At 39.0% G+C, this 137,415-nt stretch overlaps 2 protein-coding genes and 3 long non-coding RNA genes across 11 annotated transcripts; 3 read left to right on the top strand and 2 right to left on the bottom strand.

Annotated features, from left to right (window-relative positions):
* Nucleotides 1-25,303: 25,303 nt before the first annotated feature.
* On the bottom strand, nt 25,304-33,050 carry LOC144194111 (uncharacterized). The gene is made up of 2 exons (XR_013325834.1): nt 32,888-33,050; nt 25,304-25,937 (listed from the first exon to the last, which is right to left on the bottom strand). It is a non-coding gene; the product is annotated as an uncharacterized LOC144194111 (long non-coding RNA).
* Nucleotides 33,051-49,138: 16,088 nt separating this feature from the next.
* aktip (akt interacting protein) lies at nt 49,139-60,384 on the top strand. Of its 4 annotated transcripts, none has more exons than XM_077712935.1 (10): nt 49,139-49,348; nt 56,382-56,530; nt 56,936-57,135; nt 57,241-57,305; nt 57,417-57,517; nt 58,038-58,126; nt 58,204-58,302; nt 58,402-58,509; nt 58,590-58,650; nt 59,367-60,384. In XM_077712935.1, exons 2-10 carry the CDS (start codon nt 56,483-56,485, stop codon nt 59,472-59,474), a joined length of 879 nt encoding a protein of 292 aa, XP_077569061.1. In that variant the 5' UTR covers nt 49,139-49,348; nt 56,382-56,482; the 3' UTR covers nt 59,475-60,384. The 4 variants fall into 4 exon arrangements, with proteins under 4 accessions (XP_077569061.1, XP_077569059.1, XP_077569063.1 ...); XM_077712933.1 differs by lacking the exon at nt 49,139-49,348 and adding an exon at nt 55,511-55,641; XM_077712937.1 differs by lacking the exon at nt 49,139-49,348 and adding an exon at nt 55,511-55,641 and having other exon boundaries at nt 59,342-59,476.
* A 709-nt stretch (nt 60,385-61,093) lies between these two features.
* chd9 (chromodomain helicase DNA binding protein 9) lies at nt 61,094-119,588 on the top strand. 4 transcript variants are annotated; one of them, XM_077712446.1, is made up of 39 exons: nt 61,094-61,243; nt 66,182-67,753; nt 80,286-80,710; nt 87,542-87,644; nt 89,344-89,490; nt 90,102-90,170; nt 90,253-90,308; nt 91,318-91,435; nt 91,685-91,771; nt 92,162-92,299; nt 93,004-93,125; nt 95,876-96,119; nt 97,433-97,609; nt 97,687-97,830; nt 98,615-98,870; nt 98,960-99,170; nt 99,877-100,072; nt 100,208-100,411; nt 101,009-101,194; nt 101,278-101,388; nt 101,533-101,732; nt 102,331-102,530; nt 102,710-102,869; nt 105,886-105,975; nt 106,845-106,948; nt 107,050-107,167; nt 107,890-107,947; nt 108,858-108,906; nt 109,016-109,304; nt 109,383-109,588; nt 110,418-111,269; nt 111,995-112,164; nt 112,254-112,427; nt 113,329-113,503; nt 113,588-113,727; nt 114,466-114,693; nt 114,775-114,924; nt 115,798-115,902; nt 116,985-119,588. In XM_077712446.1, exons 2-39 carry the CDS (start codon nt 66,284-66,286, stop codon nt 117,825-117,827), a joined length of 8,775 nt encoding a protein of 2,924 aa, XP_077568572.1. In that variant the 5' UTR covers nt 61,094-61,243; nt 66,182-66,283; the 3' UTR covers nt 117,828-119,588. The 4 variants fall into 4 exon arrangements, with proteins under 4 accessions (XP_077568572.1, XP_077568571.1, XP_077568570.1 ...); XM_077712445.1 differs by having other exon boundaries at nt 113,326-113,503; XM_077712444.1 differs by having other exon boundaries at nt 112,254-112,478; nt 113,326-113,503.
* Nucleotides 76,246-77,647, bottom strand: LOC144193852 (uncharacterized). The gene is made up of 2 exons (XR_013325783.1): nt 77,086-77,647; nt 76,246-76,669 (listed from the first exon to the last, which is right to left on the bottom strand). It is a non-coding gene; the product is annotated as an uncharacterized LOC144193852 (long non-coding RNA).
* A 581-nt stretch (nt 119,589-120,169) lies between the features above and the next one.
* Nucleotides 120,170-124,878, top strand: LOC144194590 (uncharacterized). Its single transcript, XR_013325927.1, has 3 exons — nt 120,170-120,324; nt 122,270-122,348; nt 124,241-124,878. It is a non-coding gene; the product is annotated as an uncharacterized LOC144194590 (long non-coding RNA).
* Nucleotides 124,879-137,415: the final 12,537 nt, after the last annotated feature.

Raw genomic sequence — 137,415 nt, 5'->3', positions numbered from 1 at the left:
GTCAGAAATATATTTCTCTCGCATTATAATAATAAAAAATAATTTAAGCCGCAGAAAATAAATATTTTATCATTTTCGCCGTGGAAAACAATTATTGAAATTACCGCAATATATTTCTAAATCCAGATTTCAATATTTTGAGAATTTACAAAAAAGAAATCGGTTTGTAAAGTGCTAAGTTTTAAGGAAATTTATCACATTTGGCTACCTTTATAATTAAGTTCTCACGTTTTGTTTTTGCCCAAAACATAAAGTTCCACACAACCTTTCCACAATGATAAAGTGATGCCTCAGAGAGAGGCAATTTTAGTATTAAATCCTAAAAATATATGCAGTACATAGTGGGCAAATTTAGAATATCATTCCAATTTTATTTTCTTTAAAAATGCATGTGTCTGTAATCCAGTTTCTTTTACTCCAACCACATGAAGCCTTTTTTGACACATACATTATGGCTGCTCTGGAACGTTGCCTTTGAGGGTCATCCAGCTGACTTTTACATGTTTTAAATAGCCCTGAAACGTGCCCTATGCATTGTTCCCGTGGCTGCACATGTGAAATCCATGAACGCAAAAAAGGGGGGTCTGAACCACCTGCTACATATTACCCTAACACACTTTGATCAGCGTCTTCATTAGGTCTCTTTGTAATCGCTCTTCTTTTATAGCTGAAGCTGACCAAAGCGAACAGGCGGTACTGCATTGATGCAACCCAGATGTTTCTTTCACCTGTCTAGTAAAACATTCAAAACCTTCTCAAAGATGTCCTGTACTGTTAAAAATTCAAGTGGGTTTCTTTTAGTTCCTATTTTTAACTTCAACTTCTCTTTTGTAAAACCTAATGGTAACTTAGAGTACTCATAGATTAGTTTTGTCCATGTGTGTCATAGATTCTTCAGTATTTATTTAATTACAGCCTCAAAATTGGATAATCTGCACTTTTTACGGAGAATGATTGGTGTTCAAATGCATTGCTTATTTTATTGAAAGTCTTATGTACATCGAAGTGGGCTTATTTAGTCTGCAAAGTCTAAATGTGCAATGTGGTCCATGTAAAATAATTTTGATGTAAGTTTATTAAGAGTTCAATTTGTGTCGACAATTCCCCGAGGTTTGTGGATTCATTTCGGAGTCTTAGCCAAGGGAATTGCTTTGATCATAAGTGGGGCGGATTTTTATTTCCTCCCTTAAATGGCATTAGCTTGCTTTTATAAATGTGTAAATTCTGTTTGACATTTGAAGGAAACACACTAATAAGTTTTCTTAATTAAAATGTTGTTCTAATCTGTTTAGAGCATGATGGGTAATTGTTAGCATTTTCTTTGAGATAAATAGTCAATATGTTTGTCCTTATTTTGCCATATTTACAAAAAATAATAGTTAATGGTGTTCCTAAAACTAAATAACGCAGTGTTTTTCCTTTTATAAATGTGTAAATTCTGTTTGACATTTGAAGGAAACACACTAATAAGTGTTCTTAATTAAAATGTTGTTCTAATCTGTTTAGAGCATGATGGCTAATTGTTAGCATTTTCTTTGAGATAAATAGTCAATATGTTTGTCCTTATTTTTCCATATTTACAAAAAATAATAGTTAATGGTGTTCCTAAAACTAAATAATGCAGTGTTTTTTTTGTTGAATTTTAAAACAAGAAGGTTACTTTATCCACAGGGATGCAGGGAATAAAATAGCAGTATATTTCCATTTCCAATACAGCAGGGTAAGTAGCAATAAAGATCCAGATCCCTTCAAGTTAAAGCTAAAAGTCTGCAATTGAAGCAAAAAAATATTTTTCATTTCATTGACACCGTGGAATAAAGCAGGGTAATTTATAATTTTAATAACACTAAAAAGGCTAAGATAAACTAGCCACCATCTGACAGTGCACAAATAGTACCTTACATAAGTACTTGCAAGTGCACATATGGCTGTTATTTTTCACGGGCTATGAAGAAAAAATGTATTTCCCAAACTTTATGTTTCATGTCTTTGTCATAATTTGTTCGGGGTTAAACACGCAAGCTTAATCGGAATGTTCTTTTTGTTCTGCTCATATCTGAAACCTGTTAACTGCAACCCGCTTTGCTCCATCCATAAAGGATTGTTCTTAAGTACTTTCACCCAAGTGCACATGTCAAACTATCATTCACATGTTCTCGCTGTCAATCAGGAGGCCCAACGGAGACACTCCTCTGGCGATGATGTGGTCTTAGCCCGATGGGGGGGGCTCTACCAGCGATTAGGACACAGAGCGGTCCATTACCTCCTTTAACAAGGCCCGGCAGTTTGAATGGACATATGAAGCTGCGCTATGGTTCCACCTGTGGGGTTCAATGTACGGCAAAGTCATCTGTGATCATGTTCAAGCACGGTGAGAATGCACATTGTCTTTGGATGTCTTGCCAATGTGTTCAGCTCTAAGAATGGGATGTATGTTTTGAATTAGTAGGCATTTCATCATAGCTGGATCAGTCAAAGATTCTTTACTTGATTTAATGAGTTTCTGCCAAGATAGTATTTATTCTTACTAGGTTTTTTTATGAGTACAGGATTTTACTTTGTTCCAGCATTTCCCAACATAGTAATCCTAATTAGGAATTAGAATTTGTTAATGTCATTTTATTATTAGTTAATCGGAAAACTGTTGAAATAAGAAATTCTTGGAATTTTATTGTTCAAGTTTAAAACATTGGGTTTATTAAGTCAAGCTATTTGTAATCATGAACTTAGCAAAATTATTCTTGTTCTATTTGACCGTAATTTTGCAGAAATCAAGTATAATACAATTATCATACAATTACATTTTGTGGTATTTGTGTTTAACTGAACCCAAATTTATTGAAGTTTCACAATACAATGTTCAATATATGTGATTTATTTTCTATATGTACTTAAAGAAAAACAAACAAAAACAACAACAACAAAACTTTGAAGCCAATTTATTTACCCCAAAATTTATTGGTCTGGTCTAAATGAGATAAATATGTCTTTAATGGGACCCTGTACTCAAATCAGTTTCCTTGGTTTAAAAGGATCATGAAAACAAATAAACCATATAATTTTTCTGCTCCCAAGCAAGTCAACACCTTTAGCCAGATCCTCAACGACATCTAATGTTTGTTTATGAAGTACTACTCACTGACGACCCTTGTTATTTTGCAATCATGTTAACAAATGGCACCATAAGAGCATGCATCAAGTTTTGACGTTGATCCAAAGTGAATGAACACATGGGGCAAATATGTACATTTTCATGATAACCTTCGCCATGCTTTTTTTCTTCTTAGCCGTAAGGAAACTGTTATTTGTCAGAGCCATGAAGCAGATTGCTGCCCGCTGGCTTCCATTAACATCAAAGGTTGCCATATAGTACATATATATCAATACCTGTATTATATTTTCAAACTTAATGTGCAGGACCCCACTGAACAATTACGTCCTTATCCAGGAGTTTTTTTTTTTTTTTTGACCTACCATTCCTTTTACTTGGGTCCTGTCTGCAATCTTTTTCTGGTGCCTTTGAAGCACACCCACATTTGGGCCCTTTGTAGCTACATGGTACCTGTCTGTGCCTCACACCCGGTGGCCTTTTGGTTTCAGCTCATAAAACTTGGCCTTGAAATAGAGATGAAGACCAAAAATAAAAAGTAGTTTATTGGGGAAATTATCTAGCAGGTGTAGCTGTTTGATTGCCACCAGACCAGAAAACTTACGAGTATTACTTCAAACAAAGGTGCCAAGTTGATTATTAGTTTGCAGCCCACTTAAATTTAGAATGTCAGACTATGGTTTTATCACAGCGGAACAACTAAAGTAGAATGTAATTCATTTGAGGATGTTGTCTGACCACCAAAATTGTTCAAATTCTACAATTCTGACAAAGGAAGAAATTGAATCAAAGGCACATGTGTCAATGTGGCGGCCCGAGGGCCAAATCTGGCCCGCCGTTTCATGTTGTGTGACCCGGGAAAGTAAATCATGAGTGCCAACTTTCTGTTTTAGGATCAAATTAAGATGAAGAGTGTAGATGTATATTACATTTCCTTATTTTCCCCCTTTTAAATCAATAATTTTCAGTTTTTAATACATTTTTTGTGTTTTTGTGTTCAAAAATCATTTAGTAAAATCTAAAAATATATTTTAAAAAGCTCAAATAAACATTGTTTTAGATCTATAAAAAAACGGAATATTCAGGCCTTTTAATCCAGTTCTTTTAATCCATTTATATATAAAAATAATCTAAATATTATATCTAAAATGGTCCAGCCCACGTAAAATCAAGTTGACGTTAAAGCGGCTTGCGAAACAACCAAAGTCTGACACCCCTGATCTAAGGTCGATGTATATCTATATAAATAAACATTTATGAAGTGTAGAGTAATTATTGTCTATAAAGCTGTTGCAGTTTTCCCTCAGTTCATCACAAAGTGGTTACTAAAAAAGGAAAAAAAAAATTAAATAAGCGCAATCATGCATTTTCCTTCTGTGAATTCCACCTAAAAGTGTTCTGGTTGGACAGGAAGTCTCACAGTGAGCTAAAGTCCATTACCGCATAAGCTCGCTTGTCACTTTGCTTTTCTCAAGCCTCCAGAGTGCCACAACTGAGTAGCACCTGCTGTCTAGGTTATAAAACGCAGTGACTCAAAACCACCATGAAAAGCTTCTTTAGCTAAGCTGCAATATTGTTTAAAACCCTCGCAACCGCACGGCCGAGGCTCAAAGTGTACGGAAGGGCCTTTTAAAAGTATTCAAGGGGGTGTGCACAATGTTCAATGCATGTCGATGGAAGTGCAGTAAATGATCAGGAAACAGTCTTTTGGTTTGTGAACACAAAGAGAGTGCGGCCTTATTCTAAGATGTGGTACACCTCCTTTCCTGGGATGGCTTCCAGACAGCGGGCTCAGGAAGGGCCGTGATTTGAATACCATGATCCTTGAGCACTCGTCTTGAAAAACTTGAGGTTTTTGACACACAAAAGAACCTCTTGTTTAAATCTCACACACAATGTCTGGCTGCAAAACACTATAAAACCAGACGGAATCACGCTCCCTGGCTTTGAAGACCATTGATAGTTATTCAAAATGGCTCAGGGCAGCCATTGCGTTCTTCTATGAGTCGACACACATGTCCAATATACAATGCACTCCAAAAGTTCAAATACAACTTTTCCGAAGGTGCTTCAAAGTATATATTTTATTTTTATAGCTTGTGTAAACTATGGTCTATCGCCTCCTCTCGCCCAAGAATCCCAGAAAAAAAATCTAATCCAGCAAGAACGAGTGACATCAACAAGTGGCATTAATAGGAAAATGTAAAACTTCAGCAAATATTTGTTAAGGTTTTGCTTTGATGGCGGACTGTTTCACATTAGAGGGCTTTTTATTGGGGATTTTCCTTTTTTTTTTTTAATGTGAATGTTTTCCTGCTGACTCAGTTCGCGGGCCTAACCGTGTGACCGATCGCATGATTCCATTCAGGGGACACTCAAGCTGATGAATGTTAAAGTTAAGTCGTTTTTGGCATTTAACCAAGAATCCATCCAAGCTGTACACTGGAATACCCCGAAAAAAATCCAAAACTGAAGTGTGTTTATTTATCCAGCCGCTCTACAAATGAGTCGACATGAGGGAGTGTGCTGATGGTGACAAGTCTGTTGAACGCAGGCTGAAAGATATAAATGAAGTTGTCATATTCACAACATTTTTTGCGTGTGCTCTCATTGAGGCCCACTTTGCTTCTAATCATGGTGCAACCCGCTGACTGACAGGTTGGTTCAACACTACCTATCGTCCTGTCTCCTGCCTCAATCATTATGGTTGGAAATGCATATGACGGATAGAATACATGCCGTCAATTGGACTTTCGTTCTCTTACATCAGGAGTCAAAGTGGCAGCCCGTGGGCCAAATCTGGCCCACCGAATCAATTTGTGCGGCCCGGGAAAGTAAATCATGAGTGCTGACTTTCTGTTTTAGGATCAAATTAAAATGAAGAGTGTAGATGTATATTAAATGTCCTGATTTTCCCCCTTTTAAATCAATAATTGTCATTTTTAATCCATTTTTAAATTATTTTTAGTTCAAAAATAATTTTGTAAAATCTAAAACATATATAAAAAAAAGTTAAAATAAACATTGTTTTAGATCTATCAAAAAATGAATATCCAGGGCTTTTAATCCATTTCTTTTAATCCATTTATTAAAAAACACCAGAAAAGCTACTAGTGTTTTTACTGTAATACTGTATGAATCCATCAAAAAACAAATCACAAAAGCTCAAAAGATAAAGACGTAGTAGCTAAATAGCTACAGACAGTAGCTTGTTACTACATAGCTTGACATACTGTGGCAAAGTTTAGCTTACACAGCAATGGATCAATTCCCAAAAATTTTGAAGTCGCTAAAGGTCACGCCAGCAACCAAGACTCAGTTGTTAAAGCTCAAACACACCACATAGTTTTTGCTTAGCTTCACATAACTATCTTTATAGTGAGCAAGGTATCAATTCACAGTATTTCCAAAGGCTTTCTGAAGGTCATTGGAAATGTGTTGTGTCGTAATCTGGTTTATTCCATCACAGTCAACTTTTATAATTGTGATTGTATTTGAAGCACAGGATGTATCACAGAAGAATTCGGTCAGCTTGCCAACTTACTACTTTCTTTTCCACAAAGCTTCCGTTGTGCTGAAGATTTGATTAATGCTGGACCAATATCTTTCGTGGTTGTTGTGGTTCTTCACGATGACGAAAGGGTTCAAACCAAACAATTCTAATGCTGGGTGTTACATTTACTTAATAAGTTGAGGAGCAATATGACATTAAACAAAAGGTAAATATGTCAAACATATGTGTTTTTTGTTAATCCATTTTTTTTCTCATTCATCCTTATCAGAGCAATAACGTTGTGGAACCAATCCAAGCAGACTCTGGTTGACAGCAGATGTTTAGACTAGTTATTTCCGCTAAAATAGTCTATACTTTAGAAGACATTTTTCTTTGCGGTGTCTTGTCAGGTTAGAATATGTGCATTGGGAAACACACCAATAGGCCACAGTGCTGAAATCATCATTTAAGAGTTTTTCATGTAATCCTCCAAACACATCATCCATCCCAAGATTTTGCTAAAAGATGCCATTTTACCCATGAGTCAACTGTTGTCACTAACCTTTCATTTAGCAAAGGGAGGAGGTTGATCTTGTGGATGCGTCGCCACATGTGTTTGCATGTCTGTTTGCTTTGGCCACAAAGCCTCACAGCAGCTTCTGGTTACTGGACGCTTTAATGCCAATGGGGCCCTCCTCGCTCCCATTTGCTGAGAAGTAGATTTGTTCCGATATGCTGTAGGCGGCGTGCAGACTTTGCTAAGGACGTAGAACTGCAAAAATAAATATTGGGAGCTTACTACGGAATTGAGAGGTGTTTTACGAGTATCCCCTGTTTTTAGAAGTGCCCCAATCAATGAAGCTTATGAATTTGAGTATTTTTTTTTTTTTTGCTGTATGCTCTATAGAGCAGTGTTTTTCAACCTTTTTTGAGCCACGGCACATTTTTTACATTGGAAAAATTTGTGGCACACCACTAACCAAAAATTTTACAAAATGACACTCTGTATAGTATATTTACTACAGCACGGACACTGGACAATGACATCATATTTGCAGAAAACTATTAATAAATGTTAATTTAAAAAAAAAGGATATTGGATAATTTCTCACGGCACACCTGACGATCTCTCACGGCACACTAGTGTGCCACGGCACAGTGGTTGAAAATCACTGCTATAGAGGACAGAAGCTGAACCGTCTCGGTTATAGAGAAGAACGAAAAAACCTAATAACTGCAAATTTAACGTTTTCTGAAACCTTAACATGATTTCAAACTAAGAGTTGCTAATCAAGATGTATCACTTCTAGATTCATTCAATCGACACTACATCTATTAGCCAGAGATTAGCAACAGCTATTGGCATTTTTGGTTATTAAATAGAAAATGGATTCTTATTTTTAACAAATTCAGAACACAATCCACACAGGTGAATTTGGCTAAGAGATTAATTGGCGATTTAGCGTACCACACACAGTATTTTTGCTGCCGTTTGAAGCCGTTTAGTTGTTATGGCCAAGGGTTAAGGGCGATTAATAAAGGCAGAGGACCTGAACATTTTTTTTTCTAAAAACATATTTAAAGCATATGCATGCCAGACTGAGTAGGGCCTCAATTTCAACACAAAGTGTTCTTGACCGCATCCCTGAGCTGGTTGCTTGTTTGTCTTCCAAAAAAAAAAAAAAGGACAAGCATCCCAATGCGATGCATGCCTGACAGCGCGACCGCTCCCGACTCAGCTGGTCCGCAGATGTGGGTGTGTATTTATGTGTAGGGATGGTTGTGTGTTTGTGTGTCAGGAGCCCTCCAGCTGAACCAGATAAGTGACTTCTTCTCTTTAATTCCTAATAAATAAAACCCCATCACATGCTGGGTTCGTGTGTGTGAAGTGAGGCTCAATCCAAAGCATGTGGTCTCTTATTGTGCAACAACTTTTAACTTTAATTGTCGCTCTAGTGGAGAGATTGTGGTTGGAAGTGTTTTATTATTCCAAGGGTGGAATCAAAGCACAGCAAGCATAATTATTTTAAAGGCAGGGCCGTAATTGCCTCGTAATGGATGGTGGGCTGAGCTCACAGATACAGTATGACAGCCACATGCTAGTACAAAGGCAGCAGTGTGTGTTGACAAGCGTTTTTAAGCATTTCTTTAGCACAGTAATGCAATACTACAGCCACTTTGTTTTACTTTTTTATAGGGTGGAATTAAGGTCTAATCAAATGGTTACATAAAAGCACCAAAATGCATCATTGGCAAAACCGTTTAAATGTGCTTATATGTTTAGCCTTTGAAATTGTGTCAATAAATTAGAAGGAAATTGAGGTCCAGGAAGTTAGATCTAATATCTAGATTTTTTGATTTTTTAAAATTGGATTAAAAGAACAAAAAGAAAAGCCCTAAATAGTCAGTTTTTTATAGATCTAAAGCAATGTTTATTTGAGCTTTATTTTCTTAGTATTGGAAATGTCTTTTAATCTTGTTTTTTTATTTCAAAGAGAAACTAAATATTTTTTTAAAGTGGAAAACTGAATTTTTTGGTATATTTATTTTTAGATTTTATTATATGCTTTTGAACTGAAGACACAATAGAGAAAAAATGGATTGTAAACATTGCAATCAATGATTGATTTAAAAAGGGGAAAATCAGGAATTTTAATGTACATCTATAACCATTTGAATTTGATCCCAAAACAGAAAGTCGGCACTCACAATTTACTTTCTCGGGCCGCACAAACTGATATGGCGGGCCAGATTTGGTCCCCGGGCCGACACTTTGACACCTGTCCTCTAGATTAAAATCAAGGCTTTCTCTAATATCTCCCCTTTAATTGTTTTCGGATCAAGACAGTGTCCAAACTTAAAAAACAACATAATAGTGAGACTGATTTTCCACTACAACTTTCCCCCAAAAATATTTGTGGGCCAGCCACAATTGCGGTAACGCTGTAATTCAATTTAGAGTACATCATATTGGATTTGTACAGCGAATGGGTACACATTAGTACATCAAGATTCCTGGGTGTGTGTTTTGATGGAGAACTAAAAGTAGGCCATTGAGGTAGATTTTCTGCACGAAGACGTTCCAGGCTACAATTGAGAATGAAGGCCTCCAGTGAGCTTTTCTCTCAACATGGCAGTGATGAAAGCTGCAGAGAATGAGATGACACACCCTGTCTTCATAATTCGCTGCTTCATCATGAACAGAGGCATTAAATACGCACACACACCAATAGATTCTCGTATGTCACGCAGCGCAGTGCCACCGCCGAGGTACCTGGGATGTTTGACGCACATACACATCAATGCAGGCCTGGCACCTTGTCAGGTTACTTCATCCACAGCGTCACAGATCACACACACACAAAAGAGTGATTGATAATGCCAATCATCGACGCTCCCGCTCACACACATGCACACATCGCTACTATCTCCCCAATGCAAGACCTTCAAAATCAACGCATGACAGATTCATTTTGGGGGTTTCAATGGAGCGTTTTAGCAGTTTTTTTTTTCACCCAGAAAAAGAAAAAATACAAATCTTTTGTAGGAGTTCTGAAACAGTGACTGCCAAGGAGTAAAAACTCTCGGGAAATGTTGGCGAACGGCAGATGTGAGTTCTCTCTATTGTGTCTCGCTGAATTTGCACAGTGGAAATGTAGTGCAGTGACAGTGAAGATACTTCATTGTGAACATCAGAGCTTCATTTCCAAAGAGGTTTTTATCTCACTTTGCATTTGATTCCTTAAAACCTACTTAGAAAATTCCATGTAACTTCATTGTAAGTTGTACCAAATAGAACAATTTAAAAACCAGCTGCCTTATATTTGACCCAAGATCAAAAAAAAAAAACTATGGATTTGAAAATTTGTTGTAGATCACAGGTATCAAACTTAAAGACCAGGGGCCACATCCTATATCATTTGTGTGGCCCACGTAAATATGTCTACCTCGTTTTCATGTACCATATTTTCACGACTAAAAGGCGCACTTAAAAGTCTTACATTTTCTCCAAAATATACAGGGTGCCTTATAATCCAGTGTGCTTTATATATGGAAAAAACGATTAAAATGTGTCATTCATTGACGGTGCGCCTTTAAATGCGCTGCGCCTTATAGTCGTGAAAATACGGTATTTTTCTCCTTAAAATGTAATCTAAATAAAGTTTCTGCAGTACGCAGTGAAGGATCAATGACTATGGAAATCAGAAAATATTTCCCATATATGCCCCACCTTTTTAAAAAAATAAAACATCAACATTTTCATAGACATGAATGAGAGCGTGTCTATTTTTCTGCCCTGACTGGCGACCAATCCAGTCATTTGACTTTTGTAACAGCTTCATATAATGTGTTATTCTAAATCATATAACACTACATCCCTCGTATATAGACAAGCACTTAAGATATTTCTTTTTTTTATGTTGCATGCTGTATATTTTGAGTGTCTAATAGTGGGCCAAACAATGTACTGTATGTATTTGTGTAATGTTGCTTTGATCAATTAGAAACAAGCCACTGGGACGCTGTGTGACACGCGTGCTGTCGTTAATGACAAAAAACATTGGAAAGTCGACACGCTGTCAGCAGACAAAAACAACAGTTTGGCCTGCTACGCTGTCATTAAGTGCATGCAAATGTGGGACATGTCTGCCTTTAACCAGAAGCAAACATTTCTCTCTGGAGCATCGCTCACTCAAAGCGGCCTGCCCGCCCTTTTACACATTCAGCCTCGACATACCGGACCACTATCGTTAATAGTTGCTGCAGCCCCAAAATGGCTAAAATGGACATCTTATATGAACGTAGACTTATAGAATGTGGGTGTATGTATGGATCTGTGTTTCACTTCTTTTCCATCGTACAGTCTCTGCTGCCCCCCAAAGGTTGGGCATTATAGGGATTCTGCACACTTACTCATGGATTAAAATGTCAACATAAATCTATATTTAGCATGTATAGTCACAGTTTTTTATTTTTTTTTTATTTTAGGTTTTTGAATAAGAAGAAAATGGTCCATCAAACATTTTGAAAAGTATTGAATCTATGTTTGACCTTTTGAGATAATATATATACATATTTAAATATGTATATTTATGTTCAGTAACATGAATATAAATATGTTTATTAATTTGTGCTATCCCTCTTTAAATAAATCAAACTCAAAAATATAAATATATATATGTATTAGCAGTTATGCAAAACATGATTTGATTTGGTGAAATAAATGTGTTAAAGAGCTGTATTTTTTCATTTACATGTCAAGATAACTAGTTTTAGACGTTGCATACATTTCAATTGTAAAACCTGATATTGATTGAGTTATGTTTCACTGCCATTGAAATGATAGCTGTTAATCCAGGCAAATGGATTGGACTTCCATCACCGTCACTCTGGATGATCAAATTATTAGCAAATTGTGCATATCACAAACACAAAAACATTTTTTTCACAGCATTTTTAGATTTTTTTTAGCTGCACCTCTGACTCACATTCTGCTATTTCGTCACTCCTGAGCTTTGCCATCATGTCCTGGCAGGAGTCGCTTGTAAACAGTCGACCATAATGACATGTGCCCTGTCGCACAGACATGACAAACCTAATCCCTGCCTGTCTAAAGACACACCAAGAATGTCTGGAACACTCGGAGGTCTGGTTTGGTCGTGTGTGTATGTGTGTGAGTGTGCAGTGGCTAGAAGAAAAAAAGGACAGTGAGGCTCGTGGCCAGAGAACTCTGCAAAGCTTGTGTGGGGGTTGACCTTTTTGCATATTCCAAAATAGAGACATCATATTTAGCTTTGTCTAGTTAATAATGGAGTGTGTTTCCAACCTCTTAAGCCAGCAAAGAGGCTCCAAGTTAAGATGTGGACTGTCTAAATTCGCTTTTTTGGGGCCAATGCAGGTATTAAGTAAGGGGTGTTGTTCAGAAATGTTTGCTCAGCAGCCTGTTGCTTAAGTTTGTTTGGAGCCACGGTCCTCTCTTGGAAATATAGAAGCAAATTCCTTTCCCCCCGTCCCCACAATGGGAGCACGCTGCCAGCTTCCCCTGGCAACGGGGCCCCGGAACGAGGGCCAGTTCTCCCTTGCTTGTCCCACAAGAGTCTTTCATGTTCCCAAAACCGCAGCCGGAGCGAGGCGCCTCGGTTTCAACAGCAGCAGACCAGCATGTGTTTGCCTAATTCCTGAGACATGATGACAGTGGTCTCCCTGCCCGCGAAAAGACAGCTTGGCTTTTTATCCCCAAACTCTCCCCCCGCCCAAGCGCCCCCACGCTCTTCCTCCAGCACTTTAATTATTATTTTCTACTCTTGAAGACTTCCAATACTTACACACCACATGTTTTCTCATTACACAGGTTTTATGCGCGACCCCAAAACGTTTTCAGTTGCTCCTCTTCTGCCACAACTGCTTTTCCAGCACACGACTCGACATTGGCCTGGTAAATGCAACAAGGGGAAGTTTTTCATGGCTCAGCAGAAGATAGAAACACTGCTGCCCATTACTCTTAAGATAGGAGATACTTGTAGGAATTTTGGGGGGATCCAAACCTTGGGTTACATTCTATTTATCGTTTTTGCTCTTAGGCCAAAGTCACATCAAATGTTGAAATATCTAATTAAGCTGATGTGAAGTCTGATATGCCTAAGAAGAAAAAGAAAACAAGCATTTATAGACAGTTTTAGTCTGCAGGCATAAATTATTATGCCTTGCTGAGCATACTTAGAAAGTAGTTGAATGTTCACCAAAAAGTTTAAATATTCACTAGATTCATGGTTTCTACTAATTTCTTTCATTTTCGGAAAATGGCATTTTTCTTGGTCGCAAACTTTACTTTTGTAAAACGAATTGTACCACAAACTAGGGCTCGGAAATTTTCATATCATGATCGAAACTGAGGGGAAAAATAGATCATAATTAATAATCACCAATGTCATATTTATTTGAATTTGTTCATATGCAGATTTTAAACAGTCCCTCAAAATCTAAAGAAGTTGATGCAGGGTCAGGTCAGCTGTTAACCTAAAAACAAATAACCATGAAAGTTTTTTTTAATTTTCTTTAAAACATATTTTTTTTCCAGCACTCACCTGTTTAATGCTAATAATACAATGTCAATTGCAATTGTATAGAAATAACTAGTTATATTTTTTTTTAAAAAAACATGAATACCAAGTGAAAAAAATGGTGATCGTTTTTTTGGCAAAATTTCCCATCTAGCATAAACGCTGATTTCAATTCCAAAAACTCTTTACATGAGAAGTGCAGCCACAAATCTAGCTCATCCCTTGTTGAACTTTTCTCGACACTTCTTGGTTTCTCCGTTACATCCTTATTTTTTGGACCGTCTAAATGATAAATTATCAATTTTAATGAAATCAGCAACATAGAGGTCATTCTCTGGGTTAACAGCTCACCAGAGTCGTCAAACAGCAAAATGATGGCGCCTCAAACTCACGTAAAATAATTTTCTGGATGACATATTGTCGTTTAACAGTAATTCCAACTTTCCACATTGATACGAAATACTTCGGCCATGAACTCTGCTTCCTGTGACCTTGTTACAAGTGCATCTTCATCTCTCAGGCCAAAATGACTAATTTGAAGGGAAGTCAATGGTTTTATGAAATATGTACAGCAACCGCGATTTACAACATCGAGTCGTGGTTACAAACAGGAACCGAGCATTTGGCTTGATTGCCGTTGGACTTTGCTAACTCGCTACATGATGACGCTACAAGTCAAGTGGGTCTAACATTCATATGACACAGCCAAATTTTCGAAAAACCATTTGAGAAAACTGACGGTTTTAATGAATTTTGGCTGCTACCTATTAAGCTTAACATACATGAATATTAGAAACAGCTTTCAGCTTGATATTTTTTGGTTTCTCCGACAACAGGCTAAACCCAAATGAAGACAATTCCGCTTGGGTATTTTTTTCAAATTTTGAATAAAACATAAGTAGTTTCTCTTTCACAAACAGGGAATATATTCAAAAGTGAGGAAATAAATTGAAAAGGTGTTTTTTCGTTGAGCCATATTTTGTAATACCTGACTATTACCCATATACGTTGCATTATGCTACCTAATTATATTTGCTATACTATTTACAATAGGAAGAGGAATAAGGGACCACATATAAGATTTTAGCTAATCATATTTGTTCCATAACGATAAAGTCTAGTAGACTCAACCCATGCTAAAAAATTCCAAGAATTTTACAGAACTCTTGACACATGGCCGTTTTTGGTGACAATGAAATCTCTCAACTCAATTAGGGTTGGATAATCTGCCCTTGGGAAAGACAAAAATCCATGAGTCGGGGAATTCCAAAATGTAGATCTACAAATATGCACGGGCTCAATGCATCCCCATTTTCAGTTTGCCAAAGTAGCCATGCTCTGCTTGAATCTCAGGAAGTGAACACCACATGGCTGGCTCGGTAGAGCGCCTGCGGCTGTCGTTGCACGTGTTTAGTTTCACCACTCGTTTCCTACGGCTTACCAGCGTTCGTCCTCCCGCCAGACACCGCGTGACACGCGCTTATCCCGAGTGTTGCTTCGGTGCCAAGCAAAACAACCGCCGCCTCCCGGTATCTTAACGTTTTTCTGGCGTGTGTAAATGCAACCATCGTTTCAAATAGTACATCGGGACACTTTTCAGCACGCCTTGGCGTTTATTTTATTTCGGAGCGTACAGACAGCCGCAGTGCATATTTAGCTCGCCACAGTCGTGTATTCTAGCGAGCCGGCCCTATGTGGCACCGTGACCTCCTTCGTAAACAGATCTGTCTTGATGTGCCCGTTTGGGACCTAACATCAGGAAGGGTGGTGGGGATGGGGGGTAGCTGGATCTTAAATGAAAGCCGTATTGGATCCGTTCCTTCCTTTGAGGGAATAGACGGGCAGCACTTGAAACTGGCGCATTGGACGGAGGGTCCAGCTCATTCTTGTTTCAGGCTCCCGTCCGTCTGTTCGCCAGAAGGTTGACGGAATCCACTTGAAAGCGTTCCCTCTCCTAAAAAACTGTCAGGCAACACGAGCCGTGCCTACAAGTGCGGCCAAAAGCAGTGTGTACTAAAATTTTAAAAAGACGCGCTCTTTGAAGGCTCATTATTCATATGTACTTCTTTTTGTTTCAGGTACAAATAAAGCTAAATGCCTGCTAATTAACTTGGGGAAGAAAAATATGTCATGAAACTGCTGCAGGAGTTGGAAACATGGAAATACAAAGAGTCTCACAGGTATTTCACTTTATTTGATTACATTAAATATTCTTCAAAAGAAGCTGTAAATGAAGGGTTTTCTGTTGAAATTTCAGAATGAGCTTAAAATGAATTTATAAGCTTTAATGGCGCTTCTCTAAATTTTTAATGCACTTTTTTTGTTCACATTTTGCTCTCGAACAATAATTTTAAAATGTTTAACATAAATATAAACATTTAAAAAATGAGACTATTTTCTAGTTTTCCTTTTTGTTTTATAATTACATTGAAATAATTAAAGAAACTAAATATACACATTTTGTGAAAACAGAAAACTTACTATTAATATTTACTGTTTTTCTGTTGTTTTGTTCTTTTCGATTACCTCAATTGAAAATATAAAAATGGAAAAATATAACTAAATATCTTCTTCCAGAGGATTTGGACAGTTTTGTGGTCAACAATGTCTCGAAAACAATTTGTTGACCGTCACAATTGTTCATTTGCTGATCCACTAGTTGTTAATTAGTCCATTTATCATGTCTATTGTAGTTTGCAGACATAATGGCGCTCGTAAGAACCTATAGTTAACGGTGTTACCCGCAGTCAGTCAGTGAGTGAGCACATTTTTTTGGGAAACCCTTACTTTGTCCAAATGACTTCAAGGACATCATTCTTTTGGGCTTAGCATCACGATGCAGACGATTGGCATGGTGGAACAATTAAGCTATTCCATTTCCCTTTCAAACCGAGTATGCGATTGATGTGGGTGGGCCACGGTGTCCGTCACAAAAGATCCCTGTCGTGGTTTTCTGGCTGCAGGTATCAGGTGTGGTGAGCATTCTAATTACGCTAGCATGTAACAAAGGCCTTTTCGACGGGTGGTCTCGCCAGTCAAACGTTGTCTCTGTCTTTGGCCGCTCACCCGAAGCAAAAGTTCGGACAATGGCGTTCCTTGGCTAGGGTAGAAATTGGCTCTCAAAGCCGCTTGTAGTAGGCATTTCATCACATTACATCAGATCAAAAGCAATAAGCTAATTACAAGCCGGCGTGGTCGGCTGTAAATAGCAAATCAGCATAATTGATTTAATCCTCTCAAGGCTCGATTGAAAAATGTAGCAATTCCCAGGCCAAAAGGACCTTTTCTTCCCGGCAATGGTGACGATTCAATGAAAGAAAAAAAAAAAAAACAAGGCGTGAGGTTTACTCAGGCAAGCTGAACTCAATTGACGCCAATGCTAGTTTTGGGCTGTTTGAGAGATTGGGTATTGATGCAAGAACAATTTAATACAGGGTCCATTTTGCAGAAACAAATATATATCAATAGTTGAAGTGGGTGCATGAACAGATTGCAGCATTTAAGTGAATTACTATTCATTGAAGCTTGTGTTCTAGAATACGGGTTTAGGATGTAAGCCAGACATGGGCAAATTACGGCCCGCGGGCCACATCCGACCCGCTAGGGCTAGGCCTTTTAATCCGGCCCGCCGACGTTGTCCAAATAATGGATTTATTTTCCAAGATGGCGCCGTCACTCGGAAGCCAGTGTCAGTAGCTCTGTCCACTCTTATTTGTTTTTCGTGTTTTACAGCCCCTCTATCTTTTTTTAAATTACATTTTAATATTTCTTAATACATTCCTATTTGCTTTAATTTGTACTTTATACTTTTTACTTTAATGATGAGTGATGAGTATGTTAATACTTTAGTCATTTTTTTTCTGTTTATGTTTCATATGTACTGTTAACGGATGCACTTTTTTTATATGTATCCTATCTTGTGCTGACCCGGCCCATCTGTCAAATTTTTAAATTAAATGTGGCCCCCAGGCCAAAAAGTTTGCCCACCCCTGGTCTAGAGCCCGACAGAAGTAAAAATACTGTCATGGTTTCTGAATGAAGGTGATCGCATAGTCAAACTGAATGCAAAATACAAAATGAATACAAAAAGTAGTTTTAAAGTAAATTGTGTCTTGATCGCATAGGAATACTGTGGAAAGCCATTAATGCTGGTGCTCTATCGTTTTGTTGAAGTAAGCTTCGTTTACAGCAGCAGAATTCTAGCGTGACCATTGGTACCAGATTTTGAATGTGGATTGTTTTAGATAGTGATCAAGCTGATTTATTTTCAGACATCCCAGGTAGAGAATTTTTGAGAGTCATGTTCAAAAGGCTGACTGAAAATGGAACTGGACATCTTTAGATATTCTGGAAAATGTGCTTTAATATGCATCTTAAAAGCAACCAATAAAAAGAGTGCTTTTCATCAGCGTTTTACTTATTCATGTCGCTGTGAGAAAAGTATTTTAGAGCAAATCTGTGTTATCGTCGGGAAAGACAGACATGCTCACGCACATTTTATTTCTCACCTGAGGACATGCACTTTAATGACAATTTGAGGTGGCGCTGCCGGAGTGCTGATACACGCTCCGGGTTCATGACACATGCAATATCAAAGGGAAAGCAGTGTCCCGAAGGAGTGGCATCCATATGCAACTTGTGTGCTATATGATAAGGTTGGGATTCGTCATGTTCCATACTACATAGTCTGGAAGCTCAAAGGTTGAAATTGTGTTTGTTCAACTCTATTTTTATTCATTAAAACAATATTGTTAGTCTGGAAATATGTCAATTAAAATGTCATATACATATATTTAAAATGTAAGACCCAGCGATTATGTTTTTACCTTTCAGACTCTGGTATTTCGTAAATATATAGATTTTTTGCTAAGCGTATCATGGCGTTAACATTTTTATTATTTTCTGGATTTGAAAATACTGTAAGTTTGTTTATATTTTGAGGGATGTTTGATTTTTTTCTTAGATGTTTTTGTTTCGTGACATGAATTTTTTTGTATTTTGGCTTTTCATAACCTGAATATTTTAGAAACATTTGTAAGTAGAGGTACTAGTGAATTTCTAGAATCAGTTTTTCAGACTAGCTGAACTAATATTTGTATGATCAGTTTGATTGATAGTTTAGAAAAACATGGTTTGCTTTAAAACTGGGGTCACTGTAACAAAAAACGGATTCTGTATTTACTGCCTTGTAGGAACATGAAAAGGATGAAAATTCAGCAATATGTATTTTATCAGACCCTAATGCTTAGCTTTTACTCTCATCCTTGTCCAGAATCCTCCGTGGCGCACCTTGTCGGCATATGTGGGATAGTCTCTGATATTTGGAAGCTAACATACAGAAAGCGAGTCAAATTGGCCGCAGTGTCTTGTCTTTTTGGCCCACTTAGACCAAAGTGGCAGCCCTTTTTTCGACCTCTCAATTGTCAAACAGTGCTCTGATTGAAATCCAATTTTTTTTTTACGTAGATGTGGTGGCCCTATCGTGAACCAAGAATAGCCTACGTCATCAATACGCCGCTAAATTGCAGTACAACTAAGCCACCTAGAGGACAATAGCAGAGGTTATCTATGCAGCCGTGTTTTCGCACTTCTCTTGCGTAAATAACCCTAAAATTATTCTATAAAAACATATCATCTTAACATTCCTCCCACGTCATCTGCCTCTGATTAATGTGTTTTTTACAACGTGGAATTAAAATGTGGCGGAGACGTGACCTGTGTATGTCCGAGACGAGCTGTTACTCTCTTCTTTCCTTAACTCTTTCCATGTGATTGACTTGAAATGCATTTTTCGAATAGAATAGAAAAAGCCTGCAGCAACGTGGACAGTAGCATAATACCAAAACACATATAGACTGTATATTTACAATACCAAGAAGGGAAATTGAGCAGAATGTGAAGCAGCTGACAGCTGACGCCGGATTTTGCAATTTTTTTGTCATTCTTCTCAGGAAAGACAGATCGAGTTAAATTAATGTTGCTAAGTAAAACTCGCCATTCGGTTGCAACATATGGTGAATCAAGAAATTTCAAAAACAGACATTAAAACAAACTGAAACGTTGCCCTTCTGTCTTATATAAGACCCTAAAATCGGGTAACTTTTTGACAATTTCCCATTTGAAAGACATTTGGAAATCGACAAAGTGAACCTCAAAATAACTGACCTATACTTGACTTCGCTAAATACCTTAAACCAAATGTATCATTTTTGATACATGAATTTTGAGCAATGTGATTGTTGCACCCTGCGTTTTCATATTGCTTGAAACACAGGCAGAAATAATCAAACAGTAATTAGTTATTGTCCTCAATCCAACTTTTACTGTAATGAGGAACATCTCCCGTGTTTGCTAAGCTATGTGCACCGAGACATCAATAATAGAATACCGATACACACTTTAACGTATTACTCTTGCTATTTAGATCAAGGCATCAATAATCGAACACTGATAAACATCCAATCCAAAACTAATTGTACATCACACATGCAATCATTAATAATTTAAACACTTTAGCATGTCACATTGTCAAATTGTTTCCCCTGATAAAAACTAATGTATCATATAAATATGTTGTACCACTATACATACCTACATAAATGTTTTGCTTTTGACGGATGAACGCCACTTGTGCCTTGTGAAAAAGACTTCTTTCTCGACCCGTGAGGTGGCAGCTGTCTAATGCGACCATTTCTGGCGATTCAACACATGACTCCATTATGGGCGCCGAGCCCCGAGAAGAACGAGGGCGGAGGGTATTGGGGGAACACTTTCTAAATGGGATCTTTAATTTCACAGGCCTCCTGATCTACCATTTGTGTAACAGAAAAGAGGAATCAAGGCTTTTTGAAAGCACATTAAGCAGAAAGCAATTAACCCACACACACAGTAGTTAATTTTTGTATTAATACTTCCAGCAGCTGGCGCCGAACCGCTTCCTCGTTCTTTATCTCCGCTCCAGCTGTTGCGAGGACATTAAAGAGGATTTGTCTGCAATACAGTGGCTTCGTATAGAGATACCTTGCAGAGGACTGGAAGCCAGGAGGAAAGGGAAGCACACATTTACATACGGACCATCATTTTCAATAACCCGCTGGTCCGTCATTTTTTCAGCGAACATTTCAAAGGGCTTTCTTATTCTTCTGCGGTGTACATTTCAAAGACATCTATTGACATCCTCAACAGATGTGCAGCTCCAAGGAACACTTGTCAGGCTGTCAATTGGCTCCTAAAGTCAAGGCCTGGGAACATTTGATTATACACATTCAATGCCATGAGCAGCCTCCATGTAAGAAGAAAAAAAAATCCTACCAGGCAGAGTACAAATAAATAAAATCTAATTAAATGTTGGGGGCAGAATGGTGAGTGGTGAGCAGAGCTGTTCCAAAGTTCTAAGGGTTTTGTGTCTTCCCACGTTTCCAAAATATACATGTTAATTGAATATGATGTGAACCCCAGTGATAATGTTTGTCTCTACATTATTTGCCCTGTGAGTTGTGATTAGCCCAGAGACTACACCGCCTCTTTCAGAAACGTATTCACCTTTCATTTGCGACCCAAATAAGGATAAACAGTCTAGAAAATGAATGGATGATCATATTACCAAATGTTTCTGACTATAAATCGCTACAAAGAATGCACAATGACATTGAAACAAACATTCCATATATGGTTCACTAGCATTTGAGGGTAATTTTATTTGATCGAAGACGAAGAAAAATGTTATCTGTAAAATAATATGAGTCTTACAGCCTCAACAATATAATACAACTTTTTTTTATGTTGTTGTAAAATGAATTCAAACTTCAATGCAAAATTGAACAGGTCATCCTAGATTGCGATTTTCGTACAATGTTCATCAACATAATCCATTGAGATTCATCACCAGAGTGGCATTACATACTTTAGAGGTCCTGCCACGAAACCACAGTGCACCTCAATTTCCCCCCCAAAAAGATCTATCTATAAATAATAGTTAATCTACTTCCAATTCCATTATTTTTTTCTTTCTCAGGCACAATAAGCACTTCTATTAGTTTCTTTGGGTTATTGCAAACTCCATGAATAGTGTTTTCTGTTTATGTCACAGAAAACCCCAGAATCAGTTCTCTATTTTTTATTTGTAATATATATTTTTAAGTGTCCAATGGTACTCGTCATTGATCATCAAAACAAACACGCCAACGACACGTCGAACGCGGGCCACCACATCCGTCCTGTCTTAAATCAGTGTAAGCCGCGACACGTGTGCACTGCCTAAAGCATGCCTGATACATGACGTGCCACAAGCTGCGACATATTAGCTTCAGAGGTTAGCCGAAGACGAAAAGGCACGCTCAGCACTGAACATTGTCACCATGCGTACGTCACTTTCACGGAAGGGAGTGACGGGGGGATTTACGCAGCGCACTGTAATTGAATATAATTGAGCAAGTGCTTGACACTTTATATGGATTTACAATGCCACCACTCAGCCTATGATCATTCTTTCCTCATGGCTGATGACTGATTCTGGTTTCCTACGCGTGGAGCTTTTCCTAATTATAACAATTCCCTATGATCCATCTTTGAAGTCATCACTATACTCGGTGACTAACCTAACTGAGGTTAGCCACAGAAGAAAAGTCCACTGTGGCATTTTTTCTTCGTCTTTTCACAATTGGTGACATACATTATGAGCACACAATTATAGCAAGACATTTCTTAATTTATAGCTGTGCTCAGTTTGTCATTGGGCTTGGCTACCTCTTTGTTGCGTAAGTATGTATGGTGTAATTACTGGTACAGCTAGGGCAGATTTACAGTGGTGATGATGAAGACTGTGTAGGACAGGGGTGTCAAAGGCGTGGCCCACAGGCCGGAAGTGGCCCACTAGGGGGTCCGATCCGGCTGGCGGTATGGTTTTGGGTGTTGCTATTGACAAAGATAGATGTCCATTTCACTTAAACGGGCTGTGGATACTCACCTTTAAGTGCCATTAATGTCGCTTGAAGTTCATTTTTTTTCTGAGTGGGTGGGGCAAATGAACGAACTTGTGTTACTGTCTGGCCTCGTCAAGTAAGTTAACGTTTTGGTCCAAAAATAAACTGGTCCGGCCCATATAAGATCCAGTTGGCATTGGTGTGGTCCAAGAACTAAACTGAGTTTGATGCCCTTGAAGTAGGATGCGCATGGGGGCTGGTTGGTAGGTGCATATAGCCCTCCACGTTTGTTGAATGGGAGGGTGCATCCTGGGCAGCATGGTTCCACTTAAAACTAAGCAGGAGAGTTGATGCACTACTTTGAGTATACTAGCATACGTATAGCATTGTCAGCATTGAAATATTTGAACGTGAATGTCATGCATGTGTGTGATGCGTAAAAAAATACTACTCTTTCATTGCGGCCGCTTGTGTTAAACACATGCTCCAGACACAAAGATTTACTGGTGACAACTAATTCTACTTTGCTCACTGCGGCACGATAATGTAATGCATCATACATTTACTGGCTGCTCTTGGTGAACTGGCAGAATCTAATTCGATGCAGTACAAGAGCGGCAACGATTTATTTGTGAGACGTTAGCTAATGTCTCTTTATTACACATGCTGGCACTATAAAACAATGTATATTATAGTAAGTATCTCTGCCCAATATTACATTTTTCTTATTATATAAACTTGGTTTGACCTGGAAAATAGAGTGATGCCATTTAGCAAAACCAAATGTTTACTTGTTTAGTGGCACTTTTGATTTAGTTTGGACCCAAGTAGCACAAATAAAATGACGACAAGCCAGGAACAAAAAAATGAAAATCTTCCACACGGTGAATTGCTTCCTTGACGTCCATATATGCATTGATCAAGCTTCGAAATGGCACCCGTGTCCATGGTAGATACATGGCAGCTCACATCCAACAGGGTTCTCAATGAAGCAGGTGTTACTTCCTCCTCCGTCTTTTGCAACTCTTTGCAGCCGGACCGGAGGAATGGAAGGCATTAACGCTCAGATTCGAGCCTTAACTCAAGACGTCTTTTCTCAGCTGCTTTACATGAAAGCCAGACGTTATATCAAACACATAGCTGCACATTTATTAGGCTACTTCCCCTGTCAGAGTGGGGACACGAAACAGCAGATGGGCTGTCTAAGCGTTGTGGATAAAGAAGGAATATTCTACCTTTTTGGTATGGCTCCCCATATTGGTATCCAAGTCACATTTTCGCCAAGGTTGGTGAGAATATAGAACACTGCAGTCATAGGGAGACTGTGGAGTCAGGGTTAGGGTTAATCGTTCAATTGCATTCAAAAAGAGCCAATGCCTCATTGTTAATTGGTTTCAATATTAACTAAGACAAAGTAGGATGCATTCAATAAAGAAGTGCTACATGTCTACGGCCCTCTTGCAATCAATAGCAATATTTTTAAAACTAGAGATACATGCAGCACAGGGTCACCGCTTGAGAGTTCACCCAAAATACTCCTTTGATATTATGGTATCATACAAAATATGTTGGGCACACACACTCAGTTGTACATACGGCGTTCATCAGAGATGAGAATGGACTGTAACCTTAACAACTTGCAGATGTTCCACATTTTGTCTACTGTGGTTTTTACAGAGACCTATAAATTGAAGGTAAATCCTTCTTTTGTGTGATGCAGAAGAAAGGTTTAAAATTGGCCTAATTTTACTTTGAAACCTGCCACTAGTTTAACGGTGCCAGTTTAAGCCTGTACTTTTTTTTTAGCCATTACTCGCCAGGACATCTGGCACTCATTCAGGGTTGAGTGCCAACCAGCGACAAACATTGATTTTAATTTTCTTTTTTTCTTCTCGTAAAAGCATATGAGGAGAGATAAGATAGCTTTTGTAGTTAATTTTGACATTGTGCTCCTCAATATTTCCTTTCGCATTGACACTCTGAAGAGAAACTGATCCTTATTGAGTTATATGTCAGGGATTGAACAACCATGTAACACTGCCACCCTTAAATACATTGCGGTCAGAGTGGAAAGTGCTTCATTTGTGCATTAGAGCAGATTCACAGACTTTAGGACTTTAGGGTCTGCAATGCATTTCTTAAAAAATGATCAGACCCTCACAGAACTGCTATGAAAATGCACCAATGTACATTAAACACAATTGTCAATACGTAAATTGAAGGAATTTGCAGATTCTGGTTCACGTGTTCTTTACATCTCAAATCGAAACCACAAATACAATGTTACATAAAAGTCAGCTTTTCTCCGAGTTAAGTGATAAGTTGTAAATGGCTGAGAAATGTAATGCAATTCTTTCTTATGCGTCATATGTGGAGATTTTTGCATTATGATCCCCAAAACATTCCAAATTCAGTTAGCCATTGGCCCGCCATAACTAGTCTTCAGTGTTATCCTGCCAGGGTAATCATGGGGTGCATCCTCCTGTGGGTGTCGGTGTACGTCAGACGATATCACGTTCCATGAGGAAAATCCAAGATCGCAACCTGGAATTATGCAATGTGATGACTATCAGAGAAGTCACTGTTTTTGATAAGCATCTGCATCATGAAATAAAAGCAAGACCTAGAAATGGAACAGTAAAGATCATTTTACATCTGGTACTTAACACTAATTATACAGTGGATGAACCATGTTTTCAGGGAAAAGATACAACTCAAATGTCATAAAACCATTTTTGCTACTTTTATTACCCTCGAAATTGAAAGTGACGAAAGAAGGGTATTAAAAAGACAAAAGGGCAAATGTGCAAATAGATTCAATCTGGTGTGATGAAAAGCATTTCTTTTAAAAAACATAAAAAAAGGGACTTTTTTGGGCCATTCTAACTTGAAAGTTCAACTCATCTCTTCAAGCTGTTTGTGGGACTTGTCGGCATAATTCAACAAGCACAAGTCTCACGTACAATTAGGCATCACTGCAAAAATCCTGGCTCGAGTCACCACACATTTCTGAGAACGTGCCTTTTTGCATAGTTTTATAGGAAGAGGACGCAAACAGAGTGAACAAAGCGGCCGCCGAGCACACAAGGACACAGTAGAGAGTTTCCAGATCTGTCACTCTGCTCTCCAGACGTCGTATTGCAGATAAATGGCGGATTTGCGGTCAGCCTTGGGAGCACATGTGCGAGGGAAGTAAGGAGTCAAGAGGAGGGGTTCCGCATGAGGGCAGCTGTGAGGTTGTCAGCAGGGCATACGGCGCTTTGATCCGTTGCCACTCAGGTGTGGCGGGACATTGACGAACGGTGAGGTGAGATCGGTCCATGTGGCCGTGGTGAGAGCGTGAGAAAGGCCACCTGTTAGGGCAAGGAAAACTGTTGTGAATGGATGGACCGCCACTACACTCAATTTTACGTTCGTTTCAATTTGCTGTGAGGTCCAGATGTATGAACGTGTACTGAGTAGCGACAGTGAAGGCCGACAAGGCGCCGTTTTTCTTTTTATAAAGTCGGAAAATGCCCCTCACATCCTCAATCTCATGAAGTGCCAAGTTCATTGTGAAACTTTGCGATAGGACAATGAAGACCATTCTGATTCTGATCGGGAAATCATTAAAATGGAATAACTGAAATTATTGATTTAGAAACATTTATCTACCCTATAACCATTTTAGTGGAGTGGAGTTGTCCTCCAGGTTAGCCATATTAAAAGCCAGAGTAACTCTCAATTAAAGTTCGATTACGGTGAGTGTCATTGTGTTGACCTTTGAGTAGGAGCCTAACTGGATGTGCGAGTGCAAACTGGATGCGACCTGCCTCATCTTTATCCGCTCAGCAAGTTCATGTAGCAAGTGGCCTTCAGTAAATCAGTCCTGGCGAAAAGATTTATCTTAGGAGCCAAGTGAAACCAAAAGGTTCATAGGCGGTTTCTTTTCATACTTGACAATAAATCCTCCATTTCTTTTTCCTGCTGGGTCCTTAAGGTTTGCACCACAAAACGAGTATCTCGCAGATCTGGATATGAAGCATGATAGTGCCTCTGGACACGCCTCTGTTTACTTTAATTGAATACTTCCTTGGCCCAATAAACTTCATCTGCAGGGTAAAAGGGTCATTACATTACCTAATGAGTTGACGACAGAGGATTCTTTGTAAAGATTTAGCTATTTTTTTCGTTGTTGTAAAGTTATAATTGTCTTGTGGGATGATTAAGACACTCACTGAAATATTTAAAATATACTAGTGGAATTGTGTGAACTCTTAAATGAGTTGTTCCAAGTATGTGGGCAAAAACCCGAGGCTGAGGCGTTTCGGCCGCCGGCAGCTGTAAATCTGGCCGGTGTAGATAGTCGTCTACGACCGCAGTGACCTCTCTAGCCTCGTCCATCTTCCCTGGCATCCCTACAACTCAGAGTATAAGGATAGAAGTTCTCTGAAAAAGGTCACCGTCCGTGTCTGCTGCCATTAACAAGCACAGTAATGAGCCAATATCTTAGGGAAATATTCTGGGTGTCAGCGAATGTTGCGGCCTGATGGTTTTTAAATGGAATGTATCAGCGTGTTTGTGTTTCCTGTTTAGCAGCGCATTTTCATGCCTCGTTGAAGCGTGGATGCTGTGTCAGTGCATTAATGCCAATGTCCTTTGCACTAGGAATAAGATTTTGCCCTTGTTTATGTCCTGTTGGCAGCGTTTCAGATGTTGTTTTACTTTCAGAAAGAAACAAAGCAAGAGAGGGAGAGACAAAGAAACAAAGACCTAAACCGATTACGTTTCCTTAAATAGCTTTGCGGCATAATTTTGTTTGTCAGAGTCGTGGATTGTATCCAACAAAATGTTTACTTGAAAGTAAGTTACTTAATTGAATCAGCAGGTAAATTTACTGCACACCAATTTCTGTTTTTATAGACGACACATTGGTAGACTGGGGTGCTCGGACGTTTGGTCGCCGGTCTTTTGGTCCCTTTTGGTCAAATAGTGACAGAGTTTACGATTGAAGCCAGCTCTCAAAATTATATTTTTGAGAGAGAGTTTAATATGTAAGAGAGAGAGTTTAAATTCTAAGTACTGTTTAATATCTGAGTACAATTGACCGGCAACCAAAAGGGACCAAAAGACCGGCGACCAAACGTCCGGTGACGGTAGACTGGCCAGTCCGCAGATAGGTAAATACTGTTGGTATGGCACATAGTGAGACAGACCCTGTAGGACAACATAAATTATTGGTTAACGTGTATTGCTAATTGGGTTGGCTAGATTTGCCTAGCGAGCTAATGAATGGAGAGAAGACAGCCAAGTGCCTAGAGACGTATAGAGAGATGAATAACAATTCATTGCCAGACAAGCAAAATCACCCTGTTCGTCTCTGAAAGCGAGTTGGCTATGCTAAGTTTCGGCAAACTAGCTGTCACCAAAAGATTTTACTTTTAGTAGGTTACCAAGAGACATTAGATAAACATGCATATTTAAACAACAGGGGGTAGAGGAGAAAGGGAGACAAAAAATGTTCTCCCTTCGCTGACTAATTCCATCTTTTATGCTCATTCTCCTTGAACGCTTTTTGAGTTTTCCTGTTGCACATGTCGCCCGGCCAAAGAACCCTGTCAGTGTAAATTAAACAGATTGACAGCGGCAAAGAGCGCGGGAGGCCTGTTTGGAGTGTCTATGCAACTTTAAAACAAAACAGAGGAAAAAAGAATAGCCAGAGAATCTCATCACGGGTTATTACAACAAAGATCAAAGGCTTGAACTACTGGATGGCGGCCATGCACGCTGTCCGGGCGAACCTCGGCCAAAGAGCTTTGATACCACACTTCATTTGAAAGAAGTCTTTTGGAGAGAAACACAAAGGGTTCACTTACCACCTTATTCATGAGGTGCACATTCCCTAATGTTGTTTTCATGAATGATGCTGTGGTGGAACTGATATGTAACCGCAAATAAGCTTCAGAGAATTGTTATGAACAGGAATACTGTACACTGCAACTTATAATGAAGCAGGTTTTTCCATTTTATTTTGCTTGCAAATGCCGAGATACTGCATTGAATTCAACTGTTTGTATTTATTTCGCATTTGCAACCACAACAACGATTCTCCACCATCTGCCTGATTGGAGTCACTAGTCACTTTACTCCAAATAAATAAGTGTACTCTCACCCTGCTGTCAAGGAAAAAGAGGGGGAAAAGCAAACCATTTCGGTTCGTTTTGCGTGCTGCACACCACAACGTTTGTATGTTGTCCAGTAATGACAATGTCAGGCACACAAGGCTTCCTAGGCCGCAAAGTGACACATGCATGAGGAACCCTCATCAAACTCTGTGCAACCGCCGCAACTACCGCCGGCACCCCTGGGGCTTCATAGCCACGATGTGTTCAGTGACCAGGATAGCATAACCTCAAATGAATGACATAGTCCCGTGGCAGGCGCTCACAGAAAACACAGTTTTTCTACTAGGGTGTAACCACTCTGTCTTGTTTTCCCTTTTGAAATTTTTGAGTCTTTGCAGTGCCTTTAGACTGACGGTGGAAAACAAAGCCACATGTCCTCTATTTGCGTAGGGATTTATGGACCAGTGTTCCCCTTTATATTGTCAATGGAGTGTTGCTAATTGTTTCAGCACGTGGCCCATCGGGGTATGATCTACTTATAATAATACAAAGTTAGAAAAGTACTTGCTATGTCTTAAACAGATTAGCGTGGTTCTCGTTGAACTAGTCACAAAAAATGGCCTAAAATTGGGATGTTTCATGTTAAGCAGGGCATTTATTTCCACATGAATGTATTTAGTGTAGTAATGCCTGCATATTTAGATTTTTTTGGAAAAAATATTACACATGTCACGTGTAATTTACTACTTAAGTGAGAGGGTGTGTAACTGTATCATGCCCTCGTCACTTGTGTCTGTAGACACAACTTGGCCTATGTACATACTTTTGCTTGTATATCATAGCCACACGGGCCTACCAATTACTAGTATTCTGTGTTTTGTTGGTAATCAGAATATCTTAAAAGAAAGCTTAACGTTGGCTATAAATTGATATAATAGGTTACACCCTTGGCTAACCATACTTAAATCAGTTAAATCAGTTGTCATGTCTTTAAGAATTATTTTAACCAAGCATCATTCATGCCACCATTAAAAGGTGGAGAGAGCCACAACATTTGCCAAAGAGTGACTTGTATAAATAATTATGTATTAATTCCTCATGCAACCTCATAAATACACACAAATACATGTAAACCACTAAAAGGCTAACCAAATTGGAAACACCAGATCATGTTTCTGTTTGTATTCCGAGCCAAGCCGAAGAAAACTTGACATCTGGTAAGGAGGAAAAAGTGATATTTACAAGCTATAATTAATGACATTAACATGACATCAAGCACTGTATGTTGACTTGAATTGCATGGCATTGCTTTAGGCATAAAACCGCTCTATTAGTTTGAAAGGTCTCTCCAAGGAAAAACACAAATCTGCAGTTGCCCAGTGTTGAGTCTACCTATGTCAGAAATGTTCAGCGTGCCTTCAGAAGTTCTTCTCGAGCTGCCATTTCAAAGCATGTGTATGGAGAGCTCTCTGATGAAATAGGGGACGCTAGTGTAAGCGAGAATGCTTTACAAAAAGAGGCCCCCCCCAGTGTTCCCAAGAGATGTCCTCACCAGGTAACGTTGAGGACAAACTGCTCTCTTTCTCTCCTCTATTGTATATTTATAGAGATTCACGTACATTTAAAAAGTTTAAAACATTATCTGAGGCATGCTGAGGATCTTTGATCTGCTTTCCAGCGTAATGCAAACAGATAATTATGTTTGCTTTCTTATGCCTATTGATGCAGACAAAGTTTTCCTTATGAAAAGACAAGGTGCTATCAAAGACAAGCCTGTTCTTACAAGCAATCTCTGTGACTGCAATTTGTCTTTGGGATATTTATATTCACTTTTATGTTACCACCAGCTCCAAGGGATATGTGAAGAATAATATTAATTATCTTCGATGACTTCATTTAGACAAAACTGAATGTGCAAAATGGTCAAGGTATGTGCGTGTTTCAACATATCTATTTTTAACTTGTAATGAACATCTATTCTGTCTATAATTAGTGAGGCCGGTGTGACTAACAGTTATGTTATTTTCTCATTTGGTCATGAATATTCAATATAGTTTAAACTCATAGATAAGGGACATCATGTGTAATCACTTCATTATCTAGTCCAGATCTCAAAGTGGCCAAATAATTTGATTTCAGTTGGACATGCTTTTCTTTCACCGTAATTATGTATATTATTATTTTAGCCTTTCGATATGAGGACCAAGCATTGCTTCAAATCTGTGTTTTGTATTCATGGGCTGTGTTTTTCAATTATCCTTTAGCGACAGACAATGACACAATGTCTTAAACAGAAAAACCAATCAGTAATATTTATACTAGACTCGATATGATAGTCAGTGTTTGTTTTAGTTATATATAAAACATTAGCCTCAATCAAATTCAATCAATCAATGCAAACTCAGGTGCTCAAATGTTTGCAAGGTTACCAATGCTGCACATTTTCATTTTCATTTGATATTTCAATAGTTTTTTTTTTTTCACAAGACATCAGATGACATTTACTGCGACTATGACTCGACATTAGCATAGTATTGTACGTTAGCTTAACCAAAGATTATTGTGATTTAATGCTAACTGAACTGAGGTCACGCAATGAACACTAAAATGTGGCTGTTTATCAACTTCAATATTAGACATAATATACCTGGTAAGCCTTATATTACATAGAAAAGGACACTTAACAATACATTTTCCTCATGTATTGATATTTGAATCCGAGAAAATCAAACAACTACCGGAGTGTTTTTCCAAAAGGTCTGGCAGTCAATCAGTTACGCTCTTGTTTTTGGATCATTTGCCGCTTCATGCTAGTCAATCTCACGCAACAATAAACTTTGTGGCCGCGGGCGTGGCGGCTACTCGTCAGACTAATTATTAAGCAAACAGACGGGTAAAGGAAAGGGGGGTAGATTGGCGACAATTCCAATCAAAGGGTCTGTAATTGAAGTGACAACTTAATTACAGGCTGATATTATCGCACGTTCCTTGTAACACCGCCTTCGTAAGATGCCGGTCGCCTTCCCCAACCTGCTCCAGCTCCTCAGATGTGTTCATTAACAGCGGGACCCTCTGACCTGTTCAACCCTCTTGGATGTATAATTAAACAGGAATAAGTCCACTTTGTCTCATTTTCATTTACAACATTTATGAGCTGCACTTTTAGCGGGAGGGTGTCGGCCGCCACGTGGGGCCCTCGGGCGTCGCCCTCCTCGCCCCCCAGATCCCACCTCTGCGCACCTCTGTAATTAGCACTAGCATCTCCTTTAAGCAAGCGACAAGCAAAGTTTAGCGGTGGGATTCCAAAGGATCATTACCATAATATGGCGGGCGCAATTTGCCCCCTATCTTCCAGCTTTTCCGCCACATCAAAGCCTGGCAGAGCTGTGGTGTAATTGGGCCATGCCGCCTTGTCAAGATGATTCAGCCTGATGGCTGTAAAAGAAAAAAAAACCTTCTGGGCATGATAATTAATGGAGAAGAAAGTCAAGTCAACGTTGGAGAGCGGAAAGAGGATAAAGTTTGGACAGCTTGGCATGAATATTTCACACCTATGACTTCTTCAAAGTGATCAATTTGATGTATAATGGATATTAGTTTTGCCAACTGTTTTTTTCTTTGAATCCAGATGTTTTCATTTGTCAAAATGACAGGTACACCACGATTCATATTTGACGCGTACTTATGCTTTCCTTTAAGAAGAAGTAAAAACATAGCGGCGTCTGATTGATAAAATGTGATTGACAAGACGATTAGAAGAGCTTACTGTTTTCTGTTTTTTGTGTGTGTTGTACTACAGATTATCAAGACAAGCACATCACACATAATGCTGAAGGCATAAACCCGATATCAAGCCAAGTAAGAACTTTTTTACTTACTTATTTGTCTGTGTGTACCCATTTAATATTATCTAATGGATCCTCAATTGAAAGGCTCTTGTAGTCAACCCACCAAATTCATTGTTGACCAATAACATAACCATTTTCAATGGTAAATATTAAAATGTGAGCTTCATTGTTATCTAAAATGAGCAAACCATAACTCTCAATCTTTTAGAATCGTCCAAGAATCTGGTGTTTACCAATTTTGATCAAAGGCAGAATCGAGAAATTGAGCCAGTCTATCAAATACTGTAGTACCTTGTGTTTTTATTAGAAATACGGGGACTACATCTTACAAACACAGGAATATAGACTTACTTTGATCGTTGATCTCATTTTGTCACGTAGAATGCAAATTGTCTGCTGTGCTTTTATGTTGACTACCTTTGCGGAATCGTCGTGAGCTAGCCTTCAAACAGAACACCAACACAACCCAAATACATCCACTTTGTGGGTCAGTGTTGATTTGTTGCAAATTAGCAGTGTGTTTTATCCCTGCTTTTCCATATGAATAAGTAAAAACACAAACAGAGGAGGGGCATCAAAGACGGGGTATGTTGTCCGTGTCTGTCATCTGTTCAGCCTAAACAATAGCAGTGACAGCTGGTTGTACTCCCCTAAAAAGTTTTAGGGAATTTTTGGGGGCTAATCCAGCATGAAAAGGCCAGGCGCCATTCCTGTTGGCACCAAGTGAAGAACCAACCGCCTCAGCATCAAACATATAAACTTTCCTTGCACATTCATTTATTTCCGACCCCAAATTTGAATATGAAAAGGGGTCTTTCGCTCTCTGTCGAGCAGTCAAAGACCATCACTGTAATGACATTTGGCAGTCATTTGATTTATTGGGTTTTAGAGGGAGGGCAGAAGGAATCCACTAAATATTTCATAGACCATGCTAATCCTTGTAATATTGCTGGCTGAAGACGTGTACCTGAGCCCGCTAAGATGCCAGCCACACGGATCTCCCTCGCAGTCTGCAAACGCCTCAGAGTCTCCTGAATAATAAACCAGTGCCATTGAAATATTTAGACTTTGATTCCCATTAAAGGAATCTTTAAAACATGAGATTTACATTCAGGAGGCAAAGAAAAGAATAGCGATAAGGGCAATCATAACACTTCCACCCCGTCGGAATGACAGTCGTTGTTGTTGCTTTGCAGGGAGTGGATTTGGGGATAAACACAAGGTTGCAGATAACAAGATAAAATGTGGTTATGAAAGATGAGAGGTAAAACATGAAATGATAAATGGCAGCTACAGAAACAGGAATGAGGTGTCAGCAATTTTAGCAAGACTGCAACACATCTCTCATCCTGTTTCTGTGGTTTCCTTGAACTAAAAAGTCAATGAGGGTGCGGCCTTGCCGGCTTTGTTAACAGGATTTGGGCTGAGATTCAGAAATGTAAAACCAGACAAAGACTACAGTTGAAATTGGAGGTCTAAACCTAGGGCAAAGTATTGTGATCCCATTGATTTGTTGTACACTTTGAAGACATTGCCCTTAATTGAGTAAAATCACTTTAAAAAATGTGTTTCAAATCAAATTAATCAAGTCAAAGCAATCTAAAATGTAGTTAAACATGTATCAGCTCGTTGATCAAATAGTTGGGGTTATACAATTAGGCATTTTGGTTGAGGGACAGGTAGGTAACTACATAATGCAGTTATATTTAGTAGGAAGGGTTCGCACATACTGTGTTATACTAGTTGGTCCATGGAAACACTGCAAAAAGTACTATGACGTTACTTCAAGAGCACACAAATCACACTATTCATGTGCGACCTCACCAAGGCCTCTCCAATCAAGCTACCACAATGTCAGTGAAATGGCGTGATAAAAAATGGCCATCACCAGACTGCAATGACTGCACACAAATCACCAAAGCCGCCATTCACGCAATGTGGCGCTCAGATGTGGACTGCCACCACACACGCAGACACAGACTCCGACAGTGAAATAAACACATTTCTTTGCACATTCTGTAAGCACACCGCTTGAGGCTATTTGGAATATACAATACCCAGCAGGCTTCGCAGCTGCCGAAGACGAACGTTCATCGTGTTGACGAAATCAGCTACTGTGATCTCCCTACTGTGCCACCAAGATGTTGTTTAGCTACAGGAATGAGTGTCACATGACAAGTGTCATTTGCAAGTGCGCTCGCATGAGACCATGCGTTTACATGAGGTGAACAATACAATACACAAGGTGTAGCGGGCCCTTGGCTGAATGAGCAGAGCAGATGAGTTACATTTACAGAAGGAAGACTAGGAACCAGAAAAGGGACATTACCCATCCTTAGATTTGGTTTAAAACATGTTTTTTTGGGATATTTAAACACAATAATTAAGAGTTTTGTAAAAACAATTATAATAATAACGCAAAAAGGAGAGCTTTTCCTGGAAGAAAATGTTACATTCAAGACAAATGTAACTGTTGCGAGTTCACCAACAGCAAATGGCAAATATGACAATCATTTCTGTAGTATATTAACCACTACAGAAACATGTGTTTTGGTTAGAATTCTGTTCATTCAACCTTGCACTGGATGGTGGTCTATTATGTGTTCAGCTCACCTATTTTCGCAGTTTTTTTTCTTCCGACTGCTGACAAGTGCTGGCAAATAAATGAGCAATGCCGCCAAACGCCCTGCTGCTTGATTTGCCATCAGGGCTCTGGCGCCCAGGTAGCACAATTACCGCATACGGGTTCCCCTTCGCTAAATTGTGACGCGGACGGGAAGTGACACCCGTAAGGCGTACATCACTGTAATCGAATCTAAATGAAGCCTGCGCCTAACACTGCGGCGGCCCACCTGACACCTGAGACGCCAATGCGCCAGCCTGTCAACACCGTGTCAACACCACTGCGCATAGACCCCCGTCCGAATGCATAATCACACCCATCATTAGGGTGTCACTGATGATAAGGTTAATATCGTGAGTGGAGCAGATAGATGGGGAAAACGAAAGAACAAAGTTGGGATTGGGACCAAGGTGGAAATCAGTCTAAATAAAACATATGCTCCATTTTAGTTGCATCATAACAACTCATGGCACATGTATATGTAAATCATATGATTACTTGGGTGTATAATAGAATAGCAAGTCATTACTAGGTAAATCGTACCTCTCGATTTGGCGTCCAATCAGATTATTCCATTTCACCCTGTTCTTTGCATTATTCTGCTCTTCTTACCTACCCTGCAAATTTATAGAAATATTTTCCGACCCACATAAACTTTTATGCCATTAGCCCAAATTTCAATCAAAATTTCATATTACAAACGTTAAAGTTTGCTAATAATCCCATAATTCATTTTCATGTTATCTTGAAGACAAGCAGGCAGACACACGGCTCTGAATAAACTCTGAATCCCATAGGTTCACTTTTTTGTTGAAAAAAAACAACATTTTAGTAAATTGTGAATTTTTTGTCGCTAGTTCATGCTCTCAAAGCCATAATTTGTGTTTGTGCATGAATCAGTGTGTAAATGGGCGATCTTTTTTCTCCTTGTAGGAGTTTTAAATCATCGTGGATGCCACATAGGACACGCCGCATGCCACCCGGCATCATTATAAGCACTTCCCGATGCCAAAGGTGAGACATTAAATCCTCCAGTACACCGATTGAGACTGTGACTGTCATTAACCCGAGTTGACGTCGGCGAGGGGCCGCTTAGCCCAGGTTAGCGGCAATTAACATGGATACAGTCTGTACTGTATGTCAGGGTATATCCTTCACTTTTCAACTGTATGTAGTGTTGTTGCATTTGTTAATTGTTGTTCCTGTGAGGTGTATTTGTCGGGCACATTTTGGGCAAAAAGATGTAAGATTCCTTCACATAAAATGAAACAAAAATCCCCAAAAACTTGAAGACAAGGGAAGTGCATTAGTATGTGTTTTTAAGATTAATTTGCACTGATCAGTTGCACCCTTTGTAATGTCCAGTTCTATTTTCACCATTAGATATATTACGCCTGGAACCCTCATGTCCTTTTTTTGAAGACGGCACCGCCCTTCTTAACGAGTGCATGTACTTTGTGCCTGTACATAACATTTCCAGCACCCTGGAATTATTTTTAAGGGTCCAGCTGACATCTTAGGTGACAATAAAGTGGCAGCGTGTGGATACAGGAGGTGGTCCACTCTATAGGGGCGTGTGCTCCCCACAATTAGAAGCGACCGTCGCCGCCCCCCAGTCTCCCTCTTCTCAGCAGAAATATATTTATCTGAGGATAATTGGCCATTAAATCCTTACTTGACAACTGTGGAAAATGCCAGCCCCAGTAGTAATCTGGCTGCCAGAAAATGACAATGGCTGCCAGGGCTGTCGACTGCTGGGAGCCACATCAGGAAAGGATGGATCTATTCCATACGCTCATACCATTACACGCACACATACACACAAAGAAAAGCGCAGGCGGTTCAAGTCGAATCATGTCCTGCCCACATTTTTTTTCTTCAAAAATAAATAAGTAAAATAAAATAAAATAAATCTAAATCTCTAATACAGACAGGTATCACACTGTGGATAACGTAATATTACCTTAGCTCAAGCATCTAGTATTTTCTGTAAATTGTGTCAAGTCATCAGAGCATGCGCCTCAGTTTTGAAGTTGGTGACTTGAATTTTTGGTGGTCGGATGTTTAGTCGCTGGTCTTTTGGTCGCCGGTCAAATGTACTTAGATATTAAACAGTACATAGATATTAAACTCTCTCTCTTAGATATTAAACTCTCTCCCATGAATATCATTTTGAGAGCTGGCTTCAACAGTAAACTCTCTGTCACCATTTGACCGGCGACCAAAAGACCGGAGACCAAACGTCCGGTCACATAATTTTTCTATCTGTTGCATTTCCTCACATATTCCCTAAGTGTGTATTTACAATGTAGTGCGTACTGCAATTTGTCCAATTTTTTTCTTATGTTTGATTGTCTTGTGAAGAGTGAAAAACTATAATTGGTATACAGTATTCTGCTACAAATATATCTTGGCACAACTCAAATTTTGACTATTTCAGCTCTATTTCTTTCACCTAATGATAAATTTAAGATACATTGAAGACAAAGCCTCTTATAGTACAACACATCCATATGGAAGCTTTCAACCAAGAGGTCATATCGAGGGGATGAAATAAAAATCAGGCTTTCTAACTTTATCCTCATGTCTTTTCACGTCATTTGTGTTGCTTGATTCGCTCTGTTCGCTTAAAATCACAGCCATCTGACAGAACACGTTTCCCAATACACTCGTCTCCGATTCGCCACCGAGAACAGGAGAGCTTTCTCAGATATCTACCAAGAGACAACAGTAGGATGAAAAAATAATACTACTAATATTAGGCCAAGTGGCAAGGAAAGAGAAAAGGGACGGATTGCGCTCTAAAAGCACCAGGCCGTGTTGTTTATTAATTCAGAACAGTGTTTCACTTTTGGCAATCCGTGTTATCAAAAATTCCAACAATGTCTTGAGTGCAATCTCATGTAGGGTTGATAATGGCGAGGGAAGAACAGACAGGTACGAGGCATCAACTATTCACCGGGGAGGTCGAAAAAGAGGGAGAGGGAAATGCGCTGTCTTGCTAGCGACGACACCCTGAAACAGTTGCACGCTACGTTTTAACTGTTTGCTGGAGATGCTTTTGTTTCTTCCATTGTTTTTTTTTTTCACTCTTGTTTTCCCTACCGTCTCGTCTCGCATCAGTCTCATACTCTGGAGGCTCACAAAACAGAATCCCCTTTTCCCTAGTCGGCTCTGTTTGATGACCTACATTACATTCTCTACAGCAGAGGTTTACACGTTGTGTGTGTACATAAACTGTGGTGAACAAAAAGGGAGGAGTCGGCGTAGAGGAAAAGGGGGAAATGAAAGTGTAAGGTGGTGTGTGGGAGGGATGTTGCATCGTCTAAACAAGCATTTGTGTCACCGTGTTGTGTGTATGAATACACATGGGGCCTTATCCTTCTGGGTTTAGTCCTTCCTATTTAGAGTTCCTCTGGGAGACCATCAATGTTGACAACACAGACATGACATGTGATGTCTCATCCTTATCTGAGTTAGGAACTGAAAAATGTTGATGGAATATTGCACTTTTTGCCATAATACGGTATGGTCCACTTTTCATGAGCTATAAAACACATACCATGACATTAATTGAGCGACTCTATAGGTATTTTTACATGTGAGTCCATATGTCAATGATAAATTGAAGAAGAGATTCAAATGTCTGTGTTCCTTAATTTTAACAAAACTATCCCATTATGGTCATATATAAGGTTTGGTGGAGCAGTGGTTTGAGCTATAAGTGCAAAAATACAAAAAAATGCAATTTTGTTGCAAACTAATTATATTTGATCATAAATTATACTTATAATGGTACCTTCTATACTTTAGATACTTTAAATAAGACTTCTGTGATTGACTGTCCTTTGCCTGGTTCTCGTAGTTATCTGGTCTAGGCTCCAACACCCCCTGGAACCCTTGTGAGGATTTTTTTTACAGTTTTACAATTTCTGTAGAACTGTAGATACACTTTTTGCTTTTGATCGTCAATATTCCGCGAATCACCATTTGTCAGTCTTTTACTGTATCATTTACATTGTTTTCTTTTTCAAATAATGCGAACTGGAAAATATAATATATTAAACAAGAAAAGCAAAATAGCTCCACTCCTTAGGCACAACAGGATTGGTCATGGGAGCCTCCAAACGATCGTGCATCTGCAGCTCCTTCGAAAAATCATTCCTAATTACTTTCATCTGGCAAGATGGTGAGCACTATAGATGTGCTTTGATCAAAAAGCATGGTCCCCCCCCCCTAAATTCATGTACTCCCTTCCACTGTATGTAAAGAGGATTGTGCTCAGTAACCCAATGAGCCTCTTTTTAAGGAAAACCGCATATGTTCAGCGTGGATGAAAAGTCAACTCCGTGATGTTCGTCCAACAATGTGCCCCTTTGATTATAGCTTTTCAGGCACGAGCAATTTCACCATCGAAAAAAAACCCAAAGTGTGCGAAAACGTGCTACGACTTATGTAAGACGTCATGTGAACGGACGTCTTGCAAAGGAAAGTGCCATCACGCAATTCGAGCACATGGTCCCACATCCTTCTTTTCAATAGACTCTCCAAAAATTAAAAAAAATAATAATAAAAAGTTTTGTGTTATCCCAGCAAGCAGCACTAAAGCAGCAGCCAGTAAAACGCTATTAGGAGCCTTCGCACAGCGACAATCTCATTGGAAGTGCTGGGTGAAAATTGCCCGGATTAATGTGCTAATCCACCTCTTTAAAATGCTAATGTCCATTTTATGCCCATTAAATCTCAGTGTGCGTTTTCTTTGATGCGTGCAATTTCTATCAATTAAACACAGAGGAATGAAACAGGCAGTAGGGAGATTAGTCGCTTTGCTTCAAGCGTGAATTTCTACGTTTGGTTTCATATTTATCTTGAATGGCAAGAGGGAGTGCAGGTTGTTTGGTTGTGGCTTTAGGAAATACAGAAGGAGAAATGTGGCGATAGTAATAATTCTGGAAGTCCCTCTTGCCTTTTGAAGAGCTCGGAACAAACAAATAATAAACAGTAGCATTTGCGCTTGCTTAGATTCCTTTCTAAACAATTTGTCTCAGGTAGAAATACATTTTATTTGGATGGGAAGGCATTATTCAAACTGTCATAGCATTCTGATGATATTTTACATTATAATTAGTGCTATTTTATTGTGCTATGACTAGACTACTAAACACGGATTTGATTCGGATTAAAGTATACTTTTGTCAGTGATTCAGTACAGTACTTCAGTACAAAAATGCAACCATATTTAGTGAAAACAATGTTGTTCAGGAATTCGCAGAACTGGACAGATGTTTAACCTTAACGAAAAGATCTCCTACACATGATTAAAATCTTGTTTTGCCGTAAAACATTGCTTCCAAAAAAGTGGGTCAATTTCATCATTATTAAAGGGTTTCATGGGAGTTTTTTTTGGAACAGGAATGAATCACAGAATTTACATATAAAGTACTGGTCTGCTTACAAAAAATTCAAGTTACAAAAAAGGTCTGGAACCAATTCAGTTTGTAAGTAGAGGTACGTCTTTACTAGTACTGAAAATGTACCTGTTATAATTGCATCGTCTCAAAAATAGCATTGCAAACTGCAAAATAAGCAGAAAGTTGTTGTTTACAATGTCAGATATTGAAATAAATAGTACAGAACGTGTTCAATTGGAATAGAAACTTCACATATGACCCCGTGTGGTAAAAAAATTCTCACGCCACAAATTTTGCGATGACTTGCGGATGCCCTCGCCGTTGTGCAAAGCCTTTTAGGAGCAAAAATGGAGCTTGTCCAATCGCTAAGGGCTCTGCGGCGAACCAGAAACTGCTTCCAGATTTGTCACACACACACATGCAGATTCATTGTTCGGCGCTATAATGGTTCCAGTAAACTTGCATCTATCATGCAAGTGCTATTTTGGAGGTACGACTCTTGCAATGATTTATGGAGGTATTTCGATGCCACGCACAAGTCACCCTCCATCACAAGCAAAATCCACCACTGTAAAAGTAAAATACACTCCGGCAAACCAGCAAAAATGTACCAAGTCATATTTTATTCACGCTGGCTTTGCGTGACAAGTTGCCATGTGCCACTGGGAAGGGTCAGAGAGATGTGGGAATTTATTACTATTGATTATTTAAAGTAGAAGTGAAATTGCGTGAAGTAAATGACTGCTCTGTTATGAAGAAAGCCGCACAAATTAATAATTCTGAAGCAAATTGGAAAGAAAAACCCAGCAAAACAAACTCCCTCCGCCCAACCGGAGCATATGCGAGTGATAATTTATTAAAAAGCGGCCTAATTTTCTGTGACATATTATATCTTTGCCTCAGTAATTATGAGCCCCATTTCATTGAGTGAATTAGGTGCTCACGGCTTGGTGCGATCACAGACCTGGAAAATGAGTGTTCACAGCCTGCTAATGGTCGGCAGATGAGGCAGACAATCATCCTTAATGTTCAGCAGCAACGCAGAGCAGCCTGATATAAAACCGGGGTCTGTTATTACCACACTATTATTATACCAAGCTAGTACGAACATAAAGGGGCATTTTGAAGATGGGCAATTGATGGTTTGGTGGGTTTGGGTTCGTGTTGGTGTTGCTGGGTTTGTTTAGGGTGATGTTAGGTTTGTGAAAACAGATAAAGGAAATGAAAATGTAAAATTGAATGATGCAATAGTTGTAGCATCTAGCTAAGACGTGGAGATCCAATTGAACGTACATTGTCATGTTTTTTTACGTCACGTGTCAAAGTGGCGGCTTGGGGGCCAAATCTGGCCCGCCGCATCATTCTGTGTGGCCCGGGAAAGTAAATCATGAGTGCTGACTTTCTGTTTTAGGATCAAATTCAAATGAAGAGTATAGATGTATATTAAATGTCCTGCTTCTCCCCCTTTTAAATCAATAATTGTAATTTTTAATAAATTTTTCTGTTTTTAGTTCAAAAATCATTTTGTAACATCTAAAAATATATATAAAAAAGCTAAAATGGCTGGGCTTTTAGTCATTTTATAAAAAAATATATATATTTATAAATATTATATCTAAAATGGTCCGGCCTATGTGAAATTAACTCGAAGTTAAAGCGGCCTGTGAACCGACAAATAATTTGAGTAGAAGTTCAAGCAATAATTAAAGTCCTATGATGTCTTAGTCATTAACTGTTTTTGATCCAAGGGAATCAGATTTACAATTTAGAAAAAAAATACATAAACAAATAAATGCTAGCCTCAACCATCGCAAAATCACTCGATAAAAAAGCAACAACTAAAAAACAAGGTTAATTGCACTCTGTTGCCTTCATTGTTTTTTCTTCTCTTCAGACATAATATGTGGTTTTGGGGCTTTTCCTAACAAGATTTCCACTCTTGCCTTCCTCTTTCTCTTCTAGTCGTATCATCTTCTGTTACGGACGCCGATCCTTAGGGAAAGTGTTATTCCAGAAGTTGGCTGTTTTCTATTCCATCTATTCTAACTCCATTCAACAGCTTCCCCCGTCCTTAACGCCGCAAGCTGTCAGTGGCGTCGCAACATGACGGGCTGCGACACCACTGAATCTGGCATCGCTTTGTCACCCTGATACATTTAAGCATCGGTTGCACAGTGCTACGGCTCGGCAAAGACATGCTGTCAAGTAAGGAAGGGCCATTATCTCCAATAGACACAAAAGTACAGGAATCCCTGCAGACAGAGAGATGATTAAGGGCTAAGTGTCATTCTTCCTATTTTAGCAGATGCTTTCAAGCGCTCTATTTCTTACTGTCCTTTTCACCGCGAAGCCTCCGACAAGGGACGTAGGCCTTGACAACCGGGCTGGGGGTATTAACAGTCGAGGCCCTCGGTTGTTCACCCGTCGCCACTCCAAACAACCGGAGAGGACAGAACTCAGTAGGATTTAAACACGTGGCAAGAATAAGTGATGACGAGTTTGAGTGGAATTTGCTTGGGAGGAATTTGAGGAATGTCCGCACAGGGATTGGACACTTGGTTCGTGGGGGCGACATAATATAGCTATAAGCCTCGTTGACATAAATCTGGCTGTGTATATCTGATTTCCAGATGACAAGAGCAAGTCAAGTGTATGCATTGATTCGTGCACAGTAATTTGAGGTGGGAACAGCCATGGAAAAATTGGCTACTAGTCATAGTACTTTTCAAAAAACTGAATAATAGAAAAAAAATTACCATTAAAAAATATAATGCCGTTTTACTTGGCAGAATGCACCAGCAATCCTACAGGAAATTTAATTTTACAATAGAGTTATATAGATTTTACCTCGGAAGTAGTAGTAGACGGAACTAATATATTTGGTTTCTGATGTGTTTGATTTTTTATTTCTCTATAATTCAAGTACTGTATTTTGCTGTTTAATAACCCCCCCTCCCCCATTTAATATCCCCGGGTATATTAAACGGCAGGGGTATATTAAATGGCGCACAAACGGGAAGGTACGATCCACTACACACGCCGTGAAGGGGGTGCATCAACGTTTGGCAGACTAAAATTACATACTGCTCAGGTTAAAACTACTTACTGCTGAAAAAGGCACCTCTTCTGTTTAACTGAGAGTCATAGTTGTAAAAAAAATCATCGTTATGTTTTACACTGTAACAAGTTTTATTGGTAACAATTGGATAACATAACCTTTCTTTTTGTCCTTTCTCTCCAGTCTGTATTCCTACTGTCATTTCTGCAGTCAGACATACACACCAAAAAACTTCTGGAAACCAGTGGGAGGAGATCCTGCATGTGTACAAGGTTAGCAAAGCATGATTCCCTGAGATTTAAAATAGTATACTAGCAGTTATAGCTGGTTCAAAACTTCATTTTTTGTTCATTTGAGCCGATTATACATCTATACGCATCATCATAGCCCTCCAATGGAAACCATAACTTGGTAGTTTGCCACCTCTGCTTTACAATGTCTTAAAACTAAGTACAGGATAAATGCAATACTGCAATTTGGCATGTAATTTGCAATCTGTGGTAAAGTAATAACCAAATGCATATATTCTAAAATAGTTCAAATGAGGTACACTTTACCCAAAATTAAAATGTTCATTAACTCTAGTTTAGATTTCATATGCTTTCTAAATAGCGTCAATTTCGCTCCAATTTCGGCGATGTTTATACCACAAAAAATTATTTCACCTTTGGGACTTTTAGTGGCAGTTAAGCAAGAGTTTTAATTAGAATTCCGGTTGTCCCAGATTTTTTTTCTCCAACCCGTGCTGTGATCTGAGTGGGAATTCCATCAACAGCAACTATTCTATCCGAATTTTCTAGGCTAAGCATGCGTCCCCCCCACCCCAAAAAAAGCAGCCCGGAGAGTGGCATTAGAATTCATACAGCCAGACAGACAATCAGGCTGCAGTTTTATCACTCAGCATTTGTAAGAATCAGATCTGAGACACGACAGTATCAATGAAAGATCTCATTTCCAGTCTCGCTGCTACCAGTGTGGCTTATTCAAGTGACGCTGTGGGTATCAATGGCACTCTGAATAATGAAAAGCAATTATGTAGCTAAACAAAGCTGCCAATGTAATGGGCTTTTGTTTTATTTTTACTGTCAAAATGGAAATAGATTCTGTGGTCATGTATGAGTGCCAGAGTGGCTTTTTCTTCTTTCTCATACTCTATCTTGTGGGTCACACTCAGGACAATCTCCTCATCATACCCGTCGACCTACAGTATTAAGGGCATGAGGGGTTGTGAGCCACATGAATTAGATGGCAAAGTCTGCATTGAAAGCATTTCAAACCCGGCTGTAACGGCCGCCCATTCTGTCCCAAACAGAAAATGGAGAAAGCCGGCTCTTTAGATTGTCTCGATTAATTATTCAAGCGTTAAAATCTCTATGCAATAACCCCTGTCACATGAGTGAACATTATTTGGCAGCCACACATGAGCATGGTGACAATGACTGAGTTGTCACAGATTCCATAAGAAATTCACTTCATTTTGTTAATCCACAGCCACAGTGTATTGAAGGTTTTTTTTTTTAATCACACTAATTTTAATGATGGAAGGGAAATACATATTTAGTCACATAAGAAATTATGTTACTTTACTACAGCAGTATCAGCCGTTCATTTGTAGCATGGAGGGCTTTTAAAAAATATATATATTTTGAAATAACAATGTACAATTATGACAATATCCAGGTTTTTTAAAAATAGCTATGTGCATTTTATATTTCCATGAGTAGAACATTTCCAATATAAATACTACTAGAGAGATGTATTCTATTTTGAAACTTGAAAGCATAACATTTTGGAGTATTTTCTACTCGATGTAAAATAAAATATCAAAGGTAAATATAAGATCTATACATTAAAATAGTTTATATAAATATTTGAAAGATAACTCTTAAATGAAATGTATTAAACTCTACAGTATCTGATCAGATTAATCAAATTTGAGTGTATAGTGGTTATTTACTCAAATATATTTAATGTCTTATATGTATAGTGGTTATTTACCCAAATACATTTAATGTTTTATATAGTGGTTATTTATTCAAATATATTTAATGTCTTATATAGTAGTTATTTACTCAAATATATTTAATGTATAATTACATTTATATTAATTATTAAATGAGAGTATCATTTTGAAATCATTTAATTGTTAAAACCTGCGAGTCTCAATCATCTATGATTTTACAATTGGGTTAAAATAACAGAAGCAAAGTTCCAAAAGAAAATTATGGAGGCCTTTATTTTTAGCTTTAGCAGTCTTTTTGAATTCATGAAAATCTTTAAATTAGCTTGTGTGGAGTTTTTTGGGGGAAAAGCCTATTTTGATGGTTTGGTGTCCGTCCATCTTTGGTTGTGGTGGAAAGCAAAAACAAAAAAAGCAAAATTGCAAGCAAAAACATCTTTTCTTTCTTTTTCCTTGGTAATAAAACATGTTTTTGTGCGCGTGGCGGTTTCCAAACAAATCCGTGAACTTACTGACATGGAGAAAATTGAACCAGGACACGTGTGTGATTGGCATGGCCGTCAACCCGCCCTGTAATTTCCATCAATCACCAAAACCCAGCCGCTCATTCAGGATTGTGTGTTAATTTGTGCCAACCAGGCTGAAGAAAGGAAGATTTAACTCACTAACTATGTCAGAATGCAGTTCAGTGATGAATTTTGGGGGGTTTTCGTGGATGGGGGGGACCTCACATGCTGGATGCAGTTCTCAGCGAGCTTGGCGGAACAGGTGGTCTTGCTCGATCCAAGGTGTGGGGGCTTGGTGCTGAAAGGTGGAGATGAATAAAAAGGTTTTATAGAAAAGTGAACACAGTGCACTCACAGGAACGGTTAAGTCGAGAACGACAATGTGGCCTTCAACAGTGGAAACAGGCTGCCATCTGCAGTTTTATACTGGAGTAGCATTTCAACTGATTCTGAAGAAATTTACAGGAGATGTTATCATTTTGGATAACTTGTGTTTGTAGGATGTGAAAAGACTGATTTTCATGGTGGATTTTGCTTTAAATGGGAGATCTAAAAGTCACTTATTCGGTGCTATTTTGGTCATAACAAAGCCCTTTCAAATATTTATTTTTAGCTTTTGGTATACAGTGTTCCTTGGTTATCGCAGTTAATGGGGACCGGGACCACCCGCGATAAGTGAATTTCCGCGAAGTAGGAATTCCCCTTCAAAAATGCTTAATTTGAATTTAATTCAAATTTTTATTTTTTACGGGTAGAGAGAGTGCAATTCATGCTATAACAAAATAAAACTGTAAAATATGTTGTCTCAATGTAATATTTGTATTTAAAAAAAAAAATCCCCAAAAAATCTGCGAAGCTCTGAGTCCGCGGTAGCTGAACCGCGAAGTAGCGAGGGAACACTGTACTGAGTTGAATTAAGAGGAGGATTATTTGAAGGATAGTTCAGAGACAACAAATCGTTGGGTCATTTATCTTAATTTGATGATGTGTAGCCCACTCAAAATACTGATTAGCATTTATAAATGCTAGCGTAGCATATATGTAGACAAGTTAAAATGTTGTCTGTTTGTCCCAGTAAATTAAAAATGTTTCTCACGTGACTGATTTGGTTGTAAAATAGCATTTAAAAAAAACAATTTTGTTATGTTAGTTTGCCCAATTTAATGAATTATTCAGGAGCTACGCAACAAAAGGAATGGTCGCTTGATGTGTTTGCCTCCTTAACGGTAAAAGAGCAAGGCCTCGCTTCTCACTACGGATAAGGTACCCCTGTTCTGTTCTTGCTAAATGCGTCTCGATTAATTTAATTCAATAATCCCGATAAATGAAATAAATCCCTTTTGGGACACCGGCAAGATAATATAAAATGAGTTTGGCGGCGGAAAAAAATGAGGACATTACGGCTGATTGAGCGTTGACAAAAAGCGGGAATATTACAGCGATATTCTTTATGTTTGTAATTTTCGCAATAATGAAATGAAGGCATCCGGGCGGAAAGCAATCAGCGCCTAAAATGGATGACAGCGATTTGGCGGCTTAGCGAAAGAGGGAGCATTAGCATTTCCGCGCCCCGCCAATGCAAATTGTTTCACTTCAACTTTTTTAAATACCAGTTTGCGTCGTGACTTAATTTTAATAAGCAGGTGGAGATAAGAAAAGCGTTCACTTGACTGGCAGATGGTGAGCAACACTTTTGATTCACAAAATTGAAAAAAAAGACTGTGCTTTTCACAGTTTACACCGAATTGAGATTATTTGACTGTATAATGAAAAAATATCCATATCAAAACATTCATTTAAATTTAATAGGGACGTCGGTGTAATTAAATGTGCTTCTCAGCATAAATGGAATGTCTCTTTACTCCAGGCTGTGGCTGCTTGATAATCTTTTACTTACAACGGAGGCCTTTCTGCTCGGAAAGGGAGTGATTTAATTAACAAGCTATTAAATATGGTTCATACTACAGGAGCTATATTAAAACAGTGCTTGTGTTTGAGGCTGATAATGATTTTCACAATGCTGAAACACATCTAGAATTCTATTTAATCTGAGTTATGTTTTTTTTGTTTGTTTATTGTTTATCACAGTATCATGATCACTCATGGAGAAAAATAATGATGAATTAATAGTTTCTCCTCAAGCTTTATAGCTTAGATATCAAAGCCTGGCGATCAAATAGTTTTTTTCATTAAATGTACATAACACATACTTTTTTTCAGATATGGAACACATTGCTGTTTTATAGAAGTACAACATTTTATTACATTTGTTAAAAAATTGCAAGTAAAAAATATGAATGTGCTGAATACGCTAGTAAATTTCAAAAAGGGCATTTTGCATGAATGTCACTGAACCCATTTTATACCATTCAGCGAGCTTTACTCATTCCCTTAAATTTTGATGCACCTCTATTTCTTCTCATCTCATCTAATTTTCTGAACCGCTTTATCCTCACGAGGGGGTGCTGGAGTCTATCCCAGTGGACTTTGCGCTAGAGGCGGGGGACAACACCCTGAACAGGTGGCCAGCCAATCGCATGGACCAAGGAGATAAACAACCATACTACTAATATCTAGGGGCAATTTAGAGTGTCCAACCAGCCTACCATGCATGTCTTTGAAATGTGGGAGAAAACCCACACAGGCCCGAGGAGAACATGCAAACTCCATACAGGTGGACTGACCTGGAATTGAACTCATCATTTTGGATTGGATTGGATGACGTTATTCATCCCGTATTCGGAAAATTTTGTTCTCACAGTAGCAAGAGTATTCAGTATTTCACTGAAGGGCATGATTCATCCTTGTTACGGAGAATAATGCTTAGTACAGGTCTTCTTTTCTTACAATATAGATTTTAAGTTTTAACTTCTTGTTGTGAGCTGTCAGTTGTGTTGTAGTAAAACTTGTGATACACATAGCATGGCATTTTCATCGCTTGTTCTATCTGTAATGTGGCAATGGAATTTAGCTTCATGCCACTCAAGAAAACTAGTCATACGAGTTACACTGGTGTCTGATTAGTAGGGTTTAGTCACTTTCTTCTGTCTACGCATTGTCCAAGTCAAGTTTTGAGTCTATTCTCCTTCTTTGTGTGTAGTTTAGGGACAAGTGTGTCTATATCGGTCGCTGCCTAATTGCAGTGTTCTTAGCGTCTATCCGCTTCTCGCAGATGCGTGACTGGTTTCCGGCAACGGCAGCTTCAAATTGATTGAGCCGTCCTTGAACATCTGTTGTTCCGCCAAGTCTCAAAGGTAATCCCACTAATGGCCCTCTAAGCTTTCCATATAAACACGTACATAAATAAGAATGTTTTCCAAGAGAGACCTGTCATTGACTTGCTGCTAATCAATTCTGCAGTCACATCTGTTGATGAAGGTTTAGGAAGTAGCGAACAAGATATATACGACAATCAATGCCTGGCACTAGCCGGGCGGCAAGTGACAGTCACAGCTCCGGCGGGAGTCCGAATTTACACACCGAGTCTGTTGGGCGGAATGTTGTCTACATCGACATTATGGATCGGAGGGAAGTTGCTGGGGTGGAAGACTTTTAGTCTATCATTTAATGTTGGCTAAGACAAACAATAAGTTAGGGTGTATATGTTGTTGTTGTTGTTGAGGAAATGGTGTCAATCCAAAAGTAATCATTGTTTCAAAAATGTATACAATGTAAACGATACTGTTTTTGGCCTTAACATTGTTATAGACCGAGGGTGTCAGACTCGGGTTGGTTCACAGGCCGCATTAACGTCAACGGGATTTGATGTGGGCCGGACCATTTTAGATATAATATATATATTTGTTTTTTATAAATGGATTAAAAGAACTGGATCAAAAGCACTAATTCTTCCATTGTGTATAGATCTAAAACAATGTTTATTTGAGCTTTTTATTTCTTAGTAAAGGACAATCTCTTTTAATCATTGTTTTATATCATTGTGGAAAATAGAAAATATTTTCATATTTTTTTTAGAATTTGCGAATCAATTTTTGAACTAAAAACTGAAAAATTGATTAAAAATGATAATGATTGATTTAAAAGGGGAAAATCAAGAAATATAGTATACATCTATAATCTTCATTTTGATTTGATCCTAAAACTGAAAGTCGGCACTCATGATTTACTTTCTCGGGCCACACAAAATGGTGTGTCGGGCCAGATTTGGCCCCCGGGCCGCCACTTTGACACCCGGGTTATAAAAAAGCGGTACTCACTTTTGATCAGATATAAAGTAACTTATGATTGTCTTATACTCTTGAAATGGGTAGTAAAACGTTTGATAAATAAATAAATCGTTTTTTCAGTTATGTAGTGAATTTAAGATCGGCTATTTCTTTTACTTTGTAATATTTCATTATCTTCCAGATTTTCTCATTATTGCATATCCCTAAAATGTGATTTAATGATATTGTATTTAACGTAATTAAATAATGACTATCATTTTTGACAAATTGGAACATCCACACATGAAATATGAAACTAAAAATATCTTTATATCTGAGACAACGTTCTTTTTTTTGTTTTTGCTTCTGCTAGGGTGCAATATTCATAAATTTGATTTGAGATCTGCTTTTCTTTTATTAGTCTTGGTGTTATTAAACGCACTTGCTTCATCTTAATAGAATATATTTCCAGAGGCCCTCTAGATATGGTTAGGATCTGATATTCAAATTCAATAACATGGCCTGTACTTAGTGCATGACACTAATAAATGCCAATGTATGATGCATATGCAGACAGGGCTCAATGTGGATGTTGTGGCAGGCAGTAATAATGCTGTCAATGTCCTTCAATCAGTGAGAAGATGTGCCGAACCAAGCCTAGGTGACCTATATTGCTGTGGGAAAGATGAAAGGACGGAGGTGCGAAAGTAGAAGAGGTAGCGTGAAATATAGACAAGATAAATCACAAGAGAACATTCACACTCGAGCTGGGGATCACACAGTAGCTCGTGATACATAACCAAAAGTTTCAATTGATAAAGTTTGGATCTGGAGATAGGCAACAGTCATATGAATATTGCTCACATTGTACATTCAATATACTTAGAAATAGTGTGAGCAATAACTGTTGCCTTTTTGACATTAATACTTTTCTTTGAGAGTTTGGTTTGTGGGCAAAATTAATGCCATATAGATCTCATTTGGTTTATTTTTGGTTTAAAAAGTTAATTTAGTAATTGATGGGGCTTGATGTCCAATCTTTTTGTGGATTGATCAGTATACATAGCCAGTTTAAGTGAAATGGAAATATAGTATTGTCAATTTGAGATCATTTCTTAATGATTTTGAAGGGATTTCTGGGATTGTTATTGTTCGTTTGTTGGTTCCTGGTGATTTTTGGGGCAGTTCCAGGTTACTTTCTGTTGGTAAAGTGAAATGGACATATATCATTGTCAATTTTGGATAATTCCCTATTGATTTTGAAAGGATTTCTGGATGGTTATTGTTCATTTGTTGGTTCCTGCTGATTTTTAAGGCATTTCCAGGTTACTTTTTGTGGGTTTTGGGACATTTCAAGGTTCCTTGTTAAGTCATTGGCGACCATTGAAGGAATTGGGCAGTAGTGCACTACACGATTCGAAAAACTTGTGGCACCCTTGTCAAAAAAAATGAAACTTTTTAATAATGTACAAAGTGCCATTTACGCAGAATACCTTGCGGGCCAGATCTGGGCCCCTATTGAACCACTTTTGTCCCGCGGGCCGCAGCTTTGAGACCACTGTCATACACAATAAAGATATCAATGTATTTACTGATGCAATATAATCTATCGAACCACGTCAATCTGTTTTTTTTTTTTTTAACCAATAGTTTTAATGACTTGCATGACAAACCTATTCTAAGAAACCCCCCAAAAATGTTCTGATTTTTATCAGCGAATCCCGATCCTGCAAAGGTTGAAGCTTAGGAAGCTTAGCTATGTTAGTGACTGACCTTTACTTTTATTATGAATATTTCTATTCCTTCATTATTTTGATGCGAGGAAATCTATGCATATGATCAGCACAATGGATTTCTTTTTCATTAGTTGTGTAAAATGCCAGTCGGGTGAATGAATGGAAGGGCAGTCGCCACTGCGACTGGCAGATTACTCGTCATCTCCAAGCACGTTCCGACAATAGGAATTAATACGTACTCTCCATCCTGCTCTCCATTTGTTAGCATAGATTTTTTTTGCCGGCAACTTATCAGAGGTAACATTATCAAGAGCTTTTGGAAAAGATTCTTTTGTCTTGCTCACACACGAGCACACCCAACACTTGTCACTGTCAATCATAGGGTGATAATACGCAGACAATTCTCTCATTTGGTTTAATAAAATCCCCGGGTTTATTTGAAGTGCAGTCATTACAGCAAATAATTGCGGCATTGAGGTTTTAACCCGACCATAGCCTCGGGGATAAGGGAAGACTATTGCTATATGAAGGATATGCCAACTCGCTGGATTTTAACCCTTTGCTCCCCAGGTGTTCATATTTGCAAAATGAATATTACATTTAAATCTAGGCCTGACTTTCTTTATTCAAACTAACGTTGTTATTATGCGTTATCCCGAAATGGAGTCATCAGTTTTCCACTCGTTCTCGGAGCCCAGGCGTCGACCACTGGGGACCACCAACTGTCATTTAAACCAAATTGTGAATGCGGAATGGGCGGTCTAAAACTCTCAGAGGAAAATCCGAGACGGGAAAGAACATATTTCATCTCCAGTTTAAATGTGCCGCTGGCCAACCGGATTGAAATGAAGACTGAAAAATGCAAACAATTATAGATGATAAAATAGCTCCTGTTGACAGGCAAACTAAATGAGGGAAATATTTGGTTGTTCCTTACAATATTAGCTTGGATCCTCTTATACTAGGAGTGGGCAAACTTTTCGGCCCGGGGGCCACATTGACTTTAAATAATTGACAGGTGGGCCGGGTCAGCACAAGATAGGATACATATAAAAAAGTGCATCTGTTAACAATACATTTCATGAAACATAAACATAAAAAAAGGACTAAAGTATTATCATACTCATCATTAAAGTAAAAAGTATAAAGTACAAAGTAAAGTAAAAAGGAAAGTATTAAGAAATATTAAAATGTAATCTAAAAAAAGATAGAGGGACTGTAAAACACGAAAAACAAATAAGAGTGGACAGAGCTACTGCCACTGGCTTCCGCGTGACGGCGCCATCTTGTAAAAAAATTAAAAAAAAATTTATATATATTTTTAAAAAACATTTGGACAACGTCGGCGGGCCGTATTAAAACGCCTAGCGGGCCGGATGTGGCCCGCGGGCCCTAGCTTGCCCAAAAATGGGTTGTTGTTATGATTATTTTGTTTTAAATGACAGCTAGTATTTGATCTATTGTTCTTATATTGATATTTTTGCCAAATGTATTCGATAAACAGCAAAAATAAGGAATTGGTCACATAGTTCCAATACTTTTGAAGCAGAGTACCTCTCCTATTGTTAAAGTTAAAAGAAAGTTTACAGCTGGATGGTAGAAGAATAAAACTGCAGCGTGTCACACATTCAATTAGTTGATCCAATTCCCCCGCAGTCATTACGTCCATTAGTATATTTGTTTGACCAAAACAAGGTCACAAGTTGATGAGCGATAGGTAACTCATTAGAAATTCACTGGCGTGTGCATTTGTTAGCGCCGGATAGTTGATCCCAATGTCGAAGGAAGGCAAAGGCGTCATCAATTTATTGTTTAGAGGTCGTCTTTGATTTGTATCCGTCAAAAAAACAAACAAAAAAACAGGTGACCTTGCCTCCCCCAATTGCCCCTCAATGAAATAAGCAAACAGGACACTAATTAGCTTTGTCAGTCAAGTGTACATGGGACAAAATACAATCAAATAGCAAATAATGAGGTCAATAATTTCTATTTACTCTCAAACTTGGACAATGTCACCCCCCCCCCCCCTATTAATACAATCGCTCATGCGTTAAATTAGATTTTTTTCTTTCCGCCCAAAGAAATATAATTAGGCTTAATTGATAGGAAATCAATCCACCAACGGAACGTGAAAGAAGTGTGGTCAAAAACTAAAAGAAACGTAAGACGCAGATGGCGTGGATGAGCTTAAGCCCCAAGAGACGTTTGCTGTGCAGTGCAGCGAAACTTCCAATTTCAAGTGTGTATTGTTGTGTCATCATGGCCATTTAGATGTTTGCCATGTAACTTTATTACAGTTTCTGTATTATCGTATTATCCTACCTTTGTGTAAAGGTCCTAGAAGGGGATTGCTTTTTACTAATTCATTTCTATATATTTCTCTGGACAATTTTGTGTACTTTATTTGTAAAATATGTATATACGAAAGTGCATCCTTACTGTTTGTTGTTGTTTACAATACAATGGGAGGCTTAGATTCCTTTTTTTGCCAAATTATGCATACCTCTCAACCTCTGCCAATAACTGCCCTTATAAATGATTATGATTCCCCGTACAAACCCCCCAAAAAACTTACAAACTGTTTGCAAGGTTCTTTTGGTTGTTGTACGGTGTTTGTAAGGTTTTTGGGGGGGTTTTACGGGGAATCATTATCATTTATAAGGGCAGTTATCGGCAGAGGTTCACAGGTATGAATTGTTTTTTGAATGATAGAAAAGAGCCTTATGGAAGGCAATCATGTGATCATTTGTGGGGATAAACATTCCTAAGGCCAGTTTAATGTTGATTAATTCAGATTATTTAAATTACCTTGTCTTTTACAGTAAATTATTTTGAAATCCAAATGATTTTGAACAACATTCAGATGTTATGATGGTCATGTGAGTTCAAATGAGGACTGATTTAAAAAAATAACTGTAGTATAGTATGAGAAGAGGTATATAAAAACAGAAAAATGTTGACAAACCTGATCTAATGTTATGTTTTTGTAATGTTTTATTGATTTAACCCAATAATGAGCCAGCTAACCAGGTCATGTTTGAGGTTGGCATTTCTGATTGGATAATATGCTTACAGGATAGATGCCTTATTATTGCTGTTATAGATCACACATAAAATGAGTATGTTGAACCAGTTAATATATTAAAATCGCAAAACATTCCAAACAAAGCCAGAATTGATGTCATGACCAAACTGCCGCTTGACAGCTGTTAAGGCAGACAGCTGCTTGTCGAGTTATATTTCACATGTGTAGCTTGTTTGACAATGAAGACAGACTGTATCGGTGTGTTATTTTTTTAAATTATTTTTTTGTGGGTTATAAATCGAAATTAAATAACCTGTCCCTTAGTCTTTTTCGTACAGAGCGCACTGTTTTTTATTGTAATTCAGATTTTCTCCACAGGTCGTCGCTGCAGTGTTGACAAAACATATTTCTGACTTTATATAAGCCAATAAGATAACAGAACGTTGTTTCTCTCCACCAATAAGAATGCGAGTTCTACCATAGAGACGCCCAGATTCCATTGTGCTAGATTGAGCTCCGGCTGTCAAAGTGTTTAGCTACAAACCTAGCTTGCTAGTTTAGCCGTGTTTACAACTGTGGAAATGACATAGAACTGATGATTTTACCACGTGCGACACAAGGTAAACATTTTGTATTGTTATTTTGCGTTTTTACCGGGAACAGGAGTTTTAAAGTTTAGAATTTAAGTGGTGTACAAGTTGTCATCGATGCTGAATCTGTCTATACACTTAAGCTAATGCTAAAGGTAGGGGTGAGGTTACGTCAGATTGGTTTTAAAACTGCCACGAGCACTGAAAAGTCGTTTTTGAAAGTACATGCAATCCCTCAAAAATAGCATATAGTTGTGAATCAGACGTTATACGTGTAGGTAAGTAATTCTAGCTACAGCTAGGCGAATGACGATGTAAATTGATAGCTCGTGAGGCGTGCCACACTTCTGTCAAGTTATTTAGGGTATAAGAAAATGTAGTCTATCTACTATTGTATACAATAAATGGTATAGCTGTGTATAAACAATGGCATCACCTGTCATTGTTTTAAGTTTTCGAAGATAAGAATTAAACCTTGTCATTGTTGTGTTGCCAAACCAAAGCACTAGAAAAAATACTGTCCATACAGTTGGCTCGAATGGGATATTTAAATGAAAAAATACTTTCAAATCAAGTTGTTGTTTTTTTTTTTAAGTATGGTTGGGTTTATGAGCATATGTTCTTTAGATGGCTGTCAGTATATGTATACATGACCTATTTTTTTGTGAATAAAATGTTATCACGATATTTAAGTAGTCATTTTCGGCAATAGACATGATAATTTTTACTTTAAAGCACTGTTTACAGCTTTTGTTTGTGTATGTTTTCAGGTATAGATCCACATAAACTGCCCTGAATGGCCCGGCCCACAAATGTCATGGGCCCTACTTAAAGAAGGGACGGGACACTGCGCTCAAGTTCTACATGAGTAATGAACCTCGGCAACTTTTGGAGCATGTCTGCCAATACAAGTCGTAAGGTATTGCAAACGTCGAAAAAGTATTTTTTAAATGGACACCTACTGTGAAATGACAATCCAAAATGAATACAGTATTCTCATGTGTTCTTTTGCAGAGTATAATAATAAATGTACCATGATTCTTCTTAACTATTCAAATAGGAATTAACTAAAATACATGAACCTTTTTACATAATACGTTGACATATTTGGATATAACATTTAAATGTCCATGTTTCTACCCATTTGTTCTCAGACAAAAAGATGAATACAGGGGATGGATATGATATTATGTCCATATAATTTAACCAAATAGTCAATTGGCATATTTGTAATAAGTGCACTTAAGTTTCACTGTGAAATTTCCCACAAAGGCCTTGTTTTTTGAGAAGTTGTCATATGATGCTGAGGCATGTTCCTTTGCAGAGGCCTGATAGCGAGGACCAGGGTGACCTAAAAAGTAGCCCATCCCGGCTATCCTTCACCAAGAAGCAGCTCCCGGCCATTCCCAAGAATGCAGTTGCATCTACCAAGCCTGCATCGATTGGTAGCCCCGCCCTTTCCGCAAATGGCCCGCACGCACCGTACGGTCCTTTTTACTTGGAATACTCCCTGCTGGCTGAGTTGTAAGTGGCCGAGATGGCACATGCATAACAATTTTAAGTATGGGTATATGTTTTATCCCCTGTGTTTTGAATTTCAAATTGATTATCTTTTTAAACAACTTGCAGCACGCTTGTGATTAAGCAGAAACTCCCTGGAATTTACGTGCAGCCATCTTACAAGTCAGCACTTAGTAAGTATGGACAGAATAGATTATTTAAAGCACATGTTTAAAATTGCAAATGTTAAATTGTTTTTTTTTTTTTATTTTATTTTTTTCCTCCTATGCGTCATTCCTGTTCAGTGTGGTTTGGCGTCATATTTATCAGACATGGTTTGTACCAAGATGGAGTGTTCAAGTTCACTGTGTATATCCCGGATAACTATCCAGATGGCGATTGTCCAGTAAGTAGTGTTTTCTTTGGCCTATTAATAATATAAAAAAATTAAAACAAATGTCAACAACTCCACAAAATATCCTCCAAGTCTTTTGATAGTCACCATAGCCACATGCGGCTCGAGAGCCCCGTGTTTGCCACCACTTCCATAGCCCATGACCCTTATGCCAATGCTGCTGTATTATCCACACATGGATTTGACCATGAATCGAGACTGTAAAAGGCGTAAAACAAGGCAAAACAAAAAATAATTTAACTGTCGATATATGAAAATACCTTAGTTAATTGTTTGCTTGTCTGGTAACTCAATTGCCCCACCCATCACTTTTTCTAAGCACATCCAGAAAGAAAGAAAATTGCTCGCCCCACCTTTCCAAGATGACAATTTGATCATTGTAAGAGATCCAGTCCTTAAACATTTGCATATTTTCCATCAAAGCTGGCCCAACTAATCATTGGCCAGGTTTTAAAAAAAACTCCATCATTGTCTCACCACGATAAATTGTCTTTGTGGTTCTGATTGCCAGAAATTAGTCTTTGACATGCCAGTCTTCCATCCGCTTGTCGACCCAGTGTCTGGCGAGCTTGACGTCAAAAGAGCTTTCACCAAATGGAGGTGAAGACAAATTTGAATTACACATTTTATGCTACAGTACATTCTATTTGATTTGCTGTTTTTTTTTTTAAATTTAGGCGAAATCACAACCACATCTGGCAAGTCCTGATGTATGCACGTACCATTTTCTACAAGATTAACACCTCAGAACCTCTCAATCCGGAAGCTGCTGTACTGTAAGTGTCCACAATTTATTCTATAATACCTTATATGGCATGTAGTGTCTCCTGAAATGGAAATATCTTACACTGAGTTGTCATTTTATCTCCTTTCAGGTATGAGAAGGATGTGCAGTTGTTCAAAAGCAAAGTAGTTGACAGCGTAAAACTATGCAACAGTCGTTTGTTTGACCAGCCCAAGTTAGACGATCCCTACGCAATAAGGTCGATCGCCCTAACTCAACTCACTCATGGTATGTTTCTATAGTGCATGTGAAATAATTTGGCCTGCCAATGTGTTGCAGCTTTTCTCCATGGAACCCAGCTGTTCACGAGGAAGCAAAAGAGCGAATGTTCACCTACAAAGTAGGTTCATTAGGAGTACTTGTACTTTTTTCACATGATGTAGTTAGCTTTCTCTGGCCTAAATCAGCTTTGTAAACAATGTCTGTTCAGTTTATGTCGACACGGTGAAAGAAAGAAATGTCTCGGAACAAACCTCGTGACATTCATTGGATCTCGTCTCTTGGTTGCAAGTGTATAAAATGAGTAGTTAGTATAATATAGTTACACATTTAAATAGAAACAAAAGTATGTGTTAAACCAACATTAGTAATTTTATGCTACTCTTAAAAAAATACTGAATATTTTTTCTTCATGTGTGGTGTCTAAAATGTGTGGTTAGGTATTATATTTTTTCAATTGGGAAATGATTGCAGGCCTAGATATAAAATTGACAGCCTGCCACTAAAATGGCCGTTTTTAGTAGTGTGGACCCTCTACCTTTGCCCTAACCCCTCAATATAGTATAGCTCTTTCTCTTCTCATCATATCATCTACCCTAAAAAATGGGAGTTAAGTGTGTTCATTCTTTTTATCAAGTTGCGAAATTCCGTTCCTGACCTTTGACCTCACAACTCCAGCTCTTTAGTTTCAAATGACCAACATATCCTGTAAAAAAAAAAAAAAAAAAAACAATGATACAATTTTCGCCTTCCATACAATTCATGACTTCACACTAAAGAGTTTTTTTTTTTTGTTTATTTTTTGTATGTAGCATTAATTATAGTCATTTGATCTAGAGACGACCCGAGGAGCCGCACAAGGGAACACAGAGCTCGGGCCTGTCCTGGGTCAAACCTGGGTCCACTCAGCCCTTCAGTAAAGACGAAAGCCCTCCCGGGAGTTGAAGCCGCACATGCACCAACGCCGGCCACGAGCAGGAAAACGTGCCCACCGTGGTTCGCTCCATGTCCGTGAGCCCAATCCCCGATAAAGGACATTGCGAATATTGCTCAGCTTTAAAAGCTTCTCCCGCCAACAGCTTTAGCATACGGAAAAAAAACCAAGTTTATGTAAGGCAAAGATGACAAAATGGATGTCTCCAAAGTAGAATCTAGCAATTCTCGTAGATGTCGCAGGAAATCCACACGCACGCTGGCCGGGGGCTTGGTGATTACATACCGTTCCAAAAGTCCGAAAAAGAGTGCTGCGGACTTCACGATCTTTAGGCTCAGGACTGTTTTTATTCATCTTGCCAGGAATGTCAATCATAGCTGCTGGGCCAAGATCGGACCTTCACCTATTCAATCATATTTTATTTTATCAGTTTTTTAATCTTTCATGATTGACCTGATCCTTTATCATGTCTTATGGTTTATTTTAATGCTTTTAATTATTATTTTTTTGCTCAGTAAGGACACTCGTCTTTTTTTTGGTTCTGCTTATTAAAGTTTTGATGTGTAAATAATGGTGTTGGTTTGATTTAAAGACGAGCATGGTTTTTATTCCCCTCTCTCAGCTATGATAAGTTACTACAGATGTCTTATGTGACTCCAAAGGATTTTTTTGTTCATTTTTCTCACCACTGCGGTGATGTGGGAATTGCTTTGTTTGTTTTTAGGTCAAATTTATTCTATATTTAATGTGATGGATCATAATTATTGGTGCTAAGAATCTGCTGGATCTTTATTTGTCAAAAGGTAACTTCAATCCCTCCCTAATCCCCCCAATCAAATCGGTTTTGTTTTGATTTTTTTTCCCCACTGACCAAAGTCAGTGCTTTTCTTTTGAAATTTAATAAACTTGTTGATTTGATAACCATGGTTGTGTTTTCTTGTTTTAATTACTAAATAGTCAATGAACTTCACTTTTTATTAAAAAATAAAATAATAAATAAATAAGCAATAAATAATCACCGAAATCTAAAATATGAATTAATCAATAAATAAACAATAAATAGTGCCCCAAGTCAGCTGGAGGGAACTACTTTATTGTAAACTCGCCCTAAGGGTGTAGTTCACAATCTCTGCCACAAGAGGTCCATCTAGTCCGACATTGATATCGCCCATCTCCAGGGCGTTTGACATGTTCCCATCGAATTAGAGGACTGACTTGTAGTCCATGTGCCAAAGCAAAAGCTCCCCGGATTGGCTTCTAACGCGGCCATTTTATGCGCGGTGTCACGATACCACAACAAACGGGGGACTTTGGCCCAGACGGACCAGTCCAGTGATAAAGTCAACCGCTCTCGCCGCCCAGGCGGCGCTCCTCGCCTGGCTCTCTCTCCCTCACACACACTCGCACTCACTCACGCGCTTTTTCTTTCTTTCTTTTCCCCAAATAAACTTTAAATTTATTCATCTTCCTTTCTTTTCTCAAATGGCACTTCTCCGGGGCGAAATTACAGCGAAAGCCCGGACATCCAATCAGGGAGGAGGTCACTAGTATGCAAATGTGCCCTTATCGGCAGTCACGTCAGCAGTGGCGGCAGCAACACACAAGCAGCCATCAGCAGCAAGCAGCAGCAGCCGCGGAGGAGGTGGTGGCCGGCCGGGCTCAGGCTTTGGGGGGAGCAAAGCGGCTGTGGCGGAGGTCGCCAACGGAGAACCACAACTTCACCGACGACGCGCGCACCTTCTCCCCGCTTGGCGTCGCTTCCCGGACGGCTGTGTTTCGGGTAAGCACCCGCTGTCGTCGCCGCCTTCCCGGTTCTCTTGATGCGCTGTTGTGGCAAGAGGAAGCTGTCAAACACGTCGTCGCACTTGTTCCACGACACTTTTTGAACAAAATTCGCCACACTTGACTGTAGTTTATCCGACCCCCGAGTTGGGTTTTGTTGGTCGGGTTTACTGAACTGACAGCGGCCGGTGCCGGCGATCGGTGGCTGGTGGTGAGTTGAACAGTCCGCTTATTGAAACCGAAACTTGGCCCCGGAAATAACACCCGGCGTGGTGGTGCTTATCGCGGACACCATCGACGTCGACCCCCTTCTACACCCTCACTCTTCGAGCCTCCCCCCATCTATCAAGCACCATTTTAACTCGTTCTAAACCAAAGAAACGCTACATTTTATACTATTTTTGTCGTCATCGTACGATGATGTTAACTTTATAATAGCATTTAGACCCCTTGGAAGCCCTACTTACAATTGCATTTTAACTAGGATAGACCCCGAGGTATGAAAAGCAACTTTTATTCGGTGGGAAATTGAATAAATGACTTTATCATGGGGATATTTGGGGGACCGGGGATCGTTGTTGTGCTTCTAACAGCTGGGAGTCGACACGTATGAGGGTCCCCTTAGCCTTGGCTTGGATCAGGGGTAGGGAACCTATAGCTCGGGAGCCATATGTGGCTCGGGAGCCATATGTGGCTATTTTGATGGATGTATATGGCTTGGGAGCCATATGTGGCTATTTTGCTGGTTGTATATGGCTCTCCACCTTTTTAAATCATATTTTTTCTTCATTAGACTGTTCTGCATGCATTTTCTCATTGATAGTCATTGATTAGCATCAGTGAAATAATGTTCTCAAAATAATTCATACTTTTTTTTTACTTTCAAAGTGGTGAAATTAATAAGTGGTGTTTAAATGTTATTTATCGGCTTCAGGATTTTGTCGAGGTGTTGACTGGAGGCAAATGCATAAGATTTGTCCTGTTTTTTGTTGTTTTTGTCACTTCCTGCACCCTTGTTTTCATATTAGATGCATTTTGACCGCTCGGCTTGAATGATGTCAACAACAAAGTCTCCAGAAGCTGCCTACATCTTGACATTTACCTTTCTCCTTGTTTTACTCAGAAGTGCATTAAAAAAAAAAACATCTGACATTTTATGTGGCTGCTTGACCGTCTCCTTGTGCTGCCCTGTGATTGGTCCGGGCAACAATTCAGGGTGTTCCCGGCCGTAGTTGGTTGGGATAGGCTCCAGCACCCCTCACAAAGACTGTGAGGATAACTGGCACAGAAAGTTAATGAAGAAATTAATTTTAAAGTATATTTTATTGATTTGTTTTGTTTTCAGTGGAATTTTAAGCAAAAAATGAACAACGTACATCAGCATCAGTAGGAATGAAATATGATTTCACTTTTAGCCAACCTAGTTAAAATGAATTTTAATTTAATCGCTGTCACTAAATGACTAATACTGAATATCTACTCACTAATAAACTACTAACTAAACTCTGTTGGAAGGTATTTCTATTTGTAAACATAAACCAGCCATGCAGGACATTTCTAGACATTAACATAGCCCCCTAAAATCAGGTGATTAGATAATTTATTTTTCATGCAATTCACAAAAATGAGTCCTAACAGGAGAAGAAAAACTACAAATAATATTCAGTCTAAACTGTGTGGTACAATAGACATGATTTCACTTTCTCGTACTTGGGTGTATGACAACATTCCACCTATTATAAGTTATATGAAAGTGTTACACTGGAGTCAGAACAGCTAATCTGTTTTTTAAGGTGAATACTAAGTGTTTCACTTAATACCACCCTTGTAGAATTATACACTTATGCCTTAATGATTTAACACCTCTGGGGTTGTCCAAAACTGGCTTTGAAACGAGAATGTTGGAAACGTTTTCACTCTTTCGTTCCGACAATTCCATTTATAACAACAGCACTTAAAAGAAAAATTCTGGCTTTGTGAAGATGATATTTTCAAAGAAACATGAATGTTTTTTAGTTTTTTAATGAATTGGCATGAAATGTCAATGAAGACCCATAATAATTTGACCGTAACAGCAGTAGTGTTTTTAATATAGGCGTCTTTTTCGTTCCCTGATCATATTTCGACATCTTCGGAATGGAACATTTTCTATAATTTTATCGACTTTGTTTATTTATTTCCGAATATATATTTACAGTAAAACATTCAGCTTCTTCGATAGATAGGAAGGAGGATTCTGTCTTTATGACATCATTGTTTGGCGTTGGCGGAGGTCTGCTTGCTGCTGTTTGCTTCAGTTGTTGTAGGGTCAAGGCCTAGTTTTGTGATCACATGTTTTTGACTCATATTACGTTAAGAACAAAAAAAAATCTTTAGCTGGTTGTTGTTTTCATTAAAATCCTGAAACTTGGACTCTTTTAAAATACATTTGCTTTGAAAACACTGATCAGTTGATGTTACCACAAAATTTCAACCATCACATTTTTTTGCAGATTTCTTGACCAGAAACAAAGTTGACGTTTTCAGTGACATTTCGCTGTATTTGGTAAAAGGGGAGATGTTATAATGAATTGAATCTCGGAGTCTTCGAAGTGCTGTTCCATCCACCTAGACCAGGGGTAGGGAACGTATGGCTCGGGAGCCACATATGGCTCTCCACTAATTTGTGAGGTAAACTATGGAAACTGCTGGTGAGAATGTGCAGGAATAGGAGTGTTATATTGGTATTATGGCATTGACATTACCTCCTTATTTCGTTAAAAAGCCGTATAACTGCATTTGCATATTATTTATTCTGTTTGGGAATGTTATTGTAACCACAATAGGGCCAGATTACATAATAACCCCACATGTCAACCCTTTTTCCGACTAGAGCTTGACAGCATGAACCCTGATCTAAATCCTCTTAAACATCTTGGAAAGAAGCGGACATTTTATTTGGAGAAAGAACCATTCATACCTGACTCAACAGGAGGTGTTTGCTCATGAAGAAGAGTCCAACATACCCGCTGAGAGGTAGTCTCATTGAAAGCCCAACCAGTCGTCTGATTGGCATGACTGCCTCAAGGGGTTTTCAATGAAATTAAGTTAAAAGGCATTTTAGCATCAAAATGGTGAATTTTACCCAATAAAAATATCCACAGCTCGCCCACAGAATAAGCAAATTATCAAATTGTCTTTCACTTTGGAATACATCAACAGGTTTGTTGTCAATTATTTAAAAAAATGCACTATTATGTAGAAACATTAGACAGAAAAAAGTTCAAGCAAATACATTCTCAAAATTTTATATATCCAACTATAAATTTTGGTGTTCTAAAAACTGCCAAATCCAACAGTCTTGTTTTCAGGATCTGTCTAAGACCTGTACAGACTGGTGGAAGGGTGCTTTAGACCAGGTTTTGGTAACATCACTGCGTGGAGTTTGGATGTTCTCTGTGTGGGTTTTCTCCAGGTGCGAGAAATGTGGGTTTTCTAAAAACTGCCAAACTCAACAGTCCTATTTTCAGGATCTGTCTAAATCAAGACATGTACCAAGTGGAGGGTGCTGTAGGACCAGGTTTTGTTAACATCACTGTGTGGAGTTTGGATGTTTTATCCAGGCCTATGTGGGTTTTCTCCAGGTCCTCCAGTCTCCTCCCACATCCCAAAAACATGCATAGATGGCTAATTGGACACTCTAAATTGCCCCCTAGGAATGTGTATGAGCTCAAATACTTGTCTGTCTCCTTGTGCCTTGCGATTGGATGGCCACTAATTCAGGGTGTCCCTCACCTGGTGCACTTAGTTAGTTGGGATAGGCCCCCTGTACCCGCAAAACCCTTGTGAGGATGAGTAATGTATGAATCAATTAAATTGTTATATAGACTGTTTTTTCTTCACTAAAAGTGAGCTACCAGGACATTCAGTATGTGCGAACTGAAGCTCATCCATTCAAACAAGCCCCCACCCCCTCCACAAACACAATTCTTCAAAGTACAACCTCGTGTTTGGCAACTAGCATGTCGGCACAACAGCGAAGCATCCGCTGGCCTCTTGTCATCTTCCGCTTGTCTGTAGTCGCCAAGCACACGCCCCCAAAGGACCTCGCCTGCCTCTGTTCCTGGGCTGTTGAAATTCTATCAGCTGTCAACGCCTCCCTCTGTGTCCTACCCTGAAGCTCTCTTGGCTGTTGAGTTTGGGAAAAGGTTGTGGTGGAGGGGAATGGAGAAAGAAGGGAGGGATGTGGTAGTTGTGGGGGGGGGGGGTATTTGGGGGGAGGGAAGGAGTGCACAAGGGGTTGCACGAAGAGGCACCTGCTGCCGGTGGCTGGCAGTTGGTTTGCGCCAGCTGCTTTTGCTACACACATGAAAAGCCTGCTGATAGATAATTGACAGCACATAGTTCCTGACCTAGCTATTACGTGGCTCTAAGAGGGCTTCTTTTCAACACCGCATGGAGGCCCATTATGGAAATCTACTAGTGTGTTTCACTGAAGGACTGGATGATTAAAAATAGCTCCTGTGAGGGAGGAAGTCACTTGTTTTTGGTGTGGCTATGTTCGTTGTTTTTGTTTGTTTGTTAGTTTTGAATAAAAATAAAAATGGGTTATGACAATGGTGATATTAGCATTATTGTGAGTGTTGGGTGAGTGAGAGAACTGTATAAACCCATTGTGTAAACATTCGTACATGTACCCTGTTATTGATCGGTGACTAGTTCACCATGAATGCCATCTCTTGCCCCAAGTCAGCTGCGTTTGGCTTCAGTTACCCATGTAATTAATGCGGATGGATGAATGGATGGATTGGTGAGTGGATGAATGGATGGATTGGTGACTGGATGAATGGAATGATTGGTGACTGGATGAATGGATGGAACTGCCTCCAACTTCCCTTGATTGAAATGTACTTTGTGTAATATGATTTTGTTTTATTTTTATGTCCCCTGTTTCTAGACTCAAAATATGATGCCATGGCTCTTTGACCGTCTTGGTTCATTGGAACCAACGTGGATCCACTGAAGTTTAGAAAGTTCTGGCAAGCATCAGAGCTGTGCCATGGATTTTTTTGATGACCCCAATGTCTTTGGTGGAGGGTTGGAAAGTGTCGGTGTCGATGGTTTCGCCTCAGCTCCTTCATTTGTGGACGAGCTCAACCTCGGCACGGACTTTGATCCCATCCACGTTGAGCCTCATGCTCCTGGGAAGAACCAAGACATTATGCTTCCGGTGTCATCTACATCCTCCCAACAAGCGGTACCCTCTTACAGTCATCAAATAAGCCACTACATTGGAATTAAGGCACAAAATCCTGTTGGACAGCCATTTTCCAGAACGGCGAATACAGGCGGCATCGTGGCAGAACAACAGGTTCAGTACAACAATGCCCCTGTGAGCCAAGTAACTCAATCAAATGGGTTGTTCTTCAACAGTAGCAGCCATATGTGGGGTAATCACAACCAAAATGGTAACATGTACAATCCTATGTCACAGCAGCAGCAGCAGCAGCAACAACAACTGTACAACCAGCAAATACATGTTGGACAGCAACAAACACATCACCAACATCAGCACAGAATGCATCTGCAGCAACAACGCCAAAGTCACCCGCAACAGCTTTTCAACCAGCGACGGCATCAACAACTGAACTTGCAGGATATATCTCTAGAGCAACAGCACCATTTCCCCTTTCACCAAGGGAGCCAGCCTCTGAGCCAGCAGCAAGTTCACCTTAGTCCACAGCAGGCCCAACACGAACTAACTGCAGTCGGAACAAGGTTTCATTCAGCGGTCTTGCCAAGTCAAAGTGACACCGTGGCGGGATCTTGCTTACAGCAACAGCAGCGCAGCTTCTCGTGCAGATTAGGAATGGCTGAAAGTAACTCCCCTATGGCGTCGTCCTCTTTGGTTCACTCACTGCCTACGTACTCTGCGAGTTCAGTCACCACTTACCAAGCAGCACAGTATCCCACCTATCCCGGAGAGGCAGAAATGGGTAGTCTAACTCGGCCGTCTTTGTCCTCAGTGTCAACACCGTCTCGGCACGCCGCCACCGCCACTCCCCTTGCAGCAACTCTACCTGAGCTCCCAGGGGCTGCTTGTCAGTTCCCATCTGCCTCAGTTATAGGTCAACAACATGCTCAGAACCCTGTTAACCAGGTAAAGGAATGCAATTTCCAGGACATGCGCTGTCATGGAGAAACGCAGGTAAACAACAAGTGTTCTGAGATGTTCGGGGAATCCATGAGCTGCTACCAGACGTACCAATTGCAATCTGAGGAGCCTCAGTGCTCTGGAACCATCATTGCTAACGGATACCCATCCTTGGGTGACAGCCTCTTGGCATCGGAGGCACAGGATGACGATTTGGCGGGGTTGGAGCCCCCTGACCTCCTCCCTGACTTACTGCCACAACTCGAAGCTGCACTCAGCCAACCAGATCAGTCTAACGGTTCCTGGGCAGATTCCAACCAGACTTGGGGGAATGACCAAAAGGCGCAAACACCTGTTGACCAAAAGAATGAAGAGGTAATACATTATATATGTTTTCTCTTTCATGCACTCTTGCTACTAACATTTTTAGACGTGGTAGACAAAATGTGTCTTTTGGCAGACAGAATGAAGCCAAAGGCTAAACATGTTTTGTCTTATTATGTTGGTCTTAAATTGTGTGAGTCTTTTCTACTCTTTCTATCTCTCCGCTTTTTATTTTCAGCCCGGTTTATTATTATTTTGTGTTGTCTTTTGAGGGTTTGCTCAGTACACTTCTGCTCTGCAGTGTGTGTTTGCATGCTCTGTACACAAAATCCCAACACAGTGTACTCTGACAATTAGAGTTCAATTCCATAGACCCTAGTGGATGTCCAGGTAGTCTTTTTATTCAGGCAAGCAAGAACCTATCCCCGCTGACCCCAGACTGGTTGCTATTGATCGTAAGATAAATATAGACCACTTTTAACCCTTTCAAGCACAAAGGCCATTAAAGTGGACAGCTAGTTGGAGATACATGATAATCTCTACAGAATTCTGAAACCACTTGTTAAAGAATGATGATTTAGTTCATTATAATTTGTGCATTAAAAGGTCAACATTCATTCAATTGGCTATTTAAACGTAAACATATCATAGAAAAGTGACAGTGTGCTCTTTCCAAAAGTTTATACTGTAATTAGACACGTTTTGCTCAGTATTTGGCTGGTTATGTATTAGCCGCTGTTGCAATGTGTTTTAGGTGTTTCATCAAACTCATTTTAAAGTGTTTAAAAATAGAATATACATGTGTATTTTCAGATGTTGTGTTTAAAAGTTGGAGAGGCCAAGGGGTCAACATGTACTTAAACTAACTAGTCTTGAATGCAATGATGCAAAATATTATGATACACGCTAGCGCTATATATATTTTGAACAGACAAAAATGATAATTGACATTTTTAGGAAAGTATCTTTATCCGGACTGTTGTCAGTATATAAAATCACTTCTATCATAATACAGAGTTTTGGCAAGATAATACAGAACATATCATTGCTGAAGTCAATCTTAATAAGATCAATGTCCTAAAATGGCATTTGTCTCCACTTGCTAAACATCAAAAGTACATTTCTATTCCTACTTAGGCATAATAGACGTCAGTCTGATCACTTGCGTCATGTTTAATTGGATATGCTCAGATTAAACAAACAAAAATAAAACACAAACTTAAGTTTCGCGGGAATAATCTTCTTTGGGTGTGGGAAGTTTAGACAAACCCTTGAGAAAATGATGGTTAAAGTGACGTTCCGTCCAGCCGAGCTTTTGTATCTTCCCCGTGCACCGACAGCAGGTCAGGCCTGATTAGGCTAAGAGTGGTGTGTCTTCAGGACTTAGCTGTAAGCATACTTAGGGCTATATCAAGATGTGGGTCAGGGCAAGCCAGTAGCACACTGGAGTGGAGTGGAGTGGGGGAGGTTGCACGCTGTTGTGGTGGCTGCCACTGTGGCCGCGAGTGCAAACGCATGCATGATCTCGGCAAGGCTGGCTTGCTGAAGGAGTGCACTGGCAGAAGGGGGAAGGGGAGATGAGAGAAGTAGCTCGTGGAAAAGACAGACAGCTTAGGAAAGAAAGGGAGGGGATGAGACGGCAAGGAAGAGCTTGAGTGGTAGACAGGCAGTGAGGGTGGGTCTGGGGAATTGCTGGGTGATTGCCTTGACTGGCTGTTCCAGACTTTAGGCAGGTCTAGGATCTTTACTTGGAATAAGCACATGGCCAGAGGCAAAATCAGCTGGTTTGAGCTGCACCACGTGAATATGTTTTGTTGTTTTTTAAACCCAACAAATTAAATGTATCAGACTCGCTCCTTTGACAATCTCGACTAAAACCAAATTCTTGGTTTTGTTTTAGGTGTTGTAGTCTTGGGAAATTATCGGTCTTGGGTTTTGGGGTCTAGCTTGGCACACACTATGAGACATTGTACATATTCAGAGTTGCCAGACAAACCTGATTAACTCTGTGTTTACCGAAGCACTTTTACGCCCCAAAGGACCATGGGTAACACGGGCCTATTCTAAAAATCACTCACTATGTTGAAGTTGGAATAAAACTGCTCATCCTTGAAATTAATCATGACCCAAGAAGTAGTTGTCAGTTGGTAAACGTTGGTGATTTCAGTTTTGTCCTTGGAGCATCGTTGCTAGGTTTGTGAGTTCATTAGTTTTTAGTAATTAAATCAAATAAATATCATGTGATTCACTTGGGATACTAGTGATCAAATAATACATGGCTTCTTGGGTTATGTGGTATAGCCCCAATATACCACAATATTTCAAGGACATTTTCAGATTTATCTTTTCGAATATATGGGAAGAAAATTGCTAATAAATATGTTTATTCCTGCATTATTGCAAAGCAAGAATGTAGCTAGGAGTCAATCGCAAGCTGTGATCTTTGTTGCATGTCCAAGTGCGACCTCTTTTCAACCACAACTGGCCGACGCCGGCGTCTTTGTCCTTTATCAAGACCCTTTTGACTGGACCTTTTGTCCGGCCCCCGCGCTGGTGCTCGGCGGCTGACTGTGCTAAACATGTGCACTGATTTGTGAAGAGCCTGCTGATGGTGGCGTGTTTGCTGAGCAGGGGAGGCGTCGGGGGTTAGCAGCCCATTCTTCACTCCCCCGGAGTGAAGCCGCCTAATTAGGATCACCAAATGCTGCAACACCCAGCTCACAGGTGTGACGAGCCCCTGGGGTTCAAGACAAGAGTCATTGTCCTGGGGTTGCTCTACTAAAAGAGTCCACAAAAAAAAACATTTAAAAAAAACCTTATCTTGTAGTCTCACTTGTACGAACGAAAATTTAATTCATGCTTGTTAACATTTGTTGCTATCATGTATCATTTTATGAACTAAACTGACTAAATGTCCTACATATCATTCACCCATCAATGTTGCACAGAAGTTTAAAGTGAAATTACACACAGATGAAGGATGAGCAGATGGCACGTTGCTATTTGGCGGTACACTGATTAATAACATACTGTCGTTGTCGTTGCACCGTGACGTCGGGTATAATGTGCTTTCCTTCTTCGCTGTTCAATGTTAAACTTCAAAGTATGTGTTTGCCAGCAAAATTCTTACACTATAGGGAATGATGTAAATGGTCAAACAACAAAAACTTAACAATAGTGAAAAAAACTTGTTTTCACCTGCAGAAGTGAGTAACTACTGCACACAAATTTAAATCTTTTGTATTGGCATGAGCCACCTGTTGGTGTAGTAGTCGTTTTGCGTGTATTCGATTAACTGCCGGTGGCATTGTGATTGGGGAGTTTAGGGTGTAGTCTGATCATTTAGGGGGGAAGTCCGCCTTTCACTGTCTTTTTGTGATTGTGCTTTGGACATTGGTTGCATTGCACTTCACCACTTCTTGCCAAAATTTACAAAAGCTATGTCCACATCTTGTCAGGCTCTTCCAGACAATGATTACATCAGTAAAGCCACACTGTAACACCATTCCCAAATGTTTCAAGGCTATTTTGCAATGAGACATCAAGCTCGATTGACTTTAGTTCAATGCACATAATTGGTTGACCACTGAGCAATTGGAATGATTAGATATTTGTCTCTTCCGTCAAAACATACAATTATTTTAAAGTTTCTCAACCTGAGTAATTAGCTAACTATTTTTAATTATATATTTTTCTCATTAGGGATGAATACTGCTGTTCTGGTGGTCTGATACGTTCCTCGAAAGTGACAAGATTTTAGAGGTTTTATTAATGCCGTATTCATTTCATCCGAACACATTAATTCATTTTATGAACTATTTATACAAATGTTTCAGGGGGGTGCTGGAGCCTATCCCAGCTTGAACAACGCAGGACTGTTTATTATGTATACCGTGAAGCTTGAGTATTGTGGAATTGTAGAGTGATCCATATAATCAAAGATAATCTGTTCCATGACCTCTCTCGCTTTGGCTCTCTTTCTATAGATAGATAGATCTGAACCTATGAAAAAAGTCTGACTTTTAGTGTCAAACAAGGTGATAAGAACTTGGAAATGAAAAACAAAAGTCCACATCGTGTCGAGTTAAACTAAATACTTCCTTGCCGCTTATCCTAATGTGGATCAATCCCAGCTAACTATAAAAAATGCATCATTTTTTATGCTGATATCGATAAGCAACAGCGTTTTATTAGTACTACCACAAGGCCTTGAAACATTCAGGTGCCACACTTCCAGGTGCTGCTTCCTTGCCCTGCCTGTGGGTGTTAGAGTCCTCCTCTCCCTCCTCCTATTTGCGTCATACTAGCTTCGCCGCCTGCTGACCTCACAGAGGTTTATGTAACTCGCAGGCAACAAACGATTGGAGAGGACGAGCTCGTGTGGGGGGTGCCGGAATCAGCCCTGAAAGGCGACACCCAGTGCTGGCCTAACACGACACAACGTGCAGATTGCAAATGCAGCCATCGTGCAAACCCCAGTGGAAACCTGCTGGTTCCAGCAGCAGCAGGCTGGTTGGCGGTATCCATCGTACTCGACCCCACCCCTCTTGCTAAACCTTCCCCTCCCTCGTTATGTCAAGTTGTCTGCCTGTTTGCGCTCAGCCCACCAGTTCTTCTGCTTGGAGGCCCAGTAGATATGAAAAGGGCGGGAGACAATGGGGAGGGGGCTAAGCGAGGGTCAGCGGTAAACAGGATGTCAGGCAATTGAGGCGGAAGGGGCGGGGCATTTGTTGGGAGGAGGCGTGGAGTACTTAACTGAGCGTTGGTGGAACATGTGGGAAGCCTCAACTACTACACCGTAGGTCTCATTTTTGAGTTTTTCACTTTCGTCCTGTCGGTTCTTTTGTTGTCAGTGTAAAGGCCGGCGTGTATTATTTTCAAAGTCTGACGCAAATATGGATTACTGTGTCTGTTTGTTTTGGTTGCATGTTTGGCTGGAATGCAGGCATTGTGACGCAAGTTAGATGACATTTAGTGGACAGAATAGAAAGCATACATTGTATGTGTGACTTTCCAAATAAGCGTTTAAGCAAAACTCATTGGACATAAAACTAAGATGAAGCCGTGAGAGGCAGAAGACTATTTTGTTATAAAAAATGGATAATTTTCACAGAGCTTCAAGTGCTCAGGAAACCACCTGCTGGTCAGATGTATAATCATAGTCAGGTCTTTATTAACCGTATCATGCTCTGTGCGCCGCCATCTTAATTAGGGATGACAAACTAGACCACTACCCACACACTTCCTGGTTGTACTACTCATGTGACTTCCTTTTTAAATTTGTCCACATACAGACAACACTCTTAAGGAATGTGAATCCAGCAGACTGACCCTAGAGTATCTCAGAAATACCTCTTACAAAGATTATTTGTTTATATTTTTCCTTTAAATTAACACAGAAAATTGTAAATTATTGGCTCCTTTACGAGAGAAATTGTAAAATTCAATCGTTTTAAGACAATTTTAAGGTTACGGTTTATACGTGGATGAGGCTTATATGCGAGAAAATATTGTACTTGATAAATGCTTCCAAACGTACTATCAAGTAACATCAAGGCAGGGTTTTAGTTCAGATCCCAGTGTCTGAAAAGGGTTACTCTGTTACTTCACTGTTTTTCACATCCGCCAGAGACAGAAAATTGCTAGCTCGACAGATTTTTATGTTGATCTACACTACAGGCTGTTGTGCCATGTGACAGGCAATTAATGATACTGCCTCTAGAGGACACAAATGTCTTGGTATACCGGTTGACGTACTTTCAGGATCAAGTTCCCGTTTACCTGCTTGGCATGCTTCAAGTCTGGCTCCTCCACTTCCACAGGGAGTTCGCTTCTGGGACACCTGCCTCATATTTCACATCTTTAAAGTGAATTCCTTACTGGAACATGTGCATCTTGCTGTAACTTGTTCATCATGCATGTAGTAGCCTCTTTAAAGGGCTCTTTCCCTCACGTAATGTCAGGTAGGGGGTAGAGGATGTGGACTAGAGTGGCTATATGGAGGTTTTCAGATGAAGCCCTACACCCCTACTGGTAATAAAACAGATGGCAGTTGGATGGATCGACATTCTGTATGAATTTAAAGTTGTTCAGAAGGTTCATTTAACTGTTTATTCCTAATGGATGCATTTGAAGAAGGAAAAAAAGACATGTACATGCATGTAAATAACCTTTAATTGTTTTGGATTTATTTCTTTCACTTGATGGTTTTTCTATGACATCATAATTGCTGATCACGTGGATTCTTTCCATTTGCACCCTACATTGTTTCTCACAGTCCCCTCCTAGTGTTCAACTTGGCCATGACACCACAAGTAGCTCCAACCGGTTCTACCGGGCGGGAACCCTGTGCAACTAGCTAATGGGACAGTATAGAGTTTAATGCCTTCTAAAATACCTAACAAAAAGTGTTTGCAAATATAAACCTCAATGTTTTTTTTTCTTCCCAAGCCCATAAATGGTGGGTGCATAGTTTGACATTATGTAAATTCAATAGACAGAGAGGTTTATTGTAGTTGGCGCAAGCGGCATCTGCACAAACTGGCAGTGTACAAGTCCAGCTTTTGCACATGGCCAAAAGCCCGGTATTCAGACTGAGCCCTATTAATGTGACATTGCTGAGAGCATGAACTGAAAGCGTGCACTTTGCTGCTTTGCCCGTGCTGTGATTCAACCTGCGGGGTTACAGCAGAATAGGCCAGATAACGGAGGGGGGCGATTGCAGTGATAAGACACTGACAGGCATTCAACAGCTTCTTCAGAGGGTGACCATGTCTAGCCCCAACTTTTATACCTTACTGTATGATCTAAAGATGTACTTCTATGAACCAAAGAAGACATGTTGCATATTAAAACTGTTTCAATCTTTAAAGACACTCAGTCTCTAGGTCAATGCAGCTAAACTTGCTAGTTTGTTTGTTTTTAACCTAAGAAGGTGCTGTGAGCCTTTATTAATTCACGTTTCAGATTTCAAATTTCTGCATAGTTCTGCAATTAACCAAGGGCTGGTACGGTGTGTACCCTCCCTCTCGCCAGAGTTTGACTTGGGGTAGGCCACAGTTGCCTGCAATCTTCATAAGGATGAAGATTGCCAAAATTGGATGAATGGTTGTAACTCTTGAAACTGTATCGTGATTGTTTAGTGATGAGTCCAAGGTGTATCAGACGTGAGATGGGTTCAAGTTTCAGTTGACAGTGATTATATAAAAAAAAAGAAAAAAAGTGGATTGTGAATGAGTGGAAAAAACCTGTTGAGAAAGTTATCAACTGGCGAGAGACAGTCAAAGCACAAAGAAACAAAACAGGCCTAGGGATGATGATATTTTGTGTCTGGAAAACTCCAGACAGAAAGGCTAGAGCTGACATTTTAACCCAGACCAAGTTTTTGGTTCTGCTTTTTCTCTCTAGAAGGGCCTGGCATGTTGTATTTAAACGCATCTCGTCCTCTTCTTTGACTGTTTCCCCCCAACTAATTTAAAGATAGCCACAATCCCTCTATTTTGAAAATGAATTGTTTCTTTGACACACACCTTTTAGAGTCTGAAGGATTGTGTCCTGCTTGTGACTTCTCTATTACAAGATCATTTCCCATCTATCTATGCACTCAGAAACTTGGTTTAACACTTACGGATCCAATACCTGTAATCATATTGTGCACGTACTCTAGTGTTTGCTAAGCTGTTTGCAATTATGCTATTTGAAAATTGTTTGGGAAGGTACTTAGAACGCTACTTCTTACATTTGCATTCAAACACTTAGAGATATGTTTTTCATTGTCACATAGTACATTCATCATTTTTGTGTTTTGGCTAATATATGGCAAGATTTCATGGCAAACTAATGGGTGATTACTAACAACTAGTCTAGGTTTATATTTCACCTTTTCTGTGAATTTGTATGCTATTAATAGTGAGGAGCTAAATGATGTTCATATACACACACAAACTCCATGTTTATTTGCAACATAAGACAGAACATTTTTCCTATCCCCGCAAATAGCGGCCAATTGCTATATATGTTTTACCATCTGTTGCACTCTGAATGAGTGTACTTGGCGGTATGCTCAAACCCCTGCTGGGTGTTATCAGACGATACATTTGTTCAGCTTGGACGGACTTTGAGACACAATTTTCGTTGAGAACGCTGTCCATGTTGTAAAGTCCGAACTCCAAAGAAGGTTCTGGCAGGTGGCATTGGTTCGGTTGTTCTGATGCAGTTCATGCCACTCACACAATGAATCCATCCTCAGACAGTCATCCTTTGGTCTTGCGTTGTAACCTACAAGACTCGTTTTAGTCTTTAGGGAACATTTTTGAGAGTATCTCTTTCTCTCGACCCCCCAAATGTTCTGACCCGTCTTAGACTGTGTGTCACTGCCAGAAAAATACATAATAAAACATAGAATATATTCTTATCTGATTGTGGGTAGGAAACGGAACCAGATCATCTGTTTCAAGAGACAAGGCGAAACAATATATTGACTGTATGTGGATTTGTACGTGTGTAAAAGGTTAGGTTTAAAAAATAAAACAAGATTCCAGAGAGTCAGTCACATAGAGTTTATTTACTTTTCAACATTCATACAACACTAGAATGTATTATTCAAACTCAGCTGCTTCTCAGGCTAATGTTTACAAAGCCTCTCGACGCTTCATGTGACATGCATTCACGGCCATATCTGTCTTTCTGGAATTAGACTTCTTGCTTCCTACAACTACGTTTCAATCTGGGTTGTATGCCTCTAGCTTAGCCCTGCTTTCTCTACTGTACTGTATCTGGCTCTGGGCCACAATGTGTCGTTCCCAGTGCCATGTGCTAGCTGTTGCACATGTCCGCCTCTGGTAGAGGGAGTTGTCTATGGTCTACTGTCTCCGGACCTTGAGAGACTTGTCTTGTATCTGTAACCTTAAAGTTCCTGGATAGTTTTCTGGAATGTTTCCTTAAATACATAATATCATTGACCGTAACCTACAAAAAATGGGAAAGAAGCCATGTGGGAGTTATCCAGTGCTGTGAGGGTTAAGTTTTGAAAGTTAATGTAATAACTGCTAGCACCATCTGCTGGCCTACTTCCTTTGCAATGAGAGAGAGAGACAGGGAGAGGGAGTGTAAGAGAGAGAGAGAGAGAGAGAGAGAGAGAGAGAGAGAGAGAGAGCGAGAGAGGGAAATAGAGAGAGAAAGAGAGAGAGAGAAAGAGAGAGAGGGGAGCGAGTGAGAGAGAAAAAAACGAGCTTCGGTTTTAACGACATCTCTAATATTCATGCTGATGCATTTTGCTGCTTTGTGCTTTCATTTTACCGCCGGAGCTCGCCGCGCTCAAGCTCCAGCTGACTCAAAAGCGGAAACGGGAAACGATCAAGCCTTTGGAAAAGGAGTTTACATACCGTATCCTGGGACGACGAGGAAACCAAAGAGGGCGAGGAATCAATGACCCGGCATTAGGGAAACTCTGAGCGAGCGAGGTTACTGCCACGCACCTCCTCTGCCTCTGCTCCCTCATCACCCAGTGAAGAGACAAACCAGGGTGAGAGAGGGAGTGAAGAGGGAGAGGGGGTGAGAAAGCTCCCATGCACTCCTCTTGAGCCCTGCCCGCTGGGGGAGGAGGAGGAGACAAGCCACTCCGCCGTTCTCGTACCGCCTGAGGAAGAAGACGAGTGGACTGCCGCCGCCGCCACCACCACCACCGCCGGAGGAGGAGGTGGTGGAGGAGGAGGAGGGGAGGCAAACCAGTGGGGAGGGGTAAGGGAGGGTTACACACTCGCCTCACCAGGAAGAGAACTGTGGAAAAGTGTATTTATTCCAGAGAAGGAGCAGCGGCGAGGAAAACCCGGCGAAAGGGCAACTAGGCTTTTGTTAGCTGGTCACGGAGAGAGAGAGAGATAGAGAGAGGGAGAAAATAGAGAGAGAGAGCAAGGGAGGGAGTTTGTGGGGGGAGGTAAAGAGGAAGAAAAAAATGTCTACAGTGAAGAGGCCAAGAGGAAGGGTAAGTGAGCTCGGGAGGGAGGGGTTGTTGTGTGGGGATGGGAGGAGCCGGCAGGAACTGAACAACCTACTCAACTCATGCTGCACTGCCGCCATCTTGAACTCATTGCTGCTTTTTCCCCCCTTCCTCGTCCTCACCCTCCCTTCCCTTCCCCTGCCTTACTCACATGCTTTTCTTATAGAGCCCATGATAGTTTTCTTTAGCCGCCCTGCCCCCTAAACTACTCTCCAAGCCGTCTTCAGATTTTTATTCATCTGTCTGCATGGGATTGCCGTTCAGTAAACACTACGTCTAACTCGAATCGGAGGGTTGGCTCTCCACATTTTTAGCTTCCCACAAGAGAAAGCAATTCTCCTTATGCGCAGTACCTTGCGGGTTGTAATTTCAGTCATCTACAGTAGCAGGTTTCGCTCGTTTGTTGCATTCTACATGTAACTCGGCTTGTTTTTTGTTTTTACATTTCGCACCCTCACCTTTTTACGCTGCATGTGTTCTCATGCTCTCAGGCAATACTTTCAACCCTTCCCCCCATTAATGATTCAATGGGAACATTCCGGCGTGATCCGGTAAAATTTCAACCTAATGGTCTCGGCGGCGTTGTGCACGTGACTGGTCATAATGCAGCCTTTGTGTACACTTGTTTTTGTTGGCTTGCCTCCAATGTATGTAGGTACACACATGTTGCTAGTAAAGTTGGAGCTGGGTGGACGTTATGCAATCACCTGGTTGAACGGGATGGGCAATTTTAATACAAAGGTTTCACGTGCAGACCTTTGAAAACAACATATACAGGTGTACGTAAACTCAGGGGATATTTCAGTAGGTTCTATCTGAAGCGATTGTGCCGATGGATGAACTACAGATTCTTGACTGTATTTTTTTGCTGTCTGGGGGATAATTTTACATCTGGATGCTTATTGCGAACATATTTTCAGGTTGGGTCATAGCATCTGACTCTGGTTGTGGTAAGCACACCTACTTGAGCATGTATTTTCTTCTTTAGTTGTTGCTTTGGATATTATTGGCCTGTTTCAACCACAGTCCTCTTTTGAGCTTCACCTGTTGGACAATTGGACTCAAGTTCGTCGTCAGTGTGTTTTAGTGGCATGCAACACATCTTCAATCTTTCAGTAAACATTCAATTTCGTATAATCTGTGTATTTGCACATGCAATTGCCTAACGAAACATTTTGACACAATATATATTGGCAGGAGCATTTAGTTTATGGTTGATCTTTCCGAGAGTTGTACAGTGCACAGCCAAAATATCTTTTTGACAACCCCGCGTGGCATTCATGTGTGGCAAACTCTCTGCACCTCATACCTTGTTTGTATACTACACGGGCGTCTTCACATAGGAAAATGTGATGGATCAGCTACTTCTGGCAGAGGTTTGTAGCTGACTGCAGACACAAAAGAGAAAGTTTTTGCATGCTCGAGCTTGCATACCAAAACCAAACATTACCCGTTTTTAGGTGATTTCATGTGATTAGTTAGTGTTCTGTTTGAATCACATAAAAGGTGCCTGACAGGCAGAAAAAGACCTGGTCGGATTGGACCCTCTTTTATGCCAGTTCTAGCCTGTTTTTACAAGACAGACACGCCTTGAAAGATAAGCAACAGTGCTGAAGTTTTCCATTTTTAATTTGCCTTGGTGTATACTTATGGATATCAATTATTTTACAGATAATTTTTTAATGTTTTCCGACTTCATCAAAGTTCAACAATTCTTAGTCAGAGGCTGGATTGATAAGTACTTGAATCTTACATTTTTATCCTGTCTTGTAAATGTTGAGATGACCGTTTAACTGGGTGCAGCTTGTTAATTGGTGTGATTTAGTTTAAATCGCATTTTGACTCATTTCCAAAGAAATGTTTGAAATTACAAAAGATTCAGATACCAAACAATGAAAGGTTAGTTTTGAGTATTTTTTAGAAAGTAGCGTCTCGTGTCAACCTCCACCAAATCTGTATTTATCTTAAAATGTGTGATTAAAAAGAACAAAACTCAGACTTGTCAACCCACCGTGCAGATGTTAACTTGTCCATTTATGGGTTCAGCCTCCAAAATAATTAAAGCCATGCCACTAGGCCTCGAGGCAGTCACGCCAGATATCATTTACATATGATCAGGTATCAGACCAGGATTATTTACAAACTCCAGCTCCAATGCTATGATTACCTTTTTTTATTTTTTTCTTGGTATGACTTCATTTCAGCCGATTTTTTTTTCATGTGACGCTCAGTTTCAAGGTTAACACCGACCTGATCTAGATTGTTTGGACGAATGACGGCTTTTCCTGAAGGGAAGGTCTTCTGGGGGCCATTTGATGAAAGAATGTAAAACATTTTATGCATCGTTTATACAAATGGTGACCTACATGCAGCATAGTTTTTTTTCGTTGTTTTGATATGTTCCAGGGATAATGTAGTTGATAACATTCCTCTGCCACATTTAGTGCACTACTTCAGGAACTAACAGCGGTTTAATCCTTAGTGCAAGGATCACATTTTCTCAGTTTCAGTAACTTGTCAAACCACCTGGACTTTTGTTTTAGACTTGGATTAATGTATTGTTCCTCTCTTTTTTTTTGTTTAAAGCCTCGAAAGAACACCAATGGTCCCACGAGTCACGTCCGGGCACTTAGTCCCGTGATGAAGAACAGCTCATCATCATCTTCGTCATCATCATCATCATCGTCGTCCTCTTCCTCGTCTTCATCCAGCTCTCCATCAGAGAAAAGGACGCCACGGCGGACACACCATCAAGCAGATACTCCACCCTTCGACAAACAGGAAAAGGCCAATCGGATAATATCGGAGGCTGTAGCTAAAGCCAGACAACGTGGAGAGAAGAACATCCCAAGGATCATGAGCCCCACCAGCTTTCCCAGCTCGTCATCACAGCACAAGAACAAGAGTCGTCAGGAGCATAAAGGAAACGGAAAAGTACGGTCCAAATTTAAAGCTTCCAGGAAAGCCTGCATCGTCCCGTCGTCTACCTCCAAACAAAAGCCCAAAATCGGGTATGTGCTTCTAATCTTATTTATTATTGCGACTATGTCAGACTATAGAAATGTTGCTTGGGAGATTTTCCAGATAATTATCCATCTACGACAGTGGTCTCAAACCGGTTCCACATAGGGCCGCAGTGGGTCCTGTTTTTTTTTCCAACCGATCCAGTGCCGACATTTTAACCAATCAGGTGTCTTTAAAATAAGTAGCACCTGACTCCAATTAACTGATTGCACCGGCAAAAGGTATCCTTGTTGAGGTGGAATGAAAACCTGCACCCACTGCGGCCCTTTGAGGACCGGTTTGAGACCAATGATCTACGATATTTGTGTTGTGATTTAAATACTTCAATCCTATAGTAACTCTTCATGTCTCCATTGCTGTGGCTTGTAGTGATGTAGAATTTTTTTTTTTTTTTCGTAACCTTTAGCAAACTCAAACTGCTCCTCTGACTTTATTTCAAGGCAATTTGTAGTATAGTGTCGGATCGGAGAGAAAAAGGTGTTGCTTTAGGAATTGCGCTAATACCAGGAGAGATGTGTTAAGTGTGACACTATAAACCTCTGCCCCTTTTATGTTAAAAAACAACGGTCTCTTTCCAATTGTCACACCAGATGATTATGATGAGGCTCGTATTCGCCACCACCATAATGGTAACTCGCTGTGTACACAGAGGGCACTTGCATAGTGGTGTCAACACAGTGCCTGCCATCTCAGCCATAGTATTTACACGTCAACTCCGATATGCCAGTAAGCCCGACCTTTGCACCAGACTGCTAAGAAATAATCGAACATCTCTGTTTCTACTTGATGTTGTGGCACGTTTTCATCTGGTATAAATTGGGACTTTATATGGCTAAAGTTAATGTGGTTTAGAAACAGACAACTGCATTTTTTTCCTAAGCATTCACTTCAATCATGGTGTTCATTTGAAGATTGTTTAGATTTTGAAAAGAACATTTTTTTGCTGGTGTTTTTTCCCTAGAGCTCATAATGTGTGGGAGCTCAAAGTTCAGTCTTTTTACTGCGTAGCGCCACAATAAAGCAGGCACGAGCCATTAGAAGAGACAGTAGAGCAAACAAAAGCTACATTCACATGTGACACAGCGTTGGCTCGTCTATGCAAGCAAGTGTAATCTGGCTTCCCTTCCCCCTGTGCTGCTGTTTAGAGTCGTTGTTAAATATCTAGGCCACACCCAGTATTTTTCGATTGGAAGAGCAGCCAGTGCAAATGGCAGGGTTGGGGCGGCAAATGAATGAATGTATGAGGTGATGATGCGGAATTGTCTTCTACCAAGAGTAATTTATGTCACACTCGCTTGTGGTAATTAGTTCAAGCAGGAACGCATCGAACGCCTCGGCACTGCCGTCTGTTTTATCTCCGTTGCTTGCATGCTAGTTTAGTGGCTTCTCTTAAACTACCCCCCCCCCCTCAGATTTGCAAAGGATTCACTCTTGTTCTTCTATTTAATCCTGAAAGCAAAATATTGGGAGATTTTATAGCTTTTGAGTGCTTTCTCCCCATACCCATTGTGCAATGGAGTCTATGCGGTGGCTCAGCAGCTGAGTGGTTAGTGCGTCAGCCTCACAATTCTGGGGTCCTGGGTTCAAACCCAGGTCGGTTTTCCTGTCCGGAGTTTGCATGTTCTCCCGGGATTGCGTGGGTTTTTTCTGGGTACTCTGGTTTTCTCCTACATTCCAAAAAACGGGCATGGTAGGCTGTTTGAACGCTCTAAATTGCCCCGAGCTATGAGTGTTAGCGTAAATGTAGCCAGGTCAACCTTTGCGAAAGAGATCTTGATCTCTACGAGTTCTATCTGGTTAAATAAAGGTTAAACAATTAACCATTTCATTAAATGCTTTCCCGAATGGTCTAATTTTTTGTCTTTGAAAAGTTAGCACCGATAAGCGTCCTTGTTTTGCAGGGTAATGAGTTGTGTAACCCATTTTTTATTCCATGTAACCAGCCATGGCCTACATTAGAAAAGAGCACAGGCTGTGAACAGAGATTAATTTTCCAAGCCCTCCTTCTGTAACATTTATTATTACATGAGTGTGTCCATTTCTTGAACATTTTTATTTTACAAGATTTACAGGAAATGACACCCTATGTTGTGATGAATTAAGCTGTAGTGGATGTATTGCCCTGTCGATATTGACTTGAGAGTGCCTCTTGCTGTGAGCTGATGGCAAGTTCAGATGCACAAAATCCTGGTGGGCGTGTGCAAAGTGTTACATTGAAGGTGTAAAGAGTCAGTGTGGGTGATTCATTATACGAGCAAATTACACTGCTCTACAAAATTTAGGAAAATATCTGCTAAATTGGTGACATGGAAAATAATGGATGGAAACAAAATAATATAGTGCTGGTTGAAGTATTCCAGATATTTAACGCTAAAGTTTGATTACACACAAATCTGCTGCCTCCATTACTGCACCTGTCACTTCCCCTTTTTATGACATTACCACTTTTATGATATTATTTAGCCACTATTCACTACCTCGCCGCCATTCATACCTCGCACAACCACTGCATCTCAAAAACTAGCCTTTTGACACTTTTTTTTACCTCATTTTTATTTTTGAGTGCCCCTAAATTCGGTAAAGCCTCACTGTTTTTATCCAAGACACATTTATAGCTTATAAACCACTGTTCCTGACGATGGTACTTCTTCTTGTGCCATTGTTTTGGAAACCAAGCACAGTAATATGTAGCTGATTGATTCCAGAAGGTGTTTTTATTTGTTAGGTTAATCACATTTGATGGTAGTTCAGTGTAGTCAAGTCTATTTACAGTAAGTTATGATGAATGAGTCCCAAAGGGCTTCACATGCCCACAATCAACCAACCACATCCTTGGTATAAACCCCCCAATGTGGCAAAGGAAAAACTTAAAACCCCAAATGGGGGAAAATAGCCTTAAGGAGGGGATCATAGATGGAAGGTTCCATTTTTCTTGATGACCAGCCTGCAATGTACGCTGAGAAGAGAACATTTGTAGCAGAACAATTGAAACACTAGGTTTGTAAGCTAGCTGATGACGGTTGTGTTGGGAACTAAAGAAGAGAGATCATATTGGAGTAGATAGCACGTTGATTAAAAGATCAAACCATGACTTGCTAAGCCATAGTGTACTTTTCGTTTGTGGTGGGCTTTGGTTTAGTGAAAGTCACAAAACATCCCCCATCTAATCCTATGTCTTAATTTTCTTTTACAGCTTTTGGGGAAATGTTAAGTACCGAAAAGGCAATTGGATCTTTGAGAGACTAAAACTAAACTGTGGTATATACAGATAAGAATGCCTTTTTTTCACCATGTGGTGCCACCTAGTTTTCTACAGGAAGCTGGGTGAAACACTGAAACAGCATTGATCACTGGAGTTGGGTTTGAAAGATTAAATTCCTTTCTTAGGTCACATAAAGGCCAGCAGGAAGCTGGAAGTTCTTTCATAACAAGCATGAGTGTCACGGGAGAAACACATTTTTAAAATGCATTCTGGAAAAGGTCAAAGTCCCGTCATTGCGTCGCTAATGGCAAACCTAAGCCATGATGGAGGTGGGGGTGGGCTTCTGTAAAAGATGTAAAGTTGAGATTGGCTCACACGAAATGTAGTTACTAATGAAGACATACTGTGTAGATTATGACAACCAGCCTGGGAGGAGAGTCCTGTTCATTGGCAAACACTATTCAGGCGCTCCCCATCAAGTATTAAAGCATTTCAGTGGAGGATGCTCTTGGCCTTTTCCTCCTTCAGACGTCATCATCTGCTATTGATGCTCGTAAAGCTTGCCCGTGGTTATACTTGACACTTCTTTAAAATTGCAATGGAGTTACAAATGCGCCTCAAATCTGCCTCAGTCGTCCGTTTAGGTTAGACACTTTGATACTGCTGTGACTGAATCGATTTGATTCGTTAACATTGGATTTATACACTGCGATGTCTTGGTGCTCCTTGGGAAACACAGCTGAAAAAAACTTAAGCATATGGTAAAAATGGCCTGTGTTTATATAGCCACTGAAATTGGTCATTCAACTTTTAGTATATAGATTGATTTTAATTTCCTCCATTAAATATTTCCTAGTATTCGTGGATTTGAAAGGTGCGAAAGATGCCCCAAAATAGTATAGCTGTTTACCTACTGCAGTATTTTTTCTATTTTCGTAGTGTAACCCAAAATTTTGCCTGATGGAACTGGTCAGTGAAGTGGCAAATCACACTTTTAGATAGGCCTTAACAATCTACTGACAGGTTATAATTTAGCTCCTTTCTCCCGGTATTTATCTCTGAGATGGGCTCATTAGTCAAGCGAAGGTTATTATGGCGGCTTGAGCCATCTCAGCTCTCTGCAGACTGGAACTTGATTTTTCCATGCAGGGTATCTGCTGTAAAATGACTGGATATAATTATCTGATGAGAGCATTGTGCCCCCCTACCCCTCTCTTTATATATTTTTTTCTTTTCTTTTCCGCCCAGATTCTAAATATGCTTCTTCCATTATGCTCAAAGCTGTTGTAATGTTTCCTGCGTTGCGGGCTGTTTCCCAGATACAATAATGCAGAGTAGTGGGAAAAATTTAACACAAAATGGTGCATATGATAGCAATTATGTGATAGAAAATGGAGGTTTAAGCAGTGCCCATATTCCACAACATTTTCCGAACCGCATTATTGCTACTAAACGAGTATTTCTTCAATAAATATTTTGCATGGTGTGTGGATACCTCACTGTTATGATATATATGTATATATGTGTGTATATATGTATATATGTGTGTATATATGTATATATACATGTGTATATATGTATATATACATGTGTATATATGTATATATACATGTGTATATATGTATATATACATGTGTATATATACATGTGTATATATACATGTGTATATATGTATATATACATACATGTGTATATATGTATATATGTGTATATATGTTTTTTATGTGTATATATGTATATATGTGTATATATATGTGTATACACGTGTGTATATATGTATGTATTTGTGTATGTGTGTATATGTGTATGTGTATATATGTATATATGTGTATATATGTATATAAGTGTATATATGTGTATATATGTATATGTGTATATACATGTATGTATATATGTGTATATACATGTATGTATATATGTGTATATATATGTATGTATATGTGTATGTATAAATGTATGTGTATATATATACCATATATTTTTTATTTTTTTTAATTTTTTATTTCTTATGTTGTAAAATTTGAGGCTCTAATCTGATTTAGTTTTTTTCTACGCTAATCTGTCCACTTGAGTGCGGGAACTGAACATCTAAATGACATTTTCCTTCTTAGATTTTTTTGCTTTTCGTAATCTGCGCTATTTTTTGGCGTATTTTTATATTATATTACATCGGAATTTCTAGTTTGGGCCTGATAATTATTGCTCCAATAATTTTATTTATAATTATTTATAATCTATAATTTAAGGTGAAAACCCGCAAGAGTTATCTATTTAAGATATTTTTATATATTGTAATCCCTCTCTGGAATTATGTGGAAGATCATATGTGTGTCAAATAGTGAATAGGTTAATGGAAAAAGTACTGACTTAGCGTGTTTAAATGAAAAAGCATTTTTTACATTTTGGTTTTACTTTGAAAATATATTTTAGACCTAGAGTTAGATCAATTACCTGAGTATTCAGTTGCTTTAAATAAGGCTTGTGTGCATTTGTCTAGTTCTATGCAATCTTTCTGAGTGTCGCAATTCCCAGACTTTGTGTCTCCCTGACTTGGCACATTTTTCAAAACGCTCCCTGTCAGGGACCCGTAAACCCACAGGCGGCCGTGGTGCCTTTCTCACAGGATGTGATGTCACCGGCTGCGCTGCAAAACCCCTGCTCTCAAGGGCATGTATGTTGCATGGCAACCGTAAAGTGTCATTGTCAGAGGGTTTCTGAAATGTAATATTATGAGCATGGGAGGAGGAGGAGGAGGGGGGAGGACCAGACAGAAAGAGAGGAGGCAGCCCTTTATAGCACTGCACCGCTGCAGGAATATGTCCTCTCACATTTGCCAAAAGCAGATAATCCGTGCATAGACCATTTTCATGACCTTGTCTGGCAATTTGCCAACACAACATATAATTATTGATAAATCGCGTATATAAAAATCTAGGCTTAGTTGTTATTTTATAAATATATTTAGATAGACAGCAAAATGTCATGTTAAAGAAAAAAAACATGCAGATCCAGATTTTTCATCTTTGCCGCTTTTGTTTTGTTACATTTTGTTCTAGTTGAAGTCAAGTGAAACAGTGCAATTCGCCCACACCAGCCACCCCCACCTCAAATATGCGCAACAGAAGGGGTCAGATGCTGAAATATTGACTTTGTCTTTCTTTTTTAAAGTACTTTAGTGGCTAGATTTACATGTAATCAATATTAATGTTAAGTTCAGCATTACATTTTATTCCTTATATGCTTAATAACAGATGTATGACATCATTACAAAGCCTTTATCTGAGCATTTTTCCATATTTTGTATTGTAAAAAATGGAAAAACCACACCACTAAGCAAAAAAAGTTACTAAAAGTGCAGTATTTGTATAATAAACTTATTTTATTACCTCTACAAATACTAAAAAAATGCTTAGAGTGGTCTAAGCCATCACCACTTTAGATTTTTAGTTAAATGCAATTGCTATTGCTATGTGACACTTTGTAGAAATGAATTTAATTGTTCCTTCTGTCACTATGTGATACCGCGATAGTTATAACAACCCTTCATTTATCACTTTACCTTTTTTTCCCTCATTAACTACCGGTAAAGCAACTGTGATTGTTTTTCCTCCCTCAGGAAAATTGTCATCAAGATAGGGAAGAAGAAGAAGCGAAAGGCCGACTCTTCCGAAGAGGAGTCAGATGAAGACCCACCGCCTCGACGCACATCTAAAGACTCGGTAAGAATTTATAACCTGTTAAGACAAAAAGAATTACCGGTGGGTCTTTTCTTCCAAATCCACAGAAACCAGTTAAAGAAGCAAATTTGCAACAAATTTACAACAAATTTTTCACAATTTTTTTCACAATTTTTTTCACAATTTTTTCACAAATTTGCAACACATTTTTCACAAAATTGCAACACATTTTTCACAAATTTGCAACGTTTTTCACAAATTTGCAATGTTTTTCACAGATTTTTCACATTTTTTTCACAAAACTGTAGGAAAAAAAGTGTATTTACACTTTAAATTGAGATTTAAAACATACATAGTCTTCAAAGTCAAACGTTTACATATTTTTGGCAGTGATAGAAACCAGGTAGCCAAATGGTGGACAATCAGACACTGAGTCCGGATTGGTTTACTTTTTATCACAGTCAACTCTTTAAATGGCATTTCTCGCTTCATCAAAAAGAAACTATCATTATTCATTCACATTTATTTCAATCTGAAATGTGAGTTAGGATCTAATTAATTGCATTCAAGGTGCATGTACGAACTGAGAAAAAATGCCTATAAGATAGCAGATGGTTCAGATGGCTTTTTGTGATGGCATTACTGAAGTCGAAGCAAGGTCAACAGTACATTCTCATAGAATAGAATGGTAAAAAAAAGAATAATGTGCTGTGTGTGGAATGTTTGTTTCAACATAGAACTTTTAGATAATATTTTAGATAATAGATGCCATAATGCTGTTTTTGAATGTAGTCTTTCTTTTGGCATAATGGAGGCAATGACATAATTCCATTTCTTATGAGAAGTTTGGCAACATGAGGTGATGTCATCTTCCTTCTTGACAAAAAACACTTTCAACACACTGCTTGCAAGATATAACAAATAAATAATGTCATTTCCATTATTGTCCAGTCCAATAAGCTCTTGTGTTTGTAAACTGTCCAATCCATTGATTCAGGTACCTAATTAACGTTGCCCCATTGGTCTTTCTTTTTAATGAACAGCATATTATGTAATATTAGCTGGGTTTTTTGTATTGGCAGCAGAAGCTGTCAACCATGTGTATATTATTTATAAATATATCAAGGCAGGAAGAAATTGAACAGATGTAGCTTTTTTTTCGGTGACATTTTGTGTTTATTTATGGTAACTTTAGAATGATGAAGAGCTTTTTGTCATTTGAAAGAGTTACCACCAATTTTACGAAAAGTAGAGTGATAATTGTATGTATTGTATAAAAAAATGGTATGGAATCATGGAATCTCCCTTTTCAAGTAACATTTTAAACTGACATTTCTATTGTCTTAAGGTCAAACATAAAAAAAAAAGTAAATCGGAAAAAACTGTCTCATAAATGTTATCGATTAGCACAATAGGTAATTGGCTAAGGTATCTGGTAAAGATCCATACAATTTGATACTTTTTCCTAGTTTTTGTGTTATACCCCTTCTCTTTTGCGATAATTTAATAATTTAGTTATACTAAAACAACATAATAGCAAAACAATAATAAATAGTTATAATAAATTGCCAATTACATTCAAATTTATTGTAGTTACCTAAGCAACTTTGTCCTAAAAGTGATAAAATGAATCGCTAATTGTTTATATCATGCTGTCTTAAGTTGCATATTAAAATGAGAGTTGATTCCGTACTAGAGTGCTAGTAGATTTTCTAACAGTATATGTCTTGGTGTGTTGCAGAAGAGACGCTCTAATCGTCAGGTGAAGAGGAAGAAGTATGCCGAAGAGCTGGAGGCCAGGCTGTCAGATGAAGATGGAAAAGTGATCGTCAAAGCTAAGAAGGCCAATTCCGCGCCATCCAAGCAGCCTGCAGTGCAGCTTTTTGTAGTGAGTACTTGCACGTTTTATTTCACGCTTGGAACTTCTAAAAGTGTCAACATGAATTAAACACTACTTTATAATGAGACTAAAATAAGGTAGACCAAAGTATGTGTGTTGTATTGCATATGGACCCCTTAGAATTACACTGTGAAATACGAACACATCTAAATGAACATAAAATAGACTGACATATGGAATCAAATATGGAACATGGCATAAAAGATAAATTATTCACTAATACTCGTACTGAAACTCACTAGTATTGGCCAGATGGAGTGTTTTTGTTTAGTACTTTTACTGTTTTTGTCTTTTTCAGTGGCTTAATTAGTACATGTCTAATGATAGCAACGGAAATATGCTAATTAGGTTTTTGAAAGAATGTAAAAAAAAAGATAAAAACACTGATTCTTCTGGGATTTGCTATTTTTTTTAAAAAGATTATTTTTAGGGCATAGTCTTACAACCTCTATGAATTATTAATACCATCCAAAATCACAATTTTGCCCCAGGACGTATCACGACCTGTGTGATTTATGTCTGTCTCTCTTACGGAAAATTCCGGATATAGAAAAATAAATGTTTCAAGAAGATGACCATCATTTACTCCATTTTTGTAGGAAAACCCCAGTGAAGAAGACGCCGCTGTGGTGGACAAAATCATGTCTTCTCGTGTCATCAAGAAGGAGGTGATGCATTTTTCTTTTAATGGGGTTTATTTCTGTCATCTGTGTAGTAAATTGTAGTATCTTCTTGTTATCCATCATCTAGGTGTCCCCAGGAGTCGTAGTCGAAGTGGAAGAATTTTTTGTCAAGTACAAAAATTAGTAAGTGCTTTTCTTTTCTTTGGGGTTGACTTCGTGAACATAGATTTTAAGAAACCAGGTTTTTGGGTATCTCTTAATTCGATACTCGCGAAACCGGACGTCTGGTCGCCGGTCTTTTGGTCGCCGGTCTTTTGGTCAAATGTACTTAGATATTAAACAGTACTTAGATATTAAACAGTGGATATTAAACAGTACTTAGATATTAAACAGTACTTAGATATTAAACAGTACTTAGATATTAAACAGTGGATATTAAACAGTACTTAGATATTAAACAGTACTTAGATATTAAACAGTACTTAGATATTAAACAGTACTTAGATATTAAACAGTACTTAGATATTAAACAGTACATAGATATTAAACAGTACATAAATATTAAACTCTCTTAGATATTAAACAGTACATAGATATTAAACTCTCTTAGATATTAAACAGTACATAGATATTAAACTCTCTCTCTTAGATATTGAACAGTACATAGATATTAAACTCTCTCTCTTAGATATTAAACTCTCTCTTAGATATTAAACTCTCGCTCTCTCTTAGATATTAAACTGTCTCTCTCTCTCTTAGATATTAAACTCTCTCTCTTAGATATTAAACTCTCTCTCTCTCTCTCTCTCTCTCTCTCTCTCTCTCTCTCTCTCTCTCTCTTAGATATTAAACTCTCTCTCTCTCTCTCTCTCAGATATTAAACTCTCTCTCTTAGATATTTAACTTTCTCATAAATATAATTTTGAGAGCTGGTTTCAATAGTAAACTCTCTCTCAGCATTTGACTGGCGACCAAATGGGACCAAAAAACCTTGCGACCAAACGTCCGAGCACCGATACTCAGTATCAGTATCTTGTAAATATAAATCTCATTGTAATATCAGTGATGATCATCAATATTTTTGATGATTCTGATCATGGTAACCATGATTTTGATGCAACATTTTCAAGCTCTTTCATCTTTAATTAGAACCGCCTTGCGTAAGCGCCCGTGTGTCTTTGTATACGTGCAGTTCCTATCTCCACTGTGAATGGGCCACTGAGGGCCATCTGGAAAAGGACAAGAGAATCCAGCAGAAGATCAAACGCTTCAAGATGAAACAGGCACAACGGGCACTCTTCTTTGCCGACGTAAGGCGACGTACACTCGCTTGTGCTTTTTATGTATGTGTGTGATAAAGTGGGTGGGCTTGTGTGTATGTTGCCTGGTGCGTGCTTATAACTATGAAGGCAATGTGGGTAGAAGGTTGAAAGGTGTATTCATTTGTTGTGTGGGTGTGTGTGTGTGCACATCTGTGTATGTATGCCTGTTGACTCCAGCTGGTGAGTAGGCACGGGAAATGATTCGCTCCCTTTGTATCAATCCTTGTCATTTCCCAGATGGAAGAAGAGCTCTTCAACCCAGACTATGTCGAGGTCGACCGTGTGCTCGAGGTGTCTTATTGCGAGGACAAGGACACAGGAGAGGTAATGCCAATCATTTCTTTAAAAAAAAAATGTTACCAGGAATTTTCCTGTGTATTTTTACAATTAAGATTAGATGTATGCTTATTAGATAAGCCCACAACAGCCAGAGGTGGGTGGATAGTTTTGTTTATTTTTATTGACAAAATGCTTCCTTGTCTTGAAGCATCTTTCTTGCAAATTTTTGGTTATGATTACCGTGATAGAAATTTTCTCACTGTCATCTGAGATAATATTTCCTCGTTTTATCTTCTATGTCTCTGTGTCATGGTTCTCCACTCAAGCGCTGTCTTTTGTGCCGGATAAATGCCCAAGGCCACGCTAAAGGGCTTCCTGGCAGGTTCTTTTGTCGCCGCTATGAAAGCGCTTAGATTCTTACGTGTCTGCCGGCAGGAAGTGGTCTACTACCTCGTGAAATGGTGCTCCCTGCCATACGAGGATAGCACGTGGGAACTGAAGGATGACGTGGATCAGAGCAAGATCGAGGAGTTCGAGCAGCTGCAGGCAGTCAAGCCGGACTCGCGTAGGATGGTAAGAAGAAATTGAACTACATACAATGTTCCCTCTAAGCTTTGTGCGTGCACAATTGCGCTTTTCTCTCGTCTTCTCTACGCAGCAGCAATCATATGGCGCGCAGTAAATAAAATCCAAACTTTTTTTTAAACCCTTTCCCCATAATGGTGCCGTTTACGCGGCAGCCAGTGGCGGTAACTCTGTCCACTCTTATTTTTTTCGTGTTTTACAGCATGTTTTACATGAAAAATTAGAAGGAACATTGACATGCACCTACTTATGGCAGGTGTGATACTTGTGTGCCCATAGCCAGTGGCATTAGCTCTGTCCACTCTTATGTTTTTCGTGTTTTAGAGCATGTTTTACATGAAAAATTAGAGGGAACATTGACATCTACCTGCTTATGGCAGGTGTGATCCTGCTGTGCCCATAGCGAGCAAAGATGATGTCGCTCACACGGGTACTCGGTTCGCTCAGGGACGTTGTCTTTCTGCCCTGACCAACGTAAAATTAGAGGGAACATTGACCACAGCCATATTTTTGGGGGTTATCTTTTTTTGTCAATGGCGGTCAATGAGGCTTGATTATCAGTATTCTGTTCACATATTTTGTCATTCTATATTCAAACCTAAAATATTTTCCTGTTGGTCTTTTGAACTCTTTGTTTTACCGTCTTATGCAAGCCAATGAGAACGAAGAAAAATACTTTTCATACCCTCTAGGAGCGGCCCCCGGCTAATCTGTGGAAGAAAAGGGAGCAGTCGCGACATTACAGGAATGGCAACAGCCTCAGGGACTACCAGCTAGAGGGGGTCAACTGGCTGCTCTTCAATTGGTACAACAGGTCAGTTTTAAGCCACACTTAACTTAAAGTGGGCAAAAATATTGTTTCAAAATGGGTAGTGTGCATTTTTAATCATAAAAATTAGGAAATGTGCCAAATCCTTGGGGATTTTTTTCCAACTGATTGTCACATTGAATATTTCAATTGTTTTCAGGATTAATGTGCATTCATTGTTTAAAAACAAGCTCAAAATGAACCCTGACTCCCTCTATTGGCAACTCAGAACCTACACGTAACCATAAATCCGCAATTAATAAATGTAATTAATTATACTCGAGACACGTGAAAAAATAAGAGGATCGATGTGTCATCATTCTAAGAATATGCTTACCAAATTCCATTTTGATCTTTCCTCAGAAATAACTAAATGAAAGAATGATTTCAATCCTCAATTAATTTTCTGTTTAATTAACTCTGAGGGAATTAAAAAAATCAGGCTTTGTATGCTTAATTCATTTTTATTCTGATCTGTCCACAAATAACAGAGTAGCAATTTTAATGTCTTCCCCAAAGGGAATAAAAAATAAAATAAAAAAGAACAGCAACGTAAGCGGGAACCTAAAACCTCCCTCCCTCTGGGTAATCTAAAAGACATGTAGATTATGTATTTTATACATTATAGAGATTTACATCTCCAGCAGCTTTCTGGCATTTGATCCAACTCACTGTAAACTCACTCTTAAACAACTAAACCCACTTTATCAACCAATCCATAAACAGTTAAAAACCCACTCAGTATATAATAATCTCTTTTTTTTGCATGAATTTATTTTCGTTTCAAAAGACTTCATAAAAACCCAAATGTCTTACGATAAAAATAATGTCATGCCAGTCAGCCTAGTAGATACAAAAGCATCATAATAAATATGGAATAACATTTCCCATAGGCTGTTGTTGTACTATGTTCCTGGCCTCATTGTTGGATTTTCCTGAAACATGCTTTTTCCCTTTTTCGCTCACCATCGGGAAAAAAATGAGTCTAATACAGTACACCTGGAGCAAAGACTCCATTATACTTGCAATACATTCTATCAAATGGGAGTTTACTGTGCCCACGCGGAGCGATTCATCAGTAGCAGTAGGCAGGAATATCAGTGTGTTACCCTCTCCTCTGGACAGATGTGTAAATGCTCCACTGAAAGAGTTTTTCATTATGGTGGTTGCTCTATTTGTTTTTTCATTATTTGCTTTGTTGTTATGTTAAACACATCATGTGTTGCATTCAATGGACTATACACCCAGATTGTAGGTTTTTAGTTAATCATCTTTTCCAACTTTTGGTCACCAGGCCATGGTATATAGTTCAGGGGTAGGGAACCTATGGCTCAGGAGCCACATGTGGCTCTTTTGATGAGTGTATCTGGCTGGCTCTTTGCTAACAAGTGAGCTAAAATATGGACACTGCTGATGACAGAACTGAGATACTACACCTAGAACTACTTTAATCTTCATTTTTTTGCAGTAGACTCTTCTGGAATGCATCATCTCGTTGATTAGCAATGGCATAAGAATATTTAACAAAATATTCGTTTTTTTACACTTTAAAAGTGGTGAAATTACAAAAAAAATTGAAAAAGCACTCATTTACATGTATGTATTTTGACTTTTAAATTCGTAGTATGGCTCACAAGGAATAAGATTGGAAAATATGAATTGTTTGTTGCTCTCTTCGTTTCAAAGGTTCCCGACCCATGGTATAGTTCGTTATACCCGGGCCTAGATTTACCATGAAATAGTATACATGACCATTTTAATTGTTATATAATCATATGAGTCGTTCATTGTGTACAGTATGTCGGTCTGTGTGTACTCTAGCAAGTGCTGTACTAACTAACATTTCAGTTATGATCGATTGAAGTGACTGAAAAAAAAAGTAGGCTGGATCAGTGAGAATATTTATGGACTTATTATTTGGCTTTATTGTAGCGACAACGTTCATTTTAACTGTTTTTGGAGGATTAGAGCCCAGGTGGATTCCGTGTTGTTTATGAGTATTGAGTCAAAGTAGAGTAGGAAGGCTTTGTTGTAAGTGTGGAGAGGGAAACGAGACAATATGGTGGTGCAGACTGTTCTTTGATGGTGAAATTGTCTGCATATTTGAACCTTTTTAGTAGCAGCTCTCTGGTAAACGTGGAAAAATACATAAACAAGTTGACAGGCTCTACGTGTTGATCTGCACAAGCCAGTGTTTGTAGAATGATAGGGATTTTGCATTGTGCCATGTAATCTGCTGCTTTTTCAAATAAGAGATTATCAAATGTTAACATGCGTTAGCCTGAGTAAAGTGTGTATACGAGGCTGGTTTTAGGAGATATGTGATTATGCCATTTACGATAGTCAGTAAGTGTTTCAATAGGGATTCGAAATTAGTCTTACAAAAAAAGGAAACATTTAGCATCAGGTAGTTCCTAGTAAAAGTGTTCAGGCAGATTAATATTAACATTTTTTTTTAATATATTTTTAATATTTTTACTGTAGTCAGGTAAACCAACAGTGCTTAACTGGAATAAATCAAATTATATCATATGATCATAGTTAGGCTGATTAAATATAGCAACTTGTAAACGGAAAACAACAGTTAAATAGTTGATTACCTTAAAGTGATACAATTCTATTTTCCGGTATCCTAATTTATTATTATACTAATTGGTAGTTTAATTTCTGATGATAGTGAACAAAATTATGCATGTGGGAAACTGTATAATGCTATAATACAACAATAAGACTTATAATGTACCCCTAATCTTTAGGCGAAACTGCATTCTGGCTGATGAGATGGGCCTGGGAAAGACAATCCAGTCCATCACTTTCCTGGAAGAGATTTACCGTGTGGGCATTAAGGCGCCCTTCCTCATCATTGCCCCGCTGTCTACTATCGCCAACTGGGAGCGGGAGTTCCGCACTTGGACACACATGAATGTCATCGTTTACCATGGGAGTGTTGTTAGTAGGCAGATGCTGCAGCAGTATGAGATGTACTTCAGGGATACACAGGTAAATTTTAAGTCATTCTTAAATGGATTGTTCATGAACGTTTTTAAGGATGCAAATCACACAAATTGGCTTTTTATCCATCTCCGTTTGTTCGCAATTTTGGGCCACTTTGAGTTTTATAATATCTCTAAACCACTTGTATGAAAGTGGCGGCCCGGGGGCCAAATCTGGCCCGCCGCATCATTTTGTGTGGTCTGGGAAAGTAAATCATGAGTGCTGACTTTCTGTTTTAGGATCAAATTACAATAAAGAGTTTAGATGTATATTAAATTTCCTGTTTTTCCCCCTTTTAAATCAATAATTGTCATTTTTAATCATTTTTTTCTGTGTTTTTAGTTCAAAAATAATTCTTTAAAAGTTGGAAATATATATTAAAAAAAGCTAAAATCAACATTATTTTAGATCTATAAAAAACGGAATATTCAGAGCTTTAAAATCCAGTTCTTTTAATCCATTTATTAAAAAAAATCAAAATATTATATCTAAAATGGTCTGGCCCACATGAAATCGAGTTGGCGTAAACGCAGCCCGCGAACCAACACGAGTATGACACCCTTGTCTAAACCATTCAATGACTGACAAAATAGTTGTCAATTCATTTAGCACCTCTAGTTCCACTGCCTTAATGTCAGCCAAAACATATAAATATTTAACTCATTGGCCACCATCAATAGCACAAAACATTAAATATGTTTCATCATTCAATCGATTGCCACCCTGCCATTCAAATTGGATCAGACATTTTTTGCGCCATCAATGCTTAATGGCAACTCTGCTATAAAATTCCACCAAAAGTGCGAATGTCATTGTGGATGACTGTTTATTTTCCATGCACCCTGTGAACCATCTAATGTGTCGGAATGTAATCATGTTGTTTTGACACAGCAAACAATGACACTACTCTAGCGTTCAGTTATCCATTAGCATTCAGTTAGCCGTTAGCATTCCCAAGAACAAATGAAGACAATTTGTAGTGTAGCAGAGCAATGCCGCCACCTCATAGTGATGTCAGTGCATCCTCCGAGGGGGCCGAGAGAGCTCCTCCGGCGCCTCCCGGGCTTGTCTGTTGTGCGAAGGAGGCTGATGTATAATTGAGTGGGCCACCGGGGCCCGTTGTCAAGGCGATGGTAACAAATGCAGAGGCGGAGTGAGTCGATGCTGACAAATAAACAATCCTGTGGGTGGGAGGAGGACGATTGCAGGGTTAAATCTCTCCTACGGGCGAAATAGTATTGAAATTTGTCAAATTAACATTAAGCTAAAAGGCTCGACTTCTCTCTCATTTTTTTTTTTTTTTGTAATTCCATTTCAAGGGCCGTGTGTTGCGAGGCGCCTACAAATTCCAGGCTCTCATCACCACGTTTGAGATGATCCTGGGAGGTTGCCCCGAGCTCAACGCCATCGACTGGCGCTGTGTCATCATCGACGAGGCGCATCGCCTCAAGAATAAGAACTGCAAGCTGCTGGAAGGCTTTAAGTTGATGAGCCTGGTAGGCCAATCCATCAATGTTTACGATTGGGCCCTCCCTGCTTCAATGTTTGTGGTGTTTCTTCTGCTTTTTGGTAGGAGCACAAAGTATTGCTGACAGGAACCCCGCTACAAAACACTGTAGAGGAACTTTTTAGTCTACTACATTTCCTGGAGCCGGCACGTTTTCCATCGGAAAACACTTTCATGCAGGAGTTTGGAGATCTTAAGACTGAAGAACAGGTGAGATCAGAGGATACAGCGTCTTTACAAATTGTGGACGTGGGAAATTAAGTTTTACGATGGTAGCTGTTCGACGCTGGACGATATTATGACTAATAATTGCCTGCTGTCCTTGAAGTGACTTTTTTTTTTCAAGGTATTCCCAAACTGCTGTTTACATATAACTATGCAACAAGCCGTTGGGGGGGAAAGACACTCAAGAAATTAGTAATTAGTAATCTTGATTTAATATTGATTTTAGGGTATCTTTATGCCACCCGAACGCTTGTGACTGCACCTGCAGGGATTTATTTTTTATTTTTTGCCTCCTCATCAATCACTTAAAAAAACATGCTTGTATTTGTGTAAACATGAGATCAATGCATGTTTTTTTATGAATTTGTGTCTAACTTAAATGGAAAAATATTTTTGTAGAATTTTTATTTTTATTTATTTATTTATTTGTATTTTTTGGGTTTATTTTGTATCATTTTTATTTTTTTATCATATGTTTAAAAAAGACTATAGTAGTGACAATCTATAGGTTTATTTTTTTATCATTGTTTAACAAGAATTTAACAAAATAAATAATTTAAAAAAATGACTATTATTGACAATGTATAGGTTTATATTTTATCATTGCTCAACAAGATCTTGAGAATAATACTTTTTAAAAAAGACTTTAGTATTCACAATGTAATCGTAAACACGTCTGTCCTGAACTAGTTCACATAATATTATCCACTCGCCAATTACGTACTGTATTGAAATAATATCTCAAAGTTGTCCTATTTTTGCTCAACAGGTACAAAAGCTGCAGGGTATATTAAAGCCAATGATGCTGCGACGCTTAAAAGAAGATGTCGAGAAGAAGCTAGCGCCGAAGGAGGAAACCATCATTGAAGTAGAACTCACCAACATTCAGAAAAAGTATTATCGTGCCATCCTGGAGAAGAATTTCTCCTTCCTGGCCAAAGGAGCTGGGCAGGCTAACATGCCCAACCTGGTCAACACAATGATGGAGTTAAGAAAGTGCTGCAACCACCCCTACCTCATCAAAGGTAGGATTGGACTCCAAAAAAATGACACTTTAGATGTTTACCAATGACTAGCTCAGGCAGTTTTAACGTTATGTGTATGTTCTTTTCAGGGGCAGAAGAGAAGATCCTTGAGGACTTTAGAGAGGTCTACAGCCCAGCTGCCTTAGACTTCCACCTACAAGCCATGGTACAGTCTGCTGGAAAGCTAGTCCTCATTGACAAACTTTTGCCCAAGATGAAGGCCGGCGGACACAAAGTGCTCATTTTTTCACAAATGGTACGCTGCCTGGACATCTTGGAAGACTACCTCATTCAGAGAAGGTATGTATTTTTTTTCTTTTTTCTTCAAAATCAAAATGCAAAGCCTTAAAAATTAGTGTGACCGGACGTTTGGTTTTCGGTCGTCAGTCTTTTGGTCGCCGGTCTTTTGGTCCCTTTTCATCGCCGATCTAATGTACTTAGATATTAAACAGTACTTGGATATTGAACTCTCTCTCTTGGATATTAAACAGTACTTAGATATTAATAATATTAATAATTTTGAGCCATAAGCCCGACAACCAAAGGTCCGGCGACCAAAAAGACCGGCGACCAAAAAGACCGGCGACCAAAAAGACCGGCGACCAAAAAGACCGGCGACCAAAAGACCGGCGACCAAAAGACCGGCGACCAAAAAGACCGGCGACCAAAAAGACCGGCGACCAAAAAGACCGGCGACCAAAAAGACCGGCGACCAAAAAGACCGGCGACCAAAAAGACCGGCGACCAAAAAGACCGGCGACCAAAAAGACCGGCGACCAAAAAGACCGGCGACCAAAAAGACCGGCGACCAAAAAGACCGGCGACCAAAAAGACCGGCGACCAAAAAGACCGGCGACCAAAAGACCGGCGACCAAAAGACCGGCAACCAAACGTCCGAGCACCAAATAATAGAGCTTACCTTGATTTTTATTGCCAAATACGTTTGATTTTTAAAATAATCTTAATTTAGCCAGCAAGTAATGAATGGAAAAACTGTTTTTCGCAGGTACTTGTACGAGCGGATCGACGGTCGCGTTCGCGGAAACCTGCGACAGGCGGCCATTGACCGCTTCAGCAAGCCCGACTCGGATCGCTTCGTTTTCCTGCTGTGCACACGAGCTGGCGGTTTGGGCATTAACTTGACGGCGGCCGACACGTGCATCATATTCGACTCGGACTGGAATCCACAGAATGACCTTCAGGTGAACTAAATCAAATTAGAAAAGGTTTTAGTCCACTCAAAAAAAAATATATATATGTGTAAACACTTGGCTCAAAACTCTCTATCATTCCATTGTTATTTACATAAGTTATGTTTCCCTTCCATATTTGCACAGGCTCAGGCCCGCTGCCACCGCATCGGTCAAAACAAGGCGGTCAAGGTGTATCGACTGATCACCAGAAACTCGTACGAGCGGGAGATGTTTGACCGTGCCAGCCTCAAGCTAGGATTGGACAAAGCTGTATTGCAGAGCATGAGTGGGCGTGACAACAGCCTGGGAGGAGGAGCCTCTGGTGGACCGGGCAACACCGGGGCAGGGGTGAGTCGGAGAGAATATTATTAACATTTTGGGATGGTGGTCAAGTACTTAACACACACGCCTCGCAATTCTGATTATTGATAGCTGAAGATATAGTAGAAATATGCTCTTACCGGCATTGACGTGTTTGTCTATTATGAATGTATATGTTATTCAAAGGAGAACATTTTAAGAGGTTCCATAATTAAAATTATAAAATAAAGTTTTTACCCCTCAAAATTAAATAATGACAATAGGCCTGTTAGAATAGGATTTTCGTTATTAGACACCTTTAGTATTAGTAAAAACAATTTTAACTATTTTATGAGGTTCCACAATTGAGATTATAAAATAAGTTTTTTTCTCCTCAAAATTATATAATGACAATAGGCCTTTTAAATTAGGAGGTCCCTTATGAGGCATCTTTAGTATTAGTAAAATCTATGGACTTTATTTTTGTCCTTGGCAAAAATCTCTTAAGTTTGGAGGCTCAAATCAAAGTTCCAAAGCATGTTATGAAGGACTTTAAGAAGTAATTCTGACTATTCTCTTAGATTAGAAAATTCAATTTAAGGCATTTGTCACAATGCAATGTAGTGACTTTATTCCCTCTTCTAGCCGGTCCAGCAACAGTTGTCCAAAAAGGAGATTGAGGATCTACTACGACGTGGAGCCTACGGCGCCATCATGGATGAGGAGGACGAGGGAGCCAAGTTTTGTGAGGAGGACATCGACCAAATCCTCCAGCGCCGAACCAAGACCATCACCATCGAGTCCGAAGGTCGAGGGTCCACTTTTGCCAAGGTGATGTCCCATATATCATTCACAACAACAACAATTTATACCATGGATACCAAATGTGATTACTGAGATTGTCCTTTTTCTAGGCCAGTTTTGTGGCATCCGGTAACCGCACAGACATTTCTCTGGATGACCCCAACTTCTGGGACAAGTGGGCAAAGAAGGCAGACATCGATATGGAAATGGCCAATGGCAGAGTATGTATATAAGACGCAGGACACTTGCTGTTTGAATTTTCTCGAGTTTTCAAGCACTTCAGGATATTTTCTCATGGATTTTCCAGTGCACAGCTGGTCTAAATTATTTTATAATTGAACAAAATGTCTTGTCACACAATACAGAACAGCCTGGTTATAGACACGCCCCGTGTCAGGAAGCAGACCAGACCATTTAGCTCCACCAAGGATGAGCTGGCGGAGCTGTCTGAGGGGGAAAGCGACAGCGATGACACCAAGCCCAAAGTTAGGCGAGCCCACGAGAGGCCCAACAGTTACGGGCGGACGGAATGTTTCCGCGTGGAAAAAAATCTGCTTGTATACGGGTGAGTTAATTATCCCTAATTTCTGCTGGTAGGGTATAATCCAGATATGGGCAAACTACGGCCCGCGAAGCTTTTCAATCTGGCCCGCCAACGTTGTGCAAATAATGTATTTATTTATTTATTTTTTGATTTTTGCCCAAGATGGCGCCGTCACGCAGAAGTCAGTGGCAGTAGATGTGTCCACTTTTATTTGTTTTTTTGTGTTTTACAGCCCCTCTATTTTTTTTTAAATTACATTTTAATATTTCTTAATACATTCCTTTTTACTTTACTTTGTACTTTATACTTTTTACTTTATACTTTTTACTTTAATGATGAGTGATGAGTATGTTAATATTTTAGTCCTTTTTTTCTGTTCATGTTTCATATGTACTGTTAACGGATGCCGTTTTTTATATGTATCGTATCTTGTGCATACCCTAACCCTGTCAAATTTTTAAAGTCAATATGGCCCCCGAGCCGAAAAGTTTGCCCACCCCTGGTATAATTCGTGCATTTGCTCTTATTCATACTCGGGGCTGCAGCACGACGTTTTTTTCTCTCCTCTCGATAGGGTTTAGGTTTGTTACCAAGAGTTTTTGTTTTATTATGTGTCAAGGTGGGGCCGCTGGAAGGACATCCTAGTCCATGGACGCTTCAAGAAGCAGCTGACCGACTGGGACGTGGAGTCGATATGTAGGGCACTGCTGGCCTACTGTCTTGTGCACTACCGCGGCGACGACAAAATCAAAGAGTTCATGTGGGACCTAATCGCACCCACCGAAGACGGCCGCACCAAGGAGCTCCAGAATCACTTGGGTATGTAAACTCCCCAACATAATAACTCATTACCTATCTATTTATGTCTAAAATACCGTTCCTGTATCTGCACTCTCACCCTCTTGCTACTGTGACAATGACATTTCCCAAATACAGAATGAATAAACTTAAATAATCCAATCCAAATATCCTTTTAAAGCTTCCTTTGCATTTCTCAGGCCTGTCTGCTCCCGTTCCTCGTGGACGGAAAGGCAAGAAAATGAAAACACAGTCCAGTTCTTTCGACATCCACAAGGCAGAGTGGCTACGGAAGCACAACCCGGAGCACATGTTGCAGGATGATGGCTACAAGAAACACCTCAAGCACCACTGCAACAAGTATGTTCAAACGGGACTATTCATTTTTATTACTTTGTGCTTGACAGACAATATTTATTCAGCTTGAATTTTGATTTTCATTACATTGGATTACTTTGGCTTTATTATTGAAATCTTAACTTTTACGGATTCACAGTTTCATGGGATTGTCATGCAATTCTGTTATAAAAAAAACAGGATATAGCTTCTTTTTGACACCCATTTTTTTTCAAGTCAGCCAAAGTATTCGACTTTACTGAGGTTTATTTCTTCTTGCCTTTTAAATTTCCTTAAATATTTCTTAGTACCGTATTTTTACAACTATAAGACGCACCACATTTTAAGGTGCACCGCATTATAAGGCGCACCACATTTTAAGGCGCTCCGCATTACAAGGCGCACCACATTTTAGGGTGCACCGCATTATAAGGCGCACCCTCAATGAATGACACATTTTAATTTTTTTCCCATATATAAAGCACACTGGATTATAAGGTGCCCTGTCTATTTTGGAGAAAATTTAAGACTTTTAAGTGTGCCTTATAGTCCTAAAAATACGGTACCTGTTTTTGACTTTGAATTTCGACTGTGAAAACTGGATTTTATGTAAAGCAAAGACGAGAGTATAGTATAGAAAATAGAAACATTGACAAGAAACACACAGCCAGTCCCCTTTAAAATATACTTGTAAATAAAACTACCTCTTCTTCTACAATTGAGACAAACGTCCTCCCAAAAATCATCTTAAAAATATATCCTAACAAATCTTCCATATCCAATAAAGGTAATCTAAGCCATCTGCAAATACAATACTGCTCTCCTTCGCCAAGGCACGCCCTCCCCTTTGCTCCGGTAATGACGAGCCACTAAAAAGACGCACTGGCGCCGACACTCTGCTGATTCATTAACAGACCAAGCGAGCGCTTGAGTGATGGAAATCTTAATGAGACTTCAGGCTCGCCTAATGGCCGCCATGGATCACTCTTACTCACACAAGCCAGGCAGCCGAGGTGGGCGCTATGGAGACAAAAGCCAAATGGATGATTGCCGCCTGTGTTGAAAGACTGGCGCTTTTATCCATTGGAAGGTTCCCTTTTGTTTTCAACATCCAGCCATGCTGAATCCAGGGGATCGCCCGTTATGCGCTATGCTGACCACGATGTTCCCCCAACCCCCCCACCTCTGGACGACGTTCCCTGGCTTTCAATAGGAATCCAAAGCGAGGAATGACATGTCACGCTTAAGTGCTCATGTTGTCACTTACGTTATCTCTTCCTGCCGGCGATGCCTCTGGCTGGGCCCGCCAATGGAGCCGAGAGGGATTCCTCGCATGCCAGCCGACTGTGTCACGCAACTCAGCTGGCTGGCTGCGTAACGAGCAAGTGACAGTGCGCAAATTTCTGTCCGTGTGTGTGTTGGGTGTTAGTGAGTCGCACTACAAGCATTTTCATCCAACCTGGAAGGAAGGAGAAGGGATGACAGGTGCGATGGAGCGTCACAGCAGCTGCTTTAGTCACACGCTGTAGCGGGTGTGTGGGCGGGAGTAGCCTACTTATAACACTACAGTTTTCCCGGGAGACATTTGGAGCTAAAATGGGCATAAAATAGATATGGCTAAGGTGATGGCCCTGTGTTCCTGCTTTACACTGGAGTCGTAGTTCCCGGTTTGTATTTGCATTTCAAACTGGATAGTAGGTGTGGCTGTCAAAGACAATTTTATATAGGTTCATTTCCCTTTTTTCCCCCCCAAAGTAATTTTAGTTTTACTTCCCTCTTTTTTAATTTTTATTTTTTATTATTTTAGTTTCTACTGACTCTATTCCTTTTACAACTGCACATGACTGACTTTCAAACTATTTCCTTTGTTTGAGCACATGTTTGTGTATATATAGTTAACTTAATTTAACTACATTTTTATGGCATTTTAGGTACAAATACACAAAACAAAAATATGACACCTATCATGAGCACACCCATTTTTCTAGATCGATTGTACCTGGTCTGGCTTCAAGAAAATATTGGCTTTTTTAACAGCTTCACTTTTATTATATTATACACACATGTACTATTCACATATTCACTATTCAAATGGATATTCTGTGTTTTTCCTAATAATTAAGAAGCCACAGTTTTTAACAGCTTCACTATTATTATTTTATTCACATATATACAATTCACATATATACAATTCACACATTATACAATTAACATATTATACAATTCACACATATACAATTCACATATATACAATTCACACATTATACAATTCACATATTATACAATTCACACATATACAATTCACATATTCACTATTAGTATATATATTCACTATTCAAATAGATATTCTGCATTTTTCCTAATAATTAAGAAGCCACTGTTTTTAACAGCTTAACTAATATTATTTTATTCACATATGTACTATTCACATATTCACTAATCAAATAAATATTCTGCGTTTTTCCTAATAATTAAGAAGTTACTGTTTTTAACAGCTTCACTATTATTATTTTATTCACAAATGTACTATTCCCTTATTCACTATTCAAAAAGATATTCTGCATTATTTCCAAATAATTAAAAAGGCAATGTTTTTTAACAGCTTCACTATTCAAATATATATTCTGTGTTTTTCCTAAAAATTAAGAAGCCACTGTTTTTAACAGCTTCACTTATTATTTTATTCACATACATACTATTCACATATCCACTATTCAAATAGATATTCTGAATTTTTCCCCTAATAAATAAGAAGGATTCCTATCACTGGAATGCACATGACAAATGTGTTTTCTCTAAACAGCATAGTGCAGTGAGGTCATATTTCTCTCCTCAATGAGTGTTTTTATAAATACTGTATTCTACTTTATTGCATTCCTAGTGTTTCCTCCACCATTTTGTCCATGTCAAAAAAATGCCATGAGAATTGATGCTTCTTTGTTTCATTTGTGTGTGTTTGCATGTGTGCACTGGTCTCTCAAGCAATTGTGCATGGTCAGGGATTTTTTTTTATGCTAAGCAGCAGCTTTTCTGTGCACAGGGTGCTGTTACGAGTCAGAATGCTGTACTACCTGAAACAAGAGGTGATAGGTGAGGAGGCCCCGAGAGTTCTAAACAACGTGGATTCGAGGTGAGTTGCTACAAAACTTATTTCTATACTCTTTATTTTTTTAGCAACACAGATGGGGAATTGATGGAATAAATTTTTAACAAGGAGAGATTAATTGCCTTGCAACAGTTGATGACTGGTTTGGGGAGCTGTACCTACTCTGAAAATGGAAATATTTCCTTCATAATTACTATTGATTCATCTTATTTATTGACCACTGTTGGGCTTTTGTAACAATATTATATTAAAACAGAAGATTGCTAGGTCACAATATGCTTTTACATAAAATATACTCTAAAAGATGTCATGCAACGGCAAAAAAAGACAGTTTTAATTATTATTTTTTTTAAATAAAACTTTTTTTTTTAAGATACAAACTCTTGACTCAAATGAAACTTTTATTTCATTATTTTTACCTGTCAGTAGCTAAAAACTTCGCATTTACAAAAGCAACACTTTTCAGATTAATTAAAAAAAAATAATAATAAATTAAATGATTAATATTGCATTGTCAAAGAAAATGACACTTTAAAAATTCTATCAGTAATTTGTGAGGATATACTTACATAAAAAGTGATCAGTGTAATTCATATAATTGATTTACAATAGTTGGATTTTCTTCCATCCAGACGCATTTTTTAAATGTTTTTTACATGAAACCTGTTGAAGACTTTCCAAACATACAGCATCCGACAACTATAGAGCTCCACCTTTTGGCACATTGTATAACTACATAGTCAAAACAAGCTCAAATACAACATAACAATTGACCCTTCATATTTTGCTATTGCATTTCTGAAGACAAACATAAATACAAATAATGTATACATTACACATAAACACATTATTATAGGTCATATTTTAATGAATTCTTCCTGACTCCATCACAGTGAAATCAAGATCTGGGTGCCCGAGCCAGACCACTCAGAACTACCAGCCTTGTGGTGGGATATCATCTCTGACAAGTGTCTGCTCCTGGGAGTCTACAAGCATGGTCAGTACATGCAAATTTGTCTTGAATCAACATAATACTTTTTCAATATGGGATGAAAACTCCCAAACAGAACAACCCACATTATGTACCTATTTTTACAGGTTATGAAAAGTACAACACCATCCGAGCAGATTCCACACTGTGCTTCCTAGAACGCGTCGGCCGACCAGACGACAAAGCTATCGCCGCTGAACAGAGAGGCAACGATTTTATGGACGGGTGAGTAGAAATCATTTAAAAAATATATATCTACCGTATTTTCACGACTATAAGGCGCACTTAAAAGTCTTACATTTTCTCCAAAATAGACAGTGCCCCTTATAATCCAGTGCGCCTTATATATGGAAAGAAACAGAAAACCAAAAACGAAAAACCACCACTGTCGGATATTAAAAAAAACACAAACACCTGAACTGAAACAATACTGTTAAATATGCAGATGCCATCTTAGTTTACAAAATCTTCCATCATAGAGCTCCTCCCCCACTGCAAGATTTTATACAAAAAAATCCAAAAACATCAACAATGGCTGGCTCTAGAGGTGACTGTGTAGTGAGTGCTTCATACCTGGAAGTCAATAGCAATTACCATATTTTCACGACTATAAGGCGCACTTAAGTCTTAAATTTTCTCCAAAATAGACGGTGCGTCTTATAATACGGTGCGTCTTATAATACGGTGCGTCTTATAATACGGTGCACCTTGTAATACAGTGCGCCTTATAATACGGTGCACCTTATAATACAGTGTGCCTTATAATACAGTGCACCTTATAATACAGTGCACCTTATATATGAAAAAAAATAACATTCATTGAAGGTGCGCCTTATAATCCGGTGCGCCTTATAGTCGTGAAAATACGGTATATATATTTATATATATATATATATATCATGGTAAAATACCGAATCTTGTTAAACATTTTGCATGCCCATCTACAGGGATGTGGACGATCCCGAATACAAGCCCGCTCCGGCCCTGATAAAGGACGATATGGAGGTAAACTTCACGCCCGCCAAAGGCCAACACTGTCTCCTCTGAAAAGGTGGATCAATAATCAGTCTGACAGAGACGAACGCCTTTCCTCGAGGCACTGACACAGCGGTTACGCCTCTTCTCCTTACCCATTCAGTCTTGCTCAGTTGTTAGTGAGCAAGCTATACACATTTGCATTTTCTACAGGGGTCGGGAACCTTTTTGACGAAGAGAGACACAAACCATTCATATTTTCCAATGTTATTTCTTGTGAGCCATACTACAAATTTAAAAGTCAAAATACATACATGTAAACGAGTGCCTCTACAATTTTTTTTTGTAATTTCACCACTTTTAGAGTGGAAAAAAAATGAATATTTTTGAAAGATTCTTATGCTGTTTCCAACAGCAAAATACACACATGTAAACGAGTGCCTTTTCAATTTATTTTTTAGTAATTTCACCACTTTTAAAGTAGAAAAAAAGACTATTTTTCCAAAATATTCTTATACTGTTGCCAATCAATGAGAGAATATGTTCCAGAACACTCTACTGCAAAAAAGAAGAAGATTAAAGCAATTATAGATGGAAAATCTCAGTTCTGTCACCAGCAATTTACATATTTTAGCTCACAGGTTAACAAAGACGCAAATGCACCCATCAAAAGAGCCACATGTGTCTCCCGGGCCATAGGTTCCCTACCCCTGAACTATACCATGGCCTGGTGACACCAAAAGTTGGAAAAAAGGATAAACTAAAAACCTACAATCTGGGTGTATAGTATTATTATATTGAATGCAACACATGATGAGTTTAAAATAACAACAAAGCAAATATTGCAAAACAAATAGAGACATCAAAAGAGCCACATGTGGCTCCCGAGCCATAGGTTGCCTACGCCCTTGCTGTAAAGTAACACACTTTCCTCCCACAGGATGACGCCTCCTCTCCTGGAGACTTGGTCGTCACCGACAACGCCGGAGGTGAGTGTTACTCACACATGAATCCTCCACGTCGTTGTCAGCATGTCCTGGAAATTCCATAGACATTAATTAGCCCAAACCGCCTCCCCACAATCCTTCTCCTCCCCAGACTCGGTTTCCGGGGCGACCAGTGCCTACTGGCCCTCGTCTTCCTCGCTCACCGCCCGACTAAGGCGTCTAATCACGGCCTCGCAACGCTACACCAAAAGCCGGCAGATCCTACAAATACATCAAGTGCAGTCGCATTCGCAGTCGCAGCTGGCTATGATGATGTCGACGCCACTCGGCCCTCCGCCGCCACCGCCGTCGTCTTCGGCGGCACCTCTACTGCTCCCACCCCCGACTTTCAGTGACCCGCTAAATACCAAGATGGCTGCCAAGATTGAACGTCAGCAGAGGTGGGGAAGAGTGATTTGTTGGAAAATCCCAAAATTGAAAGGAAAACAAATACATTAATTAATTTCCACTCTCAATAGATGGACCAGGCGCGAAGAAGCCGATTTCTATCGAGTGGTTTCCACGTTCGGTGTTGTTTTCAATCCAACATTGGCCCGCTTTGACTGGACTAAGTTCCGGGCAATGGCACGGCTACACAAAAAGACTGATGAGAGCTTGCAGAAGTACCTTTGCGCCTTCGCTGCCATGTGCCGACGTGTTTGCCGCCTGCCGCCTAAAGAAGGAGGTGAGAGGAAGCATATGTATGGCTAACATTACTGTGACAAACAAAGACACGCCTCTTAGTCTGAAGAGAAAAGCAAATAGACCAATTATTTGACTATGCCCTTCAATAGCTAATTATAAAAGCAATTGAAAGTCAAATATCCAATATATTACCCCTACATGCAATGACTAGTTTCGAATCAATCTGTTCTTTACCATACTCTAAAATACTCTAACAATGTTGAATACCAATTCAATTAGACAATGTGCACACACACAAAGGCTTGAATATCAAAAAACTAAGAAAATATAGGGCACGTGTGTCAAAGTGGCGGCCCGGGGGCCAAATCTGGCCCGGCAAAGTAAATTATGAGTGGCGACTTTCTGTTTTAGGATCAAATTAAAATGAAGAGTATAGGTGTATATTCAATTTCGTGATTTTCCCCCTTTTAAAACAATAATTGTAATGTTTTAATCATTTTTTTTCTCAGTTTTTTGTTCAAAATCATTTTGTAAAATCTAAAAATATATTTTAAAAAAGCTAAAATAAACATTGTTTTAGTTCTATAAAAAAACTGAATATTCAGGGCTTTTAATCCAGTTCTTTAAATCCATTCATAAAAAAAAATCTAAATAATATTTCTAAAATGGTCCGGCCCAAACAAAAAAAGAGTCTGGCGCCCTTGAATTAGACAATGTACACTCACAAAGTTCAAAAAACAAACAACATTTAGGGTATAAAAAGCCATAAACCGTAAATATCAGACCAATTTCCTTCTGCTACAATTCCCACAAACATCAAAACATAAAGATTTTTAAGATTCGATCTGATTTCCTACATTTTCCCCCAGATGCTGCTGTGGACCCTTCCCTCAATATCCAGCCTATCACAGAAGAGCGTGCATCACGCACCTTATACCGGATAGAACTTCTCCGGCAGGTGCGGGAGCAAGTGCTCCACCACCCTTTACTCTACGAACGCCTGCCTCTCTGCCAAGTCAGCTCCGACTTACCCTCCTGGTGGGAGATCGGCACCCACGACCGGGACCTCCTAATTGGCGCCGCCAAGCACGGGGTCAGCCGCACGGATTACCACATACTCCGGGACCCCGATTTGGGTTTTATGGCGGCCCAGCGTGCCTATAGCCAGACGAAAACCGTACCGCCCACGCCACCACAGCAGTCCTCGATGGGGTTCGCGCCGATCCCGCCCCCTCAGTACCCGGCCTCGGCAGTTTCGACCCCTAAGGAGACGCAGACCGTTGGGGCAATGCTGAAGGCGGAGCCTATTTCGGATGGTGAGGAAAGCAAGGAGAAAGCCAATGAGGGGTGGAGTCCCGCCAAAGCACCAGAGACTTCGGCATTAGTCCCGGATGACAAAGCTGAAAGAGAAGCCCAGATGGCAGCAGCAAGGACAAAGCCCCTCACCCCCAACTCCTCGGAGAGGAAGCCCAAAAAGGCTAGCAAGAGGGGCCGCAGGGAGAGGCGGCCCTCGGCAGCCACCGACTCGGATGGGTCATCGTCCGCCTCGTCGTCACGCTCCTCCTCGTCGTCATCGTCGTCCTCTTCTTCCTCATCCCGCTCCGGCGGGTCCAGTTCGTCGTCGTCGTCGTCTTCCTGCTCTTCTGGATCTTCGTCGTCTTCCTCTTCCTCCTCGTCTTCAGACGACAGCGACAGTGAAGGAGGGGATGGCAAGAAGAAAGGTAAGAAGTCGGGAAGCAACGATAAAATGCTGGAAAATGCACATTAAATGCACAAAATTTACAACAAAATTGACATCAACCATTGGAGCAAGGGGTTCAGACTTGGGTTGGTTCGTGGGCCGCTTTAACGTTAACTTGACTTTCTGTGGGCCGGACCATTTCAGATATAATATTTAGATTTTTTTTTTATAAACGGATTAAAATAACTAGATTAATAGCCCTTAATATTCCGTTTTTTGTAGATCTAAAACAATGTTTATTTTAGCTGTTTTAAAATATATTTTAAGATTATACAAAATGGTTTTTGAACTAAAAACACAGAAAAAAATATTAAAAAATTACAATTTTTGATTCAAAAGGGGGAAAAATCCTCTTCATTTTAATTTGATCCTAAAACAGAAAATCGACACTCATAATTTACTTTCCCGGGCCACACAAAATGATGCGACGGGCCATAATTGGCCCCTGGGCCACCACTTTGACACATATTCTAAGTAGTGTTCTACGGTCATATTTGCAATGCCAAAATATGGAATTGCAGTAACCACCTTCCACCAATAAAGGCTGCTAATTGTGACTCATGGCAGTTTTAAGAGTTTTATAATGTACAAAAAAATGTCAGAAATGTTGTGGTTGGATTGAGTCAACACATTTTCCCATTTAATAAATAATTGCTATAAATCAGTGCATTAGAAAATATATATAACATCCTGGTATGTCCGCAGCGCCCGAACCTCCAAGTGTGAAAGCCTACGATGAGGACAGCGTGGCCTCTCTAGGAGCCCTCCACCACGAGGCTCAAGATCCCCATACGGCCCAAAACGGCGTTGCCAATTGCCTGACTCATCAATTGCAGACAGGAGGATACATGCTAGCCGTCTCCCATTGGCCAAAGGTGAGTCACCATCACCATCTGTTCACTAAAAACCGAGACAAACTCCTTCATTCAGCATCCAATGAATTCTTTGCATTGCCCACGTTCAGGACCGCGTCATCATCAACCGTCTGGACAGCATTTGCCAGGCGGTGCTGAAGGGCAAGTGGCCAGCCACGCGGCGAATCTACGAACCCGGCGGTCCCGTGGCGTCCTTCTACACCACCAAGCTCCTGGACGGCAGCCTGTGCGAAGACCCCTCGGCCTCGCCTCAGGGGTCTAAGGTGACCGAGCATGTTGCGGAAAACAAGGAGTTCTCAGTCAAGATGAACGATGTATGTTGATTTCTCCCATTCCCGCCTCGTCCCACCCCCTTCAGCTTCTCCGCCGCCATGTTGGCCATGTCGTCGCACTCTGTCTTTTCTAAGGGATGTCAGTTGTGTTCTTTTGTAGGGAGGCTTGAATTGGAAGACATCCCTTATTTATCTTATGCCCTTATTTGGAATTAGGCACAAATGATGACATTGTAGTAGCCTGAGAGGTTCAGATTTTCCTCGACGGTTAGAAATTTTGATTTCTTGCAAATGTGTCGGAATAATTTTGCTCGCTAAGTGCTGTTTTATGCGAGTGAGTTGTGTTGAAATAACATTACTAACAAATATTTGCCAATGGCACCCTCATTTTAACTTCAGAATTGGTCAAAAATGAGCCAAAATGGCGAAATTCAAAATATCTTAACCAAAAACAAGTACAAAATGAACTACGACTGCTAAGTTTCCTCTACAGTCTAACTCGGGAACTACACGTTATTACAAGTCTAAATTTAAATCTTTAATAAAATATTAAACATGGCTCCCAGGATCAAACTAGAATATTCCCACCAAATTTTATTCTGAGCTTTTATTGGATAGCGTTTTAGTTAATACCCTCCCCAATAAGAATAACAACAAGAACAAAGTAAGTGCGATTTTGAGGCCTAACAATGATTTGTCCCATTTTTTTTTATTTTTTTTTGAGTGACCCTTGTTTCAATTTGTAAAACCTTTGTGTTTAAGTCTGTGTTTTTTGAGGGATTTAACACCTTAGTTTTGAAATAACCATCTCTGAGACAACTTGCCAAAAGAGTTTCTGACATTTTCCCCTAAGAGTCGTCAACTAATCTAAACTTGTGTCTCTGTGCAGCAGGAGGGAGGGCTCAAGTTGACCTTCCAGAAACAGGGGCTACCTCTAAAGAGATCCTTGGACTCGGAGGAGGGACCCCAAGCCCAGCAACAGTATCTGGCCCGGCTCCACGACTTGCAGAACGCCTCTGACACGGGGCTGGCTGACATTACTAAGCCCCAATGCAGCTTCCAGAATGGTAAGTACTCGTGTTCTTCCCAAAATGAATGGATATACAGTTTGTGGCTATTTTTTAAAATGTATTTTGTTTTATTTATTTTAGTGCCTTCAGGTATTGCTGGCGCAATGAGGCTGAACGGAGTGCTTGATAGCCAGCCGGTGGTCAAACGGCGACGGGGTAGGAGGAAGAACGTGGAGGGCATGGACCTGCTTTTTATGAATAGGACTCAGGTCCCCGATCAGGTGAGCAGCTGAAGGAAACAAATTGTATTTACAAAATCCCGAATAATTCTAAAAAATAAAATAAAAAGACGAAAAATTACATTTTCCAAAGTGAAACACAGAGAAAATGACCATAACTTGCATTCAGTCTTGATCTTAATTGTTTCATTAAATGGGATTTTTATGATTATTATAAGGGAGCAGCTTCTGGATCAGGTGAGCAGCTGAAGGAAACAAATCATATTTACTAAATACTGAGTAATTCCTTTAAAAAAAAGACAAAAAATAACTTCATTTTCCAAAGAAACAGAGAGAAAAATGACCATAACAAAGTGAAACACAGAGAAAATGACCATAACTTGCATTCAGTCTTGATCTTAATTGTTTCATTAAATGGGATTTTTATGATTATTATAAGGGAGCAGCTTCTGGATCAGGTGAGCAGCTGAAGGAAACAAATCATATTTACTGAATACCGAGTAATTCCTTTAAAAAAAAGACAAAAAATAACTTCATTTTCCAAAGAAACAGAGAAAAAAAGACCATAACTTGCATTCAGTCTTGATCTTATTTTTTTCATTAAATTGGATTTTTATGATCATTATAAGGGAGCAGCTTAAAAGGGTTTTGTTAATAAACTGTGGACATCAAAAGTCACAAAGAAAGTACTTTGTACCTAACAAAGTGTTTGGTAATTAGTTAAAATCCTGGTCACCTTGAAGAACGCTGTCATTTAGAAAAAAAATGATGTGTTTCCAGTTGGCTCCTGGTTGGGGCGGTATCGGCCAAGTGGGCATGGCTACTATGACAGGGTACAGCCAACAGACCTCTGGACCGGCCCCGGAAAGTGTTGAGAGCAGGGTCCCGGTCATCAACCTCAAAGATGGCACCCGGCTGGCTGGGGACGACGCTCCCACCAGGAAAGATCTGGACCAGTGGCTGAAGGAACACCCCGGCTTTGTGGCTGATACGGGTGCCTTTATCCCTGTATGTTGTCCACCACATACTAGGCTTCATGTACCTTGTGGTTATATTACATTTTTTTAACATGTTGTTGTTGGTGCGCAGGGTATGAACAAGATGCCTCTTCAGTTCCACGTCCAAGACGGGAGACCTAAACAGAAGAGGCACCGATGCCGGAATCCCAACAAGATCGACGTCAACAGCCTGACTGGCGAGGAGCGCGTGCAAATTATTAACAGGAGGAACGCCCGTAAGGTGGGTGGCATTTCAAAAACTACGATCAACAATATTCTAGGTTAAGGGTGTCAGTCTGGTTAGTTCGCGGGCCGTTTTAACGTCAACTTGATTTCATGTAGGCCGGACTATTTTAAATACAATTTTTTAGATTTATTTTTTAATAAATGGATTAAAAGAACTGGATTAAAATCCCTGAATATTTAGTTTTTTTTATAGATCTAAAACAATGTTTATTTTAGCTTATTTTAAATATATTTGTAGGTTTTACAAAATTATTTGTTAACTTAAAAAACTGAAAAAAAAGATTAAAAAATGACAATTATTGATTTAAAAGGGGGGAAATCAGGAAATTTAATATACATCTATACTCTTTATTTTAATTTGATCCTAAAACAGAAAGTTGGCACTCGTGATTAACTTTCCCGGGCCACACAAAATGATGCGGCGGGCCAGAGTTGGCCCCCGGGCCGCCACTTTGACACATATTCTAAATAGTGTTCTACGGTTATATTTGAAACGCCAAAATATGGAATTGCAGTAACGACCTTCCACCAATAAAGGCTGCTAATTGTGACTCCTCGCAGTTTTAAGACTTTTATAATGTACAAAAATATTGTCAGAAATTTTGTGGTCAGATTGAGTCAACACATTTTCCCATTTAATAAATAATTGCTATAAATAACTAATATATTTGCACTTTTAGTTAGACTAAAATATGGTCAAACAACAATAATGAAGTGGTATTATTTTAATAGTTCCAGTACAACCGTTTTTAGTATTGAAATGATGTATATAAAGAATAAAATTGGTCATTTTGGTGAGCTGAAGAACAAAATCAGAAATGTTGTTTTGAAGTCTCCTCATTTAATGTATGTTATTTTTGACTTGAAGGTCGGGGGAGCTTTTGCGCCTCCTCTCAAGGATCTGTGCCGCTTCCTTCAGGAGAATCCAGAATACGGCGTTCCGCCAGAATGGGCCGATGTCGTCAAACAGTCGGTAAGAGAGCAACTAAGGTTATGTACGTCAAAGGATTAGGGAATGGAAATCTATTTTTGGAGCTTGTTGGAAACGTACGTCAAGCTTCTTTATGAAATCAGGCTGGGGATTTGATGTTATCCAACTCATTGGCTACCATTGACGGTGATAGGTAAATTAAATAAACTGACACTCGTTAGTAAGTGGCCGTGCGTTATGCTATTGTGAGGACATTTGTGTGCATTATTTTCTGAATATTTTGAAGAGAATACAAAAGCAAACAACCCTCGATAGGTCGCATTTGAAAGTCAGGGTGGGGGCGGGGCCAATAGAGCCAACTTGGGAAAATAAAGGTATCAAAATTTGAAAAGAAATTAGAATTAAGTTTAGTGTAAGGTTAGATTATATTTATTTTTGAGTGTGTCTGCATTGTAATCGAAGTTCATTTAAATTTTTGTATGTTATGTGACGAGCGTGTTGCCGTGCAAATAGTCTTGGTTCCCTCTAATTTTTCTGAGCGCACTCCGTTCTGACGTTTAATAGCCATTTTTTGTCTCGTAGCACACCAACTAGTCATGAGCATCCTCATTTAAACAAATGGGCGAAACTATTTGTCACCCACATTGTTAAAAAGTACATTTTAACAAGGAAAAATACATTTACTCCAATAAATATTAGGAGAATGACATTTATTTTTTTAGCAAAACTCACTTTAAATTACAACTCAAGCCTGATTGATCCAATTTTTTGAATCGTTAGACCCAATGTTCCCTCTAATTTACATTTAGTACCAGCCTTGTGGAATTTAAAAACACTGTTTTTCAACATCTGGAAAGCAATTTGAACAAAGGAATAACTTTCACAGCAATTATTCGTCTTGCTTGGAATTTGCCCTCTAGTGGATAATACAAGAACTACATATTTTAAAGAAAATTCATTTTTTTTATACAATGCAGCTTTCTTCCCCGGGCCGTACCAAACCACCAGACGGGCCGAATCCGGCCCGCGGGCCGTATGTTTGACACCACTGGCTTAGAGGGGAACATTGCACAAGAGGGTCTTTTTTCCCATGTTTTCTCCTATTAATTTCCCCTTTCTTTTAGGGCTACCTCCCCGCCAGCATGTTTGACAGAATCCTAACCGGCCCCATCGTTCCCGAGGAGGTAAGCCGACGAGGCCGTCGTCCGAAGAATCCTCTCATGAAAACGACGTCGGCAGCCATGACGCCGACCTCCTCCTCCACGACATCTTCCGCCTTGGGCCTCAACCCTCTCCTAGCCAATGGGCTAATGGCAGGCATGGACCTGAGTAACCTTCAGGCCTTCCAGCAGAACTTGCTAGCCGCCGGCCTCATGGGTTTACCCTCATCCGACGCCGGAAACTTAGCGGCTAGCAACCTAGCCGCCATGTTTCCCATGATGCTCTCTGGCATGGCAGGACTACCTAACTTGCTAGGCGTTAGCGGCGCCATGTTGGGGAACAATCAGGAAGGAGGAGGCTCCGAGGAGGAGAAGACGGGAAGCGGCGCCACCACCACGGGAGAGCCTTCCGGAGAACGGACAGAAGGCCCCGCCGACAACGACGTATCCGCCCCCGCTGTGGCGTCCTCTCAAAGTGCCTCGTCCACTTCCAGCCCCCCTCTTCCTCTCAACCCTTTGTTGCTGTCAAGTATGCTATACCCAGGGATGCTTCTCACTCCAGGCCTTAACCTACCCACGTCGTCCAATACACAACCCGATCCCGCGCCGCTTCCTACTCCAACTCCTCATCCTCCATCTTCTCAAACGCCCGTCGTCAAATTAGAAACATTAGAAGACGAGGACGATGACGACGACGACGAATCGGAGGAACCCAAAGACAACAACAGCGGTAAGGCGGAGTCATCTTCGTCCGAATCTGGAAGCTCCTCCTCCTCCTCAGACGACTCCGATTCCAGCAAGGACTGATGAAATAAATATTCATTTATTTATGTACCAAACCCCGTTACAAAACGTATTCCTCTATTTACATATAAGTGGACCCTACCCCCCTACCACCACCCTACCACCCACCCAACCAACCAACCACCTGTCAATCACCTTCCCAGCACTTACCATTTCTCTACATGTAAATAACTAACCAAATTGTTGTGTAATAAAGCAAAAATGACAACAAACAAAAAAAACGCAGAACAGAACTGAACTGAAATTAAATTTGAAACGTGGTTGGATGAGGTAGCACGTTTTTTTTGTTTTGTTTTGTTTTTACGGAGATTTTTTTTTGCATGTCGGATTTGAGTAGAAAGAGGAAGACATTGTATTGTTTTAAAAAGAAGAGAAAAAAAACGAGAAAAAAAGAAGAAATGGCATTATATTATTAAGTCAGGATTTAATTTTATTAATTATAAATACGTTGAGATGTACTTTTTAATATATTTCAACGGTGGTATTCGGTTGTAAATATGACACAGTTGCTTTGCAGATCACGACGATGTGAGCAATAACTCGGGCAGCTAACGAATGTCACTCAAGCTGTAGAATACATCATGTTCCAAAAACAGACTTTTCACATTTAAGTCTGTCATTTTTCATTCTCTTCATCACCCAAATCCCCTTTTTAGTTCTCAATTTCCAATCCAATCTTCCACCTACCCCCCCAAAAACACGAATTTCAGGTTTCCCGACGACCGCAAGTCGTTCGTAGGTATGACGATGAACAGGAATGTGAAAGTTTGTTTTTATTTCCCTACAATTTGCATCTTGTGATTGACTGCCAACCAATCCAGTGCACCTTCACCTCAAATCAATCCACCTCCTAACCCACATGCACAGTTATTTTTAATCCATTTTTTCTCCTCAAAGCCTTCCAACTGTGCTAAAATCCCACCTTCCCCCAGTTTTCCTTAGTCAAGAGCTTCCCGATTGGTCCCAACTCTCTTCCCCATTAATAACTTACTTAGGGGCACAAGCACAAAAACAAAAAAACACACAAAAAAACATTGATTGTTCCAAACTTCCAGTGCCAGTTTTAAAAACGAATGGGACATCTGTTGCAGTCAGTGGCACTCACGCTAGTTTTTTGGTGTGTTGCTTTTTATTTTATTTTATTTTTTTAAAAGCTTAAAATAGACTTAGAAGTGCCCTTATCTTGTACCTCTGCTTTTCAATTCTCTTATTTGCTTGTGCTTTGGGGAGAACCGCAAACACTGGAATTCAAATGACGCCGAAGTACCTTTTCTGCTGCCCTCTTGTGGACTGTTAGGTTAACAACACATTTTCACGGTCAATCGTCGAATTACCGAGACTGAAAAAAAAGCTTGCAGTGATTTACACAAGATACACTTTTGTTTTCTTTCTTCTCTTGTAGTGCCCTTATACATACGTGAATATTATTATGGTACAATCACACGAAAAATACACACTACTGCTGTACAGGAAGGGGTCATTTATGTCATCACTGAAACGTTATTTTTTTTAATTATTATTTCATCTTGGATTTGATTTCAACCTTTTGATGATATCTAAGTGTCACCATGGTCAGTTTTTGTCTTTTTATTTTCATTATTTGTGCTCTCTGTAGTCAAAAAGTAATTTTATGTAGTCGAAAGGAAGACAAAAAAAGGAACGGGAGAGTCATTTGTAATTTATTGGATTACTTTCTATGAAGTTCTATACAGTAGAGGAAACTGAGGTTTAATTATTTTTATTAAACATATTCTTCTGACTATCCATCAAGTGTCAGTTTGTATGGAGCAATTGTCATCTTAAGAAATACATATATTTATTTTGTTTTTGTATACGTTTGGGTTTTATTTGTACTTTTGTTTACATAAAATATCTCAGATTTAGCTTAAAATAATATTTAAAGAAAAATTGTAATTGAAAGCAATTTTTACTTTTTTTTAAATCAGAAAAGAATATCAGGAGACAATTTTAGAACTTTGATGATTTCATTAAAAGATTACCTATGTTTGAAAAAAACTAATAATTGCAATATCAGACACATTAAGAACAAAGCTTAAAAAAACAAGGAAAATACCTTCAAATACAATAAAATCATCTATTTTGAATCATGTAGCATTTATATTTCTACTCATCTCAAAATCAACAACAATATTCAAATCAAACAAGCATTTTGAGGTTAAAGATTCTTTTTGTAACACAAAAATACATAGTAGTATAATTAGTTCCTTTCTGCATGACCCAAAGTCGTAATAACACCTTTCTTCCACCAGATGTCACCAAAGTGCAATAAAGATCTAGTCTGCGGTTTTGCCCTTCGCCACCAGAGAGCAGTAGTGGACTTTTATCATTGAAACCGATGAGGAAGAGGTCAGTAGATAATGTTTGTTTGACATGTGAGAACAAAACATACAATTTCAGTTAAATCAACTTAACCGAATGTTGACAAACTCATCAAAATGACAGCGAACGTCGTATGGGATCCTCAAGTATGCTTCAAAAGGTCAGTAGATGCAACAAAACACGTGGATGACCACAAATACTAACATTTAGGCTACAAAAATACAGTAAAACATGCTGGGTATCATTATAAACAAAAACAATACTTCAATCAAAATAACAGTGACGTTAAAAGACATCGAATACATTTCATGTTAGGATCCTGTACTATTTTATATACAGAATAATCATACATACACTTGACCGAATATAACTGTGTTTATTATGTGTGTCAGGTGGCCGTCATATGAGAATAGAGTGGTGTAATAATAATAATAATTATTAAGGTTTCATATCCTTTCCCAGCCCTAATTACACGCCTGTCATTAAAATGCTAATTGCAGCTATAAAAGGGGCAATTAAAAGGCTCATTAAAAAGGCTTTGTTCCAAAAGCATACCTGCATAACCACTGCTACTTAATATATTTAATCCCTTTTAAATGGGGGTTCAGATGAGGGTCACGGACCTCATATAGGGGGCGCTCAAGAGCTTTTATTCTCAGTCTACAGGTCATTTTATTACTCATTCATCAGTCAAAATGACATTTTAGTGCTCATTGTACTATTCATTTCTCAGTATAAAGACAATTTATTAAATGGTGATTGGTCATGTGACTCATTTGTCATGCAGCTATTGGTCAGTTTGCTTGCTTGCTTGGTTTATTTGTAAATAATTTCGCTTTACTCGGTGCGAATGTGGAACAAGTCGCATAGATTTAGTCGTATTTTAGCAAGTTGGTAGTGACACTGAGGAAGGAAATCTTGTCATGTGACGCCGGGTAGCCACGTAGCCCCCACGGGGTCCAGGTTCTGAGTTGTCCCCCTGGATTAGATCACATCATTCCTCCAAAAGGGGGGCATATGTTTAATATGACACATGGCGGCCATGATACACCCGAGCATTTTCGTGCATTTATCATCCCTGCAAACACCAGCTTCGGATATACTATCACATTTTTGAGAAAATCTAAATTGATCCATGATTCAGTTTTGGTTTTTCACACCAACTTTCCGAAATAGGATCTCGGTTTCCGTAAGAAAAATAAAGCGAGATATACTGTACTTTGTATATATGCTTATTTTACAAAATAGCAAATGTTTAATGTTTATTTAACACTATTATGTTAAACTAAGTGTAGTAGCTGTGTTGATGGGTGCTCGGACGTTTGGTCGCGGGTCTTTTGCTCTCCAGTCTTTTGGTCTCCGGTCTTTTGGTCGCTGGTCTTTTGGTCGCCTGTCAAATGGTGACAGAGAGTTTACTGTTGAAACCAGCTCTCAAAATTATTTTCATGAGAGAGAGAGAGAGTTTAATATCTAAGAGAGAGTTTAATATCTAAGAGAGAGTTTAATATCTAAGAGAGAGTTTAATTTCTAAAAGAGAGATTTTAATATCTAAGTACTGTTTAATATCTAAATACATTTGACCGGCGACCAAAAGTCCGGCGACCAAAAGTCCGGCGACCAAAAGTCCGGCGACCAAAAGTCCGGCGACCAAAAGTCCGGCGACCAAAAGTCCGGCGACCAAAAGTCCGGCGACCAAAAGTCCGGCGACCAAAAGTCCGGCGACTAAAAGTCCGGCGACCAAAAGTCCGGCGACCAAAAGTCCGGCGACCAAAAGTCCGGCGACCAAAAGTCCGGCGACCAAAAGTCCGGCGACCAAAAGTCCGGCGACCAAAAAGTCCGGCGACCAAAAGTCCGGCGAACAAAAGTCTGGCGACCAAAAGTCCGGCGACCAAAAGTCCGGCGACCAAAAGTCCGGCGACCAAAAGTCCGGCGACCAAAAGTCCGGCGACCAAATGACCGACGACCAAACGTCCCGTCACAGTGTTGATGTGCTATGGGGAATATTGCAAGTATGGAAAAGAAATAATTATAAATAATTGTATAAGGCTGCATCAATTGAAAAATAGAGTTAGTAGATAACATATATGAAACATTCCAATTTTCAGAACTCTGAACCGCTTATCCTCACCAGTGTCACAGGGTTGCTGGAGCCTATCCCTGAACAGAATACTCATCAATCGCAAGGTATGTAAAGACAAACGACCATTCATTTAAAGACAAATTCATGCACACACACACACACACACTTACTGGCATTTTAGAGTAGTCAATGTTTTTGGGCATATGTAAAACATTTTAATAGAAAACCCAACCCGAGTTTGACAACCTTGACCTAAATCATTGCATATTGCACTTGTCATTGATTAGTTATTTGGGTAATCTTTCATGTACAAATTGATTAGTCAATAAATCATCAAAAGCCATATTTTTCCTTACACGTTAGGAAATAAGTCGACACAGAGAGTAGCTAACGGGCTCAGAGTTGATTCAGAATGAACTGATTCGCAGAAACCCGTACAATTGTGTCAAGAAAATTGGGCCATACTCTCTCAAGTTGAAACCAAACGTGCCCAGAATGAGAATAGTTCCACGCATTTATTAGTCTTTCATTTGTGGCTGTGAAAACTCCCCTTAAGAGAGGTTTAGTAGACTCCGAGAGGTAATGCAAAAAACTACCAGAAGCATGTTTGCTTCAGACCGGATGAGTAAGTACTACATATGTTTGAACTGACATGGAGTCATTGTGTCGAGCAGTACAATGTCCAGTAGACCGGGATGCGATATGACAAGCAGGCTGGAGCCTTACGGCAATTTCTGCTGCGCTTTGTTCGCCGCAATCGGACCTGCTCGCCGTGTTATACTGCAACCACATCGTAAGTCATGCAGTGTCAAGCCAGGCCAGACACACAAGCCTCACTGTAAATAGTAATATGAAATATAACATTCATCCCTGTGTCCTTAAAAAAAAAAAAAAAAAAACATGGGTACACTTTACAAGGCTTGTTACTGCCTGGTGCTTTTCTTTTATTTATTAGCCTGCCTCAACCAAGCATGTATTTCTATTGTAACTGTCAAGTGAACGAGGAATCTCATCCTAATGGCCTAACACAGGGAGAGTGTTCATCATAAGTCATGTTTTATTGTGAAAGTAGGCAAAACATTGTCAGCCTTTAGCCCAGACATGGGCAAACTAAGGCCCGCGGGCCACATATGGACCGCTAGGCTTTTTAATTCCGGCCCGCCGACGTTGTCCAAATAATGTTTATTTATTTATTTATATTTTACTTTTCCAAGATGGCGCCGTCACACGGAAGCCAGTGGGAGTAGCTCTGTCCACTCTTATTTGTTTTTCGTGTTTTACAGCCCCTCTATCTTTTTAAATTACATTTTCATATTTCTTAATACATTCCTTTTGACTTTACTTTGTAATTTATACTTTTTACTTTAATGATGAGTGATGAGTATGTTAATACTTTAGTCCTTTTTTTCTGTTTATGTTTCATATGTACTGTTAACGGATGCCCTTTTTTATTTGTATCGTATCTTGTGCTGACCCGGCCCATCTGTCAAATTTTCGAAGTCAATGTAACCCCCGGGCCGAAAAGTTTGCCCACCCCTGCTGTAGCCTGTAACTTTCTTAAGCAATATGGGCGTTGTGTTTAACTATCAATTATCTCTACCACTGATGCTCAGGGGAGTCATGGGTAGGAGTAGTAGTGGTAGCATGCTTCGTTAAAGCAGTAGTACTGTATTTTTCGGACTATAAGGCGAAGCCAGACAAAGAATACACAATAAAAAGGAAAAAAAATAAGTTGCCCTTTTGGGGGAAGCCATTTTTTTCAAAAAAGAAACCAAAAATGTGATAAATAAAAATAGCAAAATGGATTACAACAGGCTAAATAGGCATCTGTCAACATAATTTATCAGATAACTATAGCCTAAAAAACAGCAACGATCAATTAAAAAGCTATGTTCCAATTTAATACTGAGCAGGGCCTAGTGGGTTAAAAATGCTGACAAAATGTAACTTTTCCTGACATTCTCATCCCCTTCCCCCATCGTGAACCCACTTACAGTGACCTCTGATGGATTCCTCTTGACAAAGCATTCATTATCATGGATAGGACACTGAAGCCTCTGTCATCTGCCTCGAGGTCTGACCCCTCCACTCCCATGTCATGGTACCTAATGCTTACTGGTGGCACTTGAGACTATAACATTTTTTTTCGTAATTTGCATCGTAAAAAGCATATCTGAGCAAAAAACTAGGGTCAAAATGTAATGAGATTGTAGGAGGGTCTTACAAATAAATAACTGAAAATGCAATAAGTTGATGAAAATTCTACAAAAGGTGGATTTACAGGACAGAACGTGATGCCAAATCACAAGTTGGTTAAATAAAAAAAAACGACAATTGCTACCGACCTACAACAGCCGCTCATAACCATTCCAAACTCGAACGTCCCAAAATATTGTCGAACACTTTAAGCGTCACGTGAGCGGCGGACATTTAATGAGTTTGGATTGCAGCTTAGAAAAGTTAGGAGGAGTGCAACGATTTGATTCAAATATTGTGATTGGGAACTTGGATGAAATAAAACACCTCTGCAGTCTTCAGTAATTGTTTCCCAGAGAGAAATTGATTCATGCTCAACTGAGCATGAAATAAGCTTGGCAGATGACACTGATGTAACTGGGGCCAAGACCCCCAGCCACCCCCACCCCTTGTGCCATTGGAATAGCAATATTAACAACCTTTTGAGGTGATTTGTTAGTGTAAATGACTTGAATAATGTCTTAGTCTTAATGTTGTTTTAGAAGACCTGTGGACATTCTTTATTCTTTGCCTTTTTAAATATATATATATATATATAATTTTTATTTTTTAATTTATTTATTTATATACATACATTTAAGTTTTTACAGCAAGTCCCTCCAAGACAATGACTGTATTTTCCGCACTATAAGGCTCAACTAAAATATTTAAATTTTCTCAAAAGCTGTATAACTGCTACTACTACAACTACTACCACTACTATTATCACAACAACTTATACTACTAATACTACTTCTACTCCTACTATTGTGGTTTTAACAAAGTGAAAACAACTTTTTACATTTTTTTGCAAACCTTGTGCAGCACAAATTAAAGTGACCAACAAATTACGTTTAAATATTTTATTTCATCTGAATAAACTAATGTAAAAAAAGGAAGTTGGTCGTTCAATATCATCAAGTTCATCAATCTTGGTTTCGATTTTCTGCCAAAATGGGTTGGATGTATATCCCCTTAAATGGAAGCCAATGACTTCAAATAAATCCTGACATTTGAAAAAGCTGATCTTTTACACCCAATTCCGATCATTCTTGCAGCCTACTCATAACTCAAACAAATTTCACGATGGTGAGTGAACCCTGAACGAGGGGCTCAATTTAACATAATGTTACCGTTTCATGGTGGCTCATAAAACTTCATTGCCATGCTCCGCCCATATGCAATGATGAAAATGCTAATGCATGGCAATAAGTGTCGCCCATCTGTTGAACACGTGTCCTTCAAGTTTCGGGACAAGTACATGATATTTCAACTACAAAAAATAGGCAATTTTCAAAAGTCCACCGTATAGCGGCATATTGACCCTGAATTTGTTATTTTGTTTTATGGGTCTTTTTGTGAGATTAACCGCTAAATTTATTTTTTCTCAGCATTACTGGCATTTTTTGGTGTTCACACCCGACTCGTAACAGATTGAAATTTGCACTAATATGATCCTACATGAACATTTATATGACCTAAGCATCGTACTGAAGCAATATTGATAATTATTAGCATTGTTGCTAATGTTTTGACTGAAAATATGTTCAATATGTCTTAAATGTGATTTAATTTACCTTAAAACAATGTTTATATACAACATAAGACTGTATTTCAACATTTAATAATGAAAATATATTCGATTTGTTTCACACTGCCTTATTCTATTATTTGAAATGAAACCCATGAGCCTAAATGCTAATGTGTGTTTGCCCAACTTTCCCCATCTACCAGTAGGGGGCACTGACACAACACAGCGGGCTACCAATCTGTTCTGCCTGGCTCGCCCTCAGAGATGTTTTCAGTAATTTAGTTCCACTGCCAATATATAAATAGGAATTCTGCTGTTAGCACAAAAGAGGAAAAGAAGGAAAAAAGGAAGGGGGTGTAGGGTTGGGTGGTAGAGTAGGAGGAGGAAGAGGATGAGGAGGAGGAGGAGGAGAGATAGGGAGAGTGCCGAATGAATGTGAATTGCTCCCTTGCTCCCATTTCTACATCAAAGTAATCAAGGAAACAAGCTTTTCTTTTAATGGAAAGTATGCAATTACAATAAAGCAAGAAATGGATGAATCCGCAAGAGATCATCCGACATTCTTATTATTTCTTCATACATTCCTTTGTGCAGAAACAATAACTCAATTTGCTGCACTTGAAGGACACTTTTCTTGTTTTTGGGCTCCATCTCTCACGTGTCACCACACAAGGACATGAGATCTCTTACCATGTTCATTTGTGTGACAGCTACAGTACACACGCCAACAAATATAACCCCCTACTCTCTCTCTACACACACACACACACACACACACACACATTGGGGGCTAGCTATAGGGCGACCCCATGCTGTCCTGTCCTGTGCGATGTCACAACAATGCTAAACATTTGGCGGCTATAGGGGCCGCAAAGCTGAATGAGCTTTTTTGTCCCGTTGAACAATACCCAAGCTAAAAAGTGCTTAGCAGCTGTGCACTATGCACTGCAGTAGTTTATGCACGTTATCCACATAGAAAGCTTTTACACCAGTGGTTGCATAAATACAAGAGTAAGATGCATAATATGTATATATGCATTATTAGACTGTTGTTGGGTAGAGCTATGCTGATGCAGCATTATTTTTTTAATTTAAACATGTTTATCTAGTATTTTACAGCCAGAGCATTAGCAAAATTAATATTTTATTTTTTATTCAATTGTGGAAATTTATTAATTTTATTCAAATATTTAAGGTGATTTTTTAAATAGTTTTTTTAATTGAACATTATTGTTTTAGGGGAATTTAAAAATGTTTTTTAAAAATATTTTAATTTTTTATTCAATTGTGGAATTTGATTAATTTTCCGCAAATATTTGAAGTGATTTTTTATAGTTTTATTAATTTATCATTATTGTTTTATGGGTATTTAAAAAAAAAAATCTAGTATTTTTATGTTCAGTTCATTAGCATAATTAATATTTTAATTTATATTCAATTGTGGAATTTGATTACTTTTTTCACATATTTAGGGGCATTTTTATATATTTTTTTAATTGAACATTATCATTAGACCACGTTATGTTTCTGACTTTTTAATTGTTCCTGCTTATTAAAAAAAAATAGTCGTACTGCGGCAAAAATATGAATTTTACATTATTTATAATGCAATTTTATTATAGAATCTAATTATACAATTAATATAATGCCATCTGCTTCAAGTCAATTGATTGGAGGGAATTAGTTGTAAGTTTAATCTCTTATTCAAAGTACTCCAATCACAATAAGTGACCATGACCACCTTCTTAAACGCAATCTTTAGTTCTGACCTGAAGCGACACAGGTACACCTAACGAGATGCCTGCTAGAAAGTGAATGCAAATAATAAAGACAAAGCCTGAATGACCCTGTAAGTGTCCACTTTGTTTAGAAACAAGTGGTGGGATCAACATGACGCTCCACGGGAGTAAAGGCAGCAGCTGTCATGTCCGATGCATTCAGTGCAACCAACACTGAACGTCTGCTTTGGTGGTGTGTGTCAGTGTGAGTGTAATCAAGCTCCATCACATGGCTGACAAGCCATCTTCTCCACTTTTTCCTCATTCACACCATCCCCATGGAGCCCATCCATCTTGTCTGTCCACACACACGTGTCAAATGCTCAGGGTGCAACATTGAAAACTCTTGTTGATTTTTATTGCATGGTGGCCTACATCATGCTGTGTAGCTTTATATTTATTGGCTTTCCACCTTGTTGGGAAAGGCAACACACTATTTGGGAATGTATAGATACAGTTGAAGTATATCTTCTATTATACCGTAGTAGGAAACACAATAAGATTGCAGAGGGATTGCATTAATTGCAGGTTAAAGTCACACTCTAATAGTGATTCACACTTCGAATAACACATTATAATTCGCACAATGCTCTCTTCAAGTCATACAATGTTTAATTGTGTTTTTGTGTCTTTATTATTTTGTGACAACTCGTTTTACGTCTCCAAAGACAAAAGGAACATCTATTTCTTTCAAATTATATACATATAACACCCCCCAATAGTTAAAAAATGTACAAATTTAGAAAAAAGCAGTAATTCATTGCAATAATTGTTTTTTACAAATATTCGACAGCTAGCCACTTGTGATGTGACAAAAACAGCTATTTTTAATTTAGAATTTGAGTCATATGTCTGATTATTTAATAGTATAAATTATCATATGAATTGTAACCAATTTTAAATTGTTTTTTTTTTAAATAGCCATGTTTATACAGACAGCCTGAAGATTTTAACTAGGCTAGAGGCATGTGCCAAATGTTGAAGATAACAAGAAGTCCAGTAAAACCACTTTACATAAAAACAAATAAATCATACTACAAAATTTGAATAGGAACAAAACAGCTTTTTAGTGCCAGAATCATACATACAGTGTAGTGTAGTGTGTGATTAGGATTTAGTATACAATGCTAGTTGATGACACAATGAAAATACAGCATCTGTGTTTAAATGTATTCCTTTGTGTTGAAGACGCCGTGCACAGTCTTTATCCAGATGTCGGTCAGCAGTGCCTGGGTTCCCGCGTCGGTATATTGACCTCCAAAGCTCAGAAGGACCAAAATGTTAGGTTCATTAATAATTACCCTCGTTCGTAATTATCAATAACTGCAGGCAGACATCTTATTCAATTATTGACATTTAATAAAATAGAATGGATCACGGATAAAACCTCAGAGGGGAGATTCAACAAGCCAGAGTTTCTCCTACAACTTCAGAACGTCTCCCCGAATAGACATTTTCGTACGACTCTTATTGCCATGAATCAAAACAATTTACAGAGTTGTTGATCATTCCATCACGTATGAGTAAAAACAACATCTGGAACAATAATAACAATCAAAGTATTTTTCCAATAACAAGGCAACATTCTTGTTATTGGCCAAATGACCCTGGCCTCGTGACAAAAGGGACCACCGAAACTCGAAGACCCAGATTGGGTGAATTGTTTGTATAAATATCCTGGAACAGGCAGTCCACGTTAGAGATGACTTGGCGGTTATTGGTGACCTCACAACACTTTGAGAATAATAAGAGAATGATTTAACAAAGAAATGACTTAATACAACTATATTTATAATAGTAATACAGAATAAACCCAACACCACACTAAACAGACCATATGGATTTTTTCAAATTTAAATCTCATGCTGGTGATTCTTGTGCGTGATTATTGATGTTGGCTAAGTTTATTAAGTGGATCAGCTTCTTTTTTAAGATGGTAACGATGATGTGGTCTTCCAAACCTTTAAAAAAAATATTAATACACATAAATTAGCTAAATCGTGCTTAAAAGTAACCGTTAATATTGGTAATGATCCTCGGATTTGTAAAATGTGTGCAAACATTTTCTTACTATGTTAATTTAATGTTGGAAATTAGGGATTAGTGTTCAGTTTGTGGTTTGTAGTAAACAATATGGTATTATGTTCGGATATTGTTGTCAATTGGGATTTCGGCATAGGTTTAAATTTGGGGATTAAGGCTATGATACTGTTTTGTGGTTGGTTTTGAATTAGAATTATATTTACGTTCCTTGATGGTATTGAATGTGTTTGGGACATTTTTATTATTGTCAATTATGATGGGTTTTCCCAGCAAGCAGAATAAATATTAGCTTATTTGGCTACATTTTCGACAACAATAGTATCTCCATTTTTTTTTGTCTCATTTAGTTTTATATTGAAATCACTGCACCCCGTATGAAGTCTACATCATTAGCCAATTCCAGTTAATAAGATGAGCTTGCAGAATTGAATGAAGAGGAAACTGAGCTTTGCGGATTTGTCTTACTCGGCAGTGGCAGAGAAATCATAGCAATGGAGAAGGCTAAATAAGGAGGGTTGCATGGCGGGTAGTCATGAAACAATCTGTGTCACTCTAGGGGTCCTGCAGGAGAAGGCAGCCGTTTGGGAGGAGGAGCTTCATTTAAAATTCATCACCACACATGCATATTTCCATGAAGACATTATTCAGATTATGCTAACTCACATCAGCTTGTCTACTCATCTCAGCCAAGGAGATTCATTCGATCATACTAAATTGTACATGTCATCTAGCAGCATGCTGCATATGCTAATTGCATGCTCTCAAACCATTTAGCATCAGTGCCATAACCTTCACATTTATGGCTAACCTCTCCAACTAAAAATATCAGGGATGTATGGGCTCAGCGACTCGTTTCTGTCTCAGTATATATTTTATTAACGTACGTATTCTACCCTTTGCTCCGCCCACATTCGTTCACATTGGCTAAAAGGACATTGTGTTTGAGCAATGCCCTACCGTAGAGGATACACGTTTCCGATTAGGGATCATTTTGGTAAACTCCCTGGCAGGATTTTAAGTATGTCAAGTTCCGTATGATACATTAAATTCACCCCTGAGAGGTGTGCTTTCAATTTAAATGTTTGATTAAGCTGCCTGTTCGCTGTTATAGAAACAATTCCATGTATCCTGTTATCATATACACACATTTGTGCCAATTGTTGAAAATTACCATATTTTCACGACTGTAAGGCACACTTAAAAGTCTTAAATTTTGTCCAAAATAGACAGCGCGCCTTATAATCCAGTGCGCCTTATATATGGAAAAAAACAGAAAACAAAAAAAACACCACTGTCAGATATTAAAAAAACACAAACACCTGAACTGAAACAATACTGTTAAAATATGCAGATGCCATCTTAGTTTACAACATCTTCCATCATATAGCTCCTCCCCTACTGCAAGATTTTATACAACAAAATCCAAAACATCAACAATGGCTGGCTCTAGAAGTGACTGTGTAGTCAGTGCTTCATATCTGGAAGTCAATAGCAATTACCGCATTTTCACCACTATAAGGCACACTTAAAAGTCTTACATTTTCTCCAAAATAGACAGTGCGCCTTATAATACAGTGCACCTTATAATGCAGTGCACCTTATAATGAAGTGCGCCTTATAATAGAGGGCAGCTTATATATGGAAAAAATGCCGTTCATTGAGGGTGTGCCTTATAATGTGGTGCGCCTTATAGTCGTGAAAATACGGTATACCAAAAAGATAGGTCTTGAAAACTTTGGAGGATTAGTATCTTTGTTATTTTTAGGTGGCATTGTGAAAGTCTGATTAGCATCTGCCTCGCTGCTCTGAGATTGAGGTTCCAATCCACAGTGGGGTTCCCACCTTCCTCTATGGGGGTTATACATGCCTTTTTGGGTTTCTTCCAGCTGCACCAGTTTCCTCCCACTTCCCTAAAACATGCATGGTAGGCTGGTTGAACACACTAAATTGTCCCTAGGTATGAGCCTGAGAATGAATGGTTGATTGTCCCGTTGTGCCCTCTTATTGGCAGGCAACCAATTCAGGGTATCCCCCGCCTGCTGCCCGTTCTTGGCTGGATCTGTTCCAGCGCCCCCTGTGAGGCTAAGCGTTATAGTAAATGAATGAAGGAAAGAAGCAGGATACCTGCTGTGAAACAAGGTGAGCTCCAAGAATGAAGGACGTGTCAGGGTAAGCACCCGAGTACACCGAGAGTAGCACTTGTTAACTAAAAGCGAAGGTCCAGGGGTCCTGTTTCTCCCCTAGTGTGCCTGGCTCTCTGCTGGGAGCACAAAACAGAAGCTTGAATAGCAGTGGGAAGTCGTCGGGTCCTTGAAAAAACACCATCGGCCACGGACAAACGCCTCCAATTAGCCGAGCGCCCTGTTCTCATTAGCCGTGTCCTCACATCTGATTAACAGAACACACTTGTTGATTCAGGTCTGGGCAAACAGGGAACCTTTCAACCTGGCATTTGCTTTTCTCCTCATATCTTAATTTATTTCAATTACCAGGCTTTATTATGATGCTAGACCTCACATGGGAGCAGTAGGACGAAAGGGAAAATCTGTTGGCGTATTGCACTTTTGTCTCTTTCAATAAGAGATTCCTACCATAAAGAAGTTTAGCCCTCTTGAACATCTTGAAGTGAAAGTGTCGGGAAGAATCGGAGATTTTTTAATGGCCAAATACTCCTTTGAATGGCACGTGTGAAACCGTGCCGCGGAAAAGGTGATGCATTGTTTTGCAGCTGTTCTGTCGGAGGTCAGCTGCATTCACCTGGACAGCTGCATCTTGAAAACTAGCAATTCACAAAAAAAACAACTAGTTTTAATGAATAGATTTTAGTCTGTGAAAGAATACATGGAAAACAATTATGTCAGGTAGATTGAAAAGAAAATCGAAGGCAGAATATAAAGGAGTATTAAGATGAAGTTTTATAGAAAGGGTGGGAGACTCCCAAAATAAATTGGTTAGAATTGTTGGGTTATTGATGAATCACATTGAAAACTGACCAATTTCTTCTTGTATAATACTAAATGACTGACCAATGACTATTAACAAGCAAAATGGCAGTAATGTCATGTTATCTGTTAACACATGCATTTTATCACGTACTATAACTTACTAATAATGATTGGTCTCATCTCATCTCATTTTCTGAACCCCTTCATCCTCACTAGGGTCTTCTGAAATGCCTCAAATGTCTGACCAATATACAAATGACAAATAAATGACGTAATAGAACATAGTCATTTACCACCTTAGAAGATGACCTTAACCGATCTCTATTTTCACACATAAAAGCTAGCAATTGGAGTCAAAGACAATCTTCAAGTTTCCACTTTACTGACCAATTTTTACTCACACGACCTACCAATGATCAAAACATATTGTCACTGGTTGCCATGTCCTCCAACCAATCTAAATCTGTGTCTAGAACGTTTCACATGACTGTCCAGTGATTGGTACCTCAACAATTGACAGTCAGATATAGACCCATCATAGACTGTCAGATACTATACGCGACTGACAATAGTAAGGGGTGCCCTGTCACGTATCTATATTTTGACAACCCTGACTAATCTATCTGCACACACAACGAGACCCCATTGTGTTGTCTTAAAGATGCCTCCTTGTGCTCGCCACTAATCCCATCAAAACACGCTTAATAGTGTTTGTAGACTTCACAACGGCACTGGCTTTATTGCGGGTGAAGCCGACACACGGCATACGAACGCCAACAGGAATATTAAGTGAGGAGGGCCGAGCAATATAGAATATAAATGGGCTTATTTTACACAGCGGAGCTGTGCAAACCCATGCATAGACTTCTTTTGTCGTAATAAATCATTCCAATTCAGACACCCTCTACTCTTAGGGCATTGTTTAATACTATCTGCAATAAAGGGGAACAGAGGATGGGTAAATAAATTGGTTTACACTGGGAAAAAAACTAAACAAAAAAAAACACTGCAGTAGCAACGATGTGCTGATAAAAGATAGAAAGTACTTGACTTATTGATGATAATGAACTTGTAGATAAAAGAATGCTGCACTGAGAATGTCAGGAGGGACTCGTATTAAGACGAGAGAATGGAGAGAAATCTCAAGTAAGCAGTAAATGGAGCAGAGTAAGATTTTCTCTCTTCCGAATAGCATTTTAGTGTCGTGCCAGCTGTGGTTGGAGCTACATAAAAATGCAATCTAAGTCTCGGTGACAGAGTGAGATAAATATTTTGTCAGACGTACTGAAGCCTAACGGCCCTTGACAAACACATCTTTCCACTTTACTCTTTTTTTAGAGGGAAAGAAGTCGAGTCAGTTATGTTTGGGACAATTTGTTGGAAAATATCATTTATATCAACACTCTATCGTGATGTACTTTATCAATAACACAGTGGAGGAGGCTTTGCTCCTTGTTGTTACTCAATACGGTTCTTGAGTCTATCCCAGCCCATAACGGACAGTAGTCGGGGTACAACCTGATTTTTTTATGCTAGCCAATCAAAGGACACAATGAGACGAAAAACCACGTAAGGCAGAGCCCAACAGGGATTGAACCTTCAATCGCAAAACTGTGAGGCATACGCACAGTCTTTATGAATCCAGTATCTTCATCTTCTTCACTGGCATCTATATGTATTAAAGCATTATCGCCCTCTACTGTTTGGGAGTAAGCAAGTCAGTCGTCACCCAAAATTCACTTTTTGCGTAAACCCTTTCGACAGTGTTGTCAAAATTTTCACTCTGGAAAGGGTTTTCAAATGTTTGCGTTTCCAAAACAACACCGCATAAACAAAAGGGCTTTCCGAAAGTTTTTTTGCATTTTTCTCTCCCGTTTTGTTCTTGTTGTAATGTTAATATCATAAATGCTTCTCCATTTATAGTAATGTTTTATATAGATTTTGGCATATGCGATACCTAATACTATAAACTTTGTAGATACATTTCCTTTTAGATTGGCTCAACTCATTTGTCCCTGTAATTGCCTTCAGAAGTATCTCTAAAAGATCAAGAAACCAACAAGAGCAAAGTTAATCATTGCAGGCTGCTTCAACCAAGGTCTTGAGTTCACGCATGATATGCTGAGTGACGTCTTACTGTTTGGAAAAGGGAAAAAAATGAGCAGACAAGGGTGAAGTCCATTTGAAATCACTCATTCTTGTTCAAAAATGTAAATCGTTTAGCTCTGTGAAATCGAAAAAGTCCACATTAAGGCAATTCATCATACCTCTCTTTATATGACAGGCATTCTAATAAATGTGTTAAGCACATAATGCTTCTCTGAGATGAAGCCTTTAACAATTTATGTGCTTTTAGCCACACGGCATAAACTAGGAACAGACGTGGAGAACATTGGCATGCAGCACTGCATTGTTCAAACTACTTCAAATTACTCAATTTCACAAAGAACAAATTGCAATCTTATTTTTTTTTAAAAAAACCTTTCATAATCAATAGGAAATTGCTCCATCTCCCTAGCCAGACAATAAATCACAATTTAGGCAAAGCACACATACTATAAAAACCCTCGTTGAGTCTACAATAAAATGCTTGGGCAAACTGATTCTTTCCACAACATTAATCATCAGAATTTAAAGCACATCTAATAATTAATGGACAGATTCTTATTGCCACATCTCTGTTGCCAAATCGATCATGTGCTAAGGAAAATCCATAATTAAAAGAATGCCAGCAAGAAAAAGGGCGAATCATTAAGATTTCCTTTTGCTGTCGTGCGTACCGAGGGTGAATTAGCTATGCGTACCCTGAACGTGATGGATTGCCAGTTAGCAGAACTGGCAAAAGTACTCAGTTTGTGCATAATTAGAAATTCAGATACTTTGTGTTGCTATGCATTATTTATTTGACTATTTATTATTATTACACATTTATTTTTTGTTTTCACTTATTTATTTGTCCCCTAACTCCATTTATTTATGTATTTATGCGCTTATGATTGCACTGTCTATGTGAACTGCTGTTTTTCAATTTAAATTTTAGGTGGATTCTGATATATTTGTTCAAAACATATTAATATAACAGTAAAAATATCCTATTTTCAAGAAAGAAAAGATTAGAAAATACATACTGATACTTTGAATTTCACTCATTAAGGTATTTTTGTTTTATTTTTGGTCCAACCAATAGTACCCAAGGTTAGAGGGAGTTCACTTTAACTGTTGTGAAATTATAGAAGTGAATATGAAATTAGGGAAGTAAATAAATATTGTCCTTAAGTGAAATTCAGAACTTACTTACAAATAAAAACACCCCAACAGTAACATACCGTATTTTCACGACTATAAGGCACACTTAAAAGTCTTAAATTTTCTCCAAAATAGACAGTGCGCCTTATGATCCAGTGCACCTTATATACGGAAAAAACAGAAAACCAAAAACAAAAAACCACCACTGTCGGATATTAAAAAAAAAACACAAACGCCTGAACTGAAACAATACTGTTAAATATGCAGATGCCATCTTAGTTTACAAAATCTTCCATCATAAAGCTCCTCCCCCACTGCAAGATTTTATACAAAAAAATCCAAAACATCAACAATGGCTGGCTCTAGAGGTGACTGTGTAGTGAGTGCTTCATACCTGGAAGTCAATAGAGATTACCGTATGTTCACGACTACAAGGCACTCTTAAAAGTCTTAAATTTTCTCCAAAATAGACAGTGTGCCTTATAATACAGAGCACCTTATATATGGAAAAAATGTCATTGATTGAGGGTCCACCTTATAATGTGGTGCGCCTTATAGTCGTGAAAATACGGTAATAGAATTTAACAACACTGACCTTAACTAGCGGTATGATCATATATAACATTGCCTTAATACATCAATATCCATAAGTGCAAACAAGCAGAATGGTGTCCATATAAATTATGCAGCCATTCTGTATCAATATCTCATTTGCAGCATTTATAGTATTCTTAATGGATGTGTAAAGCATTGTGCAATGGTACCGGAGGGATATCGATGTTGAATAAAAATAAACAGTGTTAAATTCCACAATGATGGATTCCCAAGAGTATGTGAGTGTGGGTGGTGTGTTTTAATAAGGGGTGTTTTAAACCAACAACATGTTCACATTTTACATATTTCATGAAGCTTCAGGGCAGGCGTATTCAACTTCAATTTAAAAAAGGTCGAGGTTGAAAATATGTCTTGGAGCAAAGATTTGTTAAGTCTTAGTGTCTCTGTTGTGGTATATTTTAATACTATTATGTAGATTTGAATCTATATCTGTTTGTAGTCAATCAACTACAATCTTGTTAATACCATTTAAAAAGCTATTTGTATGTATTTATTGCAGAGAATTAAATATGATGAACAAAAGCATGATCATGTCTACATTTAGTATATGCATAAATTGACATAACCAGATAGGATGTGTTGTGTTCAATGATCTGAAAAACCTTAGTTTCATTTGTTAAAGACGAATTTGAATTTTTCTTTGTGTGATGTTTTCTTGAGAGATAAAAATGAATCCATCTTAAAGTCTTGCAACTATAATCAAAAATCAACATTTTTGGAAGTTGTTTAAAACTTAGTTGTCGCTAAGAAGTTTGAATTTTGAATTGATAAAACCGAC

This window comes from Stigmatopora nigra, chromosome 3 (assembly GCF_051989575.1).
Source record: "Stigmatopora nigra isolate UIUO_SnigA chromosome 3, RoL_Snig_1.1, whole genome shotgun sequence".
Taxonomy (NCBI): domain Eukaryota; kingdom Metazoa; phylum Chordata; class Actinopteri; order Syngnathiformes; family Syngnathidae; genus Stigmatopora; species Stigmatopora nigra.
Note: the sequence above shows the minus strand (reverse complement) of the source record. Positions and strands in the feature narration are given on the sequence as shown.

What these genes read in the sequence shown, in the direction of transcription:
- aktip (XM_077712935.1), top strand. Translation starts at nt 56,483, where the DNA reads ATGAACCTCGGCAACTTTTGGAGCATGTCTGCCAATACAAGTCGTAAG. An exon ending in AGAGCTTTCACCAAATGGAG is followed by an intron (nt 58,127 to 58,203) that starts GTGAAGACAAAT and finishes TTTTAAATTTAG; the next exon opens with GCGAAATCACAACCACATCT. An exon ending in GACGATCCCTACGCAATAAG is followed by an intron (nt 58,510 to 58,589) that starts GTCGATCGCCCT and finishes AATGTGTTGCAG; the next exon opens with CTTTTCTCCATGGAACCCAG.
- chd9 (XM_077712444.1), top strand. Translation starts at nt 66,284, where the DNA reads ATGGATTTTTTTGATGACCCCAATGTCTTTGGTGGAGGGTTGGAAAGT. An exon ending in CGTCACCGACAACGCCGGAG is followed by an intron (nt 108,907 to 109,015) that starts GTGAGTGTTACT and finishes TCTCCTCCCCAG; the next exon opens with ACTCGGTTTCCGGGGCGACC. An exon ending in CCAATGCAGCTTCCAGAATG is followed by an intron (nt 113,504 to 113,587) that starts GTAAGTACTCGT and finishes TATTTATTTTAG; the next exon opens with TGCCTTCAGGTATTGCTGGC.